Source organism: Ranitomeya imitator, chromosome 2, assembly GCF_032444005.1.
Source record: "Ranitomeya imitator isolate aRanImi1 chromosome 2, aRanImi1.pri, whole genome shotgun sequence".
Classification (NCBI taxonomy): Eukaryota; Metazoa; Chordata; class Amphibia; order Anura; family Dendrobatidae; genus Ranitomeya; species Ranitomeya imitator.
The window spans coordinates 381,138,339-381,274,475 of NC_091283.1; the positions used below are offsets into that span (position 1 = coordinate 381,138,339).

General features: G+C 44.1%; 2 protein-coding genes across 3 annotated transcripts; both read left to right on the forward strand.

Annotated features, from left to right (window-relative positions):
* The first annotated feature begins 744 nt into the window (after positions 1-744).
* On the forward strand, positions 745-69,998 carry LOC138664044 (oocyte zinc finger protein XlCOF22-like). Of its 2 annotated transcripts, XM_069750458.1 has the most exons (10): positions 745-837; positions 5,535-5,684; positions 5,814-5,993; positions 6,075-6,198; positions 6,279-6,376; positions 6,714-6,792; positions 6,875-6,957; positions 7,758-7,848; positions 19,594-20,076; positions 68,573-69,994. In XM_069750458.1, the coding sequence occupies exons 1-10, from the start codon at positions 814-816 to the stop codon at positions 69,427-69,429; spliced, it is 2,169 nt and encodes a 722-aa protein (XP_069606559.1). In that variant the 5' UTR covers positions 745-813; the 3' UTR covers positions 69,430-69,994. The 2 variants fall into 2 exon arrangements, with proteins under 2 accessions (XP_069606559.1, XP_069606557.1); XM_069750456.1 differs by lacking the exons at positions 745-837; positions 5,535-5,684; positions 5,814-5,993; ... (4 more) ...; positions 7,758-7,848; positions 19,594-20,076 and adding exons at positions 52,902-52,961; positions 62,022-62,192; positions 62,320-62,499; ... (1 more) ...; positions 62,786-62,883; positions 65,031-65,121 and having other exon boundaries at positions 68,345-69,998.
* Positions 69,999-103,174: 33,176 nt separating this feature from the next.
* Positions 103,175-117,640, forward strand: LOC138666631 (uncharacterized). The gene is made up of 6 exons (XM_069754826.1): positions 103,175-103,444; positions 116,529-116,600; positions 116,728-116,811; positions 116,898-117,108; positions 117,190-117,346; positions 117,598-117,640. The coding sequence occupies exons 1-6, from the start codon at positions 103,175-103,177 to the stop codon at positions 117,638-117,640; spliced, it is 837 nt and encodes a 278-aa protein (XP_069610927.1).
* The last annotated feature ends 18,497 nt before the right edge of the window (positions 117,641-136,137 follow it).

Genomic DNA, 136,137 nt, shown 5'->3' on the forward strand with positions numbered 1-136,137 from the left:
CAGTGTGTTAGCACCACGTCGTATCCCTGCCCTGACAGGTAGGGCCTTCGGCGTGTCACTTCACTCACCCATGCTGCGGTCGGTTCTCCCCTTTCTTGTGCTCTGTATGCTTCCAGCAGAGCTTCCAGCCAGAACTCTAGCCATGTCCTTAAAGCATGTGCGCTCGTGCTCCCACCCTCTTAAAGGGCCAGCGCATGCACTTGCTATTTCCTCCCCAGCCAATGGCTGTGGTGAAGTATGTATATATTGCTTCTTCCCCACTGGGGAGGTGCCTGAGCAACCTTCCTGTTCTGCAGTCTAAGTTGTGGAAGGTTGCATACCAGTCCTTGCTGCACTCTGGTGCAGATCCTGCCAGCTGCACTCTGATACAAACTCTGCCTGCTGTACTCTGATACGAACTTTGTCACATCATCCAGTCTGTCCTTTTGGGTTCAGCTGCCGAGCATCTGTTGGTCTGTCCTGGAGTGACACCTGGCGTGCATCGGGAGCCAAGCCTAACCTCACCATCAGAGGCTCTAGTGAACAGTCTAGTGCTCCTTTAGTCATGTCCATCCAGGCTTTGTGGTCTGAGGCACAGTGATTCCACAACCACATCCGTGACACAGTGAATATTCATTTCTCTTACAGCGCACAGTGTCAGCCACAGACGCAGGCTTCCAGTAGCTTTCAGGCTATCACGGGTGCACGCTACTTAAGAGTTATTAATATTCATCTCTCCACTCCCATAGGCGTGGAGTGGAGTGAATATTCATTACCTTAATGAGCGGGGATATGTGATCACTTGGCAGTAGGAGCTTTTGGCACTTGAACAAGATGCTGCGAGAGCGCGCAGGGAAGGTAAGTAGGATTTTTTTATGTATTTCTCATGGGGGTCATGCATACAAGGATAGGGATGAGGGACCATGCATACAAGGATAGGGATGAGGAGCCATGCATACCGGGAAAGGGATGAGGAGCCATGCAGACAAGGATGGGGATAAGGAGTCATGCATATAAGGATGGGGATAAGGAGCCATGCAGACAAGGATGGGGATGTGTTTTGCCAAGTACTTAAAGGGATCGGATATGGCTTTAAAGAAGGCGATTAATTTTGTGACAATGATTTAATGATTACACAAAATAGAAAAGTGTGATATTGCGTACACTTTTGCATAATATATAACACAAAGGTAAAGTACTTACATTACACACTACAGAAAAAAAACTTCACCAGGAAAAGAGCATCATCTATCCGGAAACGGCAACCGTGAGAAGCCAAACGGCAAAGACAGAGGATTCCTGGGATATCCTACACTATAGACCCACACGGGCATCCCCTCCGGTCTATAGGTTTCAGGCTTCTGTTAGCTGAAGTCTTCACCAGCTTATATCTTTACTTTAGAAAAATGCTTACGGAATCACACAGGTATTCAGTAATTAGCTGGTACTGGATGATACTATAAGCATGTTCTGTCTGAACACTGATAACAAAGCTATGCAGTAATTGGTAGCCTTAGTTAGAAAATATTAGCGATATCACTGCAGAGATGGCTCTACCCGTTTCCTCAAACATCGCTTCATCAGGGGCTAGCAGCATTTAATGATTATAGTGATAACTTGTGATACATAATGATATTGACAAACCCACACAGTCTAAAGGTACCTTCACACATAACGATATTGTTAACGATATCGTTGCTATTTGTGACGTAGCAACGATATCGTTAATGAAATCGTTATGTGTGACAGCGACCAACGATCAGGCCCCTGCTGGGAGATCGTTGGTCGCTGAATAAAGTCCAGAACTTTATTTCGTCGCTGGACTCCCTGGAGACATCGCTGGATCGGCGTGTGTGACACCGATCCAGCGATGTCTTCACTGGTAACCAGGGTAAACATCGGGTAACTAAGCGCAGGGCCGCGCTTAGTAACCCGATGTTTACCCTGGTTACCATGCTAAAAGTAAAAAAAAACAAACACTAGATACTTACCTACCGCTGTCTGTCCTCCAGCGCTGCGCTCTGCACTCCTCCTGTACTGGCTGTGAGCCGGAAAGCAGAGCGGTGACGTCACCGCTCTGCTTTCCGGCTCCCAGACAGTACAGGAGGAGAGCAGAGAAGCAGAGCGCAGCGCTGGAGGACAGACGGCTGTAGGTAAGTATCTAGTGTTTGTTTTTTTTTACTTTTAGCATGGTAACCAGGGTAAACATCGGGTTACTAAGCGCGGCCCTGCGCTTAGTTACCCGATGTTTACCCTGGTTACCGGCATCGTTGGTCGCTGGAGAGCTGTCTGTGCGACAGCTCTCCAGCGACCAAACAGCGACGCTGCAGCGATTCGGATCGTTGTCGGTATCGCTGCAGCGTCGCTAAATGTGAAGGGGCCTTTAAAGGCTGGACAATCCAGCCCCCCTCACCATAGGAAATAATTAAATTACCAGTGTTTGTTGACAGACTATTGCCGAACTTCGTAACCAGTTTACCTTTATATGTCAGACACAATGGATATGTTGAATACATTGGAAGGAGTTACAATACCATCTGGTACCCTACTTGCGAGTCCACATTTTTCAATGATAACTGTTATCTAGATCTAGGTGAAATTATAATCTGGGGCAGTTAGTCCAAGATCTGGATTTTTGGAATATTGGCTGGTCGTCAGTGTGATTTATGGGTTGTTGTTTCTTGACATTGATAAATTGAAACATTAATAACAAATAATTAATTAATATACCCACACACACTGAGTCATTATAAGACAGCAATACAAGTGTCCATAGTCCTAGCACTGGGAGAATTTTTGTAATAGTACTATGTATATATACAGGTGCATCTCACAAAATTAGAATATCATCAAAAAGTTAATTTATTTCAGTTCTTCAATACAAAAAGTGAAACTCATATATTACGGTATATAGAGTCATTACAGAGTGATCTATTTCAAGTGTTTATTTCTGCTAATGATGATTATGGCTTACAGCCAATGAAAACCCAAAAGTCATTATCTCAGTAAATTAAAATACTGTATAACTCCAGCTTTAAAATGATTTTAAAATCCGAAATGTTTGCCTACTGAAATGCATGTTCCGTAAATGCACTCAATACTTGGTCGGGGCTCCTTTTGCATCAATTACTGCATCAATGTGGCGTGGCATGGAGGCGATCAGCCTGTGACACTGCTGAGGTGTTATGGAAGCCCAGGTTGCTTTGATAGCAGCCTTCGGCTCTTCTGCATTGTTGGGTCTGGTGTCTCTCATCTTCCTCTTGACAATACCCCATAGATTCTCTATGGGGTTAAGATCAGACGAGCTAGCTGACCAATCAAGCACAGTGATACTGTTTTTTTTACACCAGGTATTGATATCTTTGGCAGTTTGGACAGGTGCCAAGTCCTGCTGGAGAATGAAATGTCCATCTCTAAAAAGCTTGTCGGCAGAGGAAACCATGAAGTGCTCCACATTTTCCTGGTAGACGGCTGCACTGACTTTGGTCTTGATAAAACACAGTGGACCTACACCAGCAGATGACATGGCTCCCCAAACTATCACTGATTGAGGAAACTTCACAATAGGCCTCAAGCAGCTTGGATTGTGGCTTCTCCACTCTTCCTCCAGACTCTGGGACCTTGATTTCCAAATGAAATGCAAAATTTACCTTGGACCACTGAGCAACAGTCCAGTTCTTTTTCTCCTTGGCCCAGGTAAGACGCTTCTGACGTTATCTATTGGTCATGAGTGGTTTGGCACAAGAAATGCGACACTTGTAGCCCATGTCCTGGATACATCTGTGTGTCCTGGCTCTTGAAGCAATGACTCCAGCAGCAGTCCACTCCTTGTGAATCTCCCCCAAATTTTTGAATGGCCTTTACTTAACAATCTTTTCAAGGCTGCAGTTATCCCAATTGCTTGTGCACATTTTTCTACCACACTTTTTCCTTCCACTCAACTTTCCATTAATATGCTTGGATACAGCACTCTGTGAACAGCCAGCTTCTTTAACAATGACCTTTTGTGGCGTACCTTCTTGTGGAGTGTCTCAATGACTGCCTTCTAGACATCTGTCAAGTCAGTCTTATCCATGATTGTGCAGCCTACTGAAACAGACTAAGGGACCTTTTTAAATGCTTAGGAAGCCTTTGTAGGTGTTTTTTGTTAATTATTCTAATTTACCGAGATAATGACTTTTAGGTTCTCATTGGTTGTAAGTCATAGTCATCAACATTCACAGAAATAAACCCTTGAAATAAATCACTGTTTGTAATGACTCTATATATGAGTTTAGGTTCACTTTTTGTATTGCAGAACTGAAATAAATAATTTTTTTGATGATATTGTTATTATTTATATAGCACCATTGATTCCATGGTGCTGTACATGAGAATGGGTTACATACAAATTACAGATATCACTTACAGTAAGCAAACTAACAATCACAGACTGATACAGAGGGGCGAGGACCCTGCCCTTGCAAGCTTACATTCTATAGGATGGTGGGGAAAGAGACAATAGGTTGAGGGTTGCAGGAGCTCCGGTGTTGGTGAGGCGGTAGCTCTGGTAGTGGTGTGGAGGCAGCGGGGTCAGTGAAGGCTGTAGGCTTTCCTGAAGAGATGGGTTTTCAGGTTCCGTCTGAATGATACGAATGTGGTTGATGATCGGATGTGTTGGGGCAAAGAATTCCAGAGGATGGGGGATATTCAGGAGAAGTCTTGGAGGCGGTTGGATGAGGAGCGAATAAGTGTGGAGGAGAGAAAGAGGTCTTGGGAGGATTGGAGTTTACGTGAGGGAAGATATCGGGAGATTAGTTCAGAGATATATGGAGGAGACAGGTTATGGATGGCTTTGTAGGTCAGTATTAGTAATTTGAACTGTATATGCTGAGGGAATGGGAGCCAGTGAAGAGATTTGCAGAGGGGAGAAGCGGAGAAGTAGCGAGGAGAGAGATGAATTTGTCGGGCAGCAGAGTTAAGGATGGACTGGAGAGGTGCAAGGGAGATAGCAGGGAGGCCACAGAAAAGGATGTTGCAGTAGTCGAGGCGAAAGATGATGAGGGCATGTACAAGCATTTTAGTAGATTGACAGTTGAGGAAAGGATGGATTCTGGAGATATTTTTGAGCTGGAGGCGACAAGAGGTGGAAAGAGCTTGGATGTGCGGTTTGAAGGACAGGGCAGAGTCAAGGGTTCCTCCGAGGCAGCGGACTTCCGGTACGGGGGAAAGCGTGATGTCGTTAATTGTGATAGAAAGGTCAGGTAAGGAAGATCTATGAGATGGAGGAAAGATGATGAGTTCATATTTGTCCACATTGAGTTTGAGGAAGCGAGAGGAGAAGGAGGATATGGCTGATAGACACTCCGAACAACTTCTAATTTAGTGAGAAGTACTTGTATATATAGGTGTGCTAATCGATATGTGGTGTCTTTCTCTTGCTTCTATTCTTACTATTTTTTCACATGAGCAAGGACCCAACAGAAATATTTTAGAGTTAATTAGTGGTGCACCCTCTCTTTATTTATACATATGGGATCTTTATGATGTTACATCGTCATCTTCTGCCCATTCAGGTCTTTACAATATCGGATCCTCTCAGTGGAGATCTTCTGTATAAGATAATTTTCCTGAGTGACCAATCAAAGATGGACAGGAACAAGGACACGATGCTGGAAAGGATATTAGACCTCACGCTAGAGATCCTTTTTCAGCTTACTGGAGAGGTGAGAGATTCTGATGATATCACATTACATCTTTATTATCTATGTGTATAACAGATGGACAGAACTGGAGAGGTGAGGATTCTGGAAATGTCTGTAGTGAGATTTATTAATGTGTTTCTCCATAACCAGGATTACACAGTAGTGAAGAAGACCTCTAGAAAGCGCTGTCAGGACCATGTGTCTGAGGGATGGGGAAGACCCCTGAGCCCAATCCAAGGGCCTCCACCTCACCCCTTGATACATGAGGACATCAATGACGAGAAGATCCTAGAACTCACCTACAAGATGATTGATCTGCTAACTGGAGAGGTAACACTGCTGGGAATGCTGGGATATTATACAGTAATGCTATTAAGGCCTCAGGGATGACGGTATCATTGTATGTGACAGGTTCTTATAAGGTGTCAGGATGTTGCCATCTTTTTCTCCATGGAGGAGTGGGAGTATCTAGAAGGACACAAATATCTGTACAAGGACGTCATGATGGAGGTTCCCCAGCCCCTCACATCACCAGGTAATAGACAGAACTAAATATCCATGGCCTGTAATCTGTATGTTAAGAATAAATTCACTACCTGTATGTGTTTCCTCTAGTTCTATCCAGTAAGAGGACAACACCAGAGAGATGTCCCCGTCCTCCTCTTCCACAGGACTGTAAACAAGAAAATCTCAAGGTTCCTCGGGATCAACAGGTAGATGGAGAGAAGGTGCCATTAAAACTTGTGTAAAAGGCTGTAAAGGCCTTGTGTTCAGTCTTGTTTTATACACTAATAGTTGACATTGAATGGCCAATTTATTAGAGACACCGGCCTTTTTATAATTGCAGCTACAACTTATGGAATTTAGGTCTATGACCCCGGAGTACAGCATAAAATCAATGGAGTACATTTCCCATTGACCCGTTTTAGTGTAAATCAATGAGGAATTAATCCAAAAATGAGGTAATCGATGAAAGAGTAGCCAGGACCAGTATTCAAATACTGCACGTCTTATTTGAAAATGCTTGTCGCTGTCTATTTCTCTATGGAGGAGTGGGAGTATATGGAATGTCACAAAGATCTGTACAAGGACGTCATGATGGAGGTTCCCCAGCCCCTCTCTTCATCAGGTAATAAACAGCACTAAATACACACGGCCTATAATTATCTGTATGTAAAGAATGAATTCAGTGCTGTATGTGTTTCCTCTAGTTCTATCCAGTACCCGGACAACACGTTCACTTCTTCTTCAGGACTGTAAACAAGAAAATCGTGATGTTCCTCAAGATCATCATGTAGGTGGAGAGATGTCATGAGATCTTTCCTATGATGTGTAGGAGGCTGTGAAGGTCTTGTGCTCAGTCTTATTTTTTATAGATGACCAAATTGTTTTGAGGTAAATTGAATTCACCTCAAATTTTACAAAAAAAATTGAATGCTTTGTTACTTCATGTGTATTCAGTAAAATGGCAGCAGGCTAATACATAGAGAGCTGACAAAGGGGTGAAAATAAGATGCTCAACTTATTGCTCACCTGTCCTAGTGCCATAGCCCCATATACGATTCTCTGCACAGCTCTCTGCCCTCTTTCTTCTGCACTGCTGTACCCTTTCCCCATTATTCTACTATTGAGCTGGTAAAATTTGACTTTGACAGTTCCTCGAATTTAGTCAGGAAATTCGATTAGCATCTATGTTTTTATGTCATTCAAATGTTCCTTATTATGCTCCAGACCATAAATTATCCCAAAACTCAAGAAGAAAAACAATAAAAGCTTGCTACTCTCCTTTTTGAAGTTCTGAAAGCCAAAGCAGGTCCAAAGAGCTTCTAGATAGGTGTGTCTAGTAAAGTGACCATTTGGGGTATGTTTTATACTTGGTGGAGATGACAGCATAAAGCTGATCATAGAGATTAGATGTCTGGATTCTTTCACAATTTTCTGGTTATGGAGACTGCTGGAGAGAATTAGGAGTCGACTGGTTGGATTAATACAGGAGACATGCATCTATTTAACTCAAATTAATACTTCTGAGGTAATTTTTGGTCATTATACTAAATTTTCATCTATCTGTGACACTTACGATATTTGTTTCAGGGTAATGATCTGACCCATATAAATACTACAGAGACATATGTGAGGGGTGATGAGCGGTGTAAAGAGGAGATTCCTACATATGACTACCCAGGTGAGTATAAATCACTAAATTCTACTCAGTCACTGGCTGGTGTTATGTATTGTAGGTTTTATGTTTTCTTTTTTGTCACAGATTTTATTGGAACAAAAATCTGATCTATAAACCATGGAAGAAAAACAAATGTTATCTACACTCTTATTTCTATTTATACACAGTGTTTATGGCAACGCTTACATGGGCAAAGTTAACATAATACTTTTTTCCACACGACAAAACAGTTAAAGGGCCAAATACAGAAACCCGCCTGTCACAACTTTGGTTAGTGATTAGTGGTCATATGCTTGTCTGACTAGAAAAATAAGTACAGAGACCAGAATCATATCGAGGCAGCATTGGAAAAATAGTGCTGGGAATTAGGAAGGTACTTAGGATTTTATTAGGGTGTGTACCCACAACGCCCTTTTAATGGCAGAAGAGCTGCCAAGTTTTAGTAAGCGAAGTTGCTTCAGGAAAATACTGCCAGTGTTTTTCCTTGATGGTTTTGTGATCTCTGGCATATTTTCTCTGTACTTTCACTTATTTTCCCCTGAAAAATTAACATGTGACTTCTTTTACCACTTCATGGTTTCCGAAACTTGAAGCAGTTAAAAGAAGAAAGAAAAGACGGAACATGTGCACAATAATATTGAATTTACATTCCTAGGTATGACTCGTCCGCCAGGGCCGTGGGGTACTTGGTACCGGGTCCGGTACTTAAGGGGATGTGTCATGGCAGCGCCCCGGTCCAGGCACCCATGTAAAAAGGGAATTGAATAAAGTTTGTGTTCGTGATGCCACCTGTGGTATTCGGTCAGTGAAGTAGGTCCCCAGGGCTCCCGGTGTATAGGTGAACATGGTGAAAGGTGCAGTAAGAATGAGGGCACAAGTTTGCAGTCTCTTTACCAGGTGTACTGAAGCTTCAGGCAACTGCAGTCCAGGGCACCAGATCACAGGTACATGCAGGGTCCGGCCGACTTGGAAGCGAATCCAAAGTCCCCTTTACCAGGTGGAGATGAAAGCCTTCCACAAAGCGCGGTGGTGTTGTAGTCCCTTACTGCCTATTGCTTCTGATAAGGTCCTCACAGTTCCTTTCTGTCCCCCATATAGGTTAGGACACAATCCCGTATGACAGATGACTCGAGCCTTTTTATAGGGTCTCTATCACGACCCAGGCTCTGTGTCACTGTGCCTCCTGGGTGTAAAGGCAGACAGGTGATTTATAATCCAGCTGTCCTGGCGGTTTCTGCTGTGCCTCCTAGAGTCCGACACGGCCTCTGTCTTCCGGCTACTGGAATCTGCGCCCAGCCAGGGAGGTAGCCAAATCACTGCTAAGCTCCCCTGGTATCTCTCTCATGTGCTTTGCTCTCCTGTGCACTTTCCACAAACTGTCCATTCTTTCTCAGTTCTCTTTCTCCAGGAGCTGTAGCAACTCTGGCTACAGGACCCCTTCAGTCTTTCTGACACTCAAGGTCTGACTGCTCTCTTCTCTGACAGACTGTCTGAAACTCTCTTTCCCTCCAGACCAGAATGTATTTATAGGGGAGTTCACCCTTAATCCAGGTTCAGAGCTCCCCCTTCTGGCCTGGAGTGTGAACATGTTGTGCATATGTGATTACCTGATAAAAGAGATCTTTCATCGCTTCCAAGCGTGACATCACTCTCCTTGTGAAGAAATCAATGGCACTGTGACAACCAGGACCCTGGGGCGTCACACGTATCTTGAGGACTATAAGAAGCATCCCAAATTTTGGGGTGGAAAATCGGAAAAAAAATGTAAGTAAAATGGTGGGGAGTCTTATAGTCTGAGTATAGGTAGCTTACTTGGGGGACGTTGGTGGTGGATCGGGGTCACAGGAAGTAGGATCTGTGCTGTAGTATGCCAACAGCAACAGGAGAAGGGACATCGGCGGTGGAGTGGAGTCACAGGATGCAGAGTCGGTGTTTCAGGAGGCTGGCAGTGGCAGAAGTGGGGCGATGCTGCGGGCCGTGGGCTGGGAGGAGGGGGTGTACTGGCAGTGCGAGGCTGCGGGCTTTCGTAAGATGTCATTGGTAAGCAGAATCCCTTCCCTTCCATTGATTTCCCTGCTGTGGGCTTCAAGAAAATGTCTGCTGGATGCGCAGATTGAGATCTTTGAAAACGAGATCTCAGGAGCGAGATCTTACTCTACAGCGGCCATTTTCCCGGAGCCCACCACAGGGATATCATTGGGGAAGGGACTCTGCTCAGCGCCACTGCTGGAATACCTTCTCCTCCCAGCCTGGGGCTTGCAGCTTCACCCCATTCCTGCTACCGCCAAGTTCCTGAAACACCAACTCTGCATCCTGTGACCTAGCTCCACTGTCACCGCCTTCAACTTTATAAGCTACTTTCCGATTATAAGACGTGCTCCCATCCCAAATTTGGATGAAAAAGGGCGTCTTATAATCAAAAAAATTGGGTATATTCATTTTTTGCAGCGAGTTTGTGGATTTTTTTTGGGAGGAATCCACCTGAAAAGGACATCATGTTCACCCTGGATCTTTTTGCCGAGCAGAAACTGAGCAGAAACTCACAACTTTTTGGCCACATTCACACATTGCGTTCTGTCCTGCGGGTTCTCCCGCAGCGGATTTGATAAATCTGCAGGGCAAACCCGCTGCGGTTATCCCTGCAGATTTGTCCTGCGGGTTCCGCTGCGGGATTTTACCTCTACTATTGATGCTGCATATGCAGCAATATGCAGCATCAATAGTAATGTTAAAAAATAATAAAATAATTATATACTTACCCTCTGACGTCCCGATCTCCTCGGCGCTGCAGGCGGCAGTCCGGTTCCAAAGATGCTGTGCGACCAGGACCTTCATGACGTCACGGTCATGTGACCGCGACGTCACCGCAGGTCCTGGTCGCATAGCAAACCTGAGACCGGACGGCCGCGTGCAGCGCTGAGACTTCAGAGGGTGAGTATATCATGATTTTTTAATTTTAATTCTTTTTTTTTTTACTCAAATATGGTTCCCGGGGCCTGGAGGAGAGTCTCCTCTCCTCCACCCCGGGTATAACCCGCACATTATCCGCTTACTTCCCGCAAGGTGGGCACAGCCCCATGCGGGAAGTAAGCGGATCAATGCATTTCTATGGGTGCAGAATCGCTGCGATTCTGCACAAATAAGTGACATGGTCCTTTTTTTCTGCAGCAATTCAGCGCGTTTTTTTTTCGGGATTTTCCGCAATGTGGGCACAGCGGTTTTTGTTTTCCATAGGGTAACATTGTACTGTACCCTGCATGGAAAACAGCCGCAGTAAAAACCGCATAGTGTGAACATACCCTTTGAGGAGTTTTCAGTTTTTGAGTAAGATTTGGAGAGTTTCCACTCAGTTTCTGCTCCAAAGAATTCTTCAAAAAACCTTTTTGTCATATACCCTTAATAGAAAACAAACATTGTAGCTGGATGTATCCAAAACAAGAAAAAGTAACAGCGCACTCACCGGTGTTGAGCAAAAAGCGATTTATTCACATGAAGTCATGCGGTGCAGGGAGGGTAGTGAAACACATACGGATGACAGCTGTTTCGTGCTGCAAGCACTTCAACAGATCCAGTGACGGATGGGGGGGGAGGGGGGCTTTTTAGCTGCAAAGCCTCAGAGCCCATCCCTCTTCCTCCCACGTCATAATGGACAAATGTCCACTATCCAGAAAATAACAGGTGAGACAATTTAAAAGGCAATTAAAAACAATAACATATAGCAAACAATATCACTATAGGAGAAATGAATCATAATTACATTTACACAAGACCTTTTTATTTTTTATTTTTTTTTACAAAAAAACAGACATGTCTATTTTCTCGTTGAACCCTATTGGTCCAGACGCATTCGCCTTTATAATCCACTTTGCTTCATTACGCAACAGCATGCGATTTAAATTACCTCCGTCCTGTGGCAGGGAGATTTTTTCTATTCCCGCAAACTGGAGTATTTGAACATCACCCCCATGCCGTTCATTTATATGTTTTATTAAGCGGGGAACTCCTTTTCCTGTTCGTATTGAGTTTAGATGCTCTCTAAAACGTATAAACATAGGGCGAATTGTTTTCCCGATGTAGAAGAAGCCGCAAGGACAGTATAGAATATAAACTACATGAGTTGTTCTACATGAGATAAAATCGCGTATTACGTGCGTTATAGGGCCGATTTTTAATGAAGCACCTGTTAGATGGTAACTACAATAATTGCAATGCCCGCATCGGAAATTCCCTTTTGGGGCTGCAGTTTGCAGCCAATTACTACGAGAGGAGGTTATTCGATTACGAACTATCAGATCTCCTATATTCTTGCTACGGCGACAAGCAAATAAGGGACCTCTTTCCGTCATTTCTTTTAACGCAGGGTCTTGGCAGAGAATTTGCCAGTTTTTGCGGATTGCTGTTCTAATTTGTGTGTCCATTGGCCCATATTTAAAACAGAAAACGAATTTTTTATCTTTTTCTGATCCCTTTTTCGTTTTACTGGGATTATCTCCCTCTGCCTGTTCCAATGCTGAGGTAAGAACGGATTCAGGGTATCCTCTACTCCTAAATCTTTCAAAAAGTTCCTGGGACTGTCTATGGAAACCCGTGCTACTGCTGTTCATTCTTTTTACCCGTAAAAATTGACTATAAGGTAAGGCTTTTTTCACGTATGAAGGGTGGGCGCTATTGAAATGCAACAAAGAATTGCAGGAAGAGGATTAACGGTGCACTTCTGTGCACAAATTTCCTTCAATTATTTTCAAGCTCACGTCCAGAAATGTCAATTCTGAACCCCCAAATTGATGAGTGAACTGCATGTTCATGGTATTTGACAGCCCCAGGTACTCCACGAAATTCGTGAAGGAGACCCGGTCGCCGTCCCACACCACAAACATGTCATCCACGAATCTGGCATAAAGTTTTATGTGTTTTAGATATGGATTCTTTGAGGAGTATACATACCTTTCTTCAAATACAGACAGGAAGAGGTTAGCCAGGGTACAAGAGACAGGTGTACCCATGGCTGTACCCTCCACCTGTCTGTACCAGGTGTTATCAAATTTGAAGGTATTGTTTTTTAAGATAAATGCAAGGCCTTCGCTGATGAAAGAAATAGTATTTTCATCTGTAGGGGTGTTTTTTAAGATTTCTTGGGTGGCCTCCACACCTATATCTTGTGGGATACGGGTGTAGAGGCTCTCTACATCTATTGATGCTAACGAGAACCCTTCTTGCCAGTCGAACCCCTTTAAGGTTTTCAAAAAATGTTTGGTGTCTTTTATATATGACGGTATATCACACAAAAGGGGGCGCAAGAGCCAATCTATGTATGCTGATAAAGGTTCCGTTACAGAACCCACACCGGACACGATGGGGCGTCCCGGCGGTTCCTTTAGAGACTTATGTATTTTAGGCAAATGGTACCAGTGCGGTTTTCTCGGGAATTCCGGAAAAAGTTTTTCCGCTTGACATGGTGCCATTCTCCACATAATACCTCAAAAGAGACCGTAATAAGTTTTGAATTTTGAACGTGGGATCACCCTTCAGCACTTCATACGTTTTTCTGTCTGACAATTGTTTTAAAGCTTCTTTTACATAGGATTCCTTCTGCAGAAGGATAGTGTTACCACCTTTGTCCGCCCTGCGAACCACAATATCGGGACGTTTTTGTATGTCTTTTATAGCTTTTAGTTCCGCTGGTCTCAGATTTTTTCCAGCTTTATTATACATCAAAGCCTCTACGTCCCTAATCACTTGGGTCTCAAAGGCATCAATCAAATTTCCTGGAGACACCGGGGGAACATATGTGGATTTCACTCCCCTGCAGAAGGGTACTACTTGAGTTGTTTCTTTAAAACCTGATGGAAAATCATTAGTTAAACTGACAAGTAGCTCTGCCTCCTGTTGTATGTCCTCAGAAGAATTTTCCGAAAACGAAAAACCTAAGGGACCCATTCTGCAAGGTTGTTCTGCGGGAAAAACTTTTTTATTTGCACCCTGGTTCTTATTCTCCCCTGTGTTCTGCGCAAACAACTTGAACAAATGAATCTTTCTTATAGCCTTATACAGATCTACCCTAAAGTCCACAATGTCAAATTCCTCAGGGAGGCAGTAATTTAAGCCCTTTGACAGGACTGATATATGGGCTTTGTTTAGGGGGAAATCGGTTAAATTGATTGACCGGGTCTCCTTCACGAATTTCGTGGAGTACCTGGGGCTGTCAAATACCATGAACATGCAGTTCACTCATCAATTTGGGGGTTCAGAATTGACATTTCTGGACGTGAGCTTGAAAATAATTGAAGGAAATTTGTGCACAGAAGTGCACCGTAAATCCTCTTCCTGCAATTCTTTGTTGCATTTCAATAGCGCCCACCCTTCATACGTGAAAAAAGCCCTACCTTATAGTCAATTTTCAACGGGTAAAAAGAATAAACAGCAGTAGCACGGGTTTCCATAGACAGTCCCAGGAACTTTTTGAAAGATTTAGGAGTAGAGGATACCCTGAATCCGTTCTTACCTCAGCATTGGAACAGGCAGAGGGAGATAATCCCAGTAAAACGAAAAAGGGATCAGAAAAAGATAAAAAATTTGTTTTCTGTTTTAAATATGGGCCAATGGACACACAAATTAGAACAGCAATCCGCAAAAACTGGCAAATTCTCTGCCAAGACCCTACGTTAAAAGAAATGACGGAAAGAGGTCCCTTATTTGCTTGTCGCCGTAGCAAGAATATAGGAGATCTGATAGTTCGTAATCGAATAACCTCCTCTCGTAGTAATTGGCTGCAAACTGCAGCCCCAAAAGGGAATTTCCGATGCGGGCATTGCAATTATTGTAGTTACCATCTAACAGGTGCTTCATTAAAAATCGTCCCTATAACGCACGTAATGCGCGATTTTATCTCATGTAGAACAACTCATGTAGTTTATATTCTATACCGTCCTTGCGGCTTCTTCTACATCGGTAAAACAATTCACCCTATGTTTATACGTTTTAGAGAGCATCTAAACTCAATACGAACAGGAAAAGGAGTTCCCCGCTTAATAAAACATATAAATGAACGGCATGGGGGTGATGTTCAAATACTCCAGTTTGCGGGAATAGAAAAAATCTCCCTGCCACAGGACGGAGCTAATTTAAATCGCATGCTGTTGCGTAATGAAGCGAAGTGGATTATAAAGGCGAATACGTCTGGACCAATAGGGTTCAACGAGAAAATAGACATGTCTGTTTTTTGTAAAAAAAAAATAAAAAATAAAAAGGTCTTGTGTAAATGTAATTATGATTCATTTCTCCTATAGTGATATTGTTTGCTATATGTTATTGTTTTTAATTGCCTTTTAAAATGTCTCACCTGTTATTTTCCGGATAGTGGACATTTGTCCATTATGACGTGGGAGGAAGAGGGATGGGCTCTGAGGCTTTGCAGCTAAAAGGCCCCCCTCCCCCCCATCCGTCACTGGATCTGTTGAAGTGCTTGCAGCACGAAACAGCTGTCATCCGTATGTGTTTCACTACCCTCCCTGCACCGCATGACTTCATGTGAATAAATCGCTTTTTGCTCAACACCGGTGAGTGCGCTGTTACTTTTTCTTATTTTGGATACATTTATGCAAACTGTTTTTTTTCTGTGGAGCAGCACCCAGGTGGAGCTTACATAGCGATAACTTTTTTTCTATTGAGACTAAAGGCTTACACTGAGTGCTTATACCCCTGAAGCATAAAGGGTCTAACGTATAACGGCTGTGCGATTGCAATATTTCTGGACTGTAAACATTGTAGCTGGTTTTTGAAAAAAACAATCGTTGTGGACAACTCCTTCAATGTTCTCCACAGGTTTCCAAAATCTGAACCGTGATATTTTGAATCCCAATATAAAATAACTTTCTAGATCTCCTAACATCTAAACAATTTTTGACCTCTAATTCAGTATAATGACTAGAAAAGGTTATGTGGTAAGTGTTGGGTTTCAACAGCCATTCTGTGCTGACAGATTCACTTCAAGAAGAGAAATATGAAATGAATTTGTAATCCAAAAAAGATGCTGGTAGCTCACCATATTAATCTGCCACATACGGTAGAGACCTAAAAAATCATGGAGTCAGTTGAGAACAGCAGCCCAATTAATCATTTGTGATTTATTGAAGTCACTTTTCTATTTTTTGTGTCTGGTATTCTCTGACTTTTTTTGCACCATATTCCCAAATTACGCACCCTGTTCATGTATTTGACACAAAATAGAAAAAAAATGCTTTTAGTTTTAGTCCTTAACCGGTTGTGACATTTAAGCACCAAAAGTTGCAAGACCTTGAAAGAGTTGCAAAAATGTGCCAGAACAAAAACTCAGCCAGAAATCTAACTCCAGGCAGGAATTGGAGTGAAATGCCCCTTTTACTAAATATTCTAAAATTACGCACCCTGTTCATGTATTTGGTGCAAAATAGAAAAAAATGCTTTTAGTTTTAGTCCTTAACCAGTTGTGACTTTTAAGCACCAAAAGTTGCAAGACCTTGAAAGTGTTGCAAAAATGTGTCAGATCGAAAACTCAGCCAGAAATCTAACTCCGCACAGGAATTGGAGTGAAATGCCCCTTTTACTAAATGTCTTTTCTTTTGGCATATTGTCACGAATCTGTCTCAACTATCTGGATGAGCAAAGTTGTGGAGGAAAAAAAAATGTTAAAAATAGGACCAAAATGTATAGAGAATAATGTGCAAATATAAACGCCAAATTACTCCATAAAAGTGGTTACTGTTACTGATAATGCTTTTTTGAGAAATGTTCTGCCACACTGAATGCACCAAAGTGTTTGAAGAACCAATTTTCCAAACCAGACCACTGGGCCGCATCATTCTGGTTCTTTTGTGAGAAGGCTGCATGGCCTAAACATGCTACCATAGCCTGCAGCATCTCCAGACTCTCATCGAGCACATCTGGTACGTCTTCAGTCAGCAATTGCAAAGGCAGTTGCCAGCAGTGGATCTTGATGATTTGTTTGTTCAAGTGCACTCAGTGTTACACAAATTTCCTCATATAACCTCACTGATACGATGCCAAGGCATGTAAGTGTCTGTATTTCTGCATGTGGTGCTCATACACTATACTGAATAATTCGAGAAGACCTGAAAATATTTATTTCCATTTTTTCATCATTTGCATAGCATTAAAATGTCTACCCATCCTGGTATTTCCATAATTCCTTAAATGGGTTTTCCCCTTCTTAAACTAAATGTTCGACCCTCTATAAAATAGTAAAGCATATACTCACCTATCAACGCCCCATTAGCACTGGGGTCACTGTCTTCACCTTTGGACAAACTGAACATCAAGAGGATGTCCAGGCTGCAGTTGATCCCTGGCTTCATCTTCATGCTCAATTTGTCTGAAGGCAGAGACAGTGATGCCAGCGCTGGGCATCACGTCATTCCACCACATCACTACGGGAATGGCATCGGCATGGGGGTGAGTATATGCTTTATTATTTTATCGGGGCCGAACATTTAGTTTAAGAAGAGGTTGTCCTAGTAGCAGACAATCCCTTTAACTTTTCCATCTTGCTGCTGCAATTTCAATGTTGAGACAGAGGCATATCTAGGAGGGGGGCAGGCATGGCATCTGCCACGGGTATAGTCAACAGGGGGCCGACAGCTGTATCTTGCCTTGCCCCAGACTGTCAGTCAAGCTGATAGTTGGCTCAGTGAAGTTGTGGTGTGCCGGCTTCCAGTAAGCAGCTGTACTCGCGTCTTTCAGTCATACAATTGAAGCACTGACTCCCGGGTCAACGCAAAGTCAGCAGCTTGATCAGGTCATGTGATCATGCTGCTGATGTCACTCGCCAGTTCTAGAGAGGTGCGAAGAACATTGGTGGTAAGTGCTCCAGTAGTGCTGAAGACACTGAAGATTTATTTTATTGGGGTGGGGCAGGGGCTTGAATGTTGAAGACATAGTTTGGGGAGAAAGGAAGGAACAGGTGCAGGCACAATATGTGTGAGGGAGATTTGAGGACACAGTTTGGAGAGCAAGGAAAGGACAGGTGCAGACACAGTATGGGGGAGGGAGATTTGAGGACATTTTGGGGAGCAAGGAAGGGACAGGTGCAGACACAATATGGGGAGCGGGAAAAATTTGAAGTCACAATATGAGGTGCAAGAGGAGAGATAGGGCCATGTATGAGGAAATAATGTGAGGTGATAGGTGCAGGCAAAGTATGGTGAGTGAAATGATGGGTGCAGACACAGAATGAGATGCAAGGGGGTATGTATACGGACACAGTGTGAGAAGCAAGGGTGATGGGTACGGACACAGTATGAGGGAGTCGAGGAAATGTGTGAGGAGGCAGTATGGAGAGTAAGGGGGTATATATGTGAGGAGACAGTATGGTTAGCAGGGAGGATGTGATAGGAGATAGTATGAGGGATGGGGAAACGTGAGGAAACTATAGAAGGGAATAGAATGAGGAGACAGTATGAGGGGAGAAAAGTGTTAGTGGGAACAAAATAGACTGAGTAGTGTGGGTGGGTAGCAAGGGGGAAGGTTTAAGGACATAGCCAGGAGGGAACAGTAAGCCAAGGATGGGGAATGTGATGAGAGAGCACAGTATAGAGACTGAGCCCCATGAGGAAGACCCAGTGTGAGAGAACAGTATGAAGAGGGGGGCCCAGTATGGAAAGGATGGGAGAGTGTGAAGGGCATGTAGCATTAGAGGGTCACATTTGTGTGGGTCATATTTTGTACAGGGAATATAGTGAGCGGCAATTAATTATTCAGGGTCTCACTGTAGGGCAGTGATTTTTATTCAGGAGCATTATAATGACACTGCTAATTTTAAGGGTATCGTGTGGGGATGTGCTGAAGAAGAAAGGAGAAGTTGGAAGTCTGCAGAGACGAGCTGTGACTGTGAAATCATCATACAGTCTGGACAAGATGAAGAAAAAAAGAGAACGACCCCAATCAAACAGTCATCGATAAGGTACCTTGATTTATAGGTTGTTTTGTGATACTGACTAATTCTCATGTTTTTAGTTATGTTAGGAGCATTAAAGGAGTTGTCCAAGTTTGTGATGAATCTGCAGTCATACTATGTGACTGCAGACTTCTGAATTCTCGCAGTGCACACTGTACTCTGTCAGTATTCTGTGGTGCCGGCGATATGCATACATGTGGTCACGTGCCAATGCCAACTAGACATGTGTAGCCACACTCAATAAAAATTAATTGAGTGAGGCTGGACACATCTAGTCAGAATTATGTCAGAAGTGTCCACTCTGGCCACCGGCAAGGGAGAATACTAAGTGTGCAGTGCATGCGCTGTTAGAATTCAGAAGTTTGCAGTCACATAGAGTGACTGCATACTTTCATCTCAAACCTGGACAAGCCATTTGTATAAAATAAAGCCCTGTAGCATGCCAGTCCTAACAGCGTTTAATATACTGTCAGGATTCAGCTCTGCTTGCAGGTTCCAGCATTCATCCCATGGCCACTTCACTCATATGCGATTTTCATTCTTATGGTCACGTGACAGCTAGCTTTTCTTCTTGCTTCTCTTAGTTTTTCACTGAGCATTGAAATAATTAGGAAGAGCAGCTCGTCGGCACATGATTTAGTGTGCCAATTGTTTGGGATGGGGGCGTGGCGCCAAACTGAATTCTTGCCTCTGGAAAACCTAGATACACCTCTGTGTTTTGAAGTGTAATATTATAATTAATTACATAATTTCAAGGTACTCTTATGGAAAAATAACAAATTATGTTTTATTCTTGGCAGACGACTGTACCAGGAACTCAGAGGGATATCTGAAATCTTCCGATTTTGAAAAAGATGATCGTGGTTTCACACCAGATACATATAAAGAGCATGCCATTATGCCAGATCTACCTCCAGTCCTTGACAGAAAAATTTTATCATCTGATCCTTTTCAGCAGGTTATATCTTCTGTTCCGTCGAAGATTGATGCTCAACATTCAGTCTGTTATTTAATTTTTTCTCAAGACAATGCTCACAAAGTCCAAAAGCCATATTCATGTTCAGAATGTGGGAAATGTTTTGTACAGAAATTACATCTTGATTGGCATTATAGAACTCACACAGGGATGAAGCCATATAAATGTTCAGAATGTGGGAAATGTTTTTCTAAGAAATCAAATATTGATGCGCATCTGAGAATTCATACAGGGGAGAAGCCATTTATATGTTCAGAATGTGGGAAATGTTTTAACCAGAAATCAAATCTTGTTAGACATCACAGAAGTCACACAGGGGGAAAGACATAATAATCTTCAGAATGTTAAAAATTATTTACAGAGAAATTACATGTTGCTGCATGTCAGAAAAATTAAGTAACCATTACATTTTCTCAAGACCATTTGTAAGAACCAATGAATGCTTTGTTTTCTCTTTTATAACCCAATATTTATTTTTGTGCGCTATGAACTTATTTTCTTCATTTTTGTAATCACTTTTGAATGAACATTAAACAAGATTTGGTTTACCAATACAATTCAATATTGATTTTCTTTCTAACTTCACCGTGCTCTTTCTTAGAAAAGTAAGAAAATGTTATTTTTTCTAACTTTTTGGCTAGCCAAGCCAGTCCTGTTTTTTGTACTGTTTTTGTATGGTTTCCTTCTCCTTGCACAAGGGGGAGTTTTGCTAAACATCTGTTGTCGAAGTCTCAGGAATTCCATATTAATTACTATAAGTCCCAAGGATCAGATGCAATGTACAGACAAATGAGGATTCGTGTCTCCAACCATAAAAAGACAGAGAGGACCATACATTGACAATTGGATCAGTCCATGAAAGGAAAAGACAAGGGAATCTTTTAAAGGGAATCTGTCACCCCATTTTGGCCTTATAAGCTGAGCCACCAGGGGCTTGTCTACAGCATTCTATAGTGGTGTAGATAAGCCCCCCCCCCGATGTACCCTGCAGATAAGAAAAACAAGCTAGATTATACTCACCCAGGGGCGGTCCTGCTTCGCGACAGGAAGCAAAGAAGAGGACGTCATCGCATGAAGATGGGAGGCGCAGGACCGCGACTCCCATCGGACTGCATCGGGACCGCCCCTGGGTGAGTATAATCTAACTTGTTTTTCTTATCTTTCTGGTTACATCAGGGGCTTATCTACAGCACTACAGAAAGCATTTAAAAATCATAATGGTTTTGATATTGTCAAAGTTCCTGCCCATAAAAAATCTGAAGATTAATTATTTGTCAGAAATGCAACCGCAGATATTTTAGACAAAGAGGGAGACCTGACAGGAGGAGAAGTGTTTTTGAATCTGAACCTCTTGAGGTTTCAGCATTTCAAAAGACAGACACACATATCCCTTATTTCCCTGGAAGAACAAGAAGACACATCTCTTGTTGCTTCCCAGGTTGATTCAAAACCTCCCTTTGTTTGTAAAAACGGGGTATTGTGTCATGACTTAAATGTGGAGTTGTGTCCTGTTATACCAAAACATCTACAGAGTTCACAAGAAATAATTGTGAAAGTTTGGGTCATTTGTGCCAAAAGAAATTGTTAGGCATTCTCAAACAGAAATTTTATTGTGAAAAGATGGAAGAGACTGTACAAAGTATTTCAATCACGTTTCATATGTGCCCAAGTTAATCAAAGACCAAAAGGACAGAGACCGCAACTACTCGGAACTGCACCCGCAGATGGTCCATGGTCTACATTACAAGTCGACTACATTGGTCCCAGGGCTGTGGAGTCGGAGACTGTATCTATATCAGGGAGTTGGAGTCGGTATAAAATGGACCGACACCTAAAATATATACATTGGGTACAGTAGTTCAGTGCAGTATGTGCTGTAAATGTTTTCATAAGAATTTGGGAAAGTTATGAAATGTCCTATAAGTGTCTGTTTTGCTTCTGATCCAAGGATCCAGGCTTTTAATGAATCTATGATGCACTTTATGTACATGCTCAGTAGTGAGGCAGTGCTGTAGCGTCATGGAATCGGATTCAGAAGTCAGGGAAATTGAGGAGTCGAAGTTGGTGGTTTGGCTTACCGACTCCACAGCCCTGTTCCATTACAATTATGTAAAAATGGTATGCATTGGTTTTCATAGATTCATTTTCTAAATGGGTTGAAATTTTACCTGACAGGAAAGATTACGCTTTGTCTACAGCTAGAGCATTAGTAAATCAAGTCTTTTGCACTTGGGAAATCCCAAGAATGATAACCTCTGATTGAGGAAGCCACTTCATAGGAAAAATCATGCAAGTAGTTTGTACTATTCTAGTAGTACAACAACAGTTTCATGTACTTTACCATCCACAGTCCGCTGGTAAAGTAAAAAGAATGAACAGAACAATAAAATCCAGAACTGACAAATGTTAGTCGACAAAGGCAATACTCAATTTATTCCATTTTAATTATTAATGACAGGAACTAAAATGCTGTTAATTTTTCCACATGAACCATTTTTGTCCACACCTCAAAAAGATGCCTTTGCAGGGTCCAAATTGTTGCAATTGTTGAAAGAATTTGTGAAAACTATTCTTCCTTTTGCTGCATCAAGAATGCAGAGGATGGAGCCACCATGTGAATCCAAATTCAATAAAGGGGCTCTAGTGCTGATTAAAACTTTCAGGAAGAGTGGACTTTGGGAAAGTAACTGGGAAGGTCCCTTTGAGATATTCAAAACCACGGGACAAGTTATGATTCTGGCCAACAAATATCAAATATGAGCAAATATACCCGCAGACAACAAACAGTGTGGGTACATGTCAATCAATGCAAATTTTATGTTGCAAAATAATCGTATGCATTTCTCTTTAGGAACAAATGGATTATGAAACACCATGTCTTTGAATGATGGAATTCCACACCAATCCTTCAGAAAACAAGGACATTTCACAGGAAAAGCTATTATCTGATGGGAATCACATTTCTGCTACTTTGTATTGCTTCAATGGTGAACTAAGCGGAAAACATTTTCCATAAAGGGACACATACTAGTGAAGTGAATGAAAGTATCAAAGTAACTCTACATTCACGGAAACCTAGGGGAACATTTGTATGGGTTATGGTGTAAAATGCTGTATTGAGCTACACTTCATAGATGACACTGACATAATTTTACATGCGACCACAGAACTTAAGACTTGGTTTACATAGTTACAAGGGGAATATGTACATAATAATAAGACATACACATGGGAATTAAATCCTACAGATGTGTTATACTGGAATATAGAGATTAACCCCTTAGTGACGCCTTTTAACAGCAGCAGTTAAGGGTACTTATTCTTCAGCGCCGCTTTTTAACTGCGATGAGAAATAAGGCTATGGCGCCCCCCCCCCCCCCCCCCAGCATCGAAAACGTTCTGGGATCTCGGCTACCATGGATAGCTGAGACCTCAAAGAACGTGTTTCAGGTCAGTTTTTACCGTCCCCAGTCTTGTGATCACTGTTATTCACCGAATAACGGCTATCACAAAAAATAAGTCAGATTTCCCATTCATTTCCCACTCCACTATGATCTAGCATACCAGAGAAGAGAGAAATGGGGTCGCCCGAGCCCCCCTTGGTACCTCTGCAATCCCAGGACCCTTCCGGCTCCATCCCCCAGCCCTCTGTGTCATTTTCCCGGAAGAAAATGGCGAGCGCATGCGCAGTGTGCCCGCCAAGATCTGCCAGCCTTCACAGGCAACAATAGGAGATTTTTCTTATTGGTTAAATTTGATCACTGTAATAGACCCTATCAAAGTAATCAAAATAAAAAAACATAGTAAATCAAACCCTCCTTTGTCACCCCCTTAGTTAGGTAAAAATAATAAAACATTTTTTATTTTTTTCCATTTTTTTTAGTTAGGGTTGGGGCTAGGGTTAGGGTTGGGGTTAGGGTTGTGTTGGGGTTACGGTTGTGTTGGGGATAGAGTTGTGGTTAGGGTTGTGTTGGCATTATGGTTGTGATTAGGGTTGGGGGGTGTTAGGGTTAGGGTTGGGATTCGGGCTGTGTTAGGGTTGGAGTTAGAATTGGGGGGTGTGAGGGACAAAGTAAATGTCTCTCCACTCCTGAAATGTGCCCCCTCACTTGGCGCCCCCAAGGCCATAAAATGCCATGCAGTATTTAACTTTAATTAACTCAAGCTTTTTGAAGCTCTTAATACAAGGGTGCGAACTCTTCTGCAGCTATAGCAACCTGAACCTCTTTGTGTGACTAAGCACATGGAACAAGTCACAGCAGATTGAGGTATGGAAGCTGGAAAATTACTTATAATAACAGAGTGCAATATCTCTAAGATGGGCCGAGCACATATTCCAAATCAGCATTCCTTTCCCCACGCGCCCATATTATTTAGCCACCTGTAGCACTCTGGATTATGGAGTTATAAAGCATAGCTAACAGGAATTACATACTGTAGTCATATTTAGTCTCTATGCGCAGGTAAAATCCAGCGGAATCCAGTGGTGGTACAACCATCCCATTCAGAGCTTTGGCGAAAAGTTATGGGCCAGCCACAGTTCTAGGCAGAAAATCATATTCTCAGACATGGGAGGAGAGAGGCTGCACCACTCAGGGCTGTGTTTTTCTGATGGCCGGAGGATACGTTTGCTGACGCAGCCCGGAAAGCCTGTAACTAAGATTTGGACCTGTGATCCATCAGCACCTCTCTGTGGTCACATGCTACATAACATGGTAATATGGAACCTATCTATACCCTATCCTTGTACTACACTCCTGACTGTATATATTTGCTCTTGTATATATAGCTGTATTTCTAGTGAGCCTCCTCAGCGATTAAATATAAAATTAATCTTGGGTTGCTCTTTTATCTGAATCCACGAATCCCCACATCCGCACGCTCCATTGGTTATTATATGCTACCCCAGGGTTGATTCCTGACCCAATATAAGCTTGCTGTCGGACGAGTCTCATTTTAAATGAGGAACTGGTGGCAGAATACTGTACTGTTTTAGTGAGGAGCTCTGGCAGTGACGGCCGGGAGGTTTAGATATATATATCCCCAGGCTGGACTGGTGATATGTATCCCCCCTCACTGGGAGCAACTCAGTAACTCATACCTATATGGGAAGCCTTTCCTATTTGCCTTCTGTGCAGTTTCTTGACTGACCTGAGGCAAGTGGTGGTGCCAGAGAGCCAATCCCTGCTGAGTCCTCTCCTCTCACCCGAGGTGAGCGAAGTCGACAACGTACTCAAAAGAAATTGCACAACAAGTTTTGTGGTACACTTTCTCCTGATACCCTTGGGTCCAAAGTTAATTTTTTGTGAAAAAAGTAAAATATTCATTTTTTCCTTTCACATTCCAAAAATTCCTGTGAAGCACCTGAAGGGTTAATAAACTTCTTGAATGTGGTTTTGAGCACCTTGAGAGGTGCAGTTTTTAGAATGGTTTCACTTTTGTGTATTTTCTATCATATAGGCCCCTCAAAGTCACTTCAAATGTGAGGTGGTCCCTTAAAAAAATGGTTTTGCAAATTTTGTTGGAAATATGAGAAATCAATGGTCAAATTTATGCCTTATAACTGCCTAACAAAAACAAAATAATGTTTCCAAAATTGTTCTGATGTAAAGTAGACATGTGGGAAATGTTATTTATTAACTATTTTACATAGTTACATAGTTATTAAGGTTGAAGGAAGACTATAAGTCCATCTAGTTCAACCCATAGCCTAACCCAGTGTTTCTCAACTCCGGTCCTCAAGACCCACCAACAGGTCACGTTTTCAGGATTTCCTTAGTATAATTTCATCACCTGGTCAGGCATTCATTTCATCACCTGTGCGATACTAAGGAAATCCTGAATACATGACCTGTTGGTGGGTCTTGAGGACCGGAGTTGAGAAACACTGGCCTAACCTAACATGCCCTAACATGTTGATCCAGAGGAAGGCAAAAAAAAAACCATGTGGCAAAGAGTAAGCTCCACCTTGGGGAAAAAAATTCCTTCCCGACTCCACATACGGCAATCAGACTAGTTCCCTGGATCAACGCCCTATCAAGGAATCTAGTGTATATACCCTGTAACATTATACTTTTCCAGAAAGGTATCCAGTCCCCTCTTAAATTTAAGTAATGAATCACTCATTACAACATCATACGGCAGAGAGTTCCATAGTCTCACTGCTCTTACAGTAAAGAATCCGCGTCTGTTATTATGCTTAAACCTTTTTTCCTCCAGACGTAGAGGATGCCCCCTTGTCCATGTCTCAGGTCTATGATTAAAAAGATCATCAGAAAGGTCTATGTACTGTCCCCTCATATATTTATACATTAAAATAAGATCACTCCTTAGTCTTCGTTTTTCCAAACTAAATAGCCCCAAGTGTAATAACCTATCTTGGTATTGCAGACCCCCCTGTCCTCTAATAACCTTGGTCGCTCTTCTCTGCACCCGCTCCAGTTCAGCTATGTCTTTCTTATACACCGGAGACCAGAACTGTGCACAGTATTCTAAGTGTGGTCGAACTAGACACTTGTATAGAGGTAAAATTATGTTCTCCTCATGTGCATCTATGCCTCTTTTAATGCATCCCATTATTTTATTTGCCTTTGTAGCAGCTGCCTGACACTGGCCACTGAATATGAGTTTGTCATCCACCCATACACCCAGGTCTTTTTCATTGACGGTTTTGCCCAGAGTTTTAGAATTAAGCACATAATTATACATCTTATTACTTCTACCCAAGTGCATGACCTTACATTTATCCCCATTAAAGCTCATTTGCCATTTATCAGCCCAAGCTTCTAGTTTACATAAATCATCCTGTAATATAAAATTGTCCTCCCCTGTATTGATTACCCTGCAGAGTTTAGTGTCATCTGCAAATATTGAAATTCTACTCTGAATGCCCCCTACAAGGTCATTAATAAATATGTTAAAAAGAAGAGGGCCCAATACTGACCCCTGTGGTACCCCACTGCTAACCACTACCCAGTCCGAGTGTGCTCCATTAATAACCACCCTTTGTTTCCTATCCCTGAGCCAGCTCTCAACCCACTTACACATATTTTCCCCTATCCCCATTATTCTCATTTTATGTACCAACCTTTTGTGTGGCACCGTATCAAAAGCTTTTGAAAAGTCCATATACACTACATCCACTGGGTTCCCTTGGTCCAGTCTGGAACTTACCTCTTCATAGAAACTGATCAAATTAGTCTGACATGAACGGTCCCTAGTAAACCCGTGCTGATACTGGGTCATGAGGTTATTCCTCTTCAGATACTCCAGTATAGCATCCCTTAGAATGCCCTCCAGGATTTTACCCACAGTAGAGGTTAAGCTTACTGGCCTATAATTTCCGAGTTCAGTTTTTGTCCCCTTTTTGAATATTGGCATCACATTTGCTATACGCCAGTCCTGTGGTACAGACCCTGTTATTATGGAGTCTTTAAAGATTAAAAATAATGGTCTATCAATGACTGTACTTAATTCCTGCAGTACTCGAGGGTGTATCCCATCCGGGCCCGGAGATTTGTAAATTTTAGTGATTTTTAGACGCCGCCGCACTTAAGCAGGTTAAGCAGGTGACATTTAATGGGGAATTTTTATCACTAGTCATTTTGTCTGCCATGGGATTTTCTTTTGTAAATACTGATGAAAAAAAGTCATTTAGCATATTGGCTTTTTCCTCATCCACCATTTCACCCAGACTATTTTTAAGGGGGCCAACACTATCATTTTTTAGTTTCTTACTATTTATGTAGTTAAAGAATATTTTGGGATTATTTTTACTCTCTATGGCAATGAGTCTCTCTGTCTCAATCTGTGCTGCCTTGATTTGCTTTTTACAGCATTTATTTAATTTTCTGTATTTACTTAATGCCTCCTCACTACCTACTTCCTTTAATTCTCTAAATGCTTTCTTTTTGTCACTTATTGCGCCCCTTACTGCTCTATATAGCCAAATTGGTTTCCTCCTATTTCTAGTATGTTTATTCCCATACTGTATATACTGTGCACAGGTCCTATCCAGGATGCTAATAAATGTCTCCCATTTTCTTTGTGTATTTTTGTGTCTCAGGATATCGTCCCAGTTAATTGCACCAAGATCCTCTCTCATCCGTTGGAAATTTGCCCTCCTGAAGTTTAGTGTCCTTGTAACCCCTCTATTACACATCTTTTTAAAGGATACATGAAAACTTATCATTTTGTGATCACTATTACCCAAGTGACCCCCAACCCTTTTATTTGATATGCGGTCTGGCCTGTTGGTTAATATTAGGTTTAGCAGTGCCCCCCTCCTTGTTGGGTCCTGAACCAGTTGTGTAAGGTAATTGTCTCTCATAGTTGTCAAAAACCGATTACCTTTGCTGGAACTGCAGGTTTCTGTTCCCCAATCTATTTCAGGATAGTTGAAGTCCCCCATAATAATGACTTCTCCTTGAGTCGCAGCTTCATCTATTTGCTTTACGAGGATATTCTCCATTGCTTCCATTATTTTTGGAGATTTATAACAAACCCCTATCAGTAATTTATTATTTTTCCCCCTCCCCTTATCTCCACCCACAGGGACTCTACATTTTCATTAAATTCACCTATATTATCACGCTGGATGGATTTTAAGGACGATTTTACATATAGACACACCCCACCCCCTCGCTTATTTGTACAGTCATTTCTGAACAGGCTATAGCCCTGCAAGTTAACAGCCCAGTCATGACTCTCATCCAGCCATGTCTCAGACATCCCCACCATGTCATAATTATGCTCCAACAACATTACCCTGCTTTCTAACTGTCACCCAGCTTGCTACTTCATCGTCCTGCAGCTCCATCCTACCATCCCCCCCTCATCTATCCCATTGAGCGTCTGCTCAGTGAGCAGAAGACTCCTCTCCATATTGTCTATGGATCTCAGTGTTGCCAGCTGCACATTTAGATTCAGAATCTGGGTTTCCAAATGCACAACGTGCTCACATCTCGCACAGCAGTATGCACCCTCGACCGGCTGCTCAAGGATTGCATACATGTGGCAAGATGTGCACTGGATGGCATTAACAATAATGGAGCACATTTCCTAATGGGGATTGCACCAGACAGAAAAGTTAAATAAAAAAAATAAAAAATAAATACAAAGTATTAATAAAAAACAGACAGCAATTCCTCCCTTGGAAACTCCCTGACTCCAAAGTCACAGAATCACAAGTCACACTTACCGCCGTTCACACTTACGCTCAGGTCACACTCAGCTCGCTCACACTCGCTATGCTGAAGATTTATAGATTTTTTTTCTCTAGTTCCCCTCAACAGCAATCCACCTTACTGTTCAAATGCACTTCCAAAAAGGACTTGAGCCCCAAACAGCTGCCCCTTATAAACCCTTAATTATGAGCCCCCACCCTAAGTTAACCCCTTATGAATATAGCTACTCCTAATTCAGCAACTCACACCAATTCACCCAGGTATTTGTTAAAGGCTTTCCAAATACCTCTTAACTGAATCACAAGTCACACTTACCGCCGTTCACACTTACGCTCAGCTCACACTCAGCTCGCTCACACTCGCTATGCTGAAAATTTATAGATAATTTTTTCTCTAGTTCCCCTCAACAGCAATCCACCTTGCTGTTCAAATGCACTTCCAAAAATGACTCTCATTTAAGGGCACAAAAATAAAAATTTAGAAAATTGCTAAATTTTTACATTTTTTTGCCAAATTACTGTTTTTTTTTTCATAAATAAATGCAAGTCACATCAAAAAATTTTTTTACCACTATCTTGAAGTATAATATGTAATGAAAAAACAACTCAGAATCAGCAGGAACTGTTAAAGCGTTCCAGAGTTATAACCACATAAAGTGACAGTGGTTAGAATTGTAAAAATTGTCTTGGTCATTAAGTACAAAATGGTTTCTGTCACTAAGGGGTTTGTAGAAGGAAAGTGTCCCAAAATGTACATCCTTACATAGAGATGTGTATAGTGATATATAATTCCTCCACATGTGCTCAGCAGCCCCTCCTCCACCTTACACCATGTGCTGGTATCAGGATTGAGGGGATGTATCTTTGCCAGTGGACAATAGACTTGTGACCTCATCCTCACACCTGGGGCTGAACACACCTCTTCTTGGCTGGACATAAAAGGGACAACAAGTGCTCGGAGGCCTCTTTTGCATTGCCTGGAATGAGGATGGACACACATGGCCATGGCTGAGTATACTCTACTTACTAGGCTTTAGGGATAAATGAGCCATAGGTGGGAGGGCTGATATTGTATGTGTGATTTGGGAAGTTAATCGTGGGTTTTTATACTGTGTGATATTGTTGTGATATTACTGGATATTGTGGGTTATTACTGTGTGATATGGTTGGGCTATCACTGTGTACTGTAGTATATTACTGTATTAGAGTTGTAGTATCCGTATATTTGTATATATATATTTATAGTTGCCAGCTTGGGTATAAATATATATGTATGTTATAGACTGCAGACTTGTGTGTGTGTGTGTAATAAATATCCTTTATTGTTACACTGTTTTGTCTGTTAGTATATAGTATAAGGAAAACATAACGTTGAGGCATATTTAGTGGATATTATTATTAACCAAGTTCAGCGATAATAGTTAATATTGGACCTCAATAGAGGTGTAAGGAGGGTTTCCCTTTTGGTAACTATAAGTTTAGTAATTTGTGGAGGAAAGCCCTGTCCTTTAACAATGGCAAGCTACAGGCCCACTGTTTAGATTTTATTTAACATGTTTTGCTGTATGAATTTTTGGTCATCATCTGTGAACTGATCAGGCCGGAGGGGCGTGGACAGATTACGTTGATACAGGGTGAACTGTTGTGTAATCCTGTGCGTTCAGAGCGCTGATAGTTCAGACGGGTGACACAGATTTTCAATACAAGCTATACACGGAACAAAACAATAACAGAGAACCAAGTCTTCTGATTTTTAATGTTTTTTCTTTTTCTTTTGTGTGATCATCTTTGAGAGTTTGGGGTGATCTTTACCAGTCCAATCTTCCAAAGAGTCATAGTCGTTCTTAAGGTAAAAGTCCAGCTGGTCAGGATAAGGCGTTCCAGTGGTAAAAGGACCTTTTTCAAGCAGCAGAGAAGGGACAAGGAGGATGACCAAGATGGCTTCAGGAAGAGTGAGTCTGGACTTATCAACCCTTAAAAGATTAGCAAAGCACAGTAAATTTCATCAAGTAATCCCCACTATACCCAAATCTGCAGAATTGCTGTGGTCTGCCCTATTGGAACAAGCATGTGGCCATGACAGCATGTGCATAGAGATGGTCGGTCTTGAATAAATCAAGTAAATGACTAGAAATGTTAGCCAAACTGATCTGTGTGTATGAGGAATCCCTGTGTAATGCAGATTCGATTCCCCAAATTTCCACTGCCAGTGTTGTGTGACTAATGTGCAGAGAGTGTGTGCCTTACAGGCACAACTGGCAGAGAATGAACAGTATAATGTGGACAGAGATAAGCAGATTGCCAGTCTTGAATCACAACTGCTGAAAACGAAAAATCATTGTGTTGATATGGAAGCACAGCTGACTAAGTCTGGGGCTGAGATCAAAGCTGTAAAGAAATGGCAGTAGCTAGTGATGCCATTATTAATCAGTGCAGTGTGGAGCTGGATACTAGTTCCCAACTGATTACTAGTCTGAAAAATATCATCAATGATTTTTCAAATGTGGTGCCGGCCTTCTTTTTGTCTCTGAAAACAAGGTCAGATCCCCGACCAATTGTGCCCTGTGCAGAGCAAAAAGGGGGGAGTGAAGGAACAGGCTAGGGATTATTATTATTATTATACATTTTTATAGCGCCATTTATTCCATGGCGCTTTACATGTGAATACAGGGCAAATATAGACAAATACATTAAACATGAGCAAATAACAAGGCACACAGGTACATAAGGAGGGAGGACCCTGCCCGTGAGGGCTCACAGTCTGCAGGGGATGGGTGATGAAACACTAGGAGAGGGTAGCGCAGGTTGTGCAGCAGTTCAGGCTCACTTCAGGCTGTAGGCTTGTCGGAAGAGGTGAGTCTTCAGGTTCTTTTTGAAGGTTTCTATGGTAGGCGAGAGTCTGATGTGTTGGGGTAGAGAGTTCCAGAGTATGGGGGAAGCACGGGAGAAGTCTTGGATGCGGTTGTGGGAAGAAGAGATGAGAGGGGAGTAGAGAAGGAGGTCTTGAGAGGATCGGAGGTTGCATGTAGGTAGGTACCGGGAGACCATGTCACAGATGTACAGAGGAGACAGGTTGTGGATGGCTTTGTATGTCATTGTGAGGGTTTTGAACTGGAGTCTCTGGGCGACAGGAAGCCACTGAAGGGCTTGACATAGGGGAGAGGCTGGGGAGTAGCGGGGAGACAGGTAGATTAGTCGGGCAGCAGAGTGTAGGATGGATTGGAGTGGTGCTAGAGTGCTAGAGGGGAGTCCAGAGTAGGAGGTTGCAGTAGTTGAGGCGGGAGATGATAAGGGCAAGCACTAGCGTTTTTGCGGTGTCGCGGTCAAGGAAAGCACGGATTCAGGAAATATTTTTGAGTTTGAGACGGCAGGAGGAAGCAAGGGCTTGGATATGTAGCTTGAAAGAGAGGGAAGAGTCGAGGATCACCCCGAGGCTCCGGGCGTGTGGGACTGGGGAAAGTAGTGAGCAGCCATTGACATTGATGGATAGGTCTGGTGGTGGGGTAGAGTGAGATGGGGAAAGATGATGAATTATTTTTTGTCCATGTTCAGTCGTAGAAAGCAAGCAGAATGGAAGGCTGAAATAGCAGACAGACAGTGCGGGATTTTGGTAAGTAAAGAGGTGAGGTCAGGTCCGGATAGGTAGATCTGCGTATCATCAGCGTAGAGATGGTACTGCATACCGTGGGATTCTATGAGCTGTCCTAGGCCGAAAGTGTAGATGGAGAAGAGTAGGGGTCCTAGAACAGAGCCTTGAGGAACACGAACTGACAAGGGGCGAAATGAGGAGGTGGTGTGGGGGAGGGAGACACTGAATGTTCGGTCTGCCAGATATGACGAGATCCAGGAAAGGGCCAAGTCTGTGATGCCAAGAGATGAGAGGATTTGTAGCAGAAGGGAGTGGTCCACAGTGTCGAAGGCAGAAGACAGGTCCAGGAGAGGGAGGACAGAGTAGTGTCGCTTGCTCCTGGCAGTTAGTAGGTCATTGGTGACTTTAGTTAGGGCAGTTTCAGTTGAGTGATGGGAACAGAAGCCAGATTGTAACCGATCAAAGAGGGAGCAGAAGGAGAGGTGGGAGGACAGTTCAAGATGGACGTGTTGCTCCAGCAATTTGGAGGAATAAGGGAGAAGAGATATCGGGCGATAGCTAGACACAGAGGATAGGTCGAGGGAGGGCTTTTTGTGGATGGGTGTGATCTTGGCATGCTTGAAGGATGAGGGGAAGACACCTGTTGTGAGTGAGAGGTTGAAGAGGTGCCTTAGGGTTGGGATGAAGACCGTGGAAAGGTTAGGGATGAGGTAGGACGGGAGCGGGTCGAGCGTGCAGGTGGTGAGGTGTGATTTTGACAGGAGGGTGGAGAGCTGATCTTCTGTCATGGTGGAGAAGCTGGTTTTGGAGGAGCAGGGTTGAGCAGCTAAGAGGGGCAGTGGGCGCTGTGGGCCAAAGCTTTCTCTGATCATATCAATCTTTTGTTTAATGAAAGAGGCAAAGTCTTCAGCAGAAATGAGGGGGGAGGGAGGAGGTGCTGGGGGACGGAGTAGAGAATTGAAACTGTTGAAAAGCTGTTTAGGGTTGTGAGACAGGGAGGATTTGAGAGATGAGAAGTAAGTTGTTTTGCAGCAGTGAGCGCAGACTTGAAGCTGGCGAGGGACTGCTTGTATGCAGTGAAGTGGTCGGCAGAGCGGGATTGCTTCCATCTCCGCTCAGCGATCCTGGAAGCCCGTCTCAATTGTTTGGTCAGGCTGGTAAGCCAGGGCTGCCTGTTGAGTGTACGAGTTTTGCTATGCATGAGCGGGGCGGCCGAATGGAGTGTTGCTGTTATTGTGGTGTTATAAAAAGTGGCAGCAGCATCTGTGTCATGAAGGGAAGCTATGTCTGTGAGAGGGAGAAGGGACACCGAGAGTGATTGTAAGTTGAGATGTTTGAGATTTCTGTGAGGGAGTTTGTGGAGTGGGGGTTGCACATTAGGAGAGGAGAGGGAAGAGAATGTCAGTAGGTTGTGGTCAGACAGGGGGAGGGGTGTGTTAATGAGATTAGTAAGGGAGCAGAGGCGTGTGGCCATCTTTGTGAGTGGCCTCAGAGGACCATTGAGTGAGGCCAAAGGAGGCAGTCAGTTATAAAAGTTTAGAGGCAGCTGAGGTGGAAGTGTCAATGGGGATATTGAAATCACCCATTGTCACGATATGGTATGAAATATCATAAGTAGTTCTCTTGCTAGCCTGCGGGGGCTAAGCCCCCCTTCTTGGAGTGATACTGCAACAGTTTGTAGCTGCAAATTCCTGGCTTTCCTTCTCAGAGAGTGTGGGGGTTAGGAGAGCCAAAAGTATTTACGACCGGCATTTCCTGTGTTCAGCTATAAGTGAAGTAGAAACTTCGAGGATCCATGAAAGATTCTTTGTTTAGTTTTTGTTAGATATTAGGCAAACGATTTAAGCTAGAAATACGAAAATATATATTCTTATTCTCACTCGGTGTACCTACCCATTCCCCGAAACACGGGCTTCTAACTCCGTCTGGTAAAGAAGTAGGGTTTTCTCTGTAAATATGTATCCCAGATAGGACATATTTGATCTCATTAGAATGCTCACGTTAATCCGAGATGAATGATGGGTTGTTTTATGATAAGGTAATTCAGTACCACAATAGACATAGAGGTCAGAGCACATACAGTGACCTGACAATAACCCAAAAACATAGAACGAGCTCTGAGACGTGGGAACTCTGCTGACCGCAATCCCTAATCCTCTCCAACCACACTAGAGGCAGCCGTGGATTGCGCCTAACGCTCCCTATGCAACTCGGCACAGCCTGAGAAACTAGCTAGCCTGAAGATAGAAAATAAGCCTACCTTGCCTCAGAGAAATACCCCAAAGGAAAAGGCAGCCCCCACATGTAATGACTGTGAGTAAAGATGAAAAGACAAACGTAGAGATGAAATAGATTTAGCAAAGTGAGGCCCGACTTTCTGAACAGAGCGAGGATAGGAAAGGTAACTTTGTGGTCAACACAAAACCCTACAAAAACCACGCAAAGGGGGCAAAAAGACCCTCCGTACCGAACTAACGGCACGGAGGTACACCCTCTGCGTCCCAGAGCTTCCAGCAAGCAGAAAAAACAAATAGACAAGCTGGACAGAAAAAAACAGCAAACAAAATAGCAAAGCGGAACTTAGTTATGCAGAGCAGCAGGCCGCAGGAATGATCCAGGAGGAAACAGGTCCAATACTAGAACATTGACTGGAGGCCAGGATCAAGGCACTAGGTGGAGTTAAATAGAGCAGCACCTAACGACTAGGGTTGAGCGAAACGGGTCGAACATTTTCAAAAGTCGCCGACTTTTGGCTAAGTCGGGGTTTCATGAAACCCGATCCGACCCCTGCGCGGGGTCGGCCATGCGGTACGCGACTTTCGCGCCAAAGTCGCGTTTCAATGACGCGAAAAGCGCCATTTCTCAGCCAATGAAGGTAAACGCAGAGTGTGGGCAGCGTGATGACATAGGTCCTGGTCCCCACCATCTTAGAGAAGGGCATTGCAGTGATTGGCTTGCTGTCTGCAACGTCACAGGGGCTATAAAGAGGCGTTCCCGCCGACCGCCATCTTACTGCTGCTGATCTGAGCTTAGGGAGAGGTTGCTGCCGCTTTGTCAGAAGCAGGGATAGCGTTAGGCAGGGTCCATTAACCACAAAACCGCTTGTGCTGCAGCGATTTGCACTGTCCAACACCACCCTCGGTGTGCAGGGACAGTGGAAGTTTTTTTTTTTTTTTTTTCCCCTCAGCGCTGTAGCTCATTGGGCTGCCCTAGAAGGCTCCCTGATAGCTGCATTGCTGTGTGTACGCCGCTGTGCAAACCAACTGCTTTTTTCAAAGCACAAATCCTCTTGTTCCTTCCTTTCTGCACAGCTATCTTTTTTGTTTGTCCACACTTTTTATTTCATTTGTGCATCAGTCCACTCCTTATTGCTGCCTGCCATACCTGGCTGAGATTACTGCAGGCAGGGAGATAGTAGCTGCCTGCCATACCTGGCTGAGATTACTGCAGGCAGGGAGATAGTAATTGTAGGACATTCCCTGTTTTTTTTTTTTTTTTGGTGGGAGATTAAGATTGGCAATTTGGCATTTCTGCTAGAGTGCCATCCCTGTGTGTGCCATCTCTCTCACATAGTGGGCCATAGAAAGCCTTTTCATTTTTCTGTATTTTTTTTTGTGGGGTGTATAAATTCTCCCTGATAAAAATACAGTGGGAGATTAATATTGGCCTTTGGGCTTGTGTGCCAGTCCTGAGTGTGCCATCTCTCTCACAAATAGTGGGCCATAGAAAGCCTATTTTATTTTTTTTTGGGTTTTATAAATTCTCCCTGAAAAAAAGGGAGATTAATATTGGCCTCTGGGCTTGTGTGCCAGTCCTGAGCGTGCCATCTGTGCCAGCCCTGAGCGTGCCATCTCTCTCACAAATAGTGGGCCATAGAAAGCCTATTTAATTTTTTTTTTGGTTTTATAAATTCTCCCTGAAAAAAAGGGAGATTAATATTGGCCTCTGGGCTTGTGTGCCAGTTGTGAGCGTGCCATCTGTGCCAGTCCTGAGCGTGCCATCTCTCTCACAAATAGTGGGCCATAGAAAGCCTATTTAATTTTTTTTTTGGTTTTATAAATTTTCCCTGAAAAAAGGGAGATTAATATTGGCCTCTGGGCTTGTGTGCCAGTTGTGAGCGTGCCATCTGTGCCAGTCCTGAGCGTGCCATCTCTCTCACAAATAGTGGGCCATAGAAAGCCTATTTAAATATTTTTTTGGTTTTATAAATTCTCCCAGAAAAAAAGGGAGATTAATATTGGCCTCTGGGCTTCTGTGCCAGTCCTGAGCGTGCCATCTGTGCCAGTCCTGAGCGTCCCATCTCTCTCACAAATAGTGGGCCATAGAAAGCCTATTTAATTTTTTTTTTGGTTTTATAAATTTTCCCTGAAAAAAGGGAGATTAATATTGGCCTCTGGGCTTGTGTGCCAGTTGTGAGCGTGCCATCTGTGCCAGTCCTGAGCGTGCCATCTCTCTCACAAATAGTGGGCCATAGAAAGCCTATTTAAATATTTTTTTGGTTTTATAAATTCTCCCAGAAAAAAAGGGAGATTAATATTGGCCTCTGGGCTTCTGTGCCAGTCCTGAGCGTGCCATCTGTGCCAGTCCTGAGCGTCCCATCTCTCTCACAAATAGTGGGCCATAGAAAGCCTATTTAATTTTTTTTTTGGTTTTATAAATTTTCCCTGAAAAAAGGGAGATTAATATTGGCCTCTGGGCTTGTGTGCCAGTTGTGAGCGTGCCATCTGTGCCAGTCCTGAGCGTGCCATCTCTCTCACAAATAGTGGGCCATAGAAAGCCTATTTAATTTTTTTTTTGGTTTTATAAATTTTCCCTGAAAAAAGGGAGATTAATATTGGCCTCTGGGCTTGTGTGCCAGTTGTGAGCGTGCCATCTGTGCCAGTCCTGAGCGTGCCATCTCTCTCACAAATAGTGGGCCATAGAAAGCCTATTTAAATATTTTTTTGGTTTTATAAATTCTCCCAGAAAAAAAGGGAGATTAATATTGGCCTCTGGGCTTCTGTGCCAGTCCTGAGCGTGCCATCTGTGCCAGTCCTGAGCGTCCCATCTCTCTCACAAATAGTGGGCCATAGAAAGCCTATTTTTTTTTTGGGGGGGGTTTTAGAAATTCTCCCTGGAAAAAAAAAGGGAGATTAATATTGCCCTTTGGGCTTGTGTGCCAGTACTAAGCGTTCCATCTCTCTCTCTCTCTCTTAGTCAGTGGGCCATAGAACGCCTATTTTTGGTTTTATTTGTTTTCTAAATTCTCCCTGAAAAAATCATTTTATTTTATTTGGTTTCTAAATTCTTCCTGATAAAATCATATTTTTTTTATTATTTTTTTTTCTAAAGTCTCCCTGAAAAAAAGAAAGAAAAACAACCAAAAAAAACAGTGGGAGATTAATATTGGCCTTTCTGCTTGTGTGCCAGTCTTGACTCCTGGGTGTGCCATCTCTCTCTCTCTCTCCAATTGTGGTCCATAGAAAGCCTATATTTTTTTTCCTTGATTTGGGTTCCAAAATCTACCAGAGAAAATAACTCCATCAATCATTGGTAGAAAAATATTGGCCTCTGGGCTTGTGTGCCACTCCTGATTCCTGTGTGCGTCATCTCTCAGTCAGTGGGCCATAGAACGCCTATTTTTGGTTTTATTTGTTTTATAAATTCTCCCTGAAAAAATCATTTTATTTTATTTGGTTTCTAAATTCTTCCTGATAAAATCATATTTTTTTTATTATTTTTTTTTCTAAAGTCTCCCTGAAAAAAAAAAAAAAAAACAACCAAAAAAAACAGTGGGAGATTAATATTGGCCTTTCTGCTTGTGTGCCAGTCTTGACTCCTGGGTGTGCCATCTCTCTCTCTCTCTCTCTCTCTCTCTCTCCAATTGTGGTCCATAGAAAGCCTATATTTTTTTTCCTTGATTTGGGTTCCAAAATCTACCAGAGAAAATAACTCCATCAATCATTGGTAGAAAAATATTGGCCTCTGGGCTTGTGTGCCACTCCTGATTCCTGTGTGCGACATCTCTCAGTCAGTGGGCCATAGAACGCCTATTTTTGGTTTTATTTGTTTTATAAATTCTCCCTGAAAAAATCATTTTATTTTATTTGGTTTCTAAATTCTTCCTGATAAAATCATATTTTTTTTATTATTTTTTTTTCTAAAGTCTCCCTGAAAAAAAAAAAAAAAAACAACCAAAAAAAACAGTGGGAGATTAATATTGGCCTTTCTGCTTGTGTGCCAGTCTTGACTCCTGGGTGTGCCATCTCTCTCTCTCTCTCTCTCTCTCTCTCTCTCCAATTGTGGTCCATAGAAAGCCTATATTTTTTTTCCTTGATTTGGGTTCCAAAATCTACCAGAGAAAATAACTCCATCAATCATTGGTAGAAAAATATTGGCCTCTGGGCTTGTGTGCCACTCCTGATTCCTGTGTGCGTCATCTCTCAGTCAGTGGGCCATAGAACGCCTATTTTTGGTTTTATTTGTTTTATAAATTCTCCCTGAAAAAATCATTTTATTTTATTTGGTTTCTAAATTCTTCCTGATAAAATCATATTTTTTTTATTATTTTTTTTTCTAAAGTCTCCCTGAAAAAAAAAAAAAAAAACAACAAAAAAAAACAGTGGGAGATTAATATTGGCCTTTCTGCTTGTGTGCCAGTCTTGACTCCTGGGTGTGCCATCTCTCTCTCTCTCTCTCTCTCTCTCTCTCTCCAATTGTGGTCCATAGAAAGCCTATATTTTTTTTCCTTGATTTGGGTTCCAAAATCTACCAGAGAAAATAACTCCATCAATCATTGGTAGAAAAATATTGGCCTCTGGGCTTGTGTGCCACTCCTGATTCCTGTGTGCGTCATCTCTCACTCAGTGGCCCATAGAAAGCATATAGTTTGTTACATTTGTTTTCTAAATTCTCCCTGCAAAAATCAATTTTTTTTTTTGGGGGGGGTTTCTAAAGTGTTCCTGAAAAAAATAAAAATAAAAAAAAAATAATAGTGTGACATTAATATTAACATTTGTGCTTCAGTGACAGTCCTGCGTGTGGGGCATCTCTCTAATTTGCAGCCACCAAAAAAAGAGTGTGTAACATTGGGCCTGATTTTCGCTGTGGTCTCACCAACCTGTAAAGGGGTAGCTAAATCATACTGAAGTTATAGCTCACCGTGTAAGTTGTGTGACTGCAACAAATAACGTTAGTTTGGTTACGTTTTTAAAACAATGAGGAAGTCTAGTGGAAGAGGTCGTGGCCGGGGGCGTTCATTGTCAGCTGGTAATGAGGGTAGTGGTAGTGGTGGAGCATCAGGTGGTCGTGGGGAAAAAAATATTGCACCTAAGTCTGGAGCTGTGGAGCCAGGTTCGTCGTCCGGCTACACAAGGCCTCGAACGCTCCCTTTTCTGGGATTAGGAAAACCGCTTTTAAAGCCGGAGCAGCAAGAGCAAGTTTTGGCTTATCTTGCTGACTCAGCCTCTAGCTCTTTTGCCTCCTCTCGTGAAACTGGTAAAAGTAAAAGCAGCGCGTCGTTAGTGGATGTTCACGGTCAGGGACAAGTCACTTCCTTGTCCTCTTCAGCAAAAACAACAACAGAGAAGAATGCAGCAGGCGACACAACGGGTTACTCCATGGAGCTCTTTACACATACCGTCCCTGGCTTAGAAAGTGAAGCAGTTAACAGTCCATGCCCATTACAAATTGAATCTGACATGGAGTGCACTGACGCACAGCCACAGCCAGACTACTATGCTGGTCCTTTGACTCAGACCACAACATTGCCCTCGCAGGGTGCTGATCAAGAATCAGACCCTGATGAGACTATGTTGCCCCATCACGAACGCTATACCACCGAACGACACGGTGACACAGACGAAGTTGCGCAGGAGGTACAAGAAGAGTTATTAGATGACCCAGTTCTTGACCCCGATTGGCAGCCATTGGGGGAACAGGGTGCAGGCGGCAGCAGTTCTGAAGCAGAGGAGGAGGAGGGGCCGCAGCAGGCATCAACATCGCCACAGGTTCCATCTGCCGGGCCCGTATCTTGCCCAAAACGCGTGGCAAAGCCAAAACCTGGTGGAGGACAGCGTGGCCATCCGGTTAAAGCTCAGTCTGCAATGCCTGAAAAGGTATCCGATGCTAGAAAGAGTGCAGTCTGGCATTTTTTTAAACAACATCCAATTGATCAGCGCAAAGTCATCTGTCAAAAATGTTCTACTTCCTTAAGCAGAGGTCAGAATCTGAAAAGTCTCAATACTAGTTGCATGCATAGACATTTAACCACCATGCATTTGAAAGCTTGGACTAACTACCAAACGTCCCTTAAGGTTGTTGCACCCTCGGCCAATGAAGCTAGTCATCAACGCAACATCCCTTCCGGCAGTGTAGGACCACCATTTAGCGCACCACCTGCTGTATCTGTGCAGGTATCTTTGCCAGGCCAAAGCAGTCAGGGTCAGGGAATCACCAGTTTCGTAGTAGGAAACACTGCATCTAGGGCACCGGCGGCAACAATACCATCTCCCACCGTCTCTCAGTCTGCCATGTCCACCGGCACCCCCGCTAGTTCCACGATCTCCATCTCTCCAGTCCAGCTCACCCTACATGAGACTATGGTTAGAAAAAGGAAGTACTTAGCCTCGCATCCGCGTACACAGGGTTTGAACGCCCACATAGCTAGACTAATCTCGTTAGAGATGATGCCCTACCGGTTAGTTGAAAGCGAAGCTTTCAAAGACCTGATGGACTACGCTGTACCACGCTACGAGCTACCCAGTCGACACTTTTTTTCCAGAAAAGCCATCCCAGCCCTCCACCAGCATGTTAAAGAGCGCATCGTCCATGCACTCAGGCAATCTGTGAGCACAAAGGTGCACCTGACAACAGATGCATGGACCAGTAGGCATGGCCAGGGACGTTACGTGTCCATCACGGCACACTGGGTAAATGTGGTGGATTCAGGGTCCACAGGGGACAGCAAGTTTGGGACAGTTCTGCCTAGCCCACGGTCTAGTAAACAGTTGTCTGTAGCCGTTCGCACCCCCTCCTCCTCCTCCTCCTCCTCGTCCTCCTGCAGAAGCAAGAGCTCGTCCACAGACCGCAGTCGCACAAACACTCCATCCGCACCTGCCACTGTTGCACACCAGGTCTCCCATTATGGGGCAGCTACTGGCATACGTCAGCAGGCTGTATTGGCTATGAAGTGTTTGGGCGACAATAGACACACCGCGGAAGTTCTGTCCGAGTTCTTGCAGCAAGAAACGCAGTCGTGGCTGGGCACTGTAGATCTTGAGGCAGGCAAGGTAGTGAGTGATAACGGAAGGAATTTCATGGCTGCCATCTCCCTTTCCCAACTGAAACACATTCCTTGCCTGGCTCACACCTTAAACCTGGTGGTGCAGTGCTTCCTGAAAAGTTATCCGGGGTTATCCGACCTGCTCCTCAAAGTGCGTGGACTTTGCGCACATATCCGCCGTTCGCCTGTACACTCCAGCCGTATGCAGACCTATCAGCGTTCTTTGAACCTTCCCCAGCATCGCCTAATCATAGACGTTGCAACAAGGTGGAACTCAACACTGCACATGCTTCAGAGACTGTGCGAACAGAGGCGGGCTGTTATGTTTTTGTGGGAGGATACACATACACGGGCAGGCAGTAGGATGGCAGACATGGAGTTGTCAGGTGTGCAGTGGTCGAAGATTCAAGACATGTGTCAAGTCCTTCAGTGTTTTGAGGAATGCACACGGCTGGTTAGTGCAGACAACGCCATAATAAGCATGAGCATCCCCCTAATGCGTCTGCTGATGCAAAGTTTGACGCACATAAAGGATCAGGCGTCTGCACCAGAGGAAGAGGAAAGCCTTGATGACAGTCAGCGATTGTCTGGTCAGGGCAGTGTACATGACGAGGTACCGGGCGAAGAGGAGGTGGAGGATGAGGAGGATGATGGGGATGAGTATATTTTTAATGAGGAAGCTTTCCCGGGGGCACGGGAAATTGGTGGCGTGGCAAGGCCGGGTTCTGGTTTTTTGAGGGACACAAGTGACGTAGATTTGCCTGCAACTGCCCCTCAACCAAGCACAACCGCAGATTTGACAACGGGAACTTTGGCCCACATGGCGGATTATGCCTTGCGTATCCTCAAAAGGGACACACGCATTACAAAAATGATGAACGATGACGATTACTGGTTGGCCTGCCTCCTTGATCCTCGCTATAAAGGCAAATTGCAAAATATTATGCCACATGAGAACTTGGAACTAATATTAGCAACAAAACAATCAACTCTTGTTGACCGTTTGCTTCTGGCATTCCCTGCACACAGCGCCCGTGATCGTTCTCACACGAGCTCCAGGGGCCAGCAGACCAGAGGTGTTAGAGGGGCAGAAATCAGAAGTGGCGTTGGCCAGAGGGGTTTTCTGACCAGGTTGTGGAGTGATTTTTCTATGACCGCAGACAGGACAGGTACTGCAGCATCAATTCAAAGTGACAGGAGACAACATTTGTCCAGTATGGTTACAAACTATTTTTCATCCCTTATCGACGTTCTCCCTCAACCGTCATTCCCATTTGATTACTGGGCATCCAAATTAGACACCTGGCCAGAATTGGCAGAATATGCATTGCAGGAGCTTGCTTGCCCGGCAGCTAGTGTCCTATCAGAAAGAGTATTCAGTGCTGCAGGTTCAATACTAACAGAAAAAAGGACTCGTCTGGCTACCCAAAATGTAGATGATCTAACCTTCATTAAAATGAACCACAACTGGATTTCAAAATCTTTTGCCCCACCCTGCCCGGCTGACACCTAGCTTTCCTATGAAAAGGTCTTGCCTGTGGACTATTCTGAATGACTTTTCCAATCTCGTAATTTTCTTCACCTGATTGTCCAGCATACGACATGTTTCCACCTCACGAAATGGCCAAACTCCCCACACGGGGCCGTGCTATCGCCACTTTGCGCTTGGACCCTTGAGAGTGCTGTTTGTCTGAAGAGGTGGGTGTGGCCGCTTTTGGTCGACGGCACTGCCACTGGGTCCCTCATAGTACAATAAAGTGTCTCTGGCGGTGGTGGTGCGCACCCAACGTCAGACACACCGTTGTAATATGAGGGGCCCTGTGCCTGTACCGCCGGCCACAAGCCAGTTCCCCCCCCCCAGCTCAAACAGTGCTCTACCACTAGCAAAATTATCTCTCACAGCTTCACCAATGTGTAGTCTAGGCGCTGACATCCTTCAATGCCTGGCACTGACAATACCATTGTTTTGACATTTTTGTTATGTTAGGCCTTCGAAGCCTGTCTGCGGTCCCTTCTTTCTACAACTACTACACTGACCAGGCCACTGCTGGCCGTGTTACCCTGGAACCAATTTAAAAGTGCCTACAGTCAGCCCAATTTTGTTATGTTAGGCCTTCGAAGACTGTCTGCCGTCACTCCTTCCACTAGACTTCCACTGACCATACACTGCTGCCCATGTACCCCTGGAACCAATTTAAAATTGCCTACAGCCAGCCCAATTTTTTTATTTTAGGCCTTCGATGCCTGTCTGCGGTCCATTCTTTCAACTACTACTACACTGACCAGGGCACTGCTGCCCAAGTACCCCTGGAACCAATTTAAAATTGACTACAGCCATGTGTTAATATTTTAGGCCTTCGATGCCTGTCTGTGGTCACTCCTTCCACTAGGCCTCCACTGACCACACCACTGCTGCCCGTGTACCCCTGGAACCAATTTAAAATTGCCTACAGCCATGTGTGATTATTTTAGGCCTTCGATGCCTGTCTGCGGTCACTCCTTCCACTAGGCCTCCACTGACCACACCACTGCTGCCCGTGTAACCCTGGAACCAATTTAAAATTGCCTACAGCCATGTGTTATTATTTTAGGCCTTCGATGCCTGTCTGCGGTCACTCCTTCCACTAGGCCTCCACTGACCACACCACTGCTGCCCGTGTACCCCTGGAACCAATTTAAAATTGCCTACAGCCAGCCCAATTTTTTTATTTTAGGCCTTCGATGCCTGTCTGCGGTCCATTCTTTCAACTACTACTACACTGACCAGGGCACTGCTGCCCAAGTACCCCTGGAACCAATTTAAAATTGACTACAGCCATGTGTTAATATTTTAGGCCTTCGATGCCTGTCTGTGGTCACTCCTTCCACTAGGCCTCCACTGACCACACCACTGCTGCCCGTGTACCCCTGGAACCAATTTAAAATTGCCTACAGCCAGCCCAATTTTTTTATTTTAGGCCTTCGATGCCTGTCTGCGGTCCATTCTTTCAACTACTACTACACTGACCAGGGCACTGCTGCCCGTGTACCCCTGGAACCAATTTAAAATTGCCTACAGCCATGTGTTATTATTTTAGGCCTTCGATGCCTGTCTGTGGTCCCTCCTTCCACTAGGCCTCCACTGACCTGTCTACTGCGGCCCGTGTACCCCTTGAACCAACCTAATAAAATATTTAAAAAATTAATTTGATTATAAAAAATAAGATCGTGTTGAGATCTCAAATGCAGACATTTTAACAATCAAAACAAACACACAACAAATATCTGGAACTGTACTACAAAGGTCCAACAGCTACAATTTCTTTCTCCTGCAAGAAGTTAACTGAAAGTTTTTTGGAGTTGTTAACACAGATATGGCATCCACCGAGTGTTGTCCTGTCGCGTCTCCTTTAAATTATTTCCAATAAGATGTTAAACTATTAATTTAATAAAATCAATAATTAAAAAAATAATTGAGTAAGTCAAAAGCACATTGCAAATAAACATTAATTACAAATCAAGAAGCATGGCGCGTCCGAGGGTGAGTAGATACCGAATAAGAATATAATCACCCTCGGACGCGCAATGCTTATTTACAACAGCCTTCCTTCCTAAGAATCAGCCCTTCCGTGGTGTAGAGAGAGGTTGTTGTTACACTCCAAGGTGTTCCCCAGGTTGCCTTTCCTGAGCTTCGATCTTCCGGCTCTCGTTTAGTAGCTGTTGGAAACTACGCTGCATTAGGCCTACTAATTGTGTATGGGGTGTAGAGACAGGTTGTGTTACACTCCAAGGTTTTCACCAGGTTGCCTTTCCTGAGCTTCGATCTTCATGCTCTCGTTTAGTAGGTGTCGGAAAGTAGGCTGCATTAGGCCTACAAATTGGGTATGGGGTGGAGAGAGATGGTGTGTTACACTCCAAGGTGTTCCCCAGGTTTCCTTGCCATTGCTTCGGTCTTCCGACTCTCGTTTAGTAGTTGTAGAAAAGTACACTGCATTAGGCCTAAAAAATGGGTATGGGGTGGAGAGAGATGGTGTGTTACACTCCAAGGTGTTCCCCAGGTTGCCTTTCCTGAGCTTCGATCTTCATGCTCTCGTTTAGTAGGTGTCGGAAAGTAGGCTGCATTAGGCCTACAAATTGGGTATGGGGTGGAGAGAGATGGTGTGTTACACTCCAAGGTGTTCCCCAGGTTTCCTTGCCATTGCTTCGGTCTTCCGACTCTCGTTTAGTAGTTGTAGAAAAGTACACAGCATTAGGCCTACAAAATGGGTATGGGGTGGAGAGAGATGGTGTGTTACACTCCAAGGTGTTCCCCAGGTTGCCTTTCCTGAGCTTCTATCTTCAGGCTCTCATTAAATTGTGGTTAAATGGAACAACTGCATTTGGCGTACTAGTTGGTTTGGGGCCTACTATCGGTGTCTGCCACTCCTTGCTGTTCTCCTGGTTTCCTGTCCTGAAATTCCATTTTCAGCCTCTCGTTAAGTAGTTGTTAATGTTAGACTGCATTTGGCCTACTAGTTGGGTTGGGGCCTACTATCGGTGTCTGCCACTCCTTGCTGTTCTCCTCCACTGAACAAAGCTGTGCCGCCTGTTTACTACGGTTGCCAATTTTGAACTGCATTTCGACTACTTACTGATTTGGCCCTACTCTCTGTGTCAGCCTCTCATTCCAGTTGTCCTCCACTGCAATGCCCCCTGGTTATTCCTGTGTTACCAATTTTGAACTGCATTTAGCCCACTTTCTTCTTTGGGCCTATATCTGTGTTTCCACTTCATCGTGCCCATTGCCCAGCCAGTGATAGATGAGTCTGCTGGTACATTGACCCATAACGCAACATTCCCCGTGCACGCTACACAACAACATTGTGACCCTGCTGAAAGTCAGGTTGCTCTTCCCGCATACCATACCACCTTACACGGGGACAAAGAGGAAGGTGCAGATGAAAGTGCAGGTTCCTTCATCAGGTGGGGGGAGGAATACTAGTTGGCGACGTCACTGGCACAGGGCCTCTCATAGTACGCAAAAGTGTTGCTGCCGGTGGGAGGCGCCCCCGCCGTGCAAACACACCGCTGTACTTTGAGGGGCCCTGTGCCAGTGCCAATGCCAACGAGTGGGCCCCCCCTGCTTGCTCAGGATCACAGCACTTGCAAAGTTGAAATACTTACCTCTCCCTGCTCCACTGCCGTGACGTGGTCCAGATTTACTGGGCCCACTAATTACTTGAACCAGCCCTACCCCCCACAACTTTAGCCAAATGACCCCCAATTTCAAATGCCTTCCAATTATTTTAAGGTAAATTACGCTTGACAAGCTTCATTAAGAAGAATGGATGGTTTTGACATTAAAATGGGCACTCTAGGTGTTTTCCTGGCCCCCACTCACTGCCGACTATGCTGCCCCATTGACTTGCATTGGGTTTCGTGTTTCGGTCGATCCCGACTTTACGTCATAATCGGCCGATTTCACTCGACCCGACTTTGGACATAGTCGGGTTTCGCAAAACCCGGCTCGACTCTAAAAAGGTCAAGGTCGCTCAACTCTACTAACGACTTCACAACATCACCTGAGGAAGTAAACTCAGAAGCCGCAGTACCACTTTCCTCCACCAACGGAAGCTCACAGAGAGAATCAGCCGAAGTACCACTTGTGACCACAGGAGGGAGCTCTGCCACAGAATTCACAACAGGGTTGGTTAGGACTATGAGATGTTTTGTAGCAGAATTATAGAAATTAGATATAGGTTAGGGTAAAATCAGTAAACTGAAGAGGTAGGAGGGACGAGGTGATGCAACCCCTTTCTGGGATGTTACAGGCTTAAGCTATAACTGTCTGCACACATCCCCAGCTTCCTTCTTTTCCTATTTTCCTGGAAGAGCTGAGTACATCCCATGAGCTGGGACGTATGGAAAACTGCCCTAGCCTGGTTGCCTGTCATGCTTTGAACATGTGAGTGTTACTTTTTCTCAGTTATTCCCTTTATGTTATAATTACCCTTGTACATATTTGCAATTGTCTCATTTGTAACATCTTTATAAAATATTTTTGATAAAGCACTGCCTAATTTTTTATGGGATATAATATTTAATATTAGTTCGTTCTCCTGTTCTAAACCGTACCCTAAGTCTTCTGAAGGGAAATACGCTACTGTTACTGTTGTGTTGGGTTAGCTTCGGACCCGTTTAATCGAAGCTGGTGGCAGCGATAGTGTGCTGACTGTTGAGTGATGCGGTAGCGACTGCGGCGTTGATAATTATTGTTCCTGCCTGAGTGGGAGTAGTTATCGCGTCGCTGCAGCGTGCCCAATAGCCAGTACATAGCAGGCAGCCCTTCTGGCGACTAATTACCCAGGGTGCAGTACCTAATCTGACCTGAGAGTAAGGGGGGCGCCAGAGAGCTGCAAGTGTTAAGTGGAACTGTAAGCGGGATATACATAAATCCCTGCAGTTTGTGGTATATTGAAAGCAGTGGGATACCTAGAATAAGCCCCTGCTGTAAACTAAGAGGTCAATAGCCTTGTGTGTGTTTTCTCATCACATTGTTAGCAGTGGAGGGATAACTAAGATAAGCCCCCCTGCACATGTGATAGGTGTCTGTTGGCCTAAAGTCACCCCGAATCGTGACAATTGGGGCCAGCGGTCAGGGGAATCCTGACACCCATGATGATAGTGGGGATGTCAACAGAGAGGAAATGAAGTAGCCAGGTGGTGAAGTGGTCGAGAAAGGTGAAGATGGCTAGTTCTTGGGGGCGGTAGATGACAGCCAGCTGGAGGTTGGAGGGGGAATAGATGCGGACCGAGTGCACCTCAAACGAGGGAAGAGTAGCGGAGGGTGGTAGCGGGATTGGAGTGAAGGAGTAGGTGTCGGACAGGAGCAAGCCAACTCCTCTACCACGTTTGTTGCTGGGGCGAGGGGTGTGAGAGAGGTGGAATCCGCCATAGGAGAGTGCAGCTGAAGAGGCCAAGTCAGAGGGGGTAAGCCAGGTTTCAGTGAGGCCAAGGAAGGAGAGTTTGTTGGTGATGAAGAGGTCATGGATAAATGGCAGTTTGTTGCAGACGGAGCGTGCGTTCCATAGTGCTCCAGGTAAGTGGACCGGGGGGAGTGGGGGCTGGATGAATGGGTATGAGGTTGTCATGGTTGGGAAAACGTGTGGAGGATCATGGCAGGGGGTTAGAAATGAGTGTGGGGATGTGTTGGGGAGGGCCGGGATTTGGGGATATGTCACGAGCAATGAGGAGTAGCAGACAGAGAATTAGAAGGTGGGAGCAGGATAGGACATGATGCGGCCGTGTGTGTCTGGAGAAAAAGGATTGTATGTGGAGGAACAGTTCTGAGGAGAAGGTGAGATGGCTGGGGAGGATAGAGGAAGAAATGACTAGTTCCTTACTAGGTGGAGGGATTGCAGGAGATTGTAAGAAGGAAAGTAGTATGGGGGTGAAAGAGAAAAGAAACCGAAACATTGTAGTGGTTGGTATTCTGTTACCTTCCAGTCAATTCCAGTCCAATTCAGTCTAATTCAATTATCGCTGCCATTAACCCTGTGTGAGCGCTGACTGGAGGGGAGTATGGAGCGGGCGCTGACTGCGGGGAGGAAGGAGCGGCCATGTTGCTGCCGGACTGTGCCCGTCGCTGATTGGTCCTGGCAATGGTCGTGGGCGTTTTGCCACGACCAATCAGCGACTTGTATTTCCATGACAGACAGAGGCCACGACCAATGAATATCCGTGACAGACAGACAGAAAGACAGACAGATGGAAGTGACCCTTAGACAATTATATAGTAGACTAGATTGTGGCCCGATTCTAACGCATCGGGTATTCTAGAATATGCATGTCCCCGTAGTATATGGACAATGATGATTCCAGAATTCGCGGCAGACTGTGCCCGTCGCTGATTGGTCGAGGCAACCTTAATGACATCATCGTCGCCATGGCAACCATTATGACATCATCGTCGCTGTGCCCGTCGCTGATTGGTCGAGGCCTCGACCAATCAGAGACTCGGGATGTCTACGTCCTTTATGACATCATCGTCGCTGTGCCGGTCGCTGATTGGTCGAGGCCTGGCGGCCTCGACCAATCAGAGAAGCGGTATTTCTACGTCGATGCTGTGCCCGTCGCTGATTGGTTTAGGCAACCTTAATGACATCATCGTCGCCATGGCAACCATTATGACATCATCGTCGCTGTGCCCGTCCCTGATTGGTCGAGGCCTCGACCAATCAGAGACTCGGGATGTCTACGTCCTTTATGACATCATCGTCGCTGTGGCGGCCTCGACCAATCAGAGACGCGGGATTTCCTGGACAGACAGACAGACAGAAAGACAGACAGACGGAAAAACCCTTAGACAATTATATAGTAGATATGAAAGTATGCCAAAAAAGTTCAAGTCGGTGACTGAAGGAAAGGCATACATGAAACAGAGAGTACCAACGTCCACTGCATATACATGATGGTGATCATGATAAGACTCACCCATACTACCGTCTGTTTTATGAGCTGCCTCGTGCAGCCCCAACACAGCGGTGCCGTAAGTGAGGTCACTCAACAGGGCTCATCAGCTGATGAACTCTAGCAAACTTTCTCAGCGCACACACTGCAGGAGCTCCTGTCACTGTGTCTTAGAGTAGAGCAGTCGCATCAGCTGATGTGACTGCTCTACAAGTTATCTGAATCGTCGTGGAACTATATGAATTACTGCAGGTGAGGGATATGGTGGTTTATTATTTTTTCTCTTTCCAGGTGAAATGGGCATCAGGGAATAGGAGTTAAGGTGAACAAGTGTTGTTGTGTTGCTTTTTTTTTTTTTTTTTACAGGAGACAAAGGTTTACAGAGATAAAGTGTAAGGTGAGAATATACTGTGTTTTTTTTACTTTTATGTCAATATTTATTTATTTTATTTATTTGTTTTAACTTTTTTTTTTACTTTGCGCACAGGCGCCAACTGATGACTATACCCATCAGCTACCACCTGCTCCGATGACCTGCTGTACGCTTTTTACCATTGGTCATAGTCACATCTGTAGGGTCATGCAGACATCTGACAGCATGACCCTGCTGCGCGGGAAACACCATAGGAAGTCTGTAAAAATGCAAGCAAAAACTCAGCAAATCCACATTTTTATATCTGCAATTTTGCTGCATATTTGACTTACTCAATTGAAGCCAGTGGGTGAAAAATGCCGCAAAAATGTGCAAAGAATTGACATGCTGCGGATTTAAAAGCAGCACAAAGGAAAGGAAAATTACTGATCATGTGCACAAGCACTTTAGGATTCTTATTGACTTTGCTGGCATAAGGATTCCCTAGCCTTTTGGGCCAATTCTGTGCGGAAAAAAACGCTGAAAAAGCGCACCATGTGCACACAGCCTAACAGTCTCTCGTCAGGAGGGCAAATAGTGTCCTCAACAATAGTCCTCTGTCAAGGACACAGTGCATGAGGGACAAAGTCTATAAAAGGATTGGGCAAAGTCCATGGCTGGTTGGGCAAAACCCATGGTGGAGGGAGTAGAACACTCTCGAGGCTCAAAGTCCCTAAATTAAACAGGGAAATAATAAACAAGGGTAAGGGGAAAACCAAACCTTCGGCCATCTGTGGCCAACAACAAGGAGTCCTGGATTTGAGGCCACTCAGGATACAACTGGCACAATATGGAGCTTCACGCATCCAACACAAGAGAAGCATTTGGGCCTTTCATCCATTTGAATAGTGAAGTTTTATTGTGATGGTCCACGGACTTGAGCCAAATCTGAGGCTCGCAGGCCGCAGCCACTGCTCCCTAATAAAGTGGGTTTGTGGGCTCAAATGAGGGCACGATGTCCGACCCACAGATACCCACCAATTGTTTCAGACTACACAACAGTTGTCATCTTTACGGTAGCCCGTACCTTCCTTAGATCACTCGTATCTTCCGATGGCAAGGCTTGATCCTACCAACTTTGTCAGAGTGATCATGTGGTCCTCGCTCCAAATTTTTATGCTTTCCTCGTTCCAAATTTTTAAAGGTCATCATGCCGCCTTTTCTCCAAATTTTTGGAGGGTCACTACTCAGGCTTCAACTGGCACAAGGATCTTCAGGCATCCGACACAAGAGGTGCATTTGGGCCTTTCATCCATTCGACAAGTGCAGTTTTATTTTTAGAGAGCCATCATGTGGCCCTTGTTGCAAATTTTTAGAGGGTCATCATTCGGTCCTCGCTCCAAATTTTTAAAGGGCCATCATCCGGTCTTGTTCCAAATTTTAGAGGGTCATCAGGCGGCCCTGTCTCTTACTTTTTCCAGGGTGTGTATGATGCCGTCCTTCATAATTTTTACAGGATGTGTATGAGGAATATGTCTACAATTCTCTTGCATATATAGTATATGTATTTTCTCCAGGTATAACTGTTTTTCAGCCCTTGCACTTAGTACATATTCTTTATAAGTTTAGTAGTCCCACTCATAGTAACATATAGTAACATAGTTAGTAAGGCCGAAAAAAGACATTTGTCCATCCAGTTCAGCCTATGTCCATCCAGTTCCTCCTTACAACTAGGAAAAAAATTCATAAATCTCATGCACACGATTCATGAGAAAGTGCAAAAATGCTACATGTGAACATAGCCTAAGGGGTGGAGGAGGCATTGGTTTTTTTTCTACTTTTAATTTTGACACGTATGAAAGTCAATATACAGGAAAGAATGTTTCCTAACATTTTAGTATGTTTTATTGTCAGTCCGTAAAAGTTGCGTAATACTCTGACAACATTGTTCCCAACAGTGACCTGGGAGTCAGAGATATAGATATATTCCCCATGCTGTTCCCATTTCATATAAGCACGGTTTCCATCCATTTCAGCAATATTCCTGCCCCCCAGCCCTCTTGTTAGGGTCTGCCAGAAAAATGTTTGAGATTCCCATTGACTTCTATTATATTCGTTACTTGAATCGAGACTGAGCATCCGTCCTGCTCCATTTCAGTACCGACCACTCAAGCATGTTAGTGCTCCCTCATCACTACTCCTGACCCCCCCACATAAACTTCCCCTCATCCAGCACCATGACAACCGACACAGCAGAGTCCTGCATACACTGAGGCCCCTGATCATGTGACCCCTGACTCCTCCCCTCCTGTGACCTCATCACAGGTCCTGTGCACACAGAACAGCCATATATGTGGTGTGCGGCTCTGCAGGTGGAGGTAGGTGCTGGAGATTCCCCATTACTGACTCTTGCTACATTAACCCTTTCAGTACAGAGAGACCACAAAAAATAGCCCTTAATCACCAAAACACGGAGGACCCGTGAGGCAAGCCAGATGTAAAAAGCCAAAGGTCCTCCAAACCAAATTGTACAAAACAACATGATTTTATGAAATTGCACAATTTTTAAAACAAAATGTGCACCCCTTCTGAGGAACATATCCAGCGAAATGCGCGTCAAGGGGTACACTGGATTGTTTTTGAACTCTGGGTAACTATGACTATCTCTTCAGAGAGGAAGAGAGCTAGAACTCTAGTGCCACCTATTGGAAGTAGCAATCCTAACAGTCAATGTTGACCCTTTAACCCTGCTGTTGTCTTCGGTCTGGGGAGACCGATTTTGAACTTTGGTATTTTTGGGGGTGTTCAAGATGCGGTTCTGAAACTTGTGGTTGATTGACTTAAATGAGGATGGGTCGGTCGGCCACGGGTTTCAGAGCCGCATCTTGAGTATTTTAAAGAATATTGAAGTTCAAGGTCGGTCATTTTTGACCGAAGGCAACAGCAGGGTTAAGGAGCCTTGTCACATGACTTAGGATAAAAGCCAAACCAGAATCTCAGTTTGAGGAGCTGTGTTTCAGGGTACTGCCTCTCAAGAGCTCTAGTCCTGATCTGCCTAAATTTAAATTTATTTTGATCTACTTAGATCTGATTTATGGTTCTCTGTGTCACTCAGAGATGATCACAGACAAAACCCATCAATGTCCGACTTTATGATTTGTTCATGTTATTTATATCCTATACAGCACAGTTTTTGCACTATGCACTTTATTTGATAGTACTATATGTGCTCTTGGTATATACATTTCTAACAAGTATTATCATCTTAGGGATATGTGCAGTGTCGGATGTTTTTTCTGTATTTATTGTCAGGACATTCATACAATTTAGTTTATCAGTCCAGTGTTTTGCTGTTCCATCTTTTCTGCAAGGTTGCTCTCATCTCCAACTGTTTTTTATGATTTTTTTTTTTTTAAATTGTGTAATTTAATAAAATCATGTTGTTTTGCTAAATTTTGTTTGGAGGAACTTTGTCTTTTTCCTTTCAGTACAGAGTTTGAATATGCAAAATGTCACTTCAGAGAGGAAGAGGACTAGAACTCTGGAGCCACCTGTTGGAAGTAGCAATCCTAAAAGTCAATATTGACCCTTTAACGAGCCTTGCAATATGACATAGGATAAAAGCCAAATCAGAATCTCAATTTGCAGACATAGTGTTTCGGGGTATTGCCCCTCATCAGTGCAAAGTATGATATCATTGCACTGTATGCCCATACATTATAGGATCCAATTCAAACTGCTTGTTCTCAACCACAAAGCTCTCCACTGTGCAGGCAGCACCCCCTATATCTCCCTCATCTGTTTATCGGCCTACCCGCTTGTTACGCTCTGCAAGCGACTTTCGACTAACATCTGCACTAATCAATACTTCCCGGTCCCAGCTGCAAGAATTCTCTCCGTGTTGCGTCAATCCTCTGGAATGCTCTACCCCAAGAAACTAGGACTATGCACAACTTGCACAGTTTTAGGCGCTCACTCAAAACACATCTGTTGAAAGCAGCCTACCACGTTCCCTAATCAAAGTCATTTTATGTGTGTGTGTGGCCCATTCACTATCTGAGAATAACCCTCCATCAAACTCCACCGCACCCAACAGCACCACAGTGACCAGCTCATGCAGCCCTTATCTATCCCCCACTCCCTCAAGATGGCAGGACCATCATTGTAAATACACCCCTGTACTTTGTGTCTCCCCCCACCTCATTGTACACCATGTTCCAAATTATTATGCGAATTACATTTTCTCGGATTTTCCTAAATAATCAGTGCAAATGACAGTCTAATTAAAGTCATCACCCGTTAGAGTACACATCGAATTTTATTGAAGAAACCTCCCAATAATAACAGTATAACCTCTAAAATGAATAAAAACTCAAAATGCACTGTTCCAAATTATTAGGCCCAGTAGAATTTCTAAACATTTGATATGTTTTAAAGAACTGAAAATGCTCATTTGTGGAATTTGCAGCATTAGGAGGTCACATTCACTGAACAAAAAAGCCATTTAACTCCAAAACATCCTAAAAAGCCAAGTTACATGTTAACATAGGAACCCTTCTTTGCTATCACCTTCACAATTCTTGCATCCATTGAACTTGTGAGTTTTTGGAGAGTTTATGTAAAGTATTTCTTTGTTTGAAGTCAGAATAGCCTCCCAGAGCTGCTGTTTTGATGTGAACTGCCTCCCACCCTCATAGATCTCTTGCTTGATGATACTCCAAAGGTTCTTTATAGGGTTGAGGTCAGGGGAAGATGGTGGCCACCCATGAGTTTATCTCCTTTTATGCCCATAGCAGCCAATGACTCAGAGGTATTCTTTGCAGCATGAGATGGGGCATTGTCATGCATGAAGATGATTTTGCTCCTGAAAGCAAGTTTCTGCTTTTTTATACCATGGAAGAAAGTTGTCAGTCAGAAACTCTATATACTTTGCAGAGGTAATTTTCACACCTTCATGAACTTTAAAGAGAACCTGTCACCCCCAAAATCACGGGTGAGGTAAGCCCACCGGCATCAGGGGCTTATCTACAGCATTCAGGAATGCTGTAGATAAGCCGCCGATGTAACCTAAAAGATGAGAAAAAGAGGTTATATTATACTCACCCGGGGAGATCCCGCTGTTGGTCCGGGTCCGGTGCCTCCCATCTTAATCAGATGCCGTCCTCTTCTGGTCTTTACACTGCGGCTCCAGCGCAGGCGTACTTTGTCTGCCCTGTTGAGGGCAGAGCAAAGTACTGCAGTGCGCAGGCGCCGGGAAAGGTCAGAGAGGCCCAGCACCTGCGCACTGCAATACTTTGCTCTGCCCTCAACAGGGCAGACAAAGTACGCCTGCACTGGTGCCGCAGCGTGAAGACCAGAAGAGGACGTCATCTGATGAAGATGGGAGGCGCCAGATCCGGACCAACAGCGGGAGTGCCCCTGGGTGAGTATAATCTAACGTCTTTTTCTCATCTTTTAGGATACATCGGGGGCTTATCTACAGCATTCCAGAATGCTGTAGATAAGCCCCTGATGCCGGTGGGCTTACCTCACCTGCGATTTTGGGGGTGACAGGTTCCCTTTAAAGGGCCCTACCAGCAGTTTCCCCATGATTCCGGCCCAAAACATGACTCCTCCACTTTCTTGCTGACGTTGTCCCTTGTTGGGACATTGTGGCCATCCACTACTCCATCCATCTGGACCATCCAGGGTTGCTCGACACTCATCAGTAAACAAGACTGTTTGAAAATTAGTTTTCATGTATGTCTGGGCCCACTGCAACTGTTTCTGCTTGTGAACACTGTTTAGGGGTGGCCGAATAATAGGTTTATGCACCACAGCAAGCCTTTATGCACCTACACCTTGAGGTTTGAGGGACTTCAGAGGCACCAGCAGCTTCAAATAACTGTTTGCTGCTTTGTAATGGTATTTTGACAGCTGCTCTCTTAATCCAAAGAATTTGTCTTGCAGAAACCTTCCTCATTATGCCTTTATCTGCTAGAACTCTGTCTGTGCTCTGTTTCAATCACAAATCTCTTCACAGTATGATGATCACTTAAGTTTTCGTGAAATATCTAATGTTTTCATACCTGGTCCAAGGCATTGCACTATTTAACGCTTTTCTGCAACAGAGATATCCTTTTTATTTCCCATATCGCTTGAAACCTGTGGCCTACTTAATAATGTGGAACATAATTTTTAAGTAGTTTTCCTTTAATTAGAATCACCTGGAAAACGAATTATCCCATGTGTTTAAGATTGATTTCAGTGATCCACTGAGCCCTGAGACACAATATTATCCACGAGTTTATTTGAAAAACAAAACAATTAAATCTTTATGACACTTAAATCCAATTTGCATAATAATTTGGAAGACAGTGTAGATTGTAAGCTTTCACGAGCAGGGTCATCTTATTTTGCTTTAATTATTGTATTACTAGATGGTGGCCCGATTCTAACGCATCGGGAATTCTATAATATGCATGTCCACGTAGTATATTGCCCAGCCACGTAGTATATTGCCCAGCGACGTAGTATATTGCCCAGCCACGTAGTATATTGCCCAGTGACGTAGTATATTGCCCAGTGACGTAGTATATTGCCCAGCCACGTAGTATACTGCCCAGTGACGTAGTATATTGCCCAGCCACGTAGTATATTGCCCAGTTATAGTATATTGCCCAGTTACGTAGTATATTGCCCAGTGACGTAGTAGACAGCACAGAGCCATGTAGTATATTGCTCAGCCACGTAGTATATTGGCCAGTCACGTAGTACAGTCACGGCCAAAAGTATTGACACCCCTGCAATTCTGTCAGATAATACTCAGTTTCTTCCTGAAAATGATTGCAATCACAAATTCTTTGGTATTATTATCTTCATTTAATTTGTCTTAAATGAAAAAACACAAAAGAGAATGAAGCAAAAAGCAAAACATTGATCATTTCACACAAAACTCCAAAAATGGGCCGGACAAAAGTATTGGCACCCTCGGCCTAATACTTGGTTGCACAACCTTTACCCAAAATAACTGCGACCAACCGCTTCCGGTAACCATCAATGAGTTTCTTACAATGCTCTGCTGGAATTTTAGACTATTCTTCTTTGGCAAACTGCTCCAGGTCCCTGATATTTGAAGGGTGCCTTCTCCAAACTGCCATTTTTAGATCTCTCCACAGGTGTTCTATGGGATCCAGGTCTGGACTCATTGCTGGCCACCTTAGATGTCTCCAGTGCTTTCTCTCAAACCATTTTCTAGTGCTTTTTGAAGTGTGTTTTGGGTCATTGTCCTGCTGGAAGACCCATAACCTCTAAGGAGACCCAGCTTTCTCACACTGGGCCCTACATTATGCTGCAAAATTTGTTGGTAGTCTTCAGACTTCATAATGCCATGCACACGGTCAAGCAGTCCAGTGCCAGAGGCAGCAATGCAACCCCAAAACATCAGGGAACCTCCGCCATGATTGACTGTAGGGACCGTGTTCATCTATTTGAATGCCTCTTTTTTACTCCAGTAAACTCTATGTTGATGCCTTTGCCCAAAAAGCTCTACTTTTGTCTCATCTGACCAGAGAACATTCTTCTAAAATGTTTTAGGCTTTTTCAGGTAAGTTTTGGCAAACTCCAGCCTGGCTTTTTTATGTCTCGGGGTAACAAGTGGGGTCTTCCTGGGTCTCCTACCATACAGTCCCTTTTCATTCAGATGCCGACGGATAGTACGGGTTGACACTGTTGTACCGTCGGACTGCAGGGCAGCTTGAACTTGTTTGTTAGTCGAGGTTCTTTATCCAACATCCGTACAATCTTGCGTTGAAATCTCTTGTCAATTTTTCTTTTCCATCCACATCTAGAGAGGTTAGCCACAGTGTCATGGGCTGTAAACTTCTTGATGACACTGCGCACGGTAGACACAGGAACATTCAGGTCTTTGGAGATGGACTTGTAGCCTTGAGATTGCTCATGCTTCCTCACAATTTGGTTTCTCAAGTCCTCAGACAGTTCTTTGGTCTTTCTTTTCTCCATGCTCAATGTGGTATACACAAGGACACAGGAGAGCGGTTGAGTCAACTTTAATCCATGTCAACTGGCTGCAAGTGTGATTTAGTTATTGCCAACACCTGTTAGATGCCACAGGTAAGTTACAGGTGCTGTTAATTACACAAATTAGAGAAGCATCACATGATTTTTCGAAGGGTGCCAATACTTTTGTCCACCCCCTTTTTATGTTTGGTGTGGAATTATATCCAATTTGGCTTTAGGACAATTCTTTTTGTGTTTTTTCATTTAAGACAAATTAAATGAAGATAATAATACCAAATAATTTGTGATTGCAATCATTTTCAGGAAGAAAATGAGTATTATCTGACAGAATTGCAGGGGTGTTAATACTTTTGGCCATGACTGTATATTGCCCAGCCACGTATGTCACAGGTTAAAAAATAAAAAATAAACATACACTCACCTTCCAAAGGCCCCTTGTAGTTCGGTCACATGACCGTGATGTCATGGCAGGTCCTTCTCGGGCAGGCCCTGTGATGATGTCGCGGTCACATGACCGTGACGTCATGGCAGGTCGTTCTCGCGCAGGACCTGTGATGATGTCGCGGTCACATGACCGTGACATCATGGCAGGTCGTTCTCGCGCAGGGCCTGTGATGATGTCGCGGTCACATGACCGTGACGTCATGGCAGGTCCTTCTCCCATACCATCCTTGCCACCGGAACTTGCCGCTTGCATGGAGTGGCCACCAGAGCGTAGCCAGGAGCGGGAAAGGCAGCGGAAGGTGAGTATATAATGATTTTTTATTTTTAACATTAGATGTTTTTACTATTAACGCTGCATAGGCAGCATCAATAGTAAAAACTTGGTCACACAGGGTTAATAGCGGCGGTAACGGAGTGAGTTACCCGCGGCATAACGCGGTCAGTTACTGGTGGCATTAACCCTGTGTGAGCGGTGACTGCGGGGAGTATGGAGCGCACACCGGGCGCTGACTGCAGGGGAGGGACTAATCGGACTGTGGCCGTCGCTGATTGGTCGCGGCAGCCATGACAGGCAGCTGGCGAGACCAATCAGCGACTTGGATTCCATGACAGACCGAGGCAGCGACCAATGAATATCCGTGACAGAAGAACAGACAGAAAGATGGAAGTGACCCTTAGACAATTATATGGATCTTTAACGTCGTTACTTATGACTGTTGTATATGAACTGTTAAACTGTAAAGCGCTGCGGAATATGTTGGCACTATATAAATAAAGATTATTTATTATTATAATGGCTAGGGGAGAGGCTCTGGACTTGGGACAATTTTTTACCATCAGAGTTTGGTCAGAGCGTCATCACGTTTTTGGTGGAAAAAAAATTGTTGGACGTTTCTCCAACTTCTCATATCACTTTGTGATAAACAGTCATCACACGTTTGGTATTCAACTGCTGTCCAAATTTTTCACAGATCCATAGGCTTGCATTTGCCAATTTGATCAAGGACTCTGTTCAATATTGGTCAAGTCTCCGTGATTTTTGTGGATCACTCAGTCTGCAATACATGGATATGTGGACAGATCAATAGATTACAGTAGGTAGGTGTTCTATCTGTGAAAATCAGGGGTAGAAGAACAAGTATGACTGACATCTGAATGAGCTCTAACATAAGGTTTTAGATATCTGTTGTAACTCCCTAATATCTCTGAACCAATGGGGATAAAGAGGAAGCCCCCACATTCTGTTAACCATTTATATGATATAGTCATTATTGATAGCAGCATGTAAGGGGTTAAACAAATATGGCCGTGACAACACTGATCGTGGCTGATGCAGCAAGTTGTCCGCTATAGTGGCCCGCTGATAGCTGTTGGATTGTCACCTGTATGGGGAGGCTATTCTCTTATATCTCAGGTCAGTAAAAATACATATTGGCGGTAATTAAGGGGTTAAACTTATCTCAGATAAGTTGGAATACAATATCTGCCTGCCTCAGGAAAATGGAAGAAGCTTTTTCTCAGTCTTAATCAAGAATGCAGTATGTTCTTGCTTTCCTCCTCAGATAAAACAGAAGACGCTCAGTCAGACTACTACAGTGAATCCTCTTCTTTCCATTATCTTCCTGAAAGGACAGACATCCATCCAGCTTACTTTCTTTTCTCACAGTTCCTCCCACTTCCTGTCTCATTCCGAAGTGTTGATGGGAGATGTAGTTCTTTCCACTACATAAAGTATAGAGATAAGACGCTTTCCCTCCACTGAATGTTTCTGACAGGATCCCAGTCACGTACAGTCTGCTGCTATAAAAGGCTGAAAAATGCAATCTTATAACCCTCAATATATTATAACCCAGTGAGGCTTTCAGAAAAATTAAAGGGGTTGTCCACGACTAGGACATCCCCTTCTTGATCAAAATGTTTTTCCCTGCTAAAATAATAACGAAGACTCACCTTCTGTGCTGGCGCACTTGCCGCGGTGTCAGCACTCGCTCTCCCCGGGGCTTTCGAGTGGTGTTGTGAACGTGACACTGATGCCCAGTCAGCGCTGTCGACACGGTCTCCACCTTCGGACAAATCAAACATGAAGAGGAAGACAGGGACCAGCTGCAGCCCGGACAGTGACAGTAACGCTGATCGGGCTCCGGCATTAAGTTTCACAACACCGCACGAAAACCCCGGGGAGAGAGATTGCCAACACTGTGGGAATGGCAACAGCATGGGAGATGAGTATAGGCTTTATTATTTTATCAGGGCTAAGCAAGGGGTATGAAAAGAAGTTGTAAAAATAGTGGTCAACTTATTTAAGCATTGTTTTTCTTTTCTTTTTTTTCTATAGTGAAGCCTAACAGAAAATGATAGAAAAAACACCATATCTAGAGTAAAGAGAGATTACAAGGAAGCTAAAAACACTGTAATGTAGATATATTTACCAGTAACTGCCATACCGTTTAATGTAACATCAGTTTGCAGCTTTTTGGCCAAAAAAATGTCTCACAATGCTGTGTTTGTGAACCAGCTTTTATATCTTTTATTCGGTTCTAAAACGAGATCCCAGTTCAGAGATGTCAAATTCTGTTAAGGTGACAGAGACATGAATGAGCTTTATGGAAAATGAATCTAGGAGCAACATATTCAGCTACCAGCTCTGAGGAAGAACATACGTTTTAATGTACGTGGTCTAAAATAAATTTGGTTTTATCAGTAGATCTAGAGAAAAAAATCTTGCAGAATGCTAGAAAATAAAACAAATAATACTCAGCTTAACGACCTCCACTACTCCAGTTCCAGATCTCCTATTAGTCTGTGTATTTCCTGCTTTGTCTGGATGAACATGCGATCGCTACAGCCAATTAGTGTCCTACTCATTTACTGTCCTTATGAAAGAATACGACCTCTACACGTTATATCACGTCATATGTTTCCCCTTATTATCTCCAGTAATTTTTTACTTGGAATTCTTTATGATTTTTCATTAGGTCATCTTCTCCCCATTGAGGTTCCTACAATATCGGATCCTCTTAGTGGAGATCTTCTATATAAGAGAATTTTTCATGATTGACCTGTCAAGGATGAATAAGGATAGAAACAAGATGGCGGAGAGGATATTACACCTCACCCTAGAGATCCTCTTCCGGCTTACTGGAGAGGTGAGAGATTCTGATGACGTCACATTACATCATTCTTATCTATGGGAATAACAGATGGACAGAACTGGAGGTGAGGGCTCTGGAATTGTCTGTAGTGAGATTTATTAATGTGTCTCTCCATAACCAGGATTACACAGTAGTGAAGAAGAGCTCTAGTGAGCATTGTCAGGCCCCTGTGTCTGACGGATGGAAAAGACCCCTGAGCCCAATCACGGGGCCTCCACCTCACCCCCTGATACATGAGGACATCAATGACCAGAAGATCCTAGAACTCACCTACAAAATGATTGAGCTGCTGACTGGAGAGGTGACACTGCTGGGAATGCTGGGACATTATACAGTAACGCTATGGAGGGATCGGGGGATGACGGTATCATTGTATGTGTCAGGTTCCTATAAGGTGTCAGGATGTTGCCATCTTTTTCTCCATGGAGGAGTGGGAGTATCTAGAAGGACACAAAGATCTGTACAAGGACATCATGATGGAGGTTCCCCAGCCCCTCGCATCACCAGGTAATAGACAGAACTAAATATGCATGGCCTGTAATCTGTAGGTTAAGAATGAATTCAGTCCCTGTATGTGTTTCCTCTAGTTCTATCCAGTAAGAGGACAACACAAGAGAGATGTCCCCGTCCTCTTCTTCCACAGGACAGTAAACAAGAAAATCTCAAGGTTCCTCGGGATCAACAGGTAGATGGAGAGAAGGTGTCATTAAAACTTGTGTAGAAGGCTGTAAAGGCTTTGTGTTCAGTCTTGTTTTATACACTAATATTTGACATTGAATGGCCAATTTTATTAGAGACACTGGCCTTTTTATAATTGCAGCTACAACTTATGGACTTTAGGTCTATGACCCCGGAGTACAGCATAAAATCAATTGAGTACATTTCCCATTGACCCGTTTTAGTGTAAATCAATGAGGAATTAATCCAAAAATGAGGTAATCGATGAAAGAGTAGCCAGGACCAGTATTCAAATACTGCACGTCTTATTTGAAAATGCTTGTTACTCACCTGTGCTACATCCAAAATGTTGTTCTACATTAGAAGCGTAGTGGATGCGATTTATAGATATCCCATGCCTACTGTGCTTCTATTTATTGCTGCGTAAATTTACCTGCTGTGCGTATTTATGAGCCGCAGCGTATTAATTACCTGCAGCGGAGACGTTGGTGTCTGCTGTGCAGTTTCACCTATAGCCATTCACTAGATGTGGTAAATTCCCATGTTTCAGTTAGCACATGCGGATTTAACTGCGTGATTAGAACGCAGCGTTTTGGCCCAGTGAAAATACGCTGTATCCAAAACATGGCTATTTCCTGATCGTGGGATGTAGCCTTAAGCAAATACCACTTTTCCATGCCGGTGAGTGACCATCTAAGTTGTCCAAACTCACGATATGTCATTATTGGCAAAGATGAGTTATAATGGCACAAGTTTTCTAGTGCTGTCTAAGTGAAACAGTAAAGCAAGACTTGGGCAAAAAAAAAATGCAAAATTTAGATAACTACGCGTGTAAAAACTTAGTCTAATGAGATGAGTTCAGTTTTTTTAGGCACCATGTGGATGAGGTGGTCAGAATTTGGCACAAACTCCAGGAATCCATTACAGTCAGGCTGGTGGAGAAGAAGTAACGCTGTGGGGAATGTTTACTTGGCACATACTAGGTCTTCTGATACCTGTGGATAGATATTTCAATACTAAAGTACGGCTTACCTAACCATTGCAGACCACCAATCATCCTTTTATAGCAGATGTTTACCTTATGGAGGACAATCCACCACTCCGCAAGGGTCATATAGTCATAAATTGCTTACAGGAACATAACAGTGAGTTTTTCTTGCTTCTCCTGCGTTCATACTCCCCAGATCGTCATCCTGTAGAACAGGGGTCCCCAACCTGTAGCTCGGGAGCCACATGTGGCTCGTGGTCCCATGAATTGTGGCTCGCGGCGGTCTGTAAGCTTGGTGCATTAACTCCAGTTGTAGCAAACAGTTATGAAGAACACATCTGAAAATGGTGAATTTTGTGAGCAGCCCTGAACAAAAGAGCATATCTGGATGCACATGTACTGGTCTTAGGGGTTTTGAGATGATTTAAGTATGGTACGCTGGAGACAAGATGACACCACCTGTCAGAGGAGGTGCTTGAAGCTGGATGTGACAGTGTCTTGGGAGTTCTTTATAGGAGAATACTGAATGGGGGTATTGTAGGAACCCATGGATCTTTGAATACTGCTATAGGGTGATTGATTTTTGTGGAAAAGCTTTGGTTACCATTATTGTGAGGAGGGGGGGAGCTGAATGTGGCTTGCAACCCTCTCTGAAGGCTGGATGTGGCTTGCGACCCTCTCTCAGAGCTGAATATGGCTCTCAAGGTCAGAAACGTTGGGGACCAATGCTGTAGAACATTCCTGGGATGAGGGCGAATGGGCTGTTTAGAGCATGTCAGTACCTCAATCTATTCTGCCGCAACTGCATGAAGATATCCTGTCTGCAAAGGCCAATATTCCTTCAGAATACTCTCAACAGCTGATGGAGCGCATGCAATGACAAATTGCTTTGGGTCTAGAGATCAAAGGTGGTGCAGATGGGTTTCTCAAAAAAAAGTTGCCATTCAATGTATGTTTTATGCTTCGTGCAGATGACATGATAATGCTGATCATAGAAATTAGATGTTGTCTGGATCTTCTCACAATTTTCTGGTTATGGACACTTGGGTAGAATTAGGAGCCAACGGGTTGGATTTATACAGGAGAGCTGCAGCTGTGTGATAACTACTGTCTGATCATTATACTAAGTGTATAACTGTTTGTGATGTTTACAATATTTATTTCAGGATGAAAATCTGCCCAATATTAATACTACAGAGACATATGTGATGGGGGATGAGTGGTGTAAAGAGGAGAATCCTACGTATGACTACCCAGGTGAGTAGTAACCACTAAATGCAGAGAATTTGCAGATTTTACACACTCACTGGCTGTTACAATTGTGTGTTGAAATCTTTATGGCAGGGGTGCACAACTCCAGTCCTCAAGAGCCACCAACAGTGCATGTTTTCAGGATTTCCTAAAGGTACCTTCACACAACGATATTGTTAACGATATCGTTGCTATTTGTGACGTAGCAACGATATCGTTAATGAAATCGTTATGTGTGACAGCGACCAACGATCAGGCCCCTGCTGGGAGATTGTTGGTCGCTGAATAAAGTCCAGAACTTTATTTCGTCGCTGGACTCCCCGCTGACATCGCTGGATCGGCGTGTGTGACACCGATTCAGCGATGTCTTCACTGGTAACCAGGGTAAACATCGGGTAACTAAGCGCAGGGCCGCGCTTAGTAACCAGATGTTTACCCTGGTTACCATGCTAAAAGTAAAAAAAAACAAACACTAGATACTTACCTACCGCTGTCTGTCCTCCAGCGCTGTGCTCTGCTCTCCTCCTGTACTGGCTGTGAGCCGGAAAGCAGAGCGGTGACGTCACCGCTCTGCTTTCCGGCTCACAGACAGTACAGGAGGAGAGCAGAGAAGCAGAGCGCAGCGCTGGAGGACAGACAGCGGTAGGTAAGTATCTAGTGTTTGTTTTTTTTTACTTTTAGCATGGTAACCAGGGTAAACATCGGGTTACTAAGCGCGGCCCTGCGCTTAGTTACCCGATGTTTACCCTGGTTACCAGCATCGTTGGTCGCTGGAGAGCGGTCTGTGTGACAGCTCTCCAGCGACCAAACAGCGACGCTGCAGCGATCCGGATCGTTGTCGGTATCGCTGCAGCGTCGCTAAGTGTGAAGGGGCCTTTAGTATTGCACAGGTGATAGAATTATCACCTGTGCAAGTGATTAAATTATCACTTTGTGTAATGCTAAGGAAATCCTGAAAACGTGCTTTAGGGTTTGTTACACTGTTATATTATTTTTGGGGGAGGGGTTTGTTTGTTTTATTTTTACATAGATTTTTCAGAAGTGGTGATACCAAGTATGATTATCTTTTATTTCTTTACTCTTTCTTATTTTTAGAAATATTTCATTTTTTAAGCCACTCTAGGCATTTAAACCTTTAGTTTCCTGATTGCTTGTTCCATAGACAGCAATTCCACAATATTGTAGTATTTTTTTTATTGAAAAGGTAAAATAACACAGAGCAACAACATAATGGTATTTTAAATCATAACAATCAATTCTGGATATTCCAACATGCAACAAAAATATACAAAACCTACAAGAAACAAAATGAGCAAAAACTCTGCTGTAACTAAGTAAAAAGCAAAAGTGCATTTAAATAACACAGCGTCCTTAGTAATACTGTTTTTGATCAAAAATAGCATAAAAGCCATCCTACCTCGACAAGGTGACTATGATCGGGAGGTCCTACACTGTCTAATATTAAAAACCTTACCCTGTGTCAGTGTTGACCTCAGTGTGTGAATAAGGGCAGACAAAAGGACCTGGTCCCAACCAATGGACACCAGTCTGGGGAAGCCTTTAAATGTGATTTCCCGCTCAGGGAAGGGATATCACACCCCAGATTACACAGAATACAAAATTACAAAGAAAAAAACATACAAAAATTGAGCTTGGTTTGGGTTGATAATCATGACAGTGGCCATAAAGCATACAAAACCTACAAGAAACAAAATGAATAAAAACCCTGCTGTAACTAAGTAAAAAGCAAAAGTGCATTTAAATAACACAGATTCCTTAGTAATACTGTTTTTGATCAAAAATAGCATAAAATCCATCCCACCGTGACAAGGTGACTCTGATCGGGAGGTCCTACACTGTCTAATATTACAAACCTTACCCTGTGTCAGTGTTGACCTCAGTGTGTGGCTTCCCCATACTGCTGTCCACTGGTTGGCACCAGGTCCTTTTGTCTGCCCTTATTCACACACTGAGCATACCCCCGGAGCATCGGTGCTGGAGCCGCAGGGGATTTATCATTTCATGCTAATTATTTTTACATTTTTAGAAAACCCCTGTAGTGTCTGTTCACACGCACCATTTTTGCTGCAGATTGATCTACAGTGTTGGCAGGAAATATTCTGCTTTTTTGCAGCCTTTTCACTTGCACTTTTGTTTCCCATTCATACGACTAGGGAAAAAAATGCTGCAGAAATGGTGAAAAAAGATGAGCAACCGATTTATAAAAAAAAGTGTCTTCTGGCCGGTGTCCGTGCCTGGCTGCTGCACTGGGACAGCACAGAATAGCATAGTAGACTGCACTATTCCATCTAATAGTATATTAAGCCCTGTTCACACTGCGCTTCTGCAGTGTGTCCGGGGGCTCTGCCTGAATCCCCCTAAAATAGGATTCACATAAATCCCAGACGGGGCCACAGACTGCACTGACACCAGCAGAGGTCAAATGAATTTGTTTTTTTTCTGAAATTGACGGATTTATTTTCTTAGGCTAATGTGCACACGATCAGGAATTGGCAGCGCTTTGGACGTAGTGCATATCTGCTGCGTCCAAAGTGCTGCCGGCTTTTGAACGCAGGTGAATCCTCTGATCACTGAACCGCGTGGAATCACCGCGGCCAATATGTTAAATGGGTGAGATTTATCTTGCAAAGGCTATCGTCTCCACAAGATATAGACATGCTGCAGGGGTCTGGAGAGACACACCTCATGTCCGTCTCCGTTGGTGAGTCGCGGACATCAGTGCACGCATAGTGGAGATGGGGTTACTTGAATACTTGAAATCCCATCAACTATGCTGTAACATCTGGACGCTGCGGAATGGACGCTTCACAATCCATCATTATACCTGTTTAAAGCCATGATTTGTATATGACCTTACTGCTTCTTGTATTTGCCCTGCACGGTGCTAGAGTACATTTATTAGTCAAAAGTATGTGATGTGACACCACCTAATAACACTGACTATTTGGCTAGTTTATGATTCACTGAACATTTTCACTAGAAAACCTTGCTGATGAGAGTGAAATTAATTTTAATTTTTTTAACACAGCCTTATGGCTTCACATAATCTATAAGTTGCTTTGACGTCTGCTGTTCCCATCACTCTTTTTCTCACTTGATATTTGAATTTTACTATGATTTGAAATATGATACATTATATAAAACACTCTAATTATCATTTCAGGGCAAAGTTATTGAAAGTAATAAAATCAAGTTTTATTCTTGGCAGATGACTGTACCTGGAGCGCCGAAGGACTTCTGCTATCAGTTATCAAAGTAGATGATCATGACCTCACACCAGACACATGTGAAGTTTATTCCACTATTCCAGATATAACTCCAGCCCTTCACAGCAAAACTCTATCATTTGATCCTTTTCAACAATTGTTATCTAACGATGATTCTCAGACACTTATGCAAAATGAAGATAACAGAAGGGACAATGAATATCAAACAGCTCACACAACGGAGAAGCGATTTTCATGTTCAGAATGTGGAAAATGTTTTACATCGAAATGCTATCTTGATAAACATCAGAGAGTTCACACAGGGGAGAAGCCATTTTCATGCTCAGAGTGTGGGAAATGTTTTACTTATAAATCCGGCTTATTTAGACATCACAAAATTCATACAGGTGAGAAACTATTTTTATGTTCAGAATGTGGGAAATCTTTTAGTGTGAAATCAAAACTTGTCACACATCAAAGAATTCATACAGGGGAAAAGCCATATTCATGTTCTGAATGTGGGAAATGTTTTTCTCAGAAAGCTGATCTTGCTAAGCATCAAAGAATTCACACAGGGGAGAAGCCATTTTCATGTTCAGAATGTAGGAAATGTTTTAACCAGACATCAGAACTTGTTGCACATCTGAGAACTCACACAGGGGAGAAGCCATATTCATGTTCGGCGTGTGGGAAACATTTTACAGAGAAATCAAATCTTGTTACACATCAGAGAATTCACAGAGAGGAGAAGACATTTTCATGCTCAGAATGTGGGAAATATTTTAAAGTGAAATCATATCTTGTTAGACATCAGAGAACTCACACAGGGGAGAAGCCATTTTCATGCTCAGAATGTGAGAAATGTTTTAGACAGAAATCAGATTTAGTTATACATCAGAGAACTCACAACGGACAGAAGCCATTTTCTTGTCCAGAATGTGGCAAATTTTTCATAAAAAAATCAAATCTTGTGGCACATCAGAGAATTCACACAGGGCAAAAGCCATATTCATGTTCAGAATGTGGAAAATGTTTTAACCAGAAATCAAATCTTGTTGTGCATGAGAGAAGTCACACAGCAAAGTAGCCATTGTCTTTTTTTTTTAAATTTTATGGACAAATTAAAGGATTAAAAAATACAACAGTTACTGTCAAAGTGCCAGTAAGCAAAAAACTCAATAAACATCTGTTATCAAAAAGGAAATAGAATAAAAATAATATGACTAATTATCAGTCACCTGTATACAATATTTCCCATTTATATATACAGTATTACCACATCTTAAAGGGGTTGTCTGGTGCCGAAGAGAAAATATCATGGAGAGATGCTGCTATAGTTAATCAGAACGCATGCCTAAGCACATCCACTTCCTCTCTTTTATCTACCGTAATTAATAGGGTGAAGTTAATTAAATGAGACCAGCTGCGAATCAGATGGTTGCTTCGGTCACTGTCCAAATCTCATGTATGCTGACAGATCAGATTGTAGAAAATTATATTAGAAAAGGTCTAAAACTTGTTACCAATTATTATTAAAGGGAAGGTACCGTAACATTTTTTTTTGCAACAATTGAAAAAAATGTAATGTATTAATGTTTTATTTTTTTAAAATAAGCATTATAATTTGTTAATGAAGTAAAATATGAAAAATAATTTTAAAAAGTTTGGTGTTTTGACTTTTAAACACTAGGGGGAGCAGCTTCTGAAATTTTCTATGAAAGCCCAATGTGCAACTATCACAAATTACGACTGCATTAAATGTTTGGGTCTGCTCGTGTGTGTGACACCACCTCTCCTTCCATTCTGGGTGTTTTCAGAAGGATAAGAAATGACGAAGTTTAGGATCACAGTGAAGAGCCATTTTATTGGTGACTGCCAGTCAGGGGCGGATTATCAGAGGGTCAATATGGGCGGTAGCCCAGGGCCCAGTGGTCTGGGGGGCACTGGGCTACCGCACAGATTGACCCTCCACTAAGTGTCTGAATGCCCGCCGGCATTTGTGTGCCCCCGGACCCGGTGGGCAGAGAGAGGGGGCCCACATTGGTTGGGAGGTGTATCAGCCGGTCAGCTGAGAGCTCCGAGTCCCTGCACCAGGCCTGCACAGCAGCACACCACATAATGGCTGCTCTGTGCACAGGACCTGTGATGAGGTCACAGGATGGGAGGAGTCAGGGGTCACATGATCGGGAGGAGGACCTCCGTGTACAGGACTTTGCTGGTTGCCATGGCGCCGGAGGAGGGTAAGGCAGCGTATGTGTGGGGTCAGGAGGTGTTTACAGGGTGGATGTAGCAGAGCCGTGTGTGTACGAGGTGTATGGATCAGAGCAGCGTGTGAAAGGTTTATGGAGCGGAGTCGTGTGTGTACGATGTGTACGGAGCCGTGTGCATGAGGTGTACGGAGCGCAGCCGCGTGTGTACGAGGTGTACGGAGCAGAGCAGCGTGTGTATGAGGTGTACGGAGCGGAGTCGTGTGTACAAGGTGTACGGAGCACAGTCGCGTGTGTACGAGGTGTACGGAGCGCAGCCGCGTGCGTACGAGGTGTACGGAGCGGAGTTGTGTGTAAGATGTGTACGGAGCCATGTGTACAAGGTGTACGGAGCACAGCCGCATGTGTACAAGGTGTACGGAGCGGAGTCGTGTGTAAGAGGTGTACGGAGCCATGTGTACGAGGTGTACGGAGCACAGCCGCGTGTGTACGAGGTGTACGGAGTGGAGCCGTGTGTACGAGGTGTACGGAGCACAGCCGCGTGTGTATGAGGTGTACGGAGCACAGCCACGTGTGTATGAGGTGTACGGAGTAGTGCCGTGTGTGTACGAGATGTATGGAGAGGAGCCGTATGTGTATGAGGTGTACGCAGCGGAGCTGTGTGTGCAAGGTGTGCGGAGCAGTGTGTGCAATGTGTATGGAGCGGAGCGGTGTGTGTATGAGGTGTACGGAGTAGTGCCGTGTGTACGAGATGTATGGAGCGGAGCCGTGTATGAGGTGTATGGAGCGGAGCTGAATGTGTACGGAGCGGAGCCGTGTGTGTATGAGATGTATGGCGTGGAGCCGTGTGTACGGAGTGGAGCCGTGTGTACGGAGTGGAGCCGTGTATGCAAAGTTTACGGAGCGCAGCCGCGTGTGTAGGAGTAGCTATGTGTGGCCATTATCATGTGCGGCCAATATACAGTAAGGAGCATCATGTGTGGCCATTATACAGTATGGAGCATCATGTGCGGTCATTATACAGTATTATTGAGCATCATGTGCGGTCATTATAAAGTATGGAGAATCATGTGTGGCCATTATACAGTATGGAGCATCATGTGCGGTCATTATACAGTATGGAGCATCATGTGCGGTCATTATACACTATGGAGCATCATGTGTGGTCATTATACAGTATGGAGCATCATGTGCGGTCATTATACAGTATGGAGCATCATGTGCGGCCATTATACAGTATGGAGCATCATGTGCAGTCATTATACAGTATGGAGCATCATGTGCGGCTATTATACAGTATGGAACATCATGTGCGGTCATTATACAGTATGAAGCATCATGTGTGGCCATTATACAGTATGGAGCATCATGTGCGGTCATTATACAGTATGGAGAATCATGTGTGGCCATTATACAGTATGGAGCATCATGTGCGGTAATTATACAGTATGGAGCATCATGTGTGGCCATTATACAGTATTGAGCATCATGTGGGGTCATTATACAGTATTGAACATCATGTGTGGCCATTATACAGTATTGAGCATCATGTGGTCATGTGGGGTCGTTATACAGTATGGAGCACTGTGTGGCCATTATACAGTATCGAGCACTGTGTGGCCATATTTTTTTTTTATAATTATTCTTTATGAACAGTGTGATCAGCAGTGCTAAATGGGTGTGGTTGAGACATGGATATGGGTGTGACTAGTGAATGGGTGTGGTCAGAGGTGTGTTCCAAAATTTGCTGCGGCGCGCAACTTTGTCCCTCTTTCCCAACTTCAAAAGTTGGGAGGTATGGTAATATGTGGTCTGGAAATGGTGCGGTGGTATTTGTCCCTTGTATGTGCTATTATTCGATCACTGTGGTTGTAATTTGTGGTCTGGTCATGGTGCCGTGGTATTTGTCCCTTGTATGTGCTATTATTTGATCACTGTGGTTGTAATTTGTGGTCTGGTCATGGTGCCGTGGTATTTGTTCCTTGTATGTGATATTATTGGTCAAGATATACCTAAATTGTATTGCAGATTTTAACAAATATTTCCTAGGTTACAGTAGAGTAGGGCCCGGCCCTTTTTCTGGAATAATCTGGTTCGGGTATATCATGACCCCCCATCACGTGACCCCCGTCACATGACCCCCGTCACATGATCGGGGGGGCCCACAGTGTGTGAACAGCCCGGGGCCCTGGCTACCCTTAATCCACCCCTGCTGCCAGTGATACTGACAAGTACAGTGTCACTGAGAATGGCCGGCAGCACTGATTCTGTTAGATCAGGGGTGGGGAACATCAGACCCCACGGCCCTCAATGATCTTTTATCAGGCCCCCTTAGCAGATTCAGGGACCGCATTCTTGGGCAGGGAGGTGTATTTTGATTACAACCAGCTCATTAATTTCTTCATGCTCTGTTAGCACACACATGCAGTGTTCACTACTGAACACTGAAGGGCATGCAATGAAAGATTACGTCCTGACACCAGTGCCAGAGTCAGGATGGACTTTGTGGGCAGAGTTTGTACGGCCCCCGAAGGATGGTATAAATATCCAAATGGCCCTTGGCAGGAAAAAGATTCCCCACCCCTGGGTTTGTTGGTGCTGCTTGCTGTATCATAAGCTGGGATTAGATACATGGAGTGCATCACGTGCGCGATTAGATACACTTAGAGTAACATGCTGGGATTAGATATAGGCCTAAGTGTAATTTAATCACATGATGGGATTAGATATTGAGCTCAGCAGAGTGTATCACACAGGAGGAGATTAGATATGCAGTATCTAATGCAGGTAATGTGTGACCCCAATCCGTCCACTATATTACTACTCCCATAGAAATAAAGAAAGCGGGGTCAAACATTCAGTGCCACCATCAGGGCATTATTACCCTTACTAGTGTATGGGGCCCGTGAGCTGGGAGGGCCGTGTGTCAGAGTTTTTATAAACCGGAGCGGTGTGTGGCGGGAGCAGGAGGAGAAGCGTCATTGAGGCAGACAGTTTGGAGAGGCAGTCAGTGCTGAGCCACAGGAGGGTGGGACTTCCACCATCCAGTCCCCGCTGAGCTCGGGCTTAGTGCAGTATTCTCCCCAGTCAGAGTCAGTGAGCAGCAGGAGCAGCGCAGCCCCAACCAGGTGAGTGTCTCATACTGTGCTGGTGAAGTGTATGGACGGTGCCTGACAGGCTCCAGTCCACACATGCAGCAGACGCATCCTCAGTGAGTCGGCCGCTGTGCTCAGTGACAGCATCAGCCATACTATCGGCACAGCAGCTGCTCACTGAGGACGCTGTTGTGTCCTGACCCCTGCCTATGTGTCAGTTATAGGTCCTGATCTGATAAGAGCAGAGCCAGTGACTCCTCTCCCCTCACCTCCTGCAGAGAAGCATAAGGCTGCTGATTCCACTATGTCCCCTTGACAGGATACAGCAGCCCCCTCTCAGGATTCCCACAGGTGGCATTCACTCTCCAAACTGCTCTGATAAACTTCAGTCTTCAGTATTGAGCTACTGTGACCGAATTGGTCTGTGGAAAAAAAATCTGCAGCATGCTGCGCTTGGCTCTGAAATTCGGATCACACGCACCTATTGAAATCTATGGATGAGTGTGAAACATCAGGCTGCACTCGGTTGTCATTTGAGTGCAGTCCATCATCCACGGCCTCAGACAGTGGAGAAATTAAGTTCCGCGTCTTCTCAGTGTGCTCCGATTATCTCATGCAAGAGACTCAGATGACACTCGGATGAGAATTTGAGCCGAGTGTCGGTAGCATAATTGAGCTGATTCTCTCACATGAGAGAATCATCACTCGTGTGACCCCGGCCTTACACTTTTTTCAGCTGGACAATTCTTTTATATACCTTAATTAGTCCTAATATTCCTGAAGACTTTATAATATAAAGTATTCTTCTTACCAAACCCACTGACCTAAAAGCAGGGCTGCCATCAGAGCATTACTGCTCTTACTGGATGGGGCTTGATGAGCAGAGGGGGCCCGCAGCTCAGTGGGCCCCAGCTGCAGGATTCTGCTGACTCAGTAACTGCCTGTGTGTCCTCAGACGCATAGGCAGTTAAAATTTGTTCCCATGCGGGAGATTGCTCCTGCACGGCAACAGTTAACAGCTGCCAGCCAATCACAGGCCGGCAGCTGACGTTAGCAGGCACATTGCCGGGGTATGACATCACTGTCATACATCGGAACGAAGGCCCGTGCCTCAGATGCATCGAGTGGAGGACACTGTTGGATCTTGGCCAGGTAAGGAGAAACTTTTGTATTTTTATGTAAAGCCGCTGTATGGGGCATATTATACACTATAGGGCTGCATCATACCACTATGGGGGTGCATTATACCCCTATGGGGGTGCATTATACCCCTATGGGGGTGCATTATACCCCTATGGGGGTGCATACTGCTATGGGGCTGCATTTTATACCACTATGGGACTGCATTATACTACTATATATGACTATGGTATGCATTATACTATTATGGATGACTATGGGGTCAATATGGAGAGACATGAGGCAGAATGGGTGGACACATGGGGTCCAGAATGTGGGATTTTATTACAGTAAGGGCTAATTAAAGAATATTTTTGAGTTTACTGTCTTCAGTGTGGGGGAGGAGAGGTCCTGTTACTGTGCAGGGTGACATGGTCACTTTTTTCTTGATTTGGGTAAAAATTGGGGAATGTGCACTAGATAACTGCTATTTTCTGCAGAGAGGAGTCCTGGCTGGAAGAAGTGATGGTGGTCTGAACTGGATGAACAAGAAAACCTGTACACTGGCACTATACACTATACTATATACAGAGCTCCTCTGTATAATGTCACCAGTGATCACTATATTACCTGTATACTATATACTAAAATACAGAGCTCCTGTGTATAATGTCACCGGTGATCACTGTATTACCTGTAAACAGACATTGTATACTAAGTACAAATCTCCTGTGTATAATGGCATTAGTATTGTGTTTTTTTTTTTTTAGTAATGATCAGTATTATAGTATTCGGTCACTATATGGTGGTAATATGTGATCTGTTCATGGTGTGGCTGTATTTGTTCCTTGTATGTGCTATTATTCGGTCACTGTGGTGGTAATATCTGGTCTGGTCATGGCGTGGTGGTATTTGTTCCTTGTATGTGGTAATATTGGTCACCATGTGGTGGTAATATGTGATTCGGTCATGGTGCGGTAGTATTTGTCCCTTGTATGTGACATTATTGGTCATTTTAAAAATTGAAAAATAAATAAAAATATACCTAAATTGTATTGGATATTTTAACAAATAAATTACATTAATAAGTTACAGTGGAGTAGAGCCCTGTCAGAAGAGTCTACTTTGCTGTAGTGGCAGATTAAGAAATCTTTTATTCAAAACCAAAGCTGCTGGCTGTGTATGTGATCTGGTGAAGGGAACTGTCAATGTGTTATTGGTGAGGATGTGGTGCAGAAGACGTTGAGTTTTTCCAAGAGAAGGTGGTGGGACTGTGGAAGGTTCGAGGGGTAGAGGCGGGGCTAGGGTGGAGACTGGGTTGAGTTTCAAGGGGCCCCAAAAATTTGCCAGTATAGGGCCCTGAAATTCGTAGTGGCAGCCCTGCACACATTACACCCCTGCTCCCATAGAAGTGGATAGAGCAGGGTCATACATTACAGCACTGCTCCCATAGAAGTGGATAGAGCAGGGTCACACATTTCTTAGGGAGCAGTGGTGTAATGTGTGACCCCGTTCTCTACTTCTATGGGAATAGTAATATAGTGGGCTGAGTGGGGGTCACACATTACATCAGTACTCCCATCATAGAAGTGGACGGAGTGGGGTCACACCTTACAGCACTGCTCACACAGAAGCAGATAAAGCTGGGTCACAAATTTCTAAGAGAGAAGTGGTGTAATGCGTGACACCACTCAATCCACTTCTATGGGAGCAGTGGTGTAATGCGTGACCCTGCTCCGTCCACTACATTACTACTCCCATAGAAGTAGACAGAGCAGGGTCACACATTAATTTCCCCCCACCACCAAAAAATTATATAAATTTAACGGAGTCACGGAAGAACATACGTCATAACTTTGCAGCCAAGTAATTTTCGTCCTATTGATCCCCCTAGATTCCCCATATAGTCCAATGGGCCTCACATAGTGCTCCACAGTATAATGGCCCCACATAGATAAAATAGATAAATAGAATACCTGCATAGCCTGTAGACATATAATGTCACAAGCCCCTACATATAATAAACTTGTACCCCTTAGAGCATTTTATGTGGCATTAAAGGGTGTTTAGCCTTGTTTACACTTATACAGTTGTGGCCAACAGTATTGACACCCCTGCAATTCTGTCAGATAATACTCAGTTTCTTCCTGAAAACGACTGGAATCACAAATTCTTTGGTATTATTATCTTCATTTAATTTGTCTTAAATGAAAAAACACAAAAGAGAATGAAGCAAAAAGCAAAACATTGGTCATTTCACACAAAACTCCAAAAATGGGCCAGACAAGTATTGGCACCCTCAGCCTAATACTTGGTTGCACAACCTTTAGCCAAAATAACTGCGATCAACCGCTTCCGGTAACCATCAATGAGTTTCTTACAATGCTCTGCTGGAATTTTAGACCACTCTTCTTTGGCAAACTGCTCCAGGTCCCTGATATTTGAAGGGTGCCTTCTCCAAACTGCCATTTTTAGATCTCTCCACGGGTGTTCTATGGGATTCAGGTCTGGACTCATTGCTGGCGACCTTAGAAGTCTCCAGTGCTTTCTCTCAAACCATTTTCTAGTGCTTTTTGAAGTGTGTTTTGGGTCATTGTCCTGCTGGAAGACCCATGACCTCTGAGGGAGACCCAGCTTTCTCACACTGGGCCCTACATTATGCTGCAAAATTTGTTGGTAGTCTTCAGACTTCATAATGACATGCACACGGTCAAACAGTCCAGTGCCAGAGGCAGCAAAGCAACCCCAAAATATCAGGGAACTGCCGCCATGTTTGACTGTAGGGACCATGTTTTTTCTTTGAATGCCTCTTTTTTTTCTCCTGTAAACTCTATGTTGATGTCTTTGCCCAAAAAGCTCTACTTTTGTCTCATCTGACCAGAGAACATTCTTCCAAAACGTTTTAGGCTTTTTCAGGTAAGTTTTGGCAAACTCCAGCCTGCCTTTTTTATGTCTCCGGGTAAGAAGTGGGGTCTTCCTGGGTCTCCTACAATACAGTCCCTTTTTAATTCAGATGCCGACGGATAGTACGGGTTGACACTGTTGTACCCTCGCACTGCAGGGCAGCTTGAACTTGTTTGGATGTTAGTCGAGGTTCTTTATCCAACATCCACACAATCTTGCATTGAAATCTCTTGTCAATTTTTCTTTTCCATCCACATCTAGGGAGGTTAGCCACAGTGCCTTGATGACACTGCGCACGGTAGACACAGGAACATTCAGGTCTTTGGAGATGGACTTGTAGCCTTGAGATTGCTCATGCTTCCTCACAATTTGGTTTCTCAGTCCTCAGACAGTTCTTTGGTCTTCTTTCTTTTCTCCATGCTCAATGTGTTACACACAAGGACACAGGACAGAGGTTGAGTCAACTTTAATCCATGTCAACTGGCTGCAAGTGTGATTTAGTTATTGCCAACACCTGTTAGGTGCCACAGGTAAGTTACAGGTGCTGTTAATTACACAAATTAGAGAAGCATCACATGATTTTTCGAACAGTGCCAATACTTTTGTCCACCCCCATTATTATGTTTGGTGTGGAATTATATCCAATTTGGCTTTAGGACAATTCTTTTTCTTTTATTTTAATTTAAGACAAATTAAATGAAGATAATAATAACAAAGAATTTGTGATTGCAATCATTTTCAGGAAGAAACTGAGTATTATCTGACAGAATTGCAGGGGTGTCAATACTTTTGGCCACAACTGTAAATAAATGAATTAAAAAAATGATGTGGAGTCCCCACTATTATCGATAACTAGACAAGGTAAAGCAGACCGCTGCAGGCTTATATTATCAGGCTGGGAAGAGCCCTGGTTTTTGAACCCATCGAAGCCTAAAAATACCAACCCGCAGTCCTTCTTTGGACTAGAAAGGCGATACTCATTCAGTTAGAGGTGGTAATGGGAAAAAGCAGCTAGCGCTACGAGAGGCTTTCTGGATTCTAACATTAAATGCCAAATACCCACATGGTATGAACTTCAGGAACGATCCTTTCTATATTTATTATTTTGCGAGGGGAGGACATACCGACAGTGTAGCTGCACTGGGGCCCCGTGAGGGAGTGGGTCCTCGAGGGACAGAGAAAGCAATGTGGTGAATGACAGCTGACGGCAGTATTACTGCTAACAGGAAAAGCAGCGGGGCTCACTCTGTTGCACTCATATGATATACTCAATTGGGCCCTCTTCCTGACCTCACCTGTTAATAGTTATTCTGCGGCTGTCACTAGAGCGGTATCAATGGTGACAGCGGGTGCATAGAAGGAGAGGGATTCTCAGTGAGTCACTGGTGCTGCGGCTGTGCGCGTGTGCAATCTTTTCAGCCTCGCGGTGATCATGGGATACATAAGAATATGAAGGGTCAGGAAGGATCACTAGGCTAGGAAGGAGAGGGCTGGGAGAAAAATTATTAAAATTATCCACTGTGACATTTATGCATCACTACCTCTCAGCCAATCACAGACTTTGCCTTACAAGCACATCTGTGATTGGCTGACAGGGGATGATCTGCAAGTGTCCTCTGTGCACTGGAATCACAGATTGGAGTGGGAAGGTGCTGCAGAGGACAAGTGTGGGCCAGGCTGAAACCATCTTTGCTGCCTTGTGGAAATGTTGTAAGCATACATTATTGTTTTGAAAAATAAAGAAACAATTTATATATGAACCATGTTGGGAGCAGTGCTTTCTAGCGATGATGGAGCGTGCTCGTGTGCTAATAGAGCATCTTGGGCGTTCTCTAATAATATGTTCAAGTCCCTGTTGCTGCATGATTCGTGGCTGTTCGATATGCGCACCACGTGCTGGGATTGCCTGTTTGTTAGCTAATCCCTGCATGTGTTGCGGCTGTCGAAAGAACGCGAGACATGCAGTCCATTTTCGCTTTTGCGTTTGTTTTCTTTGCTCCCCTGTTCCCATAACCATAACTTTTTTTGTTTTTCTGTCAATATGGCCGTGTGAGGGCTTGTTTTTTGCGGGACGAGTTGTTCTTTTGAACGACACCATTGGCTTTACCATATCGTGAACTGGAATACAGGAAAAAAATTCCAAGTGCGGTGAAATTGCAAAGAAAAAGTGCACTTCCGCCATTATGATTCTCCATGTCATCACAAGTTCATAAATAAAGAACCTGCACATGTTTTTTTTTTATCTAAGTGGAAAAAAAAAATTGTTAAAAAAAATTGCATCATTTTACGAGACACCATTTTTCAGGATCTGCGGCTGGGTGAGGGCTAAGGGTATGTTACCACGTTCAGGAAATGCTACGTGTTTAACGCTGCATAAAGCCGCAGCGTCAAACACGCAGCGTCCAGATGTTACAGCATAGTGGAGGGGATTTCATGAAATCCTGTCCCCACTATGCATTAAAAGACGCATGCGGCAGACCCGCGAAAACGGACATGCAGCGCGTCTTTTAAGAACGCAGCATGTCCTTACATTGCAGAAACAACGCAAGGACAATGCAGGTGACCTGCCAGTGACCTCAGGTGCAGATTTGGTCAGGATTTTACCTGCGTAAAATCCTGACCAAATCCTGATGCAATCCTGAACGTGGACACATACCCTTTTTTTTTGAGTGCCGAGCTGACATTTTTAATGATACCATTTTGGTGTGTGTACGATCTTTTGATCACCTGTTATTACATTTTAATGCAATGTTGCGGCCACCAAAAAAATGTAATTCTGCCGTTTTTACTTTTTTTCCCCTATGCTGTTTACTGCTTGGATTAATTACTTTTATATCTTGATAGATCTGGCGATTCTGAAAGTGGCAATACCAAATATGTGTATTTTATTATTTTTTTTAATCGTTTTATTTTGGATGGGACGAATGGGGAGTGATTTGAACTTTTATATATTTTTTTATATTTAAAAAAATTTTTTTTTTTTTACTTTTCACTTGCTTCAATAGTCTTTATGGGAGACTAGAAGTTGCGATCTTCTGATTGCCTCTGCACACAGGCGATAATCAGATCGCCTGTGTGTAGCAGAAATACTTGCTGTGAGCGCCAATCGCTTGCTTGCTATGAGCATCAACAATGGGTTGCTATGACAGCAGAAGATCTGCTGAAGTTCTACTGAAGACATCCATTCTTCTGATTACCTCGCTCCTTTGGGTCATTAGGTCAATGAAAAACATGGACAGCACGCGGATGTCAGCTGTCTGTCATACATTTGCTGTCCTTGTTTTAGATTGCAAAAGATAAGAGAAGCTTTGTCATTTTTTATCACTGTATGAAAAACACTGAGGACCCACTGACCAAAAACTGACTGTAGGCTGATCCAATACACTGGTGACACTCCTACTGGTATTTCATATGTTTAACCCCTTTCCGACATTGGGCGTAATAGTACGAACTGAACATGAAGAGGAAGCCAGGGGTCAGCTGCAGTCCGGACTTCCTCTTCATGTTCAGTTTGTTCAAAGGCGGAGACAGTGACGCCAGTGCTGATTGGGCGCCGGGCATCACGTATCAGCCCTGGGACCGAGTGCAGTCACCATTTTAATGTAGACAGCACGGGAAGCCAGTATAGACTTTATTATTGTATTTGGGCCGAACATTTAGTTCAAGACCCCTTCATGACCCAGCCTATTTTGACCTTAATGACCTGGCCATTTTTTGCAATTCTGATCAGTGTCACTTTATGAGGTAATAACTCAGGAACGCTTCAACGGATCATAGCGATTCTGAGAATGTTTTTTCATGACATATCGGACTTCATGTTAGTAGTACAATTAGGTCGATAATTTGTGTTTATTTGTGAAAAAATCGGAAATTAGGTGAAAATTTCGCAATTTTCAAATTTTTAATTTTTATTCTGTTAAACCAAAGAGTTATGTGACACAATATAGTTAATAAATTACATTTCCCACATGTCTACTTTACATCAACACAAATTTTGAAACATTTTTTTTTGGTTAGGAAGTTATAAAATTTAAAATTTGACCAGCGATTTCTCATTTTTACAACCAAATTTACAAAACCATTTTTTAGGGACCACCTCACATTTGAAGTCAGTTTGAGGGGTCTGTATGGCTGAAAATACCCAAAAGTGACACCATTCTAAAAACTGCACCACTCAAGGTGCTCAAAACCACATTCAAGAAGTTTATTAACCCTTCAGGTGTTTCACAGCAGCAGAAGCAACATGGAAGGAAAAAATGAACATTTAACTTTTTAGTCACAAAAACGATATTTTAGCAACAATTTTTTTATTTTCGCAAGGGTAAAAGGAGAAAATGGAGCCCGAAAGTTGTTGTCCAATTTGTCCTGAGTACGTTGATACCCCATATGTGGGGGGAAACACTGTTTGGGCGCAAGGCAGGGCTCGGAAGGGAAGGAGCGCCATTTGATTTTTTGAATGAAAAATTGCCTCCAATCTTTAACGGACACGTCGCCTTTGGAGAGCCCCTGTGTGCCTAAACATTGGAGCTTCCCCACAAGTGACCCCATTTTGGAAACTAGACCTCCCAGGGAACTTATCTAGAGGCATAGTGAGAACTTGAAACTCCCAGGTGCTTCACAAATTGATCCGTAAAAATGAAAAAGTACTTTTTTTTCACAAAAAAGTTCTTTTAGCCTCATTTTTTTCATTTTCACATGGGCAACAGGATAAAATGAAAACTAAAATTTGTTGGGCAATTTCTCCTAAATACATTGATACCTCAACATGTGGGGTGAACCACTGTTTTGGCGCACGGCAGGGCTCAGAAGGAACGCCATTTGACTTTTTGAATGGAAAATTAGCTGCAATCGTTAGCGGACACCATATCGCGTTTGCAGAGCCCCTGATGCGACTAAACATTGGAGCTCCCCCACAAGTGACCCCATTTTGGAAACTAGACCTCCCAAGGAACTAATCTAGATGTGTGGTGAGCAATTTGAACCCCTAAGTGCTTCACAGAAGTTTGTAACACAGAGCCGTGAAAAAATATATATTTTTTCTTTCCTCAAAAATGATTTTTTAGCTCGCAATTTTTTATTTTCACAAGGGTAACAGGAGAAATTGGACCCCAAATGTTGTTGTACAGTTTGTCCTGAGTACGCTGATACCCCATATATGGGGGTAAACCAATGTTGGGGAACACGTCGGGGCTCGGAAGGGAATTAGTGACTTTGATGGAATGGTCTGCCGGCGTCACTTTGCGTTTGCAGAGCCCCCAATGTGCCTAAATAGTAGAAACCCCCCACAAGTGACCCCATTTCGGAAACTAGACCCCCCAAGGAACTTAGCAAGATGTGTGGTGAGCACTTTGAACCCCCACGTGCTTTACAGAAGTTTATAACGCACAGCAGTGAAAATAAAAAAATCATTTTTCCTCCCTCAAAAATAATTATTTAGCCCGCAATTTTTTATTTTCACAAGGGTAACAGGATAAATTGGACCCCAAAAGTTGTTGTCCTGTTTGTCCTGAGTATGCTGGTACCCCATATGTGTTGGTAAACCACTGTTTGGGCGCACGTCTGGGCTCAGAAAGAAAGGGAGCATCATTTGACTTTTTGAATGCAAGATTGGCTGGAATCAATGGTGGCGCCATGTTGAGTTTGGAGAGCCCTAATGTGCCAAAACAGTGGAAACCCCTCAATTCTAACTTCAACACTAACCCCAACACACCCCTAACCATGACCCTAATCACATCCCTAACCCCAACACACCCATAAACCCAACCCTAACCACAAGCCTAACCCTAACCTCAAAACACCCCTAACCCCAAAACACCCCTAACCCTAATATTTTCTGCACCATGGGCACAGCGGATTTGGTTTTCCATAGGTTTACGTGGTACTGTAAACGTGATGGAAAGATGCTACGTATCCGCAGCGGCCAATTCCCTGTGAATCTGCAGCCAAATCCGCACCGTGTGCACATAGCCTAATTCTAACTCTAACCCTAATTCCAACCCTAACCCTATTTCTAACTCTAATGGAAAAATAAAACTAAATATATTTTCTTTATTTTATTATGTTCCCTACCTATAAGGGTGATAAAGGGGGGGTTCTTTACTATTTTTTTTTATTTTGATCACTGATAGGATCTAGCACAGTGGTCAAAATGAATGAACGAATGTGCCGGCCGGCAGTTTTGGTGGGCGCACTGCTTATGCGCCCGCCATTTTGGAAGATGGTGGCACCCATACTAGAAGCCGGACTGACACCGGGAGGGACCCTGTCATGATCCCAATGGCAGGGGATCACTAAAGGACAAGCACAGATACAAACAAGCTCTAGGGCGATGGAACCTGAGCTGACCGCGACCCTGAACCTAACACACAAATAAAAGTAGCCGGGGAACGTGCCTACGATGATCCTAGACGTCTCGCTCCAGCCGAAGATCTAACTTCCCCTATTAGAAGAAACACAGACCTCTCTTGCCTCCAGAGAAATCCCCCACAGAAATAGCAGCCCCCCACATATAATGACGGTGAAATGAGAGGAAAGCACATACGCAGTATGAAAACAGTTTCAGCAAAATGAGGCCCGCTAAAGCTAGATAGCAGAGGATACAAAAGTGAACTGCGCGGTCAGCGAAAAACCCTTCAAAAAACCATCCTGAAATTACTTGAACTCATGTGCCAACTCATGGTACATGAGGAGCAATTTCAGCCCACTAGAGCAACCAGCAGCAAGAATCACATATCTGCAGGCTGGACTAAAAACCAAATAAAGCAAAACACCAAAACAGGAAAATCCAAACTTAGCTTGACCAGAAGGTTCTAGGAGCAGGGAGCAGAGGTAACAAGACACACTGGATACATTGATAACCGGCGAGGAAATGCCAGCAAAGCCAGGTTAAATAGGAAACTCCCATATGCTGATGGAACAGGTGGAACCCAGAAACCCAGGAAAGACAAGTCACCCAGTACCATCAGTAACCACCAGAGGGAGCCCAAAAACAGAACTCACAACAGTACCCCCCCCTTGAGGAGGGGTCACCGAACCCTCACGAGAACCACCAGGGCGACCAGGATGAGCCCTATGAAAAGCGCGAACCAAATCATCAGCATGAACATCCGAGGCAACCACCCAAGAATTATCCTCCTGACCATAACCCTTCCACTTGACCAAATACTGGAGTTTCCGTCTGGAAACACGAGAATCCAAGATCTTCTCCACAACATACTCCAATTCTCCCTCCACCAGCACTGGAGCAGGAGGCTCAAGCGAAGGAACAACAGGTACCTCATACTTCCGCAACAACGACCGATGAAACACATTATGAATAGCAAACGATGCCGGGAGATCCAAACGAAACGACACAGGGTTAAGAATTTCCAAGATCCTATAGGGACCGATGAACCGAGGCTTGAACTTAGGAGAAGAGACCTTCATAGGAACAAAACGAGAAGACAACAACACCAAGTCACCAACAAGAAGTCGAGGACCCACGCGGCGACGGCGATTAGCAAACTGCTGAGCCTTCTCCTGGGACAACTTCAAATTGTCCACCACATGACTCCAAATCCGATGCAACCTATCCACCACCATGTCCACTCCAGGACAATCAGAAGGTTCCACCTGACCAGAGGAAAAACGAGGATGAAACCCCGAATTACAAAAGAAAGGAGAAACCAAGGTAGCAGAACTAGCCCGATTATTAAGGGCAAACTCGACCAACGGCAAAAAGGTAACCCAGTCATCCTGATCAGCAGAAACAAAACACCTTAAATAAGTTTCCAAGGTCTGATTAGTTCGTTCAGTCTGGCCATTCGTCTGAGGATGGAATGCAGACGAAAAAGACAAATCAATGCCCATCTTAGCACAGAACGTCCGCCAAAATCTAGACACAAACTGGGATCCCCTGTCAGAAACGATGTTCTCAGGAATCCCATGCAAACGAACCACATTCTGAAAAAACAGAGGGACCAACTCAGAGGAGGAAGGCAACTTAGGCAAGGGTACCAGATGAACCATTTTAGAAAAGCGATCACACACAACCCAGATGACGGACATTTTTTGAGAGACAGGGAGATCCGAAATAAAGTCCATGGAAATGTGCGTCCAAGGCCTCTTCGGGATAGGCAAAGGTGACAACAATCCACTGGCCCGAGAACAGCAAGGCTTAGCCCGAGCACAAACCTCACAAGACTGCACAAAAGAACGCACATCCCTCGACAAGGAAGGCCACCAAAAAGACCTGGCCACCAAGTCTCTAGTACCAAATATTCCAGGATGACCTGCCAACGCAGAAGAATGGACCTCGGAGATGACTCTACTGGTCCAATTATCCGGAACAAACAGTCTCTCAGGCGGACAACGATCAGGTTTACCCGCCTGAAACTCCTGCAAAGCACGTCGCAAGTCTGGGGAGACAGCAGACAAAATCACCCCATCCCTAAGGATACCAGAGGGCTCAGAATTTCCAAGGGAGTCAGGCACAAAACTCCTAGAAAGAGCATCCGCCTTCACATTCTTTGAACCTGGCAGGTATGAAACCACAAAATTGAAACGAGAGAAAAACAGTGACCAACGAGCCTGTCTAGGATTCAGACGCCTGGCAGACTCAAGGTAAATCAAATTTTTGTGATCAGTCAAGACCACCACACGATGTCTAGCACCCTCTAGCCAATGACGCCACTCCTCAAATGCCCACTTCATGGCCAAAAGTTCCCGATTACCAACATCATAATTCCGCTCAGCCGGCGAAAACTTTCTAGAAAAAAACGCGCATGGCTTCATCACTGAGCCATCGGAGCTTCTCTGTGACAAAACCGCCCCCGCTCCAATCTCGGAAGCATCAACCTCAACCTGAAAAGGGAGCGAAACATCTGGCTGACGCAACACAGGAGCAGAAGTTCCTGAAAGGCCTCCACAGCCGCAGGAGACCAATTAGCAACATCAGCACCCTTCTTAGTCAAATCCGTCAAAGGCTTAACAACACTAGAAAAATCAGTTATAAAACGACGATAGAAATTAGCAAAGCCCAAGAACTTCTGTAGACTCTTAAGAGATGTAGGCTGCGTCCAGTCACAAATAGCCTGAACCTTGACGGGATCCATCTCAATAGTAGAAGGGGAAAAAATATACCCCAAGAAAGAAATCTTCTGGACTCCAAAGAGACACTTTGAGCCTTTTACAAACAAGGAATTGGCCCGCAGGACCTGAAACACCTTCCTGACCTGCTGAACATGAGACTCCCAGTCATCAGAAAAAACCAAAATATCATCCAAATACACAATCATAAATTTATCCAGATATTCACGGAAAATATCGTGCATAAAGGACTGGAAGACTGAAGGAGCATTAGAAAGTCCAAAAGGCATTACCAAATACTCAAAATGGCCCTCAGGCGTATTAAATGCGGTTTTCCACTCATCACCTTGCTTTATTCGTATAAGATTATACGCACCCCGAAGATCAATCTTAGTGAACCATTTAGCCCCCTTAATGCGAGCAAACAAATCAGTCAACAATGGCAAAGGATACTGATATTTTACGGTAATCTTATTCAAAAGACGATAATCTATACAAGGCCTCAAGGAACCATCTTTTTTGGCCACGAAAAAAAAACCTGCTCCCAAAGGGGACAAAGATGGACGGATATGTCCCTTTTCCAAGGACTCCTTAACATAATCCCGCATAGCAGTATGCTCTGGCACTGACAGATTGAACAAACGACCTTTAGGAAATTTACTGCCTGGAATTAAATTTATAGCACAATCGCAATCCCTGTGAGGAGGAAGCGAACTGAGCTTAGGCTCCTCAAAAACATCCCGATAGTCAGACAAAAACACAGGAATCTCAGAAGGAGTAGATGAAGCGATAGAAATCGGAGGTGCATCATCATGAACCCCCTGACAACCCCAGCTTAACACAGACATTGATTTCCAGTCAAGGACTGGATTATGAGTTTGTAACCATGGCAGACCAAGTACTAGAACATCATGCAAATTATACAGTACCAGGAAGCGAATCACCTCCTGATGAACGGGAGTCATACGCATGGTCACTTGTGTCCAGTACTGAGGTTTATTCATAGCCAAAGGTGTAGAGTCAATTCCCTTCAAAGGAATAGGGACTTCCAGAGGCTCCAGACTAAACCCACAGCGATTGGCAAATGACCAATCCATAAGACTCAGGGCAGCGCCTGAATCCACATAGGCATCGACGGAAATGGATGATAATGAACAAATCAGAGTCACAGACAGAATGAACTTAGACTGTAAAGTACTAATGGCAACAGACTTATCAACCTTTTTTGTGCGTTTAGAGCATGCTGATATAACATGAGCTGAATCACCACAATAAAAGCACAACCCTTTTTTCCGCCTATACTTTTGCCGTTCACTTCTGGACTGAATTCTATCACATTGCATTATCTCAGGTGACGGTTCAGACGACACCGCCAAATGATGCACAGGTTTGCGCTCCCGTAAACGCCGATCAATCTGAACAGCCATAGTCATAGACTCATTCAGACCAGCAGGCGCAGGGAACCCCACCATAACATCTTTAATGGCCTCAGAAAGGCCATCTCTAAACTTTGCAGCCAGAGCGCACTCATTCCACTGAGTAAGTACCGACCACTTCCGAAATTTTTGACAATAAATTTCTGCTTCATCTTGCCCCTGAGAGAGGGCCAACAAAGCTTTTTCAGCCTGAATCTCTTGGTTAGGTTCCTCATAGAGCAAACCTAATGCCAGAAAAAACGCATCCGCATTAAGCAACGCAGGGTCCCCTGGTGCCAATGCAAATGCCCAATCCTGAGGGTCACCCCGCAGGAAAGATATAATTATCTTGACTTGCTGAGCAGGGTCTCCAGAGGAGCGAGATTTCAAAGAAAGAAACAACTTGCAATTGTTCCTAAAATTCAGAAAACGAGATCTATCTCCAGAAAAAAACTCTGGGACAGGAATTCTAGGTTCAGACATAGGAGCATGTACAACAAAATCCTGTATATTTTGAACCTTAGTGGCAAGATTATTCAGGCTGGAAGCCAAACTCTGGACGTCCATGATAAACAGCTGGGATCAGAGCCATTCAAAGATTAAGAGGAGGAGGAAGTAGCCACGCTGCAATAAGGCTAGGCAGCAAACTCTGAGGGAAAGAGAAAAAAAAAAAAAAAAAAAACTTCCTCAGACTACTTATCCTCCTACTTCAGCCAATACAATTAACACTTTAGGGCAGTGAGAATCTGGAATTGCTTGCCTGAGGAGGTGGTGATGGCGAACTCAGTCGAGGGGTTCAAGAGAGGCCTGGATGTCTTCCTGGAGCAGAACAATATTGTATCATACAATTATTAGGTTCTGTAGAAGGACGTAGATCTGGGTATTTATTATGATGGAATATAGTTTGAACTGGATGGACATATGTCTTTTTTCGGCCGTACTATGTTACTATGTTACTTTGTGGGCCGGTTATACTGTCATGATCCCAATGGCAGGGGATCACTAAAGGACAAGCACAGATACAAACAAGCTCTAGGGCGATGGAACCTGAGCTGACCGCGACCCTGAACCTAACACACAAATAAAAGTAGCCGGGGAACGTGCCTACGATGATCCTAGACGTCTCGCTCCAGCCGAAGATCTAACTTCCCCTATTAGAAGAAACACAGACCTCTCTTGCCTCCAGAGAAATCCCCCACAGAAATAGCAGCCCCCCACATATGACGGTGAAATGAGAGGAAAGCACATACGCAGTATGAAAACAGTTTCAGCAAAATGAGGCCCGCTAAAGCTAGATAGCAGAGGATACAAAAGTGAACTGCGCGGTCAGCGAAAAACCCTTCAAAAAACCATCCTGAAATTACTTGAACTCATGTGCCAACTCATGGTACATGAGGAGCAATTTCAGCCCACTAGAGCAACCAGCAGCAAGAATCACATATCTGCAGGCTGGACTAAAAACCAAATAAAGCAAAACACCAAAACAGGAAAATCCAAACTTAGCTTGACCAGAAGGTTCTAGGAGCAGGGAGCAGAGGTAACAAGACACACTGGATACATTGATAACCAGCGAGGAAATGCCAGCAAAGCCAGGTTAAATAGGAAACTCCCATATGCTGATGGAACAGGTGGAACCCAGAAACCCAGGAAAGACAAGTCACCCAGTACCATCAGTAACCACCGGAGGGAGCCCAAAAACAGAACTCACAACAGGACCCTGGAGGTACAGGGGGTGCGATCGGACAGCGGGGGGGGGGGGGCACCGGACAGGACGGTGGGGAGAGGAGATGATTGCAGAGGAGGACATAACGGAAGGGAGGAAAGACTGACAGCGGCAGCAGATCGCCACTGTCAGTCGATGGTGGGGGGCAGATGGGGGTCTCCAGCCGTGGACGATGATATTGCAGCATTGGCCATGGCTGGATTGTAATATTTCATGAAGTTTCATTGGTGAAATATTACAAATTGCTCTGATTGGCTGTTGAACCTGAAACAGCCAATCAGAGCCATCGTAGCCATGTGTGGGGGGGAGGCCTAAGCCACCCGATCTACAGGAACGTGATCATTCTGTGACGCAGCATATGTGTCACAGGTCGGATTGGAACCGACTTTCATGACGCATACGCTGTGTCACAGGTCGGGAAGGCGTTAAGCACCTACATGCATCTGGCACACTTGTGTTGTGGTGTTTATGATACAATAATAGACTAATTAACAGATATATAATGTTGACTGAACACTTAGTGAACATACATTATGATCTATTTTTTTCAGAATGGCACCTGGCCCAAAACCTAAAAGCAGAGTTCAGACTAAGAAGAGAAGATTTAGCACCGACAGCTAAATTACCAAAAATTAGTTCATTTCTTAAACAATCTGAGAGAGAGCATGGTGAGATAGCAACTGCCTGTAGCAAGACTTCTGGTGACAGAGGCCAGATTAGAGCCTGGGCCAGTGCCCAGGGTGACGGAATGAAAACTTGCCAAGTGTAAATACTGAACTTACGGTACCGTCACACTAAGCGACGCTGCAGCGATACCGACAACGATCCGGATCGCTGCAGCGTCGCTGTTTGGTCGCTGGAGAGCTGTCACACAGACAGCTCTCCAGCGACCAACGATGCCGGTAACCAGGGTAAACATCGGGTAACTAAGCACAGGGCCGCGCTTAGTAACCCGATGTTTACCCTGGTTACCATCCTAAAAGTAAAAAAAAACAAACACTACATACTTACCTACAGCCGTCTGTCCTCTGCACTCCTCCTGTACTGGCTGTGAGCACAGCGGCCGGAAAGCAGAGCGGTGACGTCACCGCTCTGCTTTCCGGCTGACCGACGCTCACAGCCAGTACAGGAGGAGTGCAGAGCACAGCGCTGGAGGACAGACGGCTGTAGGTAAGTATGTAGTGTTTGTTTTTTTTTACTTTTAGGATGGTAACCAGGGTAAACATCGGGTTACTAAGCGCGGCCCTGCGCTTAGTTACCCGATGTTTACCCTGGTTACCAGTGAAGACATCGCTGAATCGGTGTCACACACGCCGATTCAGCGATGTCTGCGGGGAGTCCAGCGACCAAATAAAGTTCTGGACTTTCTTCCCCGACCAGCGACAGCACAGCAGGGGCCTGATCGCTGCTGCCTGTCACACTGGACGATATCGCTAGCGAGGACGCTGCAACGTCACGGATCACTAGCGATATCGTCTAGTGTGACGGTACCTTTACATGTGAGGACACTTCTCACACTCCTTCAAAGAATCCGGAGAGCACAAAGTCAGCTGTGAATAAAGAATTCTCTGCAACAGTTACTATACAGAGCGAGGAACATTCCAGTCAATATCTGGATGAGATAATTGCAGATATTGAAGGCCTTGCTACAGATGCAAATAAGAAGAAATTCATAATTTCTCAGGGGTCTTGTAGGCCATTTGGAACATTTCCTCAAGATGAAAAACAAGGAGGATGTTGTTTTCTGCAGATATTTTACACCAAGAAAACACAAGCTTGAGTATTGATCCCACATTCATGGTTGTGTTGTTCTTCAATCCTAGACTGTGACTAATGTGAACTATGCTGTTTTTTTTGCTGATTGTAGCTTTGGTGCTTACAATTCAGCATGGGTGAATGGTGTGAGAAATTGGTCTCACCTAACATAGACATCATTATGAAAGCGCCATCCAGCACATTGTGTGCAGGTTCGTGCATCATTGGCGCAGTCATGGTACTCTAAATAAAGAAAATGAGAGGGAAATTGGAAAACAAAAAACTTCTGGAGGCAAGTTCTTGACAGAGTGATTAGCCACCTTAACACTGGCAATGTGTAATCTTCCTTTTTTAGAGGTCACACGGAAGTAATAGACCAAACATAGTTTTTTTTGTCCATGATTCAGTTGCTAGCAAAGCATAACTACTATACAGCAATTATTGGAAATGCCAAGGGGTTCTGTCCGTTATCTGAGCCACAGAATATAGGATGAGATCATTTCTTTATTGTCAAAGAAGATAGAGCAAGAAATTGTTAATGAGATCGAGTGCTACATTTTTTTCAATGATCATAGGTACAACACAAGACATCTCTAAAACTGACCAACTTTTGTCAGATTTTTCGTTATGTAATGTCATAGTCTGTTCTGAATCTGCGGGTCAGTGCTCCAGGGGTTAATACTTGGAGCCTCTCCTTGGCTCTGGGAGGGGTTTATATAACTGCTGTCCGGCTCCATTCCTTGTCAGTTATACTTCTGCCCTCGGCTGAGTTAGTTGACCCTCTGAGTGTCTGTGCCTGCTTTGTTGTCTGATTCCCTGCTGTTGACCTGGTCCGTTTACTGTTGCTCTCGTCTTCTGATTTAGTACTGTGCATGTGTGCTCCTGGCTTCCGACTTCAGCTATGCCCCTGACTAATCTCCTGTCTATACCCATTGTTGTTTGCCCGCATGGTTTTGACTCTTGGCCTGACTTTGACGTCCCTCCTGTTTGGCGCTCATCGGCGCCCCTTTCCACCTTGCCTTCCAGTGGGTCCCAGCTGCGCTCAGTGACTCCCTCCGGGAGTGTTGTGGCTGGCCCCGCCCTGAGTCCACCTCCGCCAGTCACGTGCCGCAGGTCCTGTCGGCCGGCGGTCACATCTACTCTACAGCTCCCTCTGGGCTCTGCGCAGTCTTGTCGTGCCCGACCTGAATTAGGACCCGTGCACTGACCGGTATACCAGTCACAGAGTCCTGACATGTAACTCTTGAAACTAATAAACAGAATAAAGTTAGTGCATTCAAGGTATTCCTGGGATTTCATGCCATAACGGATCAAACACCTGCAAACCTTGAGAAAGAAATTGTTTTAAGTATTGAAAATAAGGGTCTTGACATAAGTAGATGTAGTGAACAAGGATATGATGGGGCAGCAAACATGAGCGGCATAGTGGCAGATGTTCAAACAGGAATCTCAAAAAGGGAACCTAGTGCACAGTATATACATTGTATATACAATCCAGAGCTAGGCAAATTTTGTGATATGATTGAAAAATTGTACCAGTTTTTTGGCAACAGTAGCAAACAATGGGCTTTATCTGGGGTTTGCCCATAAAGCAAACGATGTTAGCTTTATGGGCTGATGATATCAGAGATATCGTCAGAGTCTAAAACTGATAACATTACTCTGAAGAGATTGTGTCCAACTAGATGGTCTTCCAGGAATGATTCCATCAAGGCACCGAGGCATCACTACACTGATATACTGAAAAAATTATCCTGAAGTTAGACAAAAATTCCAATGACAGCACTGATGCCTCTAGCTTAAAGAAAAACATCAGCACCTTTTGAGTTTGCGATCACAGTTGTCAGACCATCTAGGATTCTAGGACCAATTTCAAAGTGTCTTAAAAAGCAACATGCTATTGAGGTTCTTCAAGAGTTCCAAAAAAACTACCAGGAAGCAAAAAAAAACAAAAAAAACAGTGCCATACAATTGTCAGAGAAGTGGGGAACAGATGTTGCATTTGAAAGAAATAGAAAACATGTAAAAAGACAATATGATGGATTGTGCAAAGATGAACAGCTCCGAGATGCTGAGAAGTACTTACAGGTTGACATCTTTAACTCCTGCTTTGACACAATTATCATGCCATTAGCACAAAGATTTCACAGTCTTCATGCAACATTGAATACATTTAGATCAATTTTTCTGATGAAGGACTGCATCAGGATGGAGAGAACCTTGTGAATCATTTAAAAAAACACTTCATTAGCTCTTCCTACACAGCTCATTTCATTCAGAGCTTCCTTAAAATCATAAATTGCACATGACCACTGTGGAAGAAATTGCCAAGCTGTTGCTTGTTGACAACAGCATGCTAGTTCTAAGTTTCCCAGAAGTGTGTACAGCATATATTTTGTTCTTATCCCTGCCAGTAACAGTGGCTAGCGCTGAACGTTCCTTCTCAAAACTAAAGTTAATAAAGATCTACCTGAGGTGTACAATGGGACAAGAAAGGCTAAGTGGACTAGCTATGTTGTCCATAGAAAATTAAAGTGCTAGAATGATTGACAAATAAAATTATTGATGAATTTGCAGAAAAGAGGACCATAAGAATGAGTTTTAAGTAAATTGTCCATACCTCAACAGGGTTTTGCTGTTTGAAATACATTTTTCAGTGAACATTTCTAAACTCAAACGGGTATGGCTAACTAAAGCCTAGTTGTCTTGATTTGATTTTGTAAAAAAAAAAGGTGCAATTGTTTATGATTATTAAATGGGTTGTCCAAAACCATTTTTTTTTTTTTTTTTTACTATAGACCTAAGAGCTAACAGACAGGTAGTTGCTAACTACCTGCCTGTCCTGAACAGTGCAGATCTCTTCCAGCTCCGGGTCAGTCATTGACCACTCCTGTTGCTTCTGCTGACTGGCAGTTTCTGTTCCGCTCTGCTGAAGAGCTGTCACTGCCAGCGTTATGCTTATTGACAGCCATCTCCCCACTACATAACTACAGGGAGCTGGCTGTTGAACAGCATGAGGTTGGCAATCATGCCCTGTCGACAGAATATGAAGAACTCTTCTATCGTCATGAAGCAGCAGAATCGGTGGCAGGAGCAGTCCGTGACCGCTCTATGCCAACACCGAACAGTTGGGTAGTTAGCAGCTACCTGCCTATCAGTTCTTAGGTCCATATGAAAATAATAAAGGAGTTGTCCAAGACTGTTTTAAGTTTTGAAGAAAAAATCAAGTTCTTCTCACTACAGTATTATTTCCTCCAGTTTAAAAGTAATAACAGTTTGTGCTGCTTTATAAGTCATAGGCTACAGTAAGCACTTCCAAATCAATTGCGTGACTGATTTGTGTTATATTCAGTTTTCAAACATAGAACTTAAATGTATTATTTAGATGATCGTTGTGTTCTAAACTGGTTATAAATATTACAAGCTATAGGTTTACATAACTTTGTTATGGTATGGGAGGGCCCTCTGCAGTCTGTGCCCGCCCCTGATTTTACAATTTATAAGTTATGTATTCACCCCTAATATTTCTCTGTTATTTCTCAACATGTTGGTGATTGGTTCCAGGTTGTATTTATACTCACCCATTTCTTTGGCATGACATCCTATGATTAAAGGCGCTGAAATGCGCCAGAAATACGTCATTCTTGAAGTGTTTTCCCCTCTTATTTTACACATTTTTAAACTGTTCTAATAAAAGAAGATTATATTTTACCTGAGTGGATGTGCTGGAATCACCCTTTCATCCCTTCAAACATTTTCCTACTTTTACTCACTATAACATATAGGGAATAAAAAAAATGTTGCATCAACATATTTCAAGAGCTTACCTTTTTTATTTTTCTGCAGTTTTTATCAAAAATTTTTGCGTGGTAGTATGAAAAAACAACATTTTTGGCATTTTTAATTATTATTTTACAGCGTTCAACATACAGCTCTGGCAAAAATTAAGAGACCACTGGAAAATGTTCAGTTTGTCTGATTTTTGAGTAAAATGTAAATGGCTCTTTTATTCTATAAACTTCTGACAACATGTCTCTGAATTTCCAAGCAATAAATGTTGTATTTTTTTCTGACAAAGAAAAATGGTCAAAATTAAAATATCCAGTGCTTTCAGACCTCAAATAATGCTAAGAAAACCTGTTCATAATCATTTAGAAACCACAATACTAATGTTTTAACTTAGGAAGAGTTCAGAAATCAATATTTTGTGGAATAACCATGATTATTAATCACAGCTTTCATGTGTCTTGGCATGCTTTCCACCAGTCTTTCACATGGCTTCTGGCGCAAAAATGTAAGCAGTTCTTCTTGGTTTGATGGCTTGTGACTATCCTTCATCCTCTTGATTACATTCCAGAGGTTTTCAATGGGGTTCAGATCTGGAGATTGGACTGCCCATGACAGGGGTTTTGATGTGCTGGTCTCTTAATTTTTGCCAGAGCTGTATGTTTTAAATATGTGACACATAACGCAAATCCTAATTGATTAAATTTTGCTGGCTTAGAGATTGTTAAATATCCCTCACAAGGAGGTGATCAGAATAGGCTATTATTGCAAAAAGAAGCCAGATGGATTTTAAATACTAACGCGCAAGGACCGATCGGCTTAAATGATAAGCCTGATATGTCAGTGTTTCTATAGTAAATATCAGAGGCTATATAAAAGGTAGCTATATAGATAGCTCGGAATGTTTTATTGTTACAATCTGTAAAATCAATTACTATTTTTAGCACACTCACTATTATAGTTATATTGTTTTGTATATATGCACCGTAGTAATGTGGTATTACGCATGTCAGAAATCCTTTAAAAGGATATGACGTATGGTAATCAAGTATGTGGACCCGTTGAAGCACATTCAGTGCGAAACGGCCGTTGTCCAGACTCCATCACCGCACCCTCTTGTACACCTGATGTCCTAATGGATATATGCACTTTTTCTTTCCAATAAAGAGCACGTTTATACAGCTTCATACCGGGTGAGTGCCGCATATTTCTATTCTTCTGCCGTGTGGATATTTCAAGTGTTTATTTCTGTTAATGTTGATGATTATGGCTTACAGCCAATGAAAACCCAAAAGTCATTATCTCAGTAAATTAGAATAATTAAAAAACACCTGCACAGGCTTCCTAAGCATTTAAAAAGGTCCCTTAGTCTGTTTCAGTAGGCTCCACAATAATGGAGATGACTGCTGACTTGACAGATGTCCAGAAGGCAATCTTGACACACTCCACATGGAGGGTAAGCCACAAAAGGTCATTGCTAAAGAAGCTGACTATTTGCAGAGTGCTGTTTCCAAGCATATGAATGGAAAGCTGAGTGGAAGGAAAAAGTGTGGTAGAAAAAGGTGCACAAGCAACAGGGATAACAGCAGCCTTGAAAGGATTGTCCCGTGTTTATTACATTGCACAGTTTAGTATCATCTGCAAATAATGATATTCTAAGCTTTATGCCTTTAACAAGATCATTGATATATTCAAAAGAAGAAAAAGGACCCAATACTGACCCACATAGTACACAATCGTTAACTGTGACTCAATCAAAGTGTGATCGATTGCTAAACATACTGTTTCCCAGAGTTGGTAATCCAATTCACATATTTTACCATGGTCCCATTGTTGTCATTTTATGTACCAACCATTTAAATGGTATTATATTGAATGCCTTTGAAAAGTCCAGAAAGACAACATCCAAGGCCTTATCCATGTCTAGTCTGTAACTCACCTCTTGATAGTAGCTGATCAGCTTAGTTTGATACAAACAGATGTAATCCAGCTCACTTTAGTTGAGGCTTTCAATGAGTCTCAGCACAGAAATGCCACTTGTGGCCAAAGGCTGCTTAACAAATAGAACATTCTCCAGCTGATTCTTGATTAAAAGAATACCACATTATGCTTGGATTTATTTTGAGTGCCAATTTTTACAATATAGAATAAACATTTTTGAAATATTTTATTCAAGAATCAGCTGGATAATCTCCACAATAGTATGACAGGATCGATCCTTCATAAACCCATGTTGATGCTGGGTTATGAGGATGTTTATTGAGAAATGCCATGTAAATTATTTGTATATAACATCTTGTATAGAGTTGAATGCATAATGTCACCCTCATATTGAGCATAAAAGCATGGCTTCATTATAAATTGTAAATGAAAAAAAATCTAATACTCCAGTTGAGCCTTTTGGTCTATGACCCCCACCCACTTCCCCCATGATGTAGCTATATGTAGCATAGTAATGAACAGGCTGGAATGGTGATAAATCCTTCCTGGCCTTAAAAAACTACACAGAGAAAGGACTTACCCAGGACAGAGTCAGATAACCAGATTTGAATATTGTTTTTTTTTCTTAACTCGTGTAGGTCCTATAGTTATGGGAGACATATTTTCAGAATTGTGACATAGTGCTGAACATAATACATTCACTTCCTTCGCTGTGTGGTCTGCATATCAGGCTAGAATTAATATCGGCCGGATAGATAAAATTGCATATGATATGTCTCATATGTATAGAAAGTTAAAATCATGATAGGAAATATGGCGTTAATATCTCCCGCCTGGGACCTCCAGGGGGACAGACATTCTTAAGTTCTGGGATCTCTTAATTTTTGTTGGTACCTGAGCTTGCATCTCATTTATCGGCACCCATCTGAAGTCACTAGGGGAATGGCTGATACCTGGTAAAAGCAGACTGCAAAATCTCACGTCACAAGATCTGCATCATACCCAAGACAAAAGGTCTATTAACTTTCTTTGGTGTATGTCTTTTATATTTACGTGACTGATTTGGCAGTACAATTGATCGCTGTACTAAGATTGGTGATGTATCATGTACTGCCTGTGTCTTTGACGCTGCATTCATGTACTGACTGTGGTTCTGATGCTGTATTCATCCTTCATAACCCCAAAATGTGCATTATAGTGTTCAGCTTACTTCATGCTTGACTAATCTGCAGATCAAAGACTCCAACATGGTGCTCAGACAAAGCAATCTAGTTAAAAAACTGCTACAGCTAAGCCATCTTTCTCAGGATGTTTTATTTTTTTTTGTGTGATTATTTTTAACCTAAAATCAATTAGCAATGTGCCTAGTGTCAGCCTCCTAGCGACATCATACACCCATATTTACCTGTCTCCCAATGATGTGATAAAGAAATGTTGTGCACCCCTGTTCTAAGAGAAGCTTAGGCTACGTTCACATTAGCGTTGCGCCGCCCTGCGTCGGCGACGCAACGCGTGACGCATGTTAAAACGCGCGCAAACGCGCGCAAAAACGCGCGCGTTTTGCGACGCGTGCGTCGTTTTTGACGAAAATTGGACGCACAGAAAATGCAACTTGTTGCATTTTCTTGCGTCCGACGCTAGCGTCGGAAACGACGCACGTGGCGAAAAACGCCACCCAAAAAACGCACGCGTCCCCTATGTTAAACATAGGGGCGCGTCGCCGCTGCGTCGCCGCTGCGTCGCCGACGCAACAGCGGCGCAACGCTAATGTGAACGTAGCCTTAGAGCAGATTTTCTCCTGTGAGAGACATATAATGACATAGCCCATCTCTCCTGTGTGACTTTACTGCCAGTAGAGCAGTGACATTACAAGCACCTCTTGCAGATTATATTTCAGACTATATCTCACTGTCAGGACTGCTCTACTTCCCTATAATTAGAATCTAAACTTTACTAGTTAGTATCTCTGCAACAAGGATGAGAAAAATATAATCCCTCAACTACATTTTATTTAGCTCTTTACTCCATGATCTGGCCAGTTTAACAAGCCAAGACTAGCAAGGTTCCTTTTCAGTTCATGCAGCACTCTGTGGGGTTTATGTTACCTAACTTGCTTATTTGTCTATTTTAGTGTTCATTCTACTGGGTTAATCAGGTGACATTAAATCATTTCTGGTATCCCTGATCATGTCACCAGTTATGGGATTTTCCTGTGTAAATACTGTAGAGAAGGCGGCATTTAGTAGATTGGCCTTTAACTCATCCGATGACACTTTTCCCTTCCCCCAGGACAGCACACCTGAGAGAGGAGATCTGCCCAGTCAGGACAGGAACCCTACTGAAAATAAAAGGGCTGTACCTCTACCTCGCTTCAGTTGGGTTTCCTGTCCTGACAGGGACCCTCGAGCTGAAGACGGCGGTCACAGTTTAGGCTACTTTCACACTAGCGTCGTTTGGGATACGTCGCAATGCTCAGTTTTGGGGAAAAAACGCATCCTGCAAAGTTGTTTGCAGGATGCGTTTTTCCCCATAGACTAACATTAGCGATGCATTGCGACGCATTGCCACACGTCGCAACCGTCGTGTGACGGTTGCGTCGTGTTGTGGCGGACCGTGTGAAAACAAAACGTTGCTTGCAATGTTTTTTGGAGCGTCTTGTTCGCCATTTCCCACCGCACATGCGCGGTTGGAACTCCGCCTCCACCTCCCCGCAACTCACAATGGGGCAGGGAATGCGTTGGAAAAATGTATCTGCTGCCCCCGTTGTGCGGGGCTTCGTCGGCCCGACGCACTGCGATGGGCCAAGTACGATGCTAGTGTGAAAGTAGCCTAACTGACCCACTCCTGTCCTGGCGTGGAAGAACAGGCAGGGCCTGTGCGCTGTTCTTCGGGTGTTGGAGGCGCCATCTGCGGGTCCTGTGGGCCTCAGCATCCGAGCGGGTGTGGGCGCAGCACAATCAGGAGTCCAGAGCTCTTCCTTGGCTGCCGTGCCGCCCTCCCCCCTCTGCCGGCGTCCAGGAGGGGTGGCCGCTTCAGGGTCTCACGCGCTGACGTCACGTGCAAGGCACGCTGGGAGTGGGCGTGTCCGTGTGATGTCGGGGCGGGCACCGGATCCAAGATGGCGGCATCCATGAAAAAAACGCCGGTCGGCTAACGATCCCGACGGCGTGGCGGGGGGGGGGGGGACAATTGATGGGCACCGGAGGAGGCGGGGAGTGCAGTGGTTCACTCATAAAGGGGGGATGACCACAGAAGACGCACTCATGCCCAGAGCTTCATCATGGAAGTGTGGCAGCATGAGCAGCAGCAGCCGTTACAGCAGCAGCAGCAGCCGTTAAAGCAGCAGCAGCAGGAGCTCTCGCCAGATGCCTTGCCGAGCCACCAGCATTCCAGGAAAAGTAGCCGCTTGAGAAGTAGGAGCGGCAGTCGTCCTGTCCGGCAAGACTCCTCGACGTCCAGAAGGGATGTTGTACGTGCATCTGACTAGCCTCCGAAACCGGTACCCTTGACTGACAGCGGTGGTGAGTGATCTACGTGAATGTCACCCTTATGGTATCGGGGTCAATTTTTTTCTGCTTGATCACTAGGGGTCAAGGAAATCTAGCGCTAAAATAAAGAATAGCGAATGTGCCCTGTGCAAAAACCCACTGGCAGTTCATTGGCAGAAAGATCTCTGTGCTGACTGATTCAATAAGGCCATACTGGAAGAGACCCTTAATTTCGCCACTAGCCTTAGGGCCATAATACAGGAGGAAAAGACTCCTTATAAATAGCCCTTAAAAACCTGGAAAAAGAAGATGCAAGGTGCCTACGGATTTGGAGGCCTCTCTAGGGCAGGAAGGCCGGGATAGATCCCAGTCTCCCTCTGCCTCCTCCTCCTCTCCCCAGTCCAGAATCCTCCTCAGACAGTGATATAGGGGGCCGGCCATGTTTCCCAACTGATGATGTAGAGAGACTGGTCAAAGCAGTCAGGGCTGCAATGGCCCTTAAAGGGAACCTGTCACCCCCAAAATCGAGGGTGAGGTAAGCCCACCAGCATCAGGGGCTTATCTACAGCATTCCAGAATGCTGTAGATAAGCCCCGATGTATCCTAAAAGATGAGAAAAAGAGGTTAGATTACACTCACCCAGGGGCGGTCCCGGTCCGATGGGTGTCGCGGTCCGGCGCCTCCTATCTTCATTAGATGGCGTCCTCTTCTGGTCTTCACGCTGCGGCTCCGGCGCAGTCGTACTTTGTCTTCCCTGTTGAGGGCAGAGCAAAGTACTGCAGTGCGCAGGCGCCGGGCCTCTCTGGCTTTTCCCGGCACCTGTGCACTGCAGTACTTTGCTCTGTCCTCAACAGGGCAGACAAAGTACGCTTGCGCCGCCGCCGCAGGGTGAAGACCAGAAGAGGACGTCATCCTATGAAGATGGGAGGCCCCGGACCGGTCCGCGATGCCCATCGGATCGGACCACCCACGTGATTATAATATAACCTCTTTTTCTCATCTTTTAGGTTACATCGGGGGCTTATTTACAGCATTCCTGAATGCTGTAGATAAGCCCCTGATGCCGGTGGGCTTAGCTCACCCTCAATTTTGGAGGTGACAGGTTCCCTTTAAGGAGGAAAAACACCTAGTTCATTAGAAGACGTTATGTTCGGAGGTCTGGAGGTAAAAAGAAAATGCACATTCCCTGTCAATGCGAAAGTAAAGGCATTGATAAAGAGTGGAAAAATCCTGTGAGGTTAGGTACTTTACCTTCTTCATCAAAGAGGAGGTACCCTGTTGAGGAGAAAGACTCCGAAATTGGGAAAAAATCCCTAAAATTCATGGTGCGGTGGCTAGATCTTTAAAAAAATCATCTCTACCATTAGAGGACTCAGGCGTACTAAAGGACCTGCTTGATAAAAAGGCAAATGGCTTTTTAAGACACATCTGGGAAGCATCGGCAGGGGGATTAAAACCAGCAATAGCTGGGACATTTACTGCCCGTGCTCTCGTGATCTGGCTACAGCAGATAGAGGATCAGCTGAGGGATAAAGTGTCAAGAGACGACATCCTAGCAAATATGACCTTAGGGCATGGAGCAGCAGCTTTATTAGCAGATTCCTCAGCGGATTCTGCAAGATTAACAGCCAGAGCAGCGGGCTTGTCCAATGCGGCAAGAAGAGCCCTGTGGCTCAAAGGATGTCCGGGGGATTTACCGTCCAAACAGACTGTGCTCCATCTCGTGTGACGGTCAATTCCTTTTGAAGGAATTTTGAAGAACTTTTGGAACAAGCAGGGGGTCAAAAAGGAAAAGTTTTCCCAGTTTTTCTAGAGAACCCAAAAGGCCTTCCTTTCGGAGGAGAAGATTTAACAGAGGTTGCCGTCCCAGGAGATAGGAGAAATTGGGACTTTAAAGAAAAAAAAGAGGGTCGGGCTACATGTTCAAAGGGCCCTCTACGTCATCAAAAAAATCCCCCCAATGACATCAGATCAGAAGTAGGGGGAAGGCTCTCTCTTCCTCCCTGCCTGGGTAAACATCTCCCCCAGTACGTGGGTATTAAATATAATCAAAAACGGTTTAAAGATAAAATTCATCCGTCCACCCAGGCAAAATTTTATAATGACACCCCGAAGAAAGTCCCAGCAGGAACAATCGACTCTGGAGACAGAGGTCTTGGGACTTGTTCAGAAAAATGTTCTACAGGAAGTCCCGATTCAGGAGCAAGGAAAGGGATTTTATTCCTCCCTCTTTTTGATACAAAAAAACGGATGGTTCCTGGAGAACCATAGTCAACCTGAAGAAGATGGAGTCTATCAACACGACCACAAAAATCTTGCTCCAACACTGAATCATGGCAGTGATAGACTTAAAAGATGCCTATTACCTTATCCCAATACATTGGGAGTATCAGAAGTACCTGAGCGTAGCGCTCTATGTCCAAGGTCAGGTCAAACATTACCAGTATACAGCCCTTCCTTTCGGCCTGTCTAAAGCTCCCAGGGTCTTCACAAAAGTAATGGTTGAAGTAATGTCATACCTTCGATCCCGGGACATAGTGATTGTCCCATACCTGGACGACTTCCTTGTGGTGGGGAGGTCGGAGACCCACTGCACCTACCAAGTATGAGAAGTGAGGTCAACTCTAATAGTGTTCCTGTTTTCTAATAGAGTTAGGGTACCGTCACACAGTGAAATTTTGATCGCTACGACGGCACGATTCGTGACGTTCGAGCGATATATCTGTGACGTTCGAGCGATATCGCAATGTCTGACACGCTCCTGCGATCAGGGACCCCGCTGAGAATCGTACGTCGTAGCAGATCGTTTGAAACTTTCTTTCGTCGTCTAGTGTCCCGCTGTGGCGGCATGATCGCATGGTGTAACATATATCGTATACGATGTGCGCATAGTAACCAACGGCTTCTACATCGCACATACGTCATGAAATTATCGCTCCAGCGTCGTACATTGCAAAGTGTGACAGCAGTCTACGACGCTGGAGCGATATTGTTACGACGCTGGAGCGTCACGGATCGTACCGTTGTAGCGATCAAAATTTCACTGTGTGACGGTACCCTTAGGCTGGATAATAAATACCCCTAAGTCAAGATTAGCGCCAGAAAAAGTGCAATCCTTCCTAGTTTTTTTGTATAAATCATGTTTATTGAGTGAAGCAAAAAGAATAAAAGTGAACGGTACAATCAAGTAGATCAACAGGATACCAGGTAGAATTACATGTTAATCAAGAAATGCGTTACAACAACACCATGCATCTTGCACTTTAACATTCTGATAAATAATACTACTGATTGGTATTATAAAATATTAACAATAAAGAACAACTGGAGTGGTTAATAACCAATATAATTCTCATTATGATTATTCAGTAATCACAATGTTTATTCAAACTAAAGGAGGGAAGGAAGACAAACAAAAAGATTAAGATAAAGTGGAAGGGGGGTAGAAAGAAGAGGAGAGGATTGGGTAGGGTAATGGGGTAGGCTGGAGAGAAGTATGGCCACCATCCCATCCCAGCGGCCAGGGCGCGAGCCGAAGAATGATCTAGTAATAAACGAGAGCAAGCCATGCATTGCATCAGGCTCCAGAAATCCAGAGATCCAGGTCAGGGGTTTCCCTGAAAGCTATCCAGGGGGCCCATGTAGTATAGGTTTTATCTACATTGCCTGGGGATTGATTTAATAATTGCTCCATTCTATAGATATCATTGAGTTCTGCCACAAACTCCACACGTGAGGGAAATTTTTCTTGTTTCCAAAAGCGTGGGATCAGGTTCCTAACCGCGGTAAGAAAGTGTCTGAGGATGCCCTTCTTATATTGAGAAATCGACAAATCACATAGGGATAGTAATGCTAGGCTTGAAGAGGGTTGGATCTGTGTGATAGACATCTTGCTATGGAGCTCAAAGACGGCCAACCATAAGGCTTTTATGGGGGGGCAGTCCCACCAAATGTGGATATAAGAGCATCTCCAACAAGTGTCAGGAGTCGTGGGGAACACCGCATGCACCATAGAGGGACATCTGTACCATCTTGTCAAGATCTTGTAGCTCCTCTCCTGCGACACCGCACATAGTGACGATCTAAACATGAAGAGAAGAATTTTCTCTCTATCCTCAGGCAGTAATGGCCTTCCCAGTTCGCCCTCCCATTTCGAGAAGAATACTGGTGAACCCTGCAGTGGAGCCCTTCCCCCCTGGAAGATTTTATATAACAGCGAGACAGTATGATCCGGAGGGTTTGTTGATGTGCAAAGCGTCTCAAAAGGAGTTAGCGGTCTGCCAATATTGGTTTGTTTAGAGATCGCGTAAATAAAGCTTTTAAGTTGTTCGTAGAAAAACCAATCGGTAGAGGGTGCTTCCTCCTCCGGAAATAATTCTGAAGGGATTTCATCCCGGTCTCTTTTAGATAATCATGAAGAATGGGTTTGGAATCTTTTCTCTTGTTTAAGTACATCTCTCTATTTATCCCCGCAGGGAAGGCAGGGTTGTCATAGATTGGGATCAAAGGGCCTGGGAGAGTTGTTATCTTAAGATCTGAGTTTCTATTTTTAATGAGAAGCAATATGTTTCGTGTAAGGAAGGGCAAGTAGGCGCCTGACCCCGTCCCCCTACCCCCGGACCAGAGAACCTGAGAGTCACAACCATTCAGATCATTCTCTAGCTTTACCCATTTCTTACTATTTTTGTTATGGTAGAGGTCCAGTATACATGTTCCAATTGATGCGTAACTATAGATCGCAAGATCTGGGAGACCTAGACCACCCGTCAGCTTTGATCTGCTTAATGACGCGTAGGAAATGCACTCCCGACTGTGAGACCATATAAACCGGGTGATTGTTTAAGGCGGGAAAAAAAGGAAGCTGGCAGGTATAGAAGTATTGTTTGGAAGAAGTATAAGAGGCGTGGCAGGAGGTCCATTTTAACTGCATTAATCCTACCTAGCCAAGACAACTAAAGCCTATGCCATTTTTCTAAATCTAAGTTGACCTTTTGTAGAGCTGTTGTAAAATTGGTCTCGAACAATTTGGATGTCTGGCTGGTAATTTTAACGCCTAAGTAGGTGAGGAATACATAAACAAACACCGTGTGCACTGCTATATTATGGTGCAGAGACTAGGTTCCCAAACCATCCAGTAAATACAAAAGTCTCGCATTCAACTTAAATCTTATTGATTGGTCCAGTGCTACCAATAAAAATCCATCAATCAATAAGATTTAAGTTGAGTGCGAGACTTTTGTATTATTTACTGGATGGTTTGGGAACCTAGTCTCTGCACCATAATATAGCAGTGCACACGGTGTTTATGTATACTTTACCCATACGTGTCAGCACGCTATATAGCCATGTCCACACTTCCCACGTTTTCCTATAATGCAGAGGAAACCGCTAACATTCTCGTTCGATCACAACTATCCAGTGAATTCCTGTCAATCCCGCCACGTGAAATACGGGGGCGTGATCTAGAGCGTGAACTCAGATCTCAAACTAACCTCGAACTCCATTGTGCCACCCTGTCAGAGTATTTAAGAGTACAAAGAATCCCAAGGGGATTACGGGTTCCTCTGCGCCCTACACTATTTAAGGATTCTCCCGATTTCTGCACTAGATTTGAGCACATCCTAAATAAGTGTTCATTAGATCTCATCACCTTAACGGTGGAGTTCCTCCAACGGGCTATTACTGATAATGTTGAGAAAATCAAGGCTACTGAATCACAGTTATCTACGACAGGTACACCGGAAGAACTATCCACCCTCAGAACAGAAATACAGGATCGGATCACCAGACACAAAAGGGACATCGAAGCCAGGAAACGCAACAAGTTTGTAAGGGACGCAGAGGACTACAAGAACAACAAAGTATACAGATGGCAGGACAACTCTCGACGCATGAACACACGTCCAAACCAACATACATCCTCAGATCTCTCAACCTCGGGGTCAGACCACGAAGCTGGGCCCTCCACCACTGTGTCCACTCTTCCTTTTTTAGGACAGCGCCGGTACCCCACAAGAAGACGAGACGGGGACAGAAACATAAGGAGAAACCAGGACAACTACAGGACCACCCAGTCGAAGGTATGGACAATTTAGTCATTAATATCTCGTTTCGAACTTTAAGTGTGGCCGAACATTCACTCCTGCAGAAAGGTCTCTCATTTTGTCCATCCTATCGATGCCGCACCTTCGACTTAGACATGGATCTTCAAAGATTCTTCCGGTTAATTAGATTGAAAGCTCATTTTTCTGCTATTCCTCCTACCATAGACATTGTTTCTACGAGTGATAATCCCAAACTACTATCTTCATCCAGCTTGGGCTTACGAAACAAAAGCCACTTTAGACCCCCACAGTGCTCCCATGCAGTTGAAACCTTTATTGGGTTCATCAAAGATTCTTTCATATAACTCAAAGAGGACATTGAGAGGGGACACCTATTCTACCCCCCCGAACCTAACCACCGAGGAGAGACATTCTCTCAGAAATCTTCAGGAAGATAGGTCCATTATTATAAAACCAGCTGATAAGGGTGGGGCACTTGTCATCATGGACAAGTCTAAATACTTAGTTGAGATAACACGCCAACTGAGCGATAACTTGGTCTACCAGTTACTGGACAGGGACCCTTCGCCTGACATTCGTTGTAAAATCGAGGCCATACTTCTTAAGTACACTGACCTGGGCGTCTTGGACCAAAAGACATGTAGTTTTCTCTTAAACCCTAATCCTATAATACCTGTCTTCTACACTTTGCCGAAGGTTCACAAAAACCTGGAAAACCCACCGGGGAGACCCATAGTGGCCTCCACGGATTCTATACTATCTCCCATGGCTAGGTACATTGCACGTATACTTACCCCACTCATACAGAAGTCCAAATCATTTCAACTAGATACCGGTTCCTTCTTAAATCTCATCAGTGAGACCAACACCATCCCTGTGGACGCCCTTTTGGTGACCCTCGATGTGAGGGATTTATACACTTCTATTCCCCATGAGGAAGGCATTCGCTCGGTACGCCATTTACTTGAAGGTACGGATAGGGATACAGACCAAACATCACTATGCATTGATCTGCTCAGGACCATACTCACATCAATTTTTTTTCTGAGTAATGAACCAGGCAGGGAGTTTATAAAAGCCTCAGGTATCTTTTGCATGTGTTTAGAGTTAATTAGTTGATTCAGAAGATTAGGGTAATAGGTCGTTTAGAGAACCTTTTCTTGATATGCTAATTTATTGAGACAGGTTTTTTGGGTTATCAGGAGTTGTATGCCAAAATCATCAGTATTAAAACAATAAAAGACCTGACAAATTTCAGTTGGTGGATAATGAATCTATAATATATGAAAGTTTAATTGTAATCATTACATTATGGTAAATAATGAAATTTAACACTATATGCTAATTTTTTGAGAAGGACCTGTATAAGAGGGGAGAGAGTGGGCACCCCTGCCTTGTACCATTTCTGACCGGGAACACATTTGAAAGTGCGCCGTTGACCTTGACCTGGGCACTAGGAGAGGTATATAGAGCAGAAATCCTGCGCATCATATTTTCCTTTAAGCCAATTTCCTCTAGAGTTTGAAAAATGAATTCCCAATGAACCCGGTCAAAAGCTTTTTCAGCGTCAATTGACATGATACACAGGGGGTCCCCCTCCCTACCCGCCCTGTCAAGCAGAGAGAGAGTTCTGATTGTGTTGTCCCTTGCCTCCCGTCCTGGGACGAATCCTACCTGGTCCTGATTTATTAGTTTAGGTAAGAGGGGGCATAATCTATTTGCTAACATTTTAGCGTAAATTTTGTTATCTACGTGTATCAAAGAAATCGGCCGATAATTGTTACACGTAGAAAGGTCTTTACTAGGTTTGGGAAGCACCGTGATGTGGGCGGCGAGTGACTGTGTAGGGAAGGAACCTCCAAGAGAGACAAAATTACATGCCTCCAAGAACAATGGGCAAAGCGATGGGTTAAATAATTTATAGAAGCCTGCTGAGAACCCATCAGGGCCTGGACTTTTCCCTTGTTTTAGGGCGCCAATGGTTTCAGAAACCTCTTCCGTAGAAAATTCCCTTTCGAGATCAGTTAGGTCACCCTCAGGCAATTTGGGCAATTTGTGTTCCTGTAGGTATGATTTAATTTTGTTATGGAGAGATTGTGGGGGTGCATCTTTATAGTGTCCTGCTATATTGTACAGAGCTTTGTAATATCTGCTAAAGTTGGAAAGGATGTCTCTAGTGTTGAACACTTTTTTTCCTTCTTTGTTTTTGATAAAGGGGATGTAGGTATTAGGATTGCGTTTGTTAAGAGCTCTGGCTAAAAGTTTACCACTTTTATTGCCGAGTTGGTAAAAGCGGCTTCTGAGTCTCTCCCTAAGGCACTTGGATTTTTGATCTATGATAGTCAATAATTTCTGCCTGACTGAAGTAAGCGGGGCAAATGTACTGGCTTCGAGATCTTGTTTATGTTGATTTTCTAATTGATGGATTTGATCTGTTAGGTTAATTATTTCCGCCGCTCTCTCTTTTTTCAGCCGGGCACCATGGGAAATGAGAACACCTCTCTCTACGCATTTCAAAGCCTCCCATCTCACAGTGGGAGACGTGGTGTCCCCCTCATGGTCGGCCACGAAACCCGCGATTGTCTGTTCAATCTTGGACTTACATATTGGATCCAGGAGCAGATTTTCATTCAAACGCCAAGAGAATCCTGATCTCAAGGCGGTATGAAGTGAAAGTGATAAGTAAATAGGTGCATGGTCCGACCACAGTATCGACCCCACGTCTGCCTCTATCTGTAAGTCAAGTAACCTATGTGAGACAAAAAAGTAGTCTATTCTCGAGTATAGCGCCAATATAGTGACTGCGTGAGCAGCGTTGATGCCTGAGAGGGATTCCCGTTGCCGGACTTACCTTGCACCCCCCTATGCAAGAAGGGCACCGGGGCTATCAGGGTCCAGCCTTTAGCGTCGGCGGTAGGAAGCAGCGACCCCGGCTGGGGTCACACGTCGCTGCAGGGTCAGAAGCGGTGCTCCAGCTTCAGAGGTCCGAAGCGGTCGCTGCAGATCTGTGTCTCGGCACAGTGGCCGAGCGCCTGCAGGCTGTGCTGAGCTCTGCAGTAGAGCGGCTCACCTCCGGGTCTTCTGCCTCTGTCTGTGGTCCCCTGGCGTCAGCTGCTCTGTATGCCTGGCCACAGCGTCCTCCTTCACAAGGCTCCCGAGCGGGTGCCGCGGTCCGGGAACCCCGCCGCGCAGTGAGTGTTGGCGGTCTCTCCGGGGGACTGCGAGCCGCAGTGCAGAAGGGAGGGGTCCCGTTCCAGGTGATCGCAGGACCAGCGCGGCGGTAAGGATTCTCACCGCAGATCCCTCCCGCGGTCGCAGCGTCGTCTTCTGCTCCCCGTCACTGCCGGCTGTGATCTCGGAGATGCAGGTATTCTCTCCCGCCCAAGCGCCGCTGCCCAGCGCCCAGTCAGCCAGGTGTCATCAGGCGGCGAGGGGGATCAGGCTCTCTCTCCAGCCCCCACAACCGAGCGTTGAGGGGATTCACCACCCTCTTCCCTTATGTCTGGCCAATCCTTCCTAGTTTTAATACTGGACTCCAAGCAACAGCTCTGCCTTCTGCCAGAGAACAAGGTAATCAAGATAAGGAACCTGGCTCATACAGCAATACAACCGCCAGCAATGACACTATGCAATATCCCTACTAGGCTCATTAACATCATGAATACCGGCTGTAGGGTGGGCACAGTTTCACCTAAGGCTAGGTTCAGATTGCGTTAGTGCAATCTGTTTAGCGCCTAGCGGATTGCGCTAACGCAATGTGATATAAAGGGGTCGCGTTAAACGTCCCTGCTCTCGCAGATCTCCAATCTGCGAGAGCGGGGAATGGACCGCGGGCGCGCCTTGGACGCTGCAAGCAGCGTCCGCAGCGCGCCACAAAACACTGGCACATCACTAGCGCGTGCCGAAAATGGCACGCGCTAGTGATGAGCGTCCCCATTGCTGTTAATGGGCGCGCTAACGGACGCATTGCACGGCGTTAATTTCGCCATGCAACGCTGTCCGTTAGCGCGGTCCCATTAACGCAATGGGAACCTAGCCTAAGATAGCTGCAGTGGGAAGTTCTGTCAGCGCAGAAATTATTGAAAGGACATTTAGAAGGAAAACTATATCATTCTTAGGGCGTAAAAGATTCCCTAATCTGGTGGACTGTGAAGGAGCATCTGACATTGGGGGTCCTGTGGCAAAAACCAGTCGAGGACATTATCACAACCAATGCAAGTGGTATAGGTTGGGGAGGACACCTGAGATCCCACTCAGTACAAGGTACCTGATCCCCGCTAGAAAGGAATCACGGTTCGAACGTGAAAGAACTGTGGGCAGTGGAAAAGGCCTTGAGACATTTTCTCTTCTTGCTTCAGGGCTCCATACTAGAGTCATGATGGACAATCAAGCAGCGGTGGCTTATATCGACCACCAGGGGAACGAGTTCCTGGGGCCTCATGGAGGTATCAGATCTACTATTCCAGTTAGCAGAACAACACCTGTCATCTCTCATGGCACTACACATAAGGGGCGTCGAAAATATACAAGCAGACTTCCTGAGTCGCAGGGACTTAAGACAGGGGGAATGGTCCTTAAACACCCACATTTTCCAACAAATAGTGCAATCTTGGGGCAAACCAGAGATAGACCTGTTTGCCACCTCAAACAACAATAAAAAGTCTGGAAGTTCTGCTCCCTAAATCCAAGGGAACATCCTTCTGCAGTAGATGCCCTACAAATACCCTGGAAGTTATGCCTGGCCTACGTGTTCCCCCCGATGGTAATGATTCCGACAGTAGTCCAGAAGATCAGAGAGGATCAAGCGAGAGTAATTCTCATAGCTCTGTTTTGGCCAAAGAGGCCATGGTTCTCCCTTCTAAGGCAGATGTCAAATACAGATCAATAGATTCTGCCAAAGATTCCGGACCTGCTTACCCAGGGACCAGTGGGCCACTATCAAGTGAAGGGCTTCCATCTGGCAGCCTGGAATTTGAGAGGGCACTACTGAGTCACCAAAGATTCTCACCAGGGTTAGTCTCCACCCTGTTGAAGAGTAGAAAACTATCACATCCAGAATCTACGGCAGAACATGGAAGAAGTTCTTAGACTTCCTGGGGGAGCCGTTGGGGGATGTAGATCCGGTGGGACAATCCTAGAATTTCTGCAGGCAGGGTTGCAACTCGGGTTAGCAACTAGCACCTTTAAGTATCAAGTTTCAGCCTTGGGGCCTATATAACTGAAACCTAGCATCCAATAGGTGGGTGTCACAGTTCATAAAGTCTTGTAGTAGGTCTAGGCTGGTCATTATCTCGAAGATCTCTCTGTGGGACTGGAATCTAGTCTTGGAGGCTTTAACCAGAGACCCCCTTTGAGACATTACAGGAATTGTCACCAAAGTTACTCACACTTAAAACAGTGTTACTGGTAGCCTTAACATTGGCCCATAGGGTGAGTGATTTACAGGTCCTGTCTATATGCCCTCCATATACTCAGATTTTCGAAGACAGAATAGTTCTAAGACCAGATCCAGCCTATCTCCCTAATGTAGTCCTTAAGTTCCATAGGAGTCAGGAGATCTCCTTACTATCATTCTGCAATAATCCTAGGAATGTAGGGAAGCAAAAGTTCCATACGTTAGACGTGAGGAGGTCCATGCTACAATACATGTCCATGACCAGTCAATGGAGGAAAGATCAGACCCTATTTGTAGTCTTCCAGGGTAGCAGAAAAGGGTGCGGGGTAGCTAAAAGTACCATTGCCAAATGGATCAGGGAGGCCATTAGTTTATCCTACTCTGCGAGTGGCACTCTGGTTCCTTAAGGCATCAAGGCTCACTCCACCAAAGCCGTGGCTATCTCCTGGGCAGAGAAGGCTGAGGTATCAATTGGTCAAATTTGTAAGGCTGCTACCTGGCCCTCACCCTCAACCTTTTTCAAACACTACCGGCTAGATCTATCCTCCTCTACTGACCTAACATTTGGTAGAAGGGTGCTGAAAGCGGTGGTCCCTCCATAGGTGTTTCATTCTACAAAAGTCTCTCAGGTGTGCTATCATGGGGGAAGGGAAAATACGAAGGTTACTTACCGGTAGCCGTTTTTTCCGGAACCCATGACAGCACCCATTTATTCCCCCCCTTATCACCCCTTCGGTGTGCACTATAGTTTGGGGTGTTTTTAGTTGATATAATGTGGTGATGGTTTTGCCTTGCCATGTGTACTAACCAAGGGGGCCTCTCATACTCCGTAATCCAACTGAAGAGGGAGGGAGAGGTACAACCCTTTTATTTTCAGTAGGGTTCCTGTCCTGACTGGGCGGATCCCCTCTCTCAGGTGTGCTGTCATGGGTTTCGGAAAAAACGGCTACCATTAAGTAACCTTGGTGTATTTCACCCAGATATTTTTGGAGGAGGCCCACACTATTAATTGAGTTCCTTACTGTTTGTGTAGCTGAAGAATATTTTTAAATTATTTTTACTTTCTTTGGCAAGGAGTCTTCTCTGTCTCAATCTTTGCGGCCCTGGTTGTTTTTTTTTTTTTGCACACTTTTTCCATATTTTTTATGCCTCTTTACTACCTTCCTGCTTTAGTTCTTCAAACACTTACTTTTTATTATTTATTGCGCCCCTTACAGTTCTATTTAAGGCCCCTTCACATTAAGCGACGCTGCAGCGATACCGACAACAATCCGGATCGCTGCAGCGTCGCTGTTTGGTCGCTGGAGAGCTGTCACACAGACCGCTCTCCAGCGACCAACGATGCCGGTAACCAGGGTAAACATCGGGTAACTAAGCGCAGGGCCGCGCTTAGTAACCCGATGTTTACCCTGGTTACCATGCTAAAAGTAAAAAAAAACAAACACTAGATACTTACTGACGTCACCGCTCTGCTTTCCGGCTCACAGCCAGTACAGGAGGAGTGCAGAGCGCAGCGCTGGAGGACAGACAGCTGTAGGTAAGTATCTAGTGTTTGTTTTTTTTTACTTTTAGCATGGTAACCAGGGTAAACATCGGGTTACTAAGCGCGGCCCTGCGCTTAGTTACCCGATGTTTACCCTGGTTACCAGTGAAGACATCGCTGGATCGGTGTCACACACGCCGATCCAGCGATGTCTCCAGGGAGTCCAGTGACGAAATAAAGTTCTGGACTTTATTCAGCGACCAACGATCTCCCAGCAGGGGCCTGATCGTTGGTCGCTGTCACACATAACGATTTCATTAACGATATCGTTGCTACGTCACAAATAGCAACGATATCGTTAACAATATCGTTATGTGTGAAGGTACCTTTAGACATAATGCATACCCTCTTTTGTTTTCTCCTCTGCCCAGGAGATGTGATATGATCAGCCCATGTTACTGCACAGTCAGATACCGCCATTACACAGTATACAGCAGGAGCACATTTTTTAAGATTATCCCAACACAGGAACTTTTTTTTTTTTTTTACACATACAATTGTGGAACTTATTAATATTTCAATATTTGATTAAAATGTACTTTGTTCGTGGGAAAAACCCTTTAACATCCCTATCATAGCTATCATTCATCCTTGTCTCTCACAATATCAGAATTATGTTCCAACAAAGTTAATTTTAATTCCTCCATCTTGTGGGTGAGGCCTCTGCTATTCGTTTACATGCACTTTATTTCTGTCTACCTCAATTCCTCCGTAGGCCTCTTTCACACTTCAGTCTTTCGGCGTCAGTCAAAAACCGCCATTTTCCTCAAATAGCGGATACGCCATTTTTTTGGGGGCGGATCCGCTATTTTCCCATTGACTTGCATTAGCGACGGATTGTGGCAGATGGTCGTCCGTTCCATCCGCCATGCGACGGATCCGTCGAGCTTTGGCGGACGTTGTCTAGACATTGACGGACTTTGTAACGTTTTTTGTCACCGCCAAAAAGGCGGACCGCGGCGGATCCGTCGCGTCCGCCACTTTTTAGAATGGGTGCCTATGGGCGACGGATCCGTCGCGATCCGCTTTTTGGCGGATCCGTTGCCCCAATCCGCTTTTTTAATTGAGCATGCTCCAAAAAGTGGATACTTTGCCCAGACAACCCCAAAACTATATAAAGAGGACAGGTCATTCCCAAATGTGCCAGTCAGCAAGAGAGACCCTGCCAGCCAGAGAGACCCTGCCAGCCAGAGAGACCCTGCCAGAGAGGCCCTGCCAGCCAGCCAGAGAGGCCCTGCCAGCCAACCAGAGAGGCCCTGCCAGCCAGAGAGTCCCTGCCAGCAAGACCCTGCCAGAGAGGCCCTGCCAGCCAGCCAGAGAGGCCCTGCCAGAGAGGCCCTGCCAGCCAGCCAGAGAGGCCCTGCCAGAGAGGCCCTGCCAGCCATAGAGGTCCTGCCAGAGAGGCCCTGCCAGCCATAGAAGTCCTTCCAGCCAGACAGACCCTGCTTGAGAAAGCCATGTGAGTACTGCCATCCAGTATGAGTTGTGTGTGCGTGCGTGCGCGCGTGCGTGCGTGTACCTGCCTGCCCCGTTTATATTTTTTTCATACTATGCTGGTATTTTGAATAGCTGTGCTGTAACATGTGTTTTGTGTGTGTATAAATGTTGTGTGATGTGTTCTGCATTTTTGTTGTTTTTCATAATGTACTTGTATTTCAAATAAAGCAATGTAGCTCCTACTGTACCCCCCAAAAAAGGTAATTTTAAAAAATATAGTAATAAAAATTTCTCAAAACTGTCAGTAGTCTCATTTACAGATAAATGTACAATTGGGTATACATGCAGTAAAGGTTATATATACACAAATGCGCAATGCAAATCTTTGCTACAGAAAATGTTATCTGGTTTTAGAAAATACAAACTGTAGGGTAATCATAATTAACAATTTTGGGAATTGGTATTTTCGAATGAGGAACATTTTTTATAAGGTTAAACTTTGTTTAGGTGTTTAGGTGGGTTTACCAGCATGCGCATGGCGCATATCAAATTCTAAGTAGTTTTTGGTGTTACTTTAAAGGGATTTTTTTGGTTTTTTTTTGTGGGGAAACAGGAGGTAGAGGGTTTGGCAGCTTGTGCATCAAGCATATCAAGTTTGACGGTTAATAATTTTTTTTCTTTTGTGGTGGGGGAAATCAAAAAGTAAGTTGGCATACTTATTCACAATCATTCAAATTAAAACGGTTTTCAAATTGGAAGATGTTACAGGAACCAAGCTAGGTACTGACCCAAGATGTACACAGGCAGGCTCCCCAAGTTTTGGAAAAAGATGTAAAGTCCCAGCTGCATCTATCCATCTATCCTTTTGTATAGTAGCTTAGAACTCTCTTTATACTTACAGATTCTAGGGACCAATAGGGATGCAAAGGGACCGACCAACCAACCCAAGATTGAAGCAAGCCCAAGTTTTGGAAAAATATGTAAGTGTAAAGTCCCTAAAGCTGCATCTATCCTTTTGTATAGTAGCTTAGAACTCTCTTTATACTTACAGACTCTAGGGACCAAGAGGGACGCAAGGGACCGATCAACCCAAGTTTTTGGCAATACCATGTCTTCTTCTGAGAGCCCCCCAGCACATCATCAGCAAACTGAGGTGTTTATTTTTTTTTTCTTAATAAATTTTTTTTTTGGGGTACAACTATGGTAATTGTATTTTAACCCTTTATGTGTTTATTCTGTATTCACAGGAAGATGCAGCAGAGGGGCTTACAGAAGGAGACGGACAGGGTGGAGAAATTCAAGGAGCGGGAGCGCATAGTGTAAGTTTTGCACAGACCAATCCTCACATACAACACACTACACCCAACACAAACATTCAGAACAGCACACACAATACATATGCCTCTATCCAAGCACATTTTTAATTTATTTATTTATTTTTATTAGTCTTCACAATCCGGGGCTCGCCCTAGAGTTCCTCAAAGCACCTCCCATAGTCGTCGGAATGCTAATCGCGGCGGTCGCCGAAGAGTAAGTTCCTTTTTAGTTCGGTGTTTAGTACACTGTAAAATTCATGTGGTATAATCTTTCCCTTTTTATTCTTATCTTTTTGTTAGGCTTCACAGCGTGCTCCCGAACAGGATGACGAAGAGGAGGGCATAGATGTGGACACCCTCATCCAAGCGGTACAAATTCGGGAGCCGCTGTGGAACATGTCGGACCGCCGCCATGCTGACCAGTTAATCACCCGACGGCTATGGGAGGAAGTGTGCAGTGCTGTTCTGGATAACTGGGAGGAACTCGATGCTGGGGCCCAGGATCTAGCGCGTAAGTATTCACACTTCATTACCTTATGTTAGCATGATTTAATGTGTTGTAAAGTAACCAATTTTTGCTTTCTCTTTCCAGGTAACAGGATTATCGTGCGGTGGCGGTCACTCAGGGATCGCTTCAAGAGGGAATTCAATAAGGAGATACAGGCCCCGAGTGGATCTAGAGGACAAAGGAGCAGATACAAACATGCCAGAGCCCTGTCGTTCCTCCGGTCGACGCTGCTGAGCAGAAGGTAAATATTCAACACCACATATTTTCAGCCAAACCGTAAAAATGTGTAACCTTCAATTTTTTTGGCAGCAAGGGCAATTGTAATATCAAGATACAAATTTTTTTTTTTCTTCTTCTTTAACAGCACTTTCTGCAGCACTCGGGAGCCTGCATCAGAGTTGCACCCCTCTGGAGCGATCCCTCAAGAGTCCGCCACCGGGGACCACGTCGACCCCTCTGTTTCTGCACCTTCCCTTTCGTTTGATCCCTCAGCCTCATCCACCAGCGCTGGAGCAGCAGGGCGGACTTCACTTGAAGCTGCAGGTGATGAGTTAGAGTTCCCGTTACCACACCCCTCTGCCGCAACATCTAGACTACCTTTGTGGTCAGGTAGGCAGCGCCAGAGAAGTCAGGAAAGGAGCTATGCGCCTGACTTTTTGCAGCTGAATGCATCCTTCCACAGTGCCATCAAGCTTTTGAGTGAGCAAACGTCTGCTGGGTACAATATGCTTAACAAAAGCATACTTGAACTCAGCAGTCGTCTCGATAGGATGCAATCAGATGCAAACCAGTCACCAAGACACTGTTTTTTTCAGTCGGTCCTCAGGCACATGGAAAATCTAACTCCTGACCTGCAGATGCATGTGATGCAAGGCTGCCACACTGCTCTAGCGCAGGCGATGTCCCAAGCCCCTACACCTACCCTTCATGTTTCAACACCTTTCCCCTCTCAAGCCACCGTCTATCCTCCCGTCCGTCCTCCTCCTGTCCGTCTTCCTCCCGTCCATTCTACTCCTTTGTCATTCGTTCCTTCCCCCCTTAGTCTTTCCCAGTTTTTACCTTCCCCTTTCCATTCTTCCCCTTTAACTTCTCCGTTCCCGATCCCACCAACACCTTCCTACCTCACACACACCACATCTGCACCTCAACTCTCTGCCCCAACTCATGTTTTCACCACCCATTCTACTTCTGTTCCTCCCCGTGATGTCCGTGATGTCCTGTCTCACACTCTCGACGTGGTCCAACCTGTCAGCCCCTCCGCTACTATCTCCACCCAAAATTATGAGAACCTGTAAAATTCAAAAAATAAACTTTTTTTTGGTTTAAAATTTTTTTTATTGTCTTTCTCTTTTACATAGTAACATAGTTAGTAAGGCCGAAAAAAGACATTTGTCCATCCAGTTCAGCCTATATTCCATCATAATAAATACCCAGATCTACGTCCTTCTACAGAACCTAATAATTGTATGATACAATATTGTTCTGCTCCAGGAAGACATCCAGGCCTCTCTTGAACCCCTCGACTGAGTTCGCCATCACCACCTCCTCAGGCAAGCAATTCCAGATTCTCACTGCCCTAACAGTAAAGAATCCTCTTCTATGTTGGTGGAAAAACCTTCTCTCCTCCAGACGCAAAGAATGCCCCCTTCTGCCCGTCACCTTCCTTGGTATAAACAGATCCTCAGCGAGATATTTGTATTGTCCCCTTATATACTTATACATGGTTATTAGATCGCCCCTCAGTCGTCTTTTTCTAGACTAAATAATCCTAATTTCGCTAATCTATCTGGGTATTGTAGTTCTCCCATCCCCTTTATTAATTTTGTTGCCCTCCTTTGTACTCTCTCTAGTTCCATTATATCCTTCCTGAGCACCGGTGCCCAAAACTGGACACAGTACTCCATGTGCGGTCTAACTAGGGATTTGTACAGAGGCAGTATAATGCTCTCATCATGTGTATCCAGACCTCTTTTAATGCACCCCATGATCCTGTTTGCCTTGGCAGCTGCTGCCTGGCACTGGCTGCTCCAGGTAAGTTTATCATTAACTAGGATCCCCAAGTCCTTCTCCCTGTCAGATTTACCCAGTGGTTTCCCGTTCAGTGTGTAATGGTGATATTGATTCCCTCTTCCCATGTGTATAACCTTACATTTATCATTGTTAAACCTCATCTGCCACCTTTCAGCCCAAGTTTCCAACTTATCCAGATCCATCTGTAGCAGAATACTATCTTCTCTTGTATTAACTGCTTTACATAGTTTTGTATCATCTGCAAATATCGATATTTTACTGTGTAAACCTTCTACCAGATCATTAATGAATATGTTGAAGAGAACAGGTCCCAATACTGACCCCTGCGGTACCCCACTGGTCACAGCGACCCAGTTAGAGACTATACCATTTATAACCACCCTCTGCTTTCTATCACTAAGCCAGTTACTAACCCATTTACACATATTTTCCCCCAGACCAAGCATTCTCATTTTGTGTACCAACCTCTTGTGCGGCACGGTATCAAACGCTTTGGAAAAATCGAGATATACCACGTCCAATGACTCACCGTGGTCCAGCCTATAGCTTACCTCTTCATAAAAACTGATTAGATTGGTTTGACAGGAGCGATTTCTCATAAACCCATGCTGATATGGAGTTAAACAGTTATTCTCATTGAGATAATCCAGAATAACATCCCTCAGAAACCCTTCAAATATTTTACCAACAATAGAGGTTAGACTTACTGGCCTATAATTTCCAGGTTCACTTTTAGAGCCCTTTTTGAATATTGGCACCACATTTGCTATGCGCCAGTCCTGCGGAACAGACCCTGTCGCTATAGAGTCACTAAAAATAAGAAATAATGGTTTATCTATTACATTACTTAGTTCTCTTAGTACTCGTGGGTGTATGCCATCCGGACCCGGAGATTTATCTATTTTAATCTTATTTAGCCGGTTTCGCACCTCTTCTTGGGTTAGATTGGTGACCCTTAATATAGGGTTTTACTATTGATATAGTTGAAGAACAGTTTGGGATTAGTTTTACTCTCCTTAGCAATGTGCTTCTCTGTTTCCTTTTTGGCAGCTTTAATTAGTTTTTTAGATAAAGTATTTTTCTCCCTATAGTTTTTTAGAGCTTCAATGGTGCCATCCTGCTTTAGTAGTGCAAATGCTTTCTTTTTACTGTTAATTGCCTGTCTTACTTCTTTGTTTAGCCACATTGGGTTTTTCCTATTTCTAGTCCTTTTATTCCCACAAGGTATAAACCGCTTACACTGCCTATTTAGGATGTTCTTAAACATTTCCCATTCATTATCTGTATTCTCATTTCTGAGGATATTGTCCCAGTCTACCAGATTAAGGGCATCTCTAAGCTGGTCAAACTTTGCCTTCCTAAAGTTCAATGTTTTTGTGACTCCCTGACAAGTCCCCCTAGTGAAAGACAGGTGAAACTGCACAATATTGTGGTCGCTATTTCCTAAATGCCCAACCACCTGCAGATTTGTTATTCTGTCAGGTCTATTAGATAGTATTAGGTCTAAAAGTGCTGCTCCTCTGGTTGGATTCTGCACCAATTGTGAAAGATAATTTTTCTTGGTTATTAGCAGAAACCTGTTGCCTTTATGGGTTTCACAGGTTTCTGTTTCCCAGTTAATATCCGGGTAGTTAAAGTCCCCCATAACCAGGACCTCATTATGGGTTGCAGCTTCATCTATCTGCTTTAGAAGTAGACTTTCCATGCTTTCTGTTATATTTGGGGGTTTGTAACAGACCCCAATGAGAATTTTGTTACCATTTTTCCCTCCATGAATTTCAACCCATATGGACTCGACATCCTCATTCCCTTCGCTAATATCCTCCCTTAAAGTGGACTTTAGACAAGACTTTACATAGAGACAAACCCCTCCTCCTCTACGATTTTTACGATCCTTTCTAAACAGACTGTAACCCTGTAAGTTAACTGCCCAGTCATAGCTTTCATCTAACCATGTCTCGGTTATTCCCACTATGTCAAAGTTACCTGTAGATATTTCTGCTTCTAGTTCTTCCATCTTGTTTGTCAGGCTTCTGGCGTTTGCGAGCATGCAGTTTAGAGGATTTTGTTTTGTTCCAATCTCCTCACTGTGGATTGTTTTAGAAATGTTCTTACCTCCCTTCTGAATATGTTTTCCTGGGTCGTCTTTGTTCGAGTCTAATGTTTTTCTTCCCGTCCCCTCTTCTTCTAGTTTAACGCCCTCCTGATGAGTGTAGCATAGCTACAGTGGAGTGGAGTGTAGCGTTGTTTAAAAAAACAAACAAACAAAAAACATGTTTTAAAGCCACCAAGGTTATGTTAATAGTAACAATTAACCGTGTTTAAAGGGTACCGTTTCAAAACATACGATGCATCATTAAAGTACAAAGGTTTTGTAAGCAAACAAAAAATTGTATTTTACAAGTGTAAAAAACAAAAAATGTTTACACCATTTCATACTGCCAGTCTACTGATCCTGCAGGAGACATGAAGTAGTCTGCAAAATTGTGCCGCATTCTGGAGACTGCTACTGGACTGCGAAAAGTTGTGTTGTGGTAATCCCGCAAAGTGCTTTGTGACACATTATCCTCCATGGAAACTTGTTCTTTTGATAAAACAAAATTGTGAAGGACCACGCACGCTTTCACCACATCATCGACAGTTTCAGTCTACAGTTTAATTGCAGTTAGCAGGACTCTCCATTTGGCAGTTAAGATGCCAAAAGCACATTCCACTACTCTTCGTGCTCTGGTTAAGCGGTAATTAAAAATTTTCTTCCTCTGGGTCAGCCACTACTTCCAAAGGGTTTCAGCAAATGTGGGGAAAGCTGGAAGGCATCATCTCAAACGCAAACAAATGGTAATGGTGGACCGGTGGTTCCAGGGAGGGGTCTAGGGGGCGGAAAGTCAAATGTCTCTCCATACAAACGACGCCCCATTGGTGAATTTTTAAAGATCTGTGAGTCATTTGCGCGTCCATACGCACCGATATCCACAGCGATGAACTTGCATTGTGCGTCGGCTATGGCCATCAACACAATTGAGAAGTACTTCTTATAGTTATAAAACTGTGATCCAGAGCCAGAAGGTTTGACGATCCTTATGTGCTTCCCATCGACTGCTCCGACACAATTTGGGAACTGGCAAATTTGATGAAAATTTTGGGCAATCTCCAGCCACCTCTCCTGTGATGGCTCTGGAATGTATTCCAATTGGAGGCACTCCCACAATGCCCGGCAAGTATCTCTGATGATCCCTGAGATGGTGGATATCCCAAGCCTAAACTGAAAATGGAGGGATGAGAACGACTCTCCAGTTGCAAGGAATCTGTTAACAAAAGGAAAAGACAATAATTAATAAAAAATTCAAAAGACAACATTACAGTTATAAGTCTGATGAATGAGAATCATTTAAAAAAAATTAACTTACCGAATAGTCACCATGAGACGCTCCGCTGGTGATATGGAGAAGCGCATCTGGGTGTCTCGTCTCCGTATAGAGTCTTCCACATGGCCCAATAAAATTTCGAAATTTTCAGCTTTTATCCTCACATAATTGAAGAACTTCTGAGGGTTTTCCCTTAGTTCAAGGTACAGTGTGGAATAAACACCACGGGTCATGCGTTGTGCTGTGAAGGGATGGATCCACAGCCTTCTCTTCCGCCGCTGCCGCAGGATGCGCAGTCTTTCTTCCTCCCTCTCTCGAACGCTGACTGCCAACTGATTTGCCTCAAAAGTAAAATCCGCATATATCTTTGCAATGTTCGCCAGTACTCCTTCCATTTCTGCCATTTTCTCTACAACCTTTCAAAGATGTGGTGTAAATACACACTATATATAGTTTTCCAGTAGTTTCCAGTAGCCAATCACATTGAAATCCTCCCCTTTTAAAAAACAGATCCGTCAAAAAACGGTTACAACGGATGTAAAAACGGTTGCAACGGTTCTAACGGATCCGTTCTTTTAACGGATCGGGGCAGCTGATCTGTCTAAAAAACGAATCCGTTAGAACCGTTTTCACAACAAATTTGACGGATCCGTCGATCCGCCACGATGTCGGACCTAACTGACGCCACACAACTGAAGTGTGAAAGAACCCTTAGAGTATTAACTTTTCTAACCACTCCCCCATGCTACCTTTATTTTCATTACTTTGGCCCAGGTCAGTATCTTCCCCTACTATATAGAATTGCCCTTCCCCCAATCTGTAGTTTAAACATTCCAACCACCATCTAGACATTTTTTCCTATCCTGGGGTATTATACTTAGCTTACATTAACCTTTTTCATCTGAATGGGTTTTTGTTTTATTTTCACACCGTACTCGGCAGGCAGCATAAAACGGTGTGAGTATAACTTAGTTTATTCATCTTATATATACTGTGCCTCTTTAAGGTCCATCACACTGCTGAAGGCTGGGACTGTACCAGCACAACCCAGGCTGAATTAGGTTACAGGTGTGTACATTGTAATAACAATAGTACTTTTTGGCTAAGATATCCCCTGCCTACTATGGTTCATATGCAGATAGGATATAAACATGGGATTTTATACATCTGATATGCTGTCTATACTGTATAGGCTGTAGACCATTGTGTACAACGCATATACCGTATATACTCGAGTATAAGCCGAGACCCCTAATTTTGCCACAAAAAACTGGGAAAACTTAATGACTTGAGTATAAGCCTAGAGTGGGAAATGCAGCAGCTACCGGTACATTTCAAAATTAAAAATAGATACCAATAAAAGTAAAATTAATTGAGACATCAGCAGGTTAAGTGTTTTTGAATATCCATATTGAATCAGGAGCCCCATATAATGCTCCATACAGTTCATGATGGGCCCCATAAGATGCTCCATACAAAATACGCCCATATAATGCTCCATAAAGTTTATGATGGGCCCCATAATATGCTCCATATTCAAATATGCCCCATATAATCCTGCATAAAGGTTAATAATGGCCCCATAAGATGTTCCACTCGCACATTTGCCCAATATAATGCTGCACAAATGTTGATTATGGTCCCATTAGATGCTCCATACAGACACTTGCCCCATTTGCTGTTGCTGCGATTAAAAAAAAATAAATATATATATATATATATATATGACATATCACCTCTCGTCGCTCACTTTAAATATTTACCTTTCGTCTTTCCGGCCGCTGCCCCGTCATCAGCGTCTTCTGCACGGACGTTCAGGCAGAGGGTGCGCGCTAACCACGTCACCGCTTCCTCTGACCTGAGCGTCACTGCAGAAGACGCTGAAGACGGAGCGGCGGCTGGAACGAGGAGAGGTGAATATCGCGCAGCGCTCCCCCTCCTGTTATGATAAGGTAATTCAGTACCACAATGGACAGAGGTCAGAGCACATACAGTGACCTGACAATAACCCAAAAACATAGAACGAGCTCTGAGACATGGGAACTCTGCTGACCGCAATCCCTAATCCTCTCCAACCACACTAGAGGCAGCCGTGGATTGCGCCTAACGCTCCCTATGCAACTCGGCACAGCCTGAGAAACTAGCTAGCCTGAAGATAGAAAATAAGCCTACCTTGCCTCAGAGAAATACCCCAAAGGAAAAGGCAGCCCCCACATATAATGACTGAGTTAAGATAAAAAGACAAACGTAGAGATGAAATAGATTTAGCAAAGTGAGGCCCGACTTTCTGAACAGAGCGAGGATAGGAAAGGTAACTTTGCGGTCAACACAAAACCCTACAAAAACCACGCAAAGGGGGCAAAAAGACCCTCCGTACCGAACTAACGGCACGGAGGTACACCCTCTGCGTCCCAGAGCTTCCAGCAAGCAAGAAAAAACAAATAGACAAGCTGGACAGAAAAAAACAGCAAACAAAATAGCAAAGTGGAACTTAGCTATGCAGAGCAGCAGGCCACAGGAACGATCCAGGAGGAAACAGGTCCAATACTAGAACACTGACTGGAGGCCAGGATCAAAGCACTAGGTGGAGTTAAATAGAGCAGCACCTAACGACTTCACCACATCACCTGAGGAAGGAAACTCAGAAGCCGCAGTACCACTTTCCTCCACCAACGGAAGCTCACAGAGAGAACCAGCCGAAGTACCACTTGTGACCACAGGAGGGAGCTCTGCCACAGAATTCACAACAGTACCCCCCCCCCTTGAGGAGGGGTCACCGAACCCTCACCAGAGCCCCCAGGACGACCAGGATGAGCCACATGAAAGGCACGAACAAGATCGGGAGCATGGACATCAGAGGCAAAGACCCAGGAATTATCTTCCTGAGCATAACCCTTCCACTTAACCAGATACTGGAGTTTCCGTCTTGAAACACGAGAATCCAAAATCTTCTCCACAATATACTCCAACTCCCCCTCCACCAAAACCGGGGCAGGAGGATCAACAGATGGAACCATAGGTGCCACGTATCTCCGCAACAATGACCTATGGAATACGTTATGTATGGAAAAAGAATCTGGAAGGGTCAGACGAAAAGACACAGGATTAAGAACCTCAGAAATCCTATACGGACCAATGAAACGAGGTTTAAACTTAGGAGAGGAAACCTTCATAGGAATATGACGAGAAGATAACCAAACCAAATCCCCAACACGAAGTCGGGGACCCACACAGCGTCTGCGATTAGCGAAACGTTGAGCCTTCTCCTGGGACAAGGTCAAATTGTCCACTACATGAGTCCAAATCTGCTGCAACCTGTCCACCACAGTATCCACACCAGGACAGTCCGAAGACTCAACCTGCCCTGAAGAGAAACGAGGATGGAACCCAGAGTTGCAGAAAAACGGCGAAACCAAGGTAGCCGAGCTGGCCCGATTATTAAGGGCGAACTCAGCCAAAGGCAAAAAGGACACCCAGTCATCCTGATCAGCAGAAACAAAGCATCTCAGATATGTTTCCAAGGTCTGATTGGTTCGTTCGGTCTGGCCATTAGTCTGAGGATGGAAAGCCGAGGAGAAAGACAAGTCAATGCCCATCCTACCACAAAAGGCTCGCCAAAACCTCGAAACAAACTGGGAACCTCTGTCAAACGATATTCTCTGGAATGCCATGTAAACGAACCACATGCTGGAAGAACAATGGCACCAAATCAGAGGAGGAAGGTAATTTAGACAAGGGTACCAAATGGACCATCTTAGAGAAGCGATCACAGACCACCCAAATGACTGACATCTTTTGAGAGACGGGAAGATCTGAAATAAAATCCATAGAGATATGTCCAAGGCCTCTTCGGGACCGGCAAGGGCAAAAGCAACCCACTGGCACGAGAACAGCAGGGCTTAGCCCGAGCACAAATCCCACAGGACTGCACAAAAGAACGCACATCCCGCGACAGATGGCCACCAAAAGGATCTAGCCACTAACTCTCTGGTACCAAAGATTCCAGGATGACCAGCCAACACCGAACAATGAACCTCAGAGATAACTTTATTCGTCCACCTATCAGGGACAAACAGTTTCTCCGCTGGGCAACGATCAGGTTTATTAGCCTGAAATTTTTGCAGCACCTGCCGCAAATCAGGGGAGATGGCAGACACAATTACTCCCTCTTTGAGGATACCCACCGGCTCAGATAAACCCGGAGAGTCGGCCACAAAACTCCTAGACAGAGCATCCGCCTTCACATTTTTAGAGCCCGGAAGGTACGAAATCACAAAGTCAAAACGGGCAAAAAACAGCGACCAACGAGCCTGTCTAGGATTCAACCGCTTGGCAGACTCGAGATAAGTCAAGTTCTTATGATCAGTCAAGACCACCACGCGATGCTTAGCTCCTTCAAGCCAATGACGCCACTCCTCGAATGCCCACTTCATGGCCAGCAACTCTCGATTGCCCACATCATAATTTCGCTCAGCAGGCGAAAACTTCCTGGAAAAGAAGGCGCATGGTTTCATCACCGAGCAATCAGAACTTCTCTGCGACAAAACAGCCCCTGCTCCAATCTCAGAAGCATCAACCTCGACCTGGAATGGAAGCGAAACATCTGGCTGACAACACAGGGGCAGAAGAAAAACGACGCTTCAACTCTTGAAAAGCTTCCACAGCAGCAGAAGACCAATTGACCACATCAGCACCCTTCTTGGTCAAATCGGTCAATGGTTTAGCAATACTAGAAAAATTGCAGATGAAGCGACGATAAAAATTAGCAAAGCCCAGGAACTTTTGCAGACTTTTCAGAGATGTCGGCTGAGTCCAATCATGGATGGCTTGGACCTTAACAGGGTCCATCTCGATAGTAGAAGGAGAAAAGATGAACCCCAAAAATGAAACCTTCTGCACACCAAAGAGACACTTTGATCCCTTCACAAACAAAGAATTAGCACGCAGGACCTGAAACACCGTTCTGACCTGCTTCACGAGACTCCCAATCATCCGAGAAGATCAAAATGTCATCCAAGTACACAATCAGGAATTTATCCAGGTACTCTCGGAAGATGTCATGCATAAAGGACTGAAACACTGATGGAGCATTGGCAAGTCCGAATGGCATTACTAGATACTCAAAATGGCCCTCAGGCGTATTAAATGCAGTTTTCCATTCATCGCCTCGCTTAATACGCACAAGATTATACGCACCACGAAGATCTATCTTGGTGAACCAACTAGCCCCCTTAATCCGAGCAAACAAATCAGATAACAATGGCAAGGGGTACTGAAATTTAACCGTGATCTTATTTAGAAGGCGGTAATCTATACAAGGTCTCAGCGAACCATCCTTCTTGGCTACAAAAAAGAACCCTGCTCCTAATGGCGACGATGACGGGCGAATATGCCCCTTCTCCAAGGACTCCTTCACATAACTCCGCATAGCGGCGTGCTCAGGCACAGATAAATTAAACAGTCGACCTTTTGGGAATTTACTACCAGGAATCAAATCGATAGCACAATCACAATCCCTATGCGGAGGTAGGGTATCGGACTTGGGCTCATCAAATACATCCCGGTAATCAGACAAGAACTCTGGAACCTCAGAAGGGGTGGATGACGAAGTAGTCAGAAATGGGACATCACCATGTACCCCCTGACAACCCCAGCTGGACACAGACATGGATTTCCAATCTAATACTGGATTATGGACTTGTAGCCATGGCAATCCCAACACGACCACATCATGCAGATTATGCAACACCAGAAGGCGAATAACCTCCTGATGTGCAGGAGCCATGCACATGGTCAGCTGGGTCCAGTACTGAGGCTTATTCTTGGCCAAAAGCGTAGCATCAATTCCTCTCAATGGAATAGGACACTGCAAGGGCTCCAAGAAAAACCCACAACGCCTAGCATACTCCAAGTCCATCAAATTCAGGGCAGCGCCTGAATCCACAAATGCCATGACAGAATACGATGACAAAGAGCAGATCAAGGTAACGGACAGAAGAAATTTTGACTGTACCGTACCAATGGTGGCAGACCTAGCGAACCGCTTAGTGCGCTTAGGACAATCAGAGATAGCATGAGTGGAATCACCACAGTAGAAACAGCCCATTCAGACGTCTGTGTTCTTGCCGTTCAACTCTGGTCAGAGTCCTATCGCATTGCATAGGCTCAGGTTTAAGCTCAGGTAATACCGCCAAATGGTGCACAGATTTACGCTCACGCAAGCGTCGACCGATCTGAATGGCCAAAGACATAGACTCATTCAGACCAGCAGGCATAGGAAATCCCACCATGACATAATTAAGGGCTTCAGAGAGACCCTTTCTGAAAATAGCTGCGAGCGCACCTTCATTCCATTGAGTGAGTACGGACCACTTTCTAAGTTTCTGACAATATACCTCTATCTCATCCTGACCCTGACACAGAGCCAGCAAATTTTTTTCTGCCTGATCCACTGAATTAGGTTCATCGTACAGCAATCCGAGTGCCAGGAAAAACGCATCGATATTACTTAATGCAGGATCTCCTGATGCAAGAGAAAATGCCCAGTCCTGAGGGTCGCCACGTAAAAAAGAAATAATGATCCTAACTTGTTGAACTGGGTCACCAGAGGAGCGAGGTTTCAAAGCCAGAAATAGTTTACAATTATTTTTGAAACTCAGAAATTTAGTTCTATCTCCAAAAAACAAATCAGGAATAGGAATTCTCGGTTCTAACAAAGAATTCTGAACCACAAAGTCTTGAATATTTTGTACTCTTGCCGTGAGCTGATCCACACATGAAGACAGACCTTTAATATCCATCGCTACACCTGTGTCCTGAACCACCCAAATGTCTAGGGGAAAAAAAAAGGCAAAACAGTGCAGAGAAAAAAAAATGGTCTCAGAACTTCTTTTTTCCCTCTATTGAGAATCATTAGTACTTTGGGCCTCCAGTACTGTTATGATAAGGTAATTCAGTACCACACTGGACATAGAGGTCAGAGCACATACAGTGACCTGACAAGAACCCAAAAACATAGAACGAGCTCTGAGACGTGGGAACTCTGCTGACCGCAATCCCTAATCCTCTCCAACCACACTAGAGGCAGCCGTGGATTGCGCCTAACTCTCCCTATGCAACTCGGCACAGCCTGAGAAACTAGCTAGCCTGAAGATAGAAAATAAGCCTACCTTGCCTCAGAGAAATACCCCAAAGGAAAAGGCAGCCCCCACATATAATGACTGAGTTAAGATAAAAAGACAAACGTAGAGATGAAATAGATTTAGCAAAGTGAAGCCCGACTTTCTGAACAGAGCGAGGATAGGAAAGGTAACTTTGCGGTCAACACAAAACCCTACAAAAACCACACAAAGGGGGCAAAAAGACCCTCCGTACCGAACTAACGGCACGGAGGTACACCCTCTGCGTCCCAGAGCTTCCAGCAAGCAAGAAAAAAAACAAATAGACAAGCTGGACAGAAAAAAACAGCAAACAAAATAGCAAAGTGGAACTTAGCTATGCAGAGCAGCAGGCCACAGGAACGATCCAGGAGGAAACAGGTCCAATACTAGAACATTCAACAATGAAAAAAGAGCGCACTACCAATAAAAAAATAATAATAGAACTCGGGGTGCAAAAAAAGCGACCAAAACAATGGAGCTAAACTAGGAGAAAAAGAGGCCACTTTATACAGATGCACACCACGTACAAATAAAGAAACAATAATCAAAAAGTAGAAAAACAGAAACTTTATTACCAGACAATAACTTCAAGAAAAAAGGCATAAAACATAATTAAAAACAATAATACATAGGAAGCCTGGTCCGTATACATGTAAAATGCACAGTATATACATACATATAACTTAAACCTGCACACTCCTACTTATAGAAATGGACCAACCCTCTGGCTCATGGGACTGTATATACCCCTGGAAAATGTAAGAACCTATCAGACACACCTGCCATATATTGGCCAAAAACATGTGCCAAAACACAAGATACTGCCGTGGTCAGAGAAAACAGGCCCCTATAGCCATGAAAAAAGACCACTAATCAAAATATTGAAAGGCAGAGTAATATCTGGAGAGGCAGCGCAGACAGGCTCTATAACCTGGTTAGAGCAAATACCAGACAGAAGGCCCATAGTACGGCCAAGATACCTAAAAAGCATATACCCACATGAGAGAGGAGAGGAGGAAGTACTGTCCCCGTGTGCAGCACTACGGACCAAGCAACGCAGCCCCACGCGTATCGCCCTCCACAGAGGGCTTCGTCAGGGGAAGGTAAAGTCTGGACACATACCTCTGTCACTGTATAGCAGGTATAACTAACCTGATGCAGAGCAGGTGGACAGGAAGAGGGCGAAAGCGGAAGCGCAGCGCCAGAATCAATGCGCAGGCGCTCATAACAAATAAGGAGCGAACTCATCTCCTTGGAAACAAGAGCACCGCTGAATACCAGTGCGCAAGCGCAAACGAGCAGACCCAATGGCCAGGAAAGCATGCATTTGCCGAGTGCACATGCGTCTGCACTAAAACACAGCAGTGTATGTCCCAACAACGGGACCCATAAAAATGTGAGAACGGAGAGCAAATACCTCATCGGCCAAATGTCTGTAGGAACACAGCAACCGCGGCATATCCAATGCACACCCCCCTACCACAATGGGCGTACAGCAGCAAAAGCAGGGAAAATGCGGGGGCGGTGAAAGAGGAGGGGGGGGGGGGGTTTAACAGCGATAAGCCCTCAGCAGACCGCAGAGTGTATAAAGCGACGCCCCCCTACCACAATGGGCGTATAGCACCAGGAGCAGGGACAATGCGGGGGCGGTGGAAAGGGGGGGGGGGGAAGCAGCGATAAGCACTCAGCAGGCTGCAGAGTGCATAAAGCGAAACCCCCACTATATAGGTACTTAGGCAGGCGAATAGCAGGACACATGTAAAGGACAAGAATCACCAAACACCATACATATATGGACGCATACCACATTCAACCCCCGGGGGCACAGACCATACGACCACATCATCCAAGACGAGCCACATCAATCAAACTCAAAAATATATATGTATCATAAACCATAATCAATAAAAAAATAGAGAAGAGGACAAATGATTAAACATCAATAATTTTATTAGATATCATATATAAATAACCGTAATGACCCATATATTGGGCCCCTCCCTTATAATAATTGCACAACACCCATTATTTGGCCATTGATCAATCAATCGAAAAAAAGAGCTCATAATCCATAGTCTTGGAGAGGGAAAAGCCAAAAATGGTATAATCCCCGGAGGATCAGGTACAGGAAACCATATTAGTCCAGGATCCAGAATATGTGCCTAAATGGAAAAAGCCCCATGAGCCAGACCCTGATGACAAAACCTAAATCAGCCAAGTTATAAATAGCAGCAGAGCCATAAAAGGCCCACTAATAAGCTATCTGGATATATTCAAACATCCAATATGTTCTCAAGTTCCAAAAAGCTGTAACAAAATGTCCAGACGTCCATAACGCATTGCGAGCAGAAGTAATAAAATGGAGTGGCTATGATCCCCTTATTCAGAACCGCAACATAGAGGGTGGCAAACAAGCCTCCAATATGCTCCATAGTACAGACAATTATAGCCCAATGTCCAAAGTCCATAGCATGATATAAGACGAAGTATTCAATCGAGGTAGCTCCCATTCTCCATATTCGGAACCCCATCAAAAGGCGGCTAGCAAGCTGGTAGAGAGAGTCCAAAAAGGTTTCCAAACCATAACCAAACATGTAAGCTAGTGGGGCCGGCCCACCCCGAAATTTATAACCGGACCATGAAAAACATCACCTAAAAAGGAAAAGAACAAGGTAAAGGTAAAAATGTACGTGGTGTGCATCTGTATAAAGTGGCCTCTTTTCTCCTAGTTTAGCTCCAATACTAGAACATTGACTGGAGGCCAGGATCAAAGCACTAGGTGGAGTTAAATAGAGCAGCACCTAACGACTTCACCACATCACCTGAGGAAGGAAACTCAGAAGCCGCAGTACCACTCTCCTCCACCAACGGAAGCTCACAGAGAGAATCAGCCGAAGTACCACTTGTGACCACAGGAGGGAGCTCTGCCACAGAATTCACAACACCCTCCCCATTATACTCACCTGCTCCTGGCGCGGTGCAGTCCCTGGATCCCCGGCGCTGCAGCTTCCTCCTGTATTGAGCGGTCACATGGTACTGCTCATTACAGTAATGAATATGCTGCTCCACCCCTATGGGATGTGGAGCCGCATATTCATTACTGTAATGAGCGGTACCATGTGACCGCTCAGTACAGGAAGAAGCTGAGGTGCCGGGAGAACCAGGGACCTGCAGGGACCGCGCCAGGAGCAGGTGAGTATTATTAGACAGCCCCCACTCCCTCTTCCCTGCCGACCCCTGGGTATGACTCGAGTATAAGCCGAGAGGGGGACTTTCAGCCCCAAAAAATGGGCTGAAAATCTCGGCTTATACTCGAGTATATACAGTACATTTTTTGGAGTATTGCTCAGGTTGTTAGCCCTATTTTGGGCTTCTGATGAACAGTTGGTAGGTCGCATGTGTGACCATTTTAAAATGTTTTTATGTGCATGTTTTTTGTGCGTTTAATTAAATAAAGCTGTGTCAATTTTACGCTATATCTTTGCCTTTGGTGATCCCCTCTGTATGGCCTATTCCTTTCTCTTTAGTTTTCTGGTCTGATTTTCTTTGTATAGGCTGAGGTTGGATCCCACTTTGGATCAGACTGTGGTGCCCCCATAACATATATCAGATAAGCCCCTGATGGCGGTGGCTGCAGCTTATAAGGCAAAATTGAGGTGACATTCCCTTTAAGGTGCATCCTCACTAGCGTAAAACCAGAAGTCAACACAGAAGGTGGCCCAGTTTTCAAAGAACCCCAAACCCTCTAAACTTCACCAATTCCTGAGCCACTCCCTAATCTTCCGCTGCCTCTCCATCTTTAAGGGCCATCTTTTAATATTAGTCTTGTCTGCTGTCCTATGTGGATTAATCTGTCTTTGTATTTTGGAATCTTACATTTAAAGTGAAGTTTTATATATTTTTTTTAATCACTGGATTTTCTACCTTTTTTTTAAAGTTACATTGGAGCCTTAACTTGCATTTCTATGTGAAGATACCTGGTTTTTACAACAGCTGTACCGATAATTGGTGAACTGACTTTTCTTTTCCTAATTTTATGCAATTACAGCCTGATGCTATGAAATAATTTTCATTGACCTTCCATTTACCTCTATCTTTGTCATTGGTGTGCACCATGACCGCTAGGTCCTCACCAACCCCTTCCAATTATCTGTCATCTCAATCCACAATGTGCAGAACTTGAGTGCCAGGAAGACACATTGAACAATGGTCCTGGTCTTTGTGACAAATTAATCTGTCTGTCCCTCCTAATAATTTAATCTCCCACTACCAGCACCTGGCCTGCATTACTCTCCTATTTCTCCACTTACTGAAGTAGAAACTTTCCCTACTTTGATGTGTCTTGCTGCAGCAGTGCTACCCTTGAACTGACACATTCCCCCCCCATTTATCTGCCAACTTAAACTTGTTGGGATGTGCCATATCAGGACTAGACTCCTTGACCCTCTTCCCTATAAATTTGAAACACGTCGCCATGCTGTTTCCTGTTTCCCACATAATGCTGTGAATTTTATGGCTTTTTAACATGTTAGAATAAATTTTCTATTTTTATTCAACACTGCTGGAAGCTGGAATTTTCTCCTTTTTTTTTTTTTGATTGTCAACATGGGAGCACATTTTCTCAATAGAGATTGCTAAAACACACGAATATTTAAGTGAATTAATACAAGTCACTACTTCTAAAGAAATCCAAAGTCATTGAATCACAAGTCACGCTTAAGCCAAACCACATTTCGAACAAAACACTCGTAAGCATCCACATTTCGGATTCTTTACATATAAATGATTTTCCTGCAACTCACAGAAATGTTTGCAAAGGTCATATGTCTTTTTTAACAGGCTACGTAGCTATGTAATTCTTCCCTATTTAGATGCACAATACCAGTATTCCCTCAACTCCATAGTTTCAGAGGAAATACCTTAATCTATAAAGAAAATAAAAATAAAAAGTCCAAACACAAGGATGTAAGTTTTAAAAACATATTTAATAACTATTTGAAAAATGTTTTAAGGGGTTACCCAAATACCTCTACCACATGATTTGATAATAGCAGTAAGTAGACGAGGCCGCATGTGATTAGGACAAAAGCTGATGGTTTATTGGCAATGGTCCTATATAGCCACGTCGATCCATGACCGATGTCATCTCGGACAGAATAGAGCGACATCTAATAAGCACTTTAAAATTAAGCTATTCTGTATTTATAAATGTGCAGTATTTTCGGCAGGCATGATAAGAAGTTTCTGATTTTCAATAAAAGTTTACTGGTAGTTGTATTAAGTCTATTTATTATAATATACATATATATACACTGCTCCAAAAAATAAAGGGAACACTAAAATCCCACATCCTAGATATCACTGAATGAAATATTCCAGTTGTAAATCTTTATTCATTACAAAGTGGAATGTGTTGAGAACAATAAAACCTAAAAATGATCAACATAAATCACAACTAAGATCCCACGGAGGTCTGGAGTTGAAATGATGCTCAAAATCAAAGTGGAAAATGAAGTTACAGGCTGATCCAACTTCAGTGGAAATGCCTCAAGACAAGGAAATGATACTCAGTAGTGTGTGTGGCCTCCATGCGCCTGTATGACCTCCCTACAAAGGCTGGGCATGAAACTGATGAGGCGGCAGATGGTCTCCTGAGGGATCTCCTCCCAGACCTGGACTAAAGCATCCACCAACTCCTGGACAGTCAGTGGTGCAACGTGACGTTGGTGGATGGTGCGAGACATGATGTCCCAGATATGTTTAATCGGATTCAGGTCCGGGGAACAGGCGGGCCAGTTCATAGCTTCAATGCCTTCATCTTGCAGGAACTGCTGACACACTCCAGCCACATGAGGTCTGGCATTGTCCTGCATTAGGAGGAACCCAGGGCCCAACCGCACCAGCGTATGGTCTCACAAGGGGTCTGAGGATCTCATCTCGGTACCTAATGGCAGACAGGCTACCTCTGGCGAACACATGGTGGGCTGTGCGGCCCTCCAAAGAAATGCCACCCCACATCATTACTGACCCACTGCCAAACCGGTCATGCTGAAGGATGTGGCAGGCAGCAGATCGCTCTCCACGGCGTCTCCAGACTCTGTCACGTTTGTCACATGTGCTCAATGTGAACCTGCTTTCATCTGTGAAAGCACTGGGCGCCAGTGGCGAATCTGCCAATCCTGGTGTTCTGTGGCAAATGCCAAGCGTCCTGCACGGTGTTGGGCTGTGAGCATAACCCACATCTGTGGATGTTGGGCACTCAGACCATCCTCATGGAGTCGATTTCTAACAGTTTGTGCAGACACATGCACTTTTTGGCCTGCTGGAGGTCATTTTGCAGGGCTCTGGCAGTGCTCCTCCTGTTCCTCCTTGCACAAAGGCTGAAGTAGCGGTCCTGCTGCTGGGTTGTTGCCCTCCAACGGCCCCCTTCACGTCTCCTGGTGTACTGGCCTGTCTACTGGTAGCGCCTCCAGCCT

Bases quoted from the DNA above. Each gene is read 5' to 3' on its own strand.
- LOC138664044 (XM_069750458.1), top strand. From the start codon at position 814: ATGCTGCGAGAGCGCGCAGGGAAG. The intron at 6,199-6,278 runs GTAATAGACAGA...TGTTTCCTCTAG, and splicing joins CCAGCCCCTCACATCACCAG to TTCTATCCAGTAAGAGGACA. The intron at 6,958-7,757 runs GTAGGTGGAGAG...TATTTGTTTCAG, and splicing joins ATGTTCCTCAAGATCATCAT to GGTAATGATCTGACCCATAT.
- LOC138666631 (XM_069754826.1), top strand. From the start codon at position 103,175: ATGGCAGTGATAGACTTAAAAGATGCCTATTACCTTATCCCAATACAT. The intron at 116,601-116,727 runs GTAAGTTTTGCA...TATTTTTATTAG, and splicing joins AAGGAGCGGGAGCGCATAGT to TCTTCACAATCCGGGGCTCG. The intron at 117,347-117,597 runs GTAAATATTCAA...TTGATCCCTCAG, and splicing joins TCGACGCTGCTGAGCAGAAG to CCTCATCCACCAGCGCTGGA.